Source organism: Solanum lycopersicum, chromosome 9 (assembly GCF_036512215.1).
Source record: "Solanum lycopersicum chromosome 9, SLM_r2.1".
Taxonomy (NCBI): domain Eukaryota; kingdom Viridiplantae; phylum Streptophyta; class Magnoliopsida; order Solanales; family Solanaceae; genus Solanum; species Solanum lycopersicum.
The window spans coordinates 68,188,176-68,328,600 of record NC_090808.1 but is presented as its reverse complement, the minus strand read 5'-3'; the positions used below and the strand labels follow the sequence as shown (position 1 = coordinate 68,328,600).

The window sequence follows — 140,425 nt, the reverse complement described above, 5'->3', positions numbered from 1 at the left end:
AGACATCGCTATTAATTGAGTGCTAGCACCTAACTGTGTTATCAATAATTTTTCAAAAAAAAAAAAAGTAATCGCTACTAATTAAATGTCGAACACCTACTTTTTCGATTTTCCATAAGGTGTTAATAGTGATTTTTTAAAAATGTTTATTTTAAGTTTTTCAATAAATGAAAATTGACTATAAACACTCATCAAAGAGGCATTTTATGTACTAAAAACTCATTATACAAGGAACATAATCACTCTTCAAAACCATACCAGATATTATTGTCTGCATTTTTGTGAGATAAGAATGAAGCCTCAGACAACTAATGTCAGTCATAATTAAACTTTCAACCAAAATATATATGCATATAGACACACAAAAGAGCTAATACAACTACTACACTAAATCATTAACAAGTATGATTCTAACACTCAAACATGAAAGATCAACAAGCTAATTGATCTCTACATGGTGATATTTCTTCGAAAATGGGAAGTCGTCTGGATCGAAAGGGAGCATACTGGTTTATCAACTGATCAAGACCATCAAGAAATGCATCTTCCAAGTTGAGTTTAGGTGAAGGAGAAGTGTATCCAAATGGCTCCAATTCTTTCAACAGTTCCTCTACGCGATTTTTTGATTTAGGATCATCCGAGCCAGAGATTTTACCTCGTATAACGTCTTCAAGGACTGATCTAGCTTCAGTATATCGCGATTGTTTTTGTAGACACGTGCATAGATTGCACGCCTTATTGACATCAGGATCGATTTCTTGAGCCTTACGATAAACAACTTCAGCAGCTGCATAGTTTGATTGTTGCATATATGCCCAGCCAAGATTACCCTACACAATCATCCATGTATACAACTAAGACAATGGTTTTCAACCGCGAAAAGTTCAAGGTCCTTATATACTTCGACAGTATAAAGAATAGATACAGTACTACAATGTAGCTTTCAACCAGTTATTCGTATCAATTCAAACACACGATGTAAAAAAAGCTAAAACTCTTAGTTGAAAGTACCAGTATTCTTGAGGTTTCTTGCTTGATAGTAACTTGAAACTTCCTTCCATGGGAACGAGCCGTCTTAGTAGGTTTACCATTGAACACTTCTCCTTGGTAAATCATTCGTAACTTTTGCTTCAACAGTTCAATCTGCTCCTCTAATTTTCCGCATTTCTGCAACATTCATCATATTGAATTAATTTAGTGTATCGATCAAGAGAAAAACTCTTGCATAAAGCTAACCGTTTCAATATATATACTACGAATAGGAAAAGAAATGCACTACACTATTCTACTAATAAGTACCTACTATCTCTCATCACTCATCAGCACAGATAATGGACAACTCTGTCCATCAAAACTTAAACAAATACGGAAAAGAACACATAAATGTTCATATCCTGTTTTAACACATTCAAAGCTAAAGGCAACTTCTCCATTGTGTTTTAACAACTTGAAACACAAAAAATGTGTGAGACTCAACAAGTCGAGGTCAGCTGTATGAATCCTCAATAACTCATATCAATACGACAATAGAACAACAAGTAATACAAATCGATGTGTTTAATATATGCACCTTGTATAAATCGATGAGGACATTGTCTAATGATTCTTGTGCTTGTTTAGAGCATCGATCTCTAAAGGACTTAATAGCTTCAATAGCCTCTTCAGCGCGATCTTGTTGTTTCATAACGACTGCCATGTCTTTCAACGCGCTATCTACTCTATCTCCTGCATTAATCGCCTTCCAAAACAGAACTATAGCTGCCTCTGCATCTTTCTCTACTAGCTACAATTAACACGCGGATAAATTAGTCTATCACCATATCTACTTATAGACTCGTTTTTCTACTATCGATCAGCATAATTTAACTTGTTATAGCATGTCGCTCATCATTTTCACTTAGGTGCCTTATAAGTTCAATTTTCTATATACTGACAGTATAAATAGATTCAATTTTTCTACTATTGGAAAATGTTGTAATGAACAAAATTATTTTTCTTTATTAGTAAACAAAAAAAAAGTCAAAACAACTATTGGATTCACTTTTTTAAAAAGAAAAAATTGTAAGAGAAAAATCATTTTGTTATATTATTATTATTATATCACATCAAGTATATTATTAGCTACCAAGTATATTTTCGATAACGTGCCACACACAAATCTTAAAGCAAAAAAATAAAAATCAATCATTTTAACCCATATGCATATTGTACATCACCCCACCCCCACTACCCCACCACCCAAAACAAATCTGGTTCAATTTTTGATAAATTATATAAATTTCTAATTTAAAATCACAAGATCTAAAAGTTTTTTCGACTTTTAGGAGGTCAATCGAACATTCAAACCAAGACACAAAAATGAAATACTGTTGTTCCATTTTAACGGACGTTTTAACTTAAATAATTCATCCCAATTTAACTGTTATTTCAGAAATTCAAAACTTTAAATTGACAATTAGTTTCAACTTTATACCCTTAAACATTAAATTAAACAATAATACACAATATTTAAGATTTTTAAAAAAAAATCAAAATCTACTTTGTAATTATATGTTCGAGCTAAAACGACAGTTAAAATGAAACATAGAAATTACCTGAGCATATTTGGCTCTAACATAAGGACTATCACCAGGAGGAAGCTTATGAACAATATGATTACACTCTAATTGTTCCTTCTTTGTGCATCCATTATTATTGTTCTTCATAATTATTAATATGAAAAAAAAAGGAAGAAAATTAATAAAATTAAAACATAAAAAAAATGGATCCTTTTTTTCTGAGTTTTATACAGAAAAAAGTTGAAGATTTGTTCTATAAATGGAGAAAAAGTTGAGAAAAATATAAAATATTGTAATATAATTGGATTTTGTAGAAAATGAACCTGGCTTGAAATGCGTCTATGTTCATTTGTTTGTTGGCTTGCTAGACGTGATTTTTCAACACGTATGTAATCTAGACACGTGTCAGTTTTTTTTGCCATTTTCCTATTAATTATAACTCTTTCGTTTATTTTTATTTGTCTGATATTGACTTCACATAGGGACGGAGCCACCTTTTGGTCAGGGGATGATTTGAGTTCTCTTCGACGAAAAATGATACTATCTATATATGATATTTAGTAGATTTTGAACATCTTTAATTAGTTCGTGTGTCTACTTATTCAAATTTTGAACTCCCTTAATTAAAAATTCTTACTTCGCCATTGAAATCATAGATTTTTTATTTTTTTTTGTAATTCCTTAATTTCAATTTTTTTTAATGTAATTTCATGATATATTTTAGACTATAAGATAAAAATATGTTTTGATATTTTTATAGGAAAAAAGAACAAGATATATATACCCCTGAACTATCGTAAATGGTATGTAGATACCCTTCGCCATTCTTTGGGGACGTTGATGCCCCTTCCATTTAAAAACTAAAGTATATACGCCCTTCAGTCTAATGAAAAACTAAATAGGGACACATGGCACAATCTTATCCATCGATCCGATGTCGGCTCGATGAATAAGATTATGACATGTGTATGTCTGTTAGTATAAAGGGTATATATGTTATAGTTTTTGGACGGTAGGAGCATCAATGTCCCTAAAATATGACGGAGGGTAATAGAAGACCATTTACGATACTTTAAGGATATATTTGTCTTTTTCCCTTTTTTATATATTGAAGATAATAAGATTCAAAGACATTGTTTACTTTTTAAAATTTCACGTCAATTTGAACTTAATAAACAAATTAAAATGAAAGAAACATATACTGACTAATCGTAATAGCTTAATTGATTGATTAACTGAATTTTTTTGTGATCCCCAACTTTTCAAGCTTTTACCTTTTCCAATTTATTCAAACTTTTTACCTTTTCGTCTATTTAGGTTGTTAATTAGTTTTCTAAATTGCAAATTAAGCAAAAACGGATTATGACCTCTATTTCTTATAAAATGATATTGAATTGACCTATTGGAATGCCTGCATTTCAACTCAAATTAAAGTTAAATCGTGAAATAATCATATCACTGCACTGTTACGTATATTAATATTAATATATTGATCAGTAAATCGACATTTTCACAAATATCGAACGAAGAGATATATTTTGCATAAGAAATTTAAAAAATCATATTGAAAATATCATCCACATATTTGATCGAATTCTAATACAAATACGAATACTAAAATAAGAGTGGGAAACAAAGAAACATACTACAACTATTTCTATAGATACCATTGTTTAACTTTTCTTTGGAAGACCCCACAAATACATTTTGTGACAAGCTAAATATCAACTATGAGAAATTTTTGTTGATTCAACTCAATCATAATTGAAAATTCACTATTTCATGAACCAAAACTCATATCTATCGATAGACGAGAACAGACTGCTATTGACTATTTTCACCTATCTAGAAGACAACAAATGTAGACCATCATCTCCATCTGAAAGCAATCATAGCTTCATTTATTCGTTTAACCTTGCACATTCACACAAAAGTAAAGTCGTCCTACCGAAAAATTCAACATTCTCAAGGCTCAAACTCGAAATTACTACTATGGAAGGGAGGTGAAGTAAAGAGTCTATATACACTAAAAAAAATGAAAACTTATTACATGACAGACATCAAAATAAATGAATCATATGAAAAAACAAGAACCAACCAAAGTAACAGAACCTTTAGCCAAATAACATCAAACAAAACTGCATGAAAATTCACTCAAAAAAGTTTCACACCATGCCAAAGGGTTGTGCAATATTTTTTCCTATCAAGCTTTGACAGCAAATTCTTCTTGCCTATACTGGTTTCCACCACCCCTTCCTCCTCGACCACCCATCCGGCCTCGTCCACGACTATAACCTCTGCCACCACCCCAGCCTCCGCCTCGGCCCCTTCCGTATCCCGTGCCTATTGAGAGTAAACAAACAGGTCAAAAGTAAAGAGATGTGGTGCATATACTTTCAGTCCTCAAGCATAAATACACACCAGTAAAGAAATAAGTTACTTTTTTATTTTATAATGTATGAACAGACACTCAAACTTGGGATCATCTAGCAAGTAAGCACACCACTCCAACTTTAAGAGTGCACATCTTAACACCTCGTCTTGGCAACTGACAGAGTACAGACGAGTTGAAATGTCTATGCACGTCGAAGTGTCTAGACGTGCATGCTCAAAGTTGGAGTGCTTACTTGACAGCTAAGGCCAAGTTTTGAGTGTTTGTTTATGTATTATAAGTTCTATTATTGGAGGCTATGACAAGGTAATGTGTTTTTCCTGCAACTTGGAATAGAATCACTTGCTGACAAAAGATGGAGAACAGACATACGAACTAAACAAAGAGATGTTACTTTCATGTTGGCCTTGACTATGAAGGGAATAACTAAACTAACTTCTAACATGAACTGATATAACAAATTAACAAGAGAACCTAGAGATCTGTGTTGTGTAATCTTTCTGATTTCTCCTACAGCCAATGTAGCTGACTGGCTTTGTTGTTTACAAAAAGTGCAAAATATTCAAGATAATTTTCATAAACCTCAAAAATCAAATTCCACTGCAAATTTGAACCACAATGTGATTTCTCCATAAAACAAAATGTAAACTCCATTTTAACGTTTTCCCTTGCTCTCAAGAAAATATGGGAGCATAGGATATAAACTTACCACGGTATCCCCAACCTCTGCCTCGACCACCACCTTGACCTTGTTGATAATATCCACCATTATCTGCAAACCCACCGCCTCGACCTTGATTATAATATCCATCATTATCTGCAAATCCGCCACCTCGACTTGGGTTATAAAATGTACCATCATCGGCTAATCCACCACCTCGACCTGGGTTATAGTATCCACCATCATCTGCTAATAGCATGTATTAGTTAGAGTATTAGTCATAGCACACGACTGGAAAAGAACCTAACATCAAAAATAAAATAAACATAGAATTGACTAAAACTTATATCCCGGTGGTACTGGTGGCATGGATACAAATTTCACTGTCCCCCTTCCCTTTTTCTATTCCCAGTCCCACTATGGCCAAAGAGAAAAGAAAAAAAAAGAGGATTGAAATTCTATGTTGCTCGGACTCCTCAAAAATGCCGACGGATGTGTGCTGGATTCGCCAAAAGCAGTGTATTTTTGGAGATCCGAATAAAAAATGAAGGGTTCGTGCAATTTAGTTGAAATCAGCTATGCAGAGAACTTATGCAAATCAATACCTTGATAGTAGTTTCCATAACCACCCCTGCCGCGTCCCCTTCCACGCCCTCTGCCTCTGCCCCTACCTCGGCCTCGACCACGGACATCATAAGAATCTGAATATCATGTTTTGTAAGAAAAAAATGTAACATTGAAACGGCTGCAAAGTTTTGTTTGCAGTGTAGTGATGAAACGTAAACGTAAACAAACACCAAAAACTATGCTTCAATCCACACTCATGAACATAAATGATAAACTTCACAATTGATATGAACCATGCTAGAAAATCTAATTGCTGAATGGCCAAATTATCATTGTGTAAAATCTCAAGAACTTTTCAAAAACAATCAAAAAGAAAATAGGGACAAAAGCTGCAAAATTATGGTAATATGTAGTTCAACTCAATATCAAAAGATTCACCTTGATTAAAATCAGAAGGAACATAGGCTTGTTTTCCTTGCTGCAGTTGTTGATTCTCTGCTCCTGACTGATCAAAACGAGACGGAGCTTGGTAGCTAGATACACAGCACATACTCCAGGTCAGAGAATATATATATTCAGATCTTGTCGTTCTAAATAAGAATGAAAGTTGTTCAACAAGATGTGCTCCTTTGGTCGGGTTTGAGAGAGTTAAATGTTTTACTCCAAAAAAAAAAAGAGGGAGGAACCATCCTTCAAAATTAACACCGAGCTTACCCAGGAGAGGTTTGATTCAACTCAGCAGTTGACAAAGTAATTGTTATCAGCGAGACCTGACGAGTCATCTCCAAGCTACTCAAGCATACATAAGAGGTAAATCAACTGACTGACTGAAGCACATAAAGGAGGACTGGAAGCAAGAACAACGTGAACTTACGGTTGTAGACCCTCTTCAAGGGGCTCATATGCATCAGTTATGGTAGTTGAGCTGATAGATGTATCTTGATGCAACCCAGGAATTCTCTTCTGTTTCACACATGCAAATCGTGCAAATAAAATCAGCGGCCACTCCTGTGCTTAGCAAATTAAAATGGCATAACACTGATAATACCTTAATAATCTCTGCAATGGCAACTGTTTTACTGATAGCCTGTCCCATTGCCTTCAAAACAATTTCATTTGTTCGTTGGTCCTGAACATGACGGTAATGGCATGTTAACAAATTTCATGCAATGCAGAATAACATTTATTACATACTTCATAACACTGAGATAAGGCAAACACTTTTAGGCTTTCAGCAGCATTTAAATTTGCGGAGAGAGAAGGAAAAATAAGACACTTTCAGACCGAAACGAGAATGTATAACGAGAAAACAGCACACACAGGCAGTGTAAAGTCACTGACTTTACAAAAGTTTGATAATAAATATAATGTCTAGGTAGAGAACTAGAGAATTCTCTCCCCTTGACTGTCATTGTTTTTTAAACAAGACAATAGCCACATGATTACAATTGATGCAAACATAACTAAATGAATAAATGTCATTTTAGCAGCCTATAAATAGATATAAAAAATGAGCAGTTTCTCTCATAAACTCGATAGGGAGAACCTGACAAGCCAAGATTTAATTCACTTGACCAGCATCTGTGCGACTAAAAAGGTCTACAAGCAGATTAGGTTCACAAGAAGGTTATAGAGAATAATTTATGCAACCTGTGCCCAATCCTAGCATTAGCATACATGAACATGCAATTGATAAGCCACATAGACAGATGAAAACAAACTTGTTTGATGAAAATCTGAGAATGGAATTCCACCACCTGCTTCAAGGCCTAATAATAACTTTCAATACTATTTTTCCACAACTAGTTTTCAGTTCAAAGTTTCTTTTTATCATCTTCACTTCACTTGTGAAAAGAAATACGATGAGTAATGAAACTACTACAAGCTCCCAAAAGAATTCATTACTTTTCCCCAATTTTGAGAGCAGATATAACATCCCAAGGTAACAGCCACAAAAACTGAAAGAAAACATGGTCAATTTGAAATCTTTCCAAACCCCCAGATGAAGATACACTCAAAGCGAGCAAAAAACAACAACTAGGCTCATAGACAATTAGCCACACACATAACCAAAAAAAAAAGTTAGAAGAAGACAGCAATCATACCACTACAAATTCAAATGTAAAATTTTTTCATTACTTGTCCCATTTTTTCGTGCAAAAACAACATCCCAAGAGCCAAAGGACTGAACTAAACATCATCAATTTGAAATCTTTCCAAACCCCCAGATGAAAACACACTCAAAACAAGATTAGCCACAAACATAGCAAAAAAAGAAGTTTCTTTTTATCTTCTTCACCTCAATTGTGAAAAGGAAGAAAGACAAAGCAAACATAACACTACAAACTCAAATACTAAAGAACTTCAATACTTTCCCCCAAATTTTGTAGCAAAAGAAACATCACCACAAACAAACCCCCTTAAACCAAACCAAAACATCATCAAGCTTAAATCTTTCCACACTCCACATGAAAACACACACAAAACAAGCAAAAAAACAACAAAACTAAGCTCATACTCAATTAGCCACAAACATAGCCAAACAAAACTTTCGTTTTATCTTTATTACCTCACTTCTGAAATGCAAAAAAGACAGAGCAACCCATAACACTACAAATTCATACACACAAAAATTTCACCACTTACGCGCAAATTTCAGAACAGAAACAACATCACCACAACGAAACCCCCCACCCCCCCACACACCACACCAAACCAAAACATCATCAATATGAAATCTTTCCACAACCCCACATTAACAACACACTCAAAACAAGCAAAAAAAACATCAAAACTAGGCTCCTACTCAATTAACCATTACATAGCCAAACAAAACTTTCTTAGAATTTCATTACTTTCCCCTAGATTTCACAAAAAAAAAAACATCACAACAAGCAAACCCCCCAAAACCAAATCAAAACATCATCAAGATGAAATCTTTCCAGAACCCTACATTAAAAAAACACTCAAAACAAGCAAAAAACCCATCAAAACTAGGCTCATACTCAATTAACAACAAACATAGCCAAACACAACTTTCTAACAATTTCATTACTTTCACCCAAATTTCAGAACAAAAACAACATCACAACAACCAAACCCCCCAAAACCAAACCAAAACATCATCGAGATGAAATCTTTCCACAACTCCACATTAAAAACACACTCATCCACATTAAAAACACACTCAAAACAAGCAAAAAAAAAAAAACATCAAAACTAGGCTCATACTCAATTAACCAAAACATAGCCAAACACAACTTTCTAACAATTTCATTACTTCCACCCAAATTTCAGAACAAAAACAACATCACAACAAACAACCCCCCCAAAACCAAACCAAAACATCATCAAGATGAAATCTTTTCACAACCCCACATGAAAATACACTCAAAGCAAGCAAACAAACATAAGAAATGAAACAAAATAACACAAAAAGATCATACAAAATTACCTGAAGAAGAGTGGTGGCATAGCTAATGTAATTTCGAATAAGACCTTGTGCAGTGACTCTGATCTCATTCTCCTTAATGGGTTCCTCTGGCCTAGGTTTCTCCACCTTCTGGTACCTATCCATTTTCTTCTTTTCTCAACAAAATCACTCTCACTCTCTCTACACCTTTTTTTCTTTAGGGCCAAATGTTACACTGAAAAAACCAACAGAGAACATGGTGTAGAAATATAGGAATTTCAGAATTTATATATTTAATAATAATCTAAACTCCTGAAAAATAAATTGATTTTTTTCAAAAAAATATTTTAGGCATATTAGTAAATGCACGCATAAAAAGGTTGTACTGCGTGCTTAAAAGTTTTGTACTTTGTTGTGTTTATTTAAGGAAAAAAAATGTTAACCCTAAATTTTTTTCTATTTAATGCGGCTTGACTTAGATTATAAAGAATGCGTGAGAGTAGCTTAATAATAGGCATTAATAAAACATTAAAATAAAAATGTTACTTATTTTTTTAATCGAACGAGACATAAAATATTATAATTTTTTCTGCTCAATTACATATTTAAATTATGTGAGAGTCAAGCGTCTATTCTTTTTTCGTAAAATTTGTAAAGATAGAAGCATTTATGGCTTCTTCCGAAATGGGATTACTATGTGAGCTAATCTGAAGACTTTCTTAGAAGACATTTTCGAACTAGCAAGACTCATAGTTTCTTTCTTTATATAGAATGGGGGAAGATAGGTTTAAGCTTGATTGAAAAGAAGATTTACTGGTTCGAACTCGACTACTAATTTTTCATATCATTGAAACCAAAAACAAACTTGTAAGATTTTGCTAATCGATAATTTTATTAAGACATCTATTCTGACACATATCTAAATTGTAAATAGATTTATTAATTACACATATAAAATGGGAGGATCATTCTCCTATAACTTTTTGTTTCATATCATTTATCTCGTTAGTTAATTATTTGATAAAACAATAAATTAAAACAATATATGTGCAAAAGTGTGCTTACTCAAGACTAAAAAAAGATATTTAAAGAAGAAAAATGTTTACAAAATGTGCAATAAGTACATTTTACTTGAGAAAAAGGAAGATAAATTTACTATCACATAGAGCCATGGTGCAAGGTGTATTTTAATCATGGTGTTACATTTTCATACAATTGAAATTAATTTGAAGGTTTATGATTTATTGAGGTTAATGCGTGAAATTAAAAAATATGATATATTTTAAGTGATTAATCTATTTTTATGATAAATATCTGGAAAAAAAATGAGATTATTGATATAGCAAATGTCATAATTGGCTCTTAGAGAAGGCAATAATATTGTATCAAACATCCTATATATGTACATAATTGATAGAATCACTACGATGGAGATAATCATTTAATGTAATTTATAAATACGATTAAAAAAATTAATAAATATATAAACTTTATTTCTATCTTATAAAGATATTTAAATATGTAATAAATAATAGTATAAATTTTTTATATAAAATAATAACATCTCAATTCTTTAGTTGGTTTGATTATATATGAATGGTTTCTATTAGAAATGTTTTGTTAGGATCCATAATATTTCAATACATTACATCTACAATATATTAGTCTTTATCAATATGACATATTGTGGTGAATAATTCACTCTTAATTATACATTTTGACTTTTAGTACTCACCGACTGATATTATAATGCGCGATCTAAATTTAATTGAAATTTTAATTAAATAAATTTTATAAAACATGATTTAAATTTAATCGAAGCTCCATTCAAATGAGTCTTAATATACGAAATTTAAATTTAATCAAAAAAATCATACTATGCACATCCAAATTTAATCATAGCTCTATAATACAAGTTGGGGTGAGAAACCAAAAATAAAATAAAATATGAAATACAGTAAATTATTGTCCACAATAAAGAATACCGCAAAAAAACTAAAAGAAAATTTAGATAAACCAAAATAACAACCAAAATATAAAAAAAGGACCAAAAAGCAAATTCACCAAAATAATGAACGGTACATAATTGTGTATAGATCCCGCCAAATAAAATTGCAATATAGTCCCTCAAGTCCAATAAATTTTACTTGTTCCACATTGTTCCACGTATCTTTTCAATTTCCATAATTACTCCTTACAATCTTCATCTTCTTCTTCACTCTTCACTGGAACTCAAAAGCTTCACTCAAAAACCTATACATACATACAATTTTGTATATATAGTTATTTTTTGAAGCTTTGATTTCGCTATAATGGATGCAGCAGCTGCACAGTTGGTTTACTGTGGAATTGATCCTCTGTGTCGCTCTTCATTGCCGTATCGTGGTCTGTCTTCTTCGTCTTCATCATCATCGTTGAAGAAATTGAGGATTCGGAGGAAAAACGGAATCGTTAGAGCAATTGCTACTGAACCTAAGCCGTCGGAGTCAAAGGCAACCGGCATTCCTAAACCAGTCAATGGTTCTTCTACAGTAGGTTATGCTAGTTCAATTTTTGAAAATTTTGAATTGTGTTACTAATTTGTGCTGCTGTTTGAAAAAAAGGAATGATTTTTAGAAAAGTTTCTGAATTTTTATTGGTTAAAGGGAAAATAAGCTGCAAATTGGTTTATTTTTTGGTGTGATTAGTATATTGATGTTTGGATGATGGCTGATTGAATTTTTTGTATTTGTGGGTTTGTAGAGAATACAGGATGTATCACAAGAGATCAAGAGAGTGAGGGCGCAAATGGAAGAAAATGAAGACTTAGCTATACTCATGAGGGGGCTTCGAGGTCAAAACCTGAGGGATTCATTGTTTGCTGATGATAACATTAAGCTTCGTCTAGTAGAGGTTCGTTTGGTTGACTTCCTTATCAAAGTATATCAAGAACTTGAGCTTTTGGTTTGGAAAAGTATAGATGGATAATCTGTTGTATCTAAATATCTTTAGCTTTTGGTTGTCATGGGAATAGCTGTCCTTTGGCAAAGGATACATATTTTAATGTTTTGTGTCTTTGAATTATTCAGGTTGATGAGAGCAGTGAGTTCTTGCCCTTAGTTTATGATCCTGCTAGCATTTCTGCATATTGGGGTAAACGACCGCGTGCTGTTGCAACCCGTATAGTCCAGCTAACATCTGTTGCTGGAGGTTTTCTTTCACGTCTTGCCTGGGACTTGATAAATAAAAAGGTTAAAGAGGTAAGCTGCACTGGATGCTTATCCGCTTTTGCTGAAGTTAGTGAATTGCATGTAGAGCTACGTACGATTAACTTTTGAAATCCTATGCTTGTGGGTTCTGTGTGGTTTGCAGTCCCGTAAGATGGACTTTTTTGCCTTTCTGTAGTTTTCCTGATTGAAATAAGGAGCTATTATTTCGAACTAATTACCATTTTCTTCATTTCAAATTCAAGCATTTTAAGCTTCTTTATTGATCTCTTCTCTACAGAGCTTCATTCATTTGATACCTTACAGTAAAATTTCACTATGGTACCTAACAAGAACAAGGATAAGTTGATACTGAGTCAATGGATTTGTGAGGCATGACATTCAATCAAGATGGAAGAGTAATAGGACACAAAGAAGTGACAGAGTAAATGTAATTCAAAATGAATTTTGAGGTTAAAGTTAAACTATTAAATATAGTAATTCAGAATTTTAACATGTCACAATGCCAGGATGTAAAACACTAATTGATGAATTCTTAAAACCAATAGTGCCAAAGTCTATCCCTTTGAAATAGTTACTAAGCAGTAACTATTTTTCGTTTTGTTTGGTCTGCTTGAGTAACCCAGCCACCCCCACCTCACACAAATATAAGAAAACCAGGAACCAAGATGTGTTGTAACCCTGTAACTTTTTGTAGAACTAGTTAATTTCATGAAATTCTATTTGGAAATAGGTCATCTTTATGTCATCAAAGAAAATTCTATGGGTTGGAACAGTTGTGTGGTGAACATTGAGATAGGGCTTTGATGCATGCATTTATTAAGATATACGCATATACTACACGTCTTTAATTATTTCTTCAACCCATAACTATTGATCTTTTCCATCATTAGAATGAGGTTGCTCGAGCAATTGAGTTGAGGGAGATTGTAACATCACTGGGTCCAGCATACATAAAGCTAGGGCAAGCTTTAAGCATCCGGCCAGATATACTATCACCTGCTGCGATGGTTGAGCTGCAGAAGCTTTGTGATAAGGTCAGATTAGAGTCAGCAGCATGACTTATATCTTGAAGTTTAACTTTTATTTTCAGGAAACTATTATATCTACAAACTTAAACCATACTATTTGTTTTAGTTTAATTACATTGATACCTGAATAGTGGATTCCGAAAAATTCTCTTGTTGCTTTTCCATAATCAAATAATTGTCTCGATGAGCTCCAATTCATTCTAATGCCATCTACCTTTCTATGTGATTGTCCTTTGATTGGAGACTGACAATCTTTGTAGTGTACTGTATTGGAGATTGACGAACTACTTTGTTAAAACGTCTTTCTTCGGCTAACCCTTTTCGCTATTATCTGGAATAAACCATAACAATGGCAGTTGTTATTTGGTGGGAAGTCTTTCTGATTTTCTGGATGAAATATAATGTCTATCCTTGTCACATAATGACAATGGAAAAGCCTGCTTCTGAAACCATTTTAATAATAAATTGTTTCTGTAAAATTAAGACATTGCTTTCATGTGAGAAGAATCGGTGAATCTCTTTACCTAGTAATGTTCATATCATAAAGCATCTGAGGCATTGACAGGTTCATTCTACGATCGTGAGAACTCTTAGAGCCCTTTTGAAGAGATGAGGCTCTTTTTGCTATATGGAATGGAATACATTTAGAACATCCTTGCTATGTCAGAACAGTAGAAACATTAGGAACTAGGTGCACGTCATGGGGTTAAGAGCTGCATGCGAAATTAGACATAATATGAAAGGGTGAAAGCTGGAATATTGTGTAAGCTATCTACAATCTTTACTGTTGGCAACATGTTACACTAATTAATCTAAACAGACTACAATCCTTACTATTGGAAACATGTTGCACTAATCAATATAAACAGAATGATGGATTTACCATGATTATTCTTGTGTACAGCCTGCACTAGAGACCTTGTGACTAGTTGTGCCCAAGTAATTTTCTTTTGGGGAAGGGGCTAAGATTGACAATGGTATAGTTGTGTAATCGAAAAAAAACTCCTTACTGTTGCTTTCTGAACTTTTAGAATTTCATGATTGCTTCAGGTTCCATCATTTCCAGATGATGTTGCTATGGCCCTTATAGAGGAGGAATTGGGAGAACCGTGGTCTAACATCTATTCTGAGCTTTCTCCGTCCCCAATTGCTGCTGGTAATCTTTCTTACCATCTCTAGAAATCTCTTTTTGAATGATATGCTGTGAGTTATTTCTTCACTTTCACTATGTATTTCCTTAACCATTCTCTTTTTGTTGGGTTAACTTATTAGAGTGCTTCTTTTTGCACATTTTTCTTCTGTAAAATATAATTTTTTTTAGCTAATTTCTAAAGAACCTTTTTCTTCATCATGGCATTGGCAGCATCCCTTGGGCAGGTTTATAAGGGCCGACTGAAGGAGAATGGAGACTTGGTTGCTGTTAAAGTACAGAGGCCCTTTGTCCTTGAGACAGTGACAGTTGATCTATTCATCATACGGAACTTGGGGCTAGTTCTTCGCAAGTTTCCGCAGGTATTGATTGCTCAGTTATATTTCCACATTATTTTCCAATCTCTGTTAGTCTGGAAAAAATAATGCATGTTGCTTCTGCCTTTAAGATTTCCATTGATGTGGTTGGATTGGTTGATGAATGGGCTGCCCGGTTCTTCGAAGAACTTGACTATGTGAATGAAGGAGAAAATGGAACAGTTTTTGCTGAGATGATGAAAAAAGACCTTCCTCAGGTATCAGCGATTCTGACGTCTACCTCTCACCTCTTCTAAAACCCGGAAATGATTAGAACTAAATAAAGCAAGAAAGTGCACTCCCCCCTTTTTCCCCCAACTTCCAACCTCTCCATGTTATAAGAAAAAGGAATTTTGTCTGTAACCAGCAGCGCCTTGTTTTAAAATAGGAGAAACCCTCCCTAGGGGGTGTGCTCCAATTTAGACAAGGACATAGAGATTTTGTTGCTGCAAGTTTATTTTCTTAAAAGCTGGCTGCGATAGGCTAATCTAGATATGTAATTCTCTACCTTAGTTATTAATGAAATTGTTTGATTCCAAAAAGGAAAAAGCAATGTGCAATTTATTACCTATTTAGGAAAAGAGGATAAGGAGAAGTCTGTGAACTTACTCACAGAAGAGTACATATATGCCTATATTCTTATAGATGTATTAAAAGTACAGATTTCTTAAACCAGAAAGTATGATGCTTGTCGTCTCTAACAGTATTGTGATCTGTCTTGGCAAACCTTTTTCAGGTTGTTGTCCCTAAGACATATAGCAAGTATACTTCAAGGAAGGTTCTTACAACAGGATGGATTGATGGAGAGAAGCTATCACAAAGCACCGCAAGTGATGTAGGTGATTTGGTAAATGTTGGAGTCATATGCTACCTTAAGCAGGTGCTATGCTTAAACTCTTCACAATTTTGATGTATATTAATTAAGCTTTTAGACTCTTATCTTGTTAACATTATTAAGATCTCGTTTTCTTTATTTTTTGTTTTATACTGCCTTATTCTTTAACTCCACATTAATCTATGTGGTATTTTTGCTATGGATATCCTCCTGACAATTAAAATTTGTTCTCCATCTTATATTTTGTCTTTTTGGTATACAGTTGCTTGACACTGGTTTCTTCCATGCGGATCCACATCCAGGGAACTTAATACGTACGCCAGATGGAAAGCTAGCTGTACTTGACTTTGGTAAGAAGCTTTCATTTGGTTTCCTCTTTTCCTAATAATTTGTGGAATAGTTCATGAAAGTAACTCTATGGAGAGAATTGTTTCTGATGAAGAACTATATCGACAAACTACCTTCAGTTTACTTTGAACATAATTTGATTTGGCCTTTAAGGTGCTTATTTCCTACTCCCTCCGTCCGGAATTGTTTGTCATGTTGCGTTTTTCGAAAGTCAATTTAACTAATTTTCAAAGTTAAATTAGATCATATTAATTCGATATTCTGAACAAAAAAAAATAGATATTCTAAAGCTATATGAAAAGAACTATAAATTGCAATTTTTTGCATATTAATATGATGAAAATTACATCTTGAAATGTTAGTCAAAGTTTTTATAGTTTGACTCTAAAAATAGAAACCATGACAAGCAATTCCGGACAGAGGGAGTATTTTCTTTTGTAATTGATCAGTTTGTTACTCTTTCCTTGCTGTAAGTTGACTCGTCTTATTTTGCTTTGACAGGCTTGGTTACAAAATTAACAGATGATCAGAAATATGGTATGATCGAAGCCATAGCTCACCTTATTCATCGAGATTATGGTGCCATAGTCAAGGACTTTGTGAAATTAGGTTTCATTCCCGATGGGGTCAATTTGCAACCCATTTTGCCTGTACTTGCCAAGGTTTTTGACCAGGCACTTGAAGGTGGGGGAGCAAAAAATCTTAACTTTCAGGAGCTGGCATCAGATTTGGCACAAATAACATTTGATTATCCATTTAGAATACCACCCTATTTTGCTTTAATAATTCGAGCAATAGGCGTGCTGGAGGGGATTGCACTGGTGGGGAACTCTGATTTTGCCATAGTGGATGAAGCTTACCCATATATAGCACAGGTACAGTCATACGGTACCACAGTTCATTTGTTCTCTATATCTACATTTACATGGATCCGAATTGCTATAATTGCGTGAAACAACAATTGCCGTCTCTGTGAGGGTACTTTGATGATCTATGTGATAACAATAGCAGATAGCGTTGTTTCACACTTACAATCTACTAACCTGGGAGACTATATATGGTTGTGCATTTGAGTCTTACTTGGGAGGCTGTCGAACACCATTGAGACATGTCTTTAACCAATTTATACATTTCCTACTTAATGCAAAATAGTTCAAATTTGAATTGTAGAGCTTGTTTAAGTCTCTGGTACCAACATGAATAGGACACACTTCCCAATATTTTACTCCTTTGGTTTTATATTAATTCGGCATGATCCTCTTTGGTCCATAATAAGAATTGGTTAGTTTCATTGATCAGAAAAAATTTACCCATTATTAATATATGGCATAAAGTTATACATGGGACCAAAATCAAAACTTCTCATGATAGTTTCCTTTTTTTGTTCTCATGGTGTAGTAGCATGGAACTCTGTGGTCTATCTACTGCACCACTTGTGATAAATGACATTCCTGTGACTCATCTGAAAGCTTTAACTTCAGAGGGGATTTTGTTCATTGATTTTGTTCTGCAAAACTTAGTTTGTCCATTGTTGTCCTTCAGGTGTCACTTTTAGATAATTTAAATTCTCATTGTTTACACTATGTGCGTTTTCTTTTCTCAGAGACTGCTGACAGATGAATCTCCGCGGTTACGGAGTGCTTTACGTTACACAATATATGGGAAATCTGGTGTTTTTGATGCTGAAAGATTCATAGATGTTATGCAAGCATTTGAGAATTTTATAACTGCAGCTAAGAGTGGAGGTGGGGAGAGTTTGAATGGGAGAATGGCAGAGCTTGGCATTCTGCAGAGCCAAACAAATAGCATAATTCCTTTTCCCTCAAGTGCTTACCAAACAGAGCAGCCAATTCAAACCAGAGCAGCATTAGCATTTCTGCTCTCTGATAAAGGGAATTTTTTCCGTGAATTCCTTTTGGATGAGGTATGTGTACAGATTTGGGAACAGTCACTATTATATTATCCTTGACACATGCTGTTCTTTCTAGTTTTATACTTTATTCATATTATATCATACTCCTAACCCATTTCTAGTGTCCTAGTTTGACTATGCATGGGTGCACTGCTTTTAGGGCAATGGTCAAAGTTTTGTCGTAGTATTTAATTTATAGTGAATCCACAACTAGAGATAAAATTTTCTTTTAGGATTTTGACACTGTTTTGCATAAAGTGAGTCCCGTGAACATTTTTTAGGAAAAAGTACTGAACAGTAAAAACACACTAGTATTGAACAGTATGTGGAAATTTTTTTACTTTCAGTTGAGTCAGAACATCTTCTGGTTAGATAAGTATAGATCGTGATTGTCGAAGTTTGTGCTTTGCAAATGGACTTCAAATGATCATTGCCTTCTTGTAATGTCTGGTAGATGTACTTGCTTTCTTGTCCTTTATGCCTGAGCCATTGTAAACTAAATATATTGCTAGTCTGCTTTTCATAGAACATTTGATCTCATTCTCTCTTCTCACACACACAATATGGAACCACTATTAGAAACCTCAGCTATCACAAGATTTTAAGTATGTGCTTTATCCATTTGTCATACTTACTGGACCATACATGTGGCATTTCAATAACATAATTCTCTTCTTAATGCAAGCAGATAGTGAAGGGCATTGATGCATTAACAAGGGAGCAGTTGGTTCAAATAATGGCATACCTTGGAATTGGAAATGCAATTCCAGTATTCAGTATGGTTCCTGCTGCTTTTGTACCTATTAGACCGGCTGCACTTGTACCATATGTGACCGAGGAGGACAAAATCATATTGAACAATGTTCAAAAAATCATCCAATTCTTAGCTGCTGGGACTGCATCTAACCAGGTATCCCAATTTTATATTATGGCAAGTTTATCTCAGAGGAGATTAAAGTACTTCACTTTGCACACAGCAAAAGAGAAGTGGTTGCTCCTCTGTTGCCTCTGCTCGCAAAGAAATTGAAATTGCTCTTGCGCTAGTACGCTTAGTTAAACATCAAATCGTATTACCAATGTCTCGTTTCTAGGTTGTGTTGTTACTCCTCTGAGTGTGTGCTAGAGTCAACATCTCATGGACACATTATCGGTAAAAATAACTGTAGGCTGTCACAGTATTTCACAAACAGGTTAAAGAAAAGTACATAGGAGTAATAATCTATATCTTAAAACACTTGCATGATTTTGTAAAATATACTCTTTTAAATGTCTGAATTCGAAACACAAAGGGGACTTAGATTCTGAGTAATTTGCCCGAAAATAGCTCAAGTAAACTAAAGTGCATTTTCATTTTGCTATTCAAACACATTATAACTAAGTTTCATCCGCAGGGTTTGGATGGAGCAAGTGTCCCTAGAGTGATCCAGGAGCTTCTTCCAGTGCTTCCAGGCCTCTCCGCTAAGGTTCTTCCTGAGATTCTTAGTCGACTTACTTCTCGTGTGATGGCACGCTTGATTCGAGATGCACTGTTGTAATTCCAATCCTTCTAATCTTACAGTTTCCTCTTCTTGAATTGTGCATATATCATTTTCACAAACTTGAGGAGTGTGTAGAAATAGAAAAAGTATATTTATTGTATCCTCATATGAGGTTTTACCAATTAATACTGACCAGTATAGTTTCTGTACTCTTATCAGAACAAATGTAAACTTCCATATATCAAAAAGAAATATGATACTAACAGCAATTCCCTTACATTTGTTCTACTTCTCTGGATCCACATATTGCAAGAAAATTATTTATTCATATCGATGAACAGAAGTTCTAAGACATTTCTACCAAGAGTATCATTGGGAAAATCCAACAGTTTTACATCATGTGAAAAGAGGAAGCATCTGGTTGCCAGAGGCATATGAAATGATCTTCCTTTTAAGTGGAGAAATGTATTGTGCCCCATTGAATGCAAGAGCCCTGAGTACATTTATTGGCATGAAGTCGATAGAATATGCCTTCTGAAAACCATCTAGGATTGCCATCATTGTAATGTTTGCAGCTTTCCTCTCTGATTCATATCTCTGTAAAAGAGTTATCTGCACAGAATAAGATTTACCATTATATCCTGTAACTGAGAGGTAAAACGAGCAAGCAGTGTCGTAAAGGATACCCAAAAATTGTAAGCCCAATGGCAATAATAACCATCAATGTAAGACATTGATTCTAGATTATACCAGAATAGAGAAGCTTCATGTCTTTGCCATTTTTCTGTCTATATCTACAGGGAAACAAAGGATTAGGAACATACCTCCCCAATGTCAGATCCGACTGCAACGCCTTCAGCAATAACTTTAGAAAGACACAGTGCATCTGCAAATCCCATATTAACTCCTTGGCCAGCCAGCGGATGAACTGTGTGTGCTGCATCACCAATGAGGACTAAACGTTTTGATGCATAGCTATTAGCATGCATTAAAGATAAAGGGAAGGCCATTCTATGAGAGGCTAGCTTCGTAACTTTTGGTGGAACTTCAAAGCCCTCATGTGTTGATGATGTGCTGTCAGCTTTGAGCCAAGAAAATACATTTCCACCCTCAAATGATTTCGACCGTGGTTGAGGACCATATCCATCGTCCAGTGCGTGGTTCACTGCTTGTACAAAGTCGTCCTCCGACATTGAACTCCGGTCAACAGCTTCCTTGGGGTCCATTGACCAGACAATATTGCTGAATTTTTCACCAATGGGCAGAAGTGCAATTGGTCCATTAGGAAGAAATCTTTGCCAAGCACAGAAGTTCTCTACTGCATGTTCTACTGTACAGATGATTGCGCTTTGTGAGTACTTCCATCCAGTTGTTTGTATTCTTGCCAGCTCCCTAACACTTGATTTTGACCCATCAGCTCCAACCTGTTACATGTTATCTAACTCATCATTTGTATTCAAGAATCCTTCAGAACATTCACATTTGGTGAAACATGAAACAAGTTGAGTTTACCACTAACTTCGCATACATGCTGTTTCCATTATCCAGTTCCAACTTTGCTGAACTTCCACTAGCAGATGATGATGTGCCACTGGAGCTCGTCACTGATGACATTGCAGGAAAGGTTATTGAACTTAACCTGGATGAGTGTATTGTCTTTTGAAAATCTGTATTCTGTCCAAATTATCACCTCCAGTCAAACATATCACCAGGCAATCATTGACATAAATCAAAATGAGGAATTTCAGGAGTTCCAATTGAATACTAATAAGCACAAATCAAAACTAGAAACAAAAAGATTTAGCTTTCCCTGTTACGCCAATCAATTACTCAGTAGAACTAGAAACAAAAAGTTTTATGATCTTAAGAACATTTGACTGCTCACCCTCAGTAATCGTTTTGTCCGCTCTTTTCATTGATTGTACAGCTTTCTCTAAACAAGGTTACAATAGAAAATTACATGTAAAGCAAAAGGTGTTGATCAGACACTGAAACATCATCACCACTAGCACGTCCTTCATTGATTGTACAGCTTTCTCTAAACAAGGTTACAATAGAAAATTACATCTAAAAGCAAAAGGTGTTGATCAGACACTGAAACATCATCACCACTAACACGTCCTTGAAACAGTTCGCTTCATTTTAGTTTTATGACTGATGAAGTAATTACTGTTCACCCAAATATGAAGTAATTACTGTTCACCCAAATGGGTTAAATTCTGTATACTGAGATAAAGAGCATAAGCAAGAACATGGCTCTCCACAAGAAGCAAGGAAGCATGGAATACAAAGATAGGGAGCCCGATCCTTGAAATAGATTTGTAGCAAGCTTCTTAACAACAACAACAACGCCAGCTATGCTTCAATCCCAAGCTAGTTGAGTTGGTTATATAAATCCTCACTGTCCATTTTACTCTATTTGAGGGCATGTCATTTCAATTCTTCAAAAGATTAGGTTCTCTCACACTAAAAGTTCTCTATAGTTTCGACTGACATACAAATCTCCTTTTTTAAAATAAGTAATTACCGACAGATAAGTCTCTATCAAGATTAGAAGGATGACTAGCGAACATTAGACCTAATGTAAGCTTCCTCAGTCTTAGTCCCAGCTACTTGGTATCACCTCTGGATCTTTTTCTTTCCTAGTGTTCTATTTTTGTTGCTAAGCCTATATGTACTGCAAGATATTGTAGCAAACTGCTTACAAGTAGATTGTTTTTTTTTTGAGGTTGGGTAACTTTATATTCTCCATAACTAGGGAGTCAACATGCTTTTAACTGCATAATTAAAGTCGGTCATATGCTCAAATACCTGTATGCATGATAGCAGGGATTTGTGTAGCACCTTATTCTCCACCACGCACCTAAAGACAAAAATCAAGCATCATCTGGTGAGAGAACATCATGACTATGAAAGCAAGTTGTTACCTCAATAAAAGGAATTCTTACCCGAGAACATCTGCATCAACATCTCTTGCATTGTACCTTGTATATCCCAGACCAGTATAATCCCAAACCTATAAAGAAATAAATTGCTAATGGGTCAAAAGTGAAATTTTTCCACGATTGGATCCCATAAAAATGAGGTCATTTGGATGTCATGATGCAATTTGTATCAAGGTAACTTAGCAATTACAAGAATGTATAGTCCTATCAAAGACAAGTGACAATTATCACAAGAAACAGCTTTCCTGATATTTTCTTGATAAATATATGAGAAGAAGAAATTGTTGGCAACAATGTTTTTCCAATCTTCTATTTCTGAAAACTAGGATATCTTGATGGTTGGAAGTGCATAGGCAGCTGAGAAGTCAAGCATTGCAAGTTTAACAGGTTTAGCTAAGATGTGCTTTGCCAGTTACCTTTTAAGTCTCTCTTAGTTAGAAGCTATTGGTGTTACCATCTGCTGCCATTAACATGACAAGGATGAGTAGAGACACAGATACTGAAATTCTGAAACAAACAAAGACAACCATTTCCTTGACATATATTTGGAACACAGATCCATACTCCACTTTCCCCTAATTTTTATTGGAGAGGGGCTGGAGAATAGGTATACTACTCTTGGTCACTGATAAATCCTTTTAGAGACCCTTCAGTCCCATGTTTTTCTTGAAACTGTTAACTTAAAAAAACAAGATGTCTAAAGGCTAAGTCCCATTGCACAGAACTATGTCTCCTTCATGATCAAACTCTCTTCCTCGCCAGGAAGGAGTTCCTTTCTTCTACATTGCTAAAGGATATATATCACTACTGAACAGTAAACATAAATACTAAAAATCTTGACTTGCCATAATTTGAGAAAGCAGTCACTGAAGCTTGTGCACATTGAAGAATTTGCTACTCGGTTCACATTGATTGAAATTTATTTGGCAAAAGGTAAGATGTCTAAAAGCACGTTTCAAGTATGGCAAAGACATTCTCCTTGTGCTTTCATAAATTTCTGATATACAAGCATCCTTGGACATAAATTACTGTACCCCAAAAAGAAGAATAGGAACACATAATATGGAATAACTATAGTTAGAGTTTGCAATGAATTAAACCTTTTCTAGACGCACATGATAAAGACAATGACTATAGAGAGTTAAACTGGGCATATCCCATTAAACTAATTTTTTTTTAACAAAGTCCCCAAATATTGGCATTTATAGTAATTATATTCTCAATAGAGGATGGGCTTAAATTACTCCATAAGAAAACTTACAACAATGAAAATGTTAGTAGCAAAATTACCTGCATTTTATCGAAGTAGGCATGACGGCTCTGCTGAACAAATTCCCATGCACCCATATCTGTAAACCAAATGTTTTTCTCATGATAATCTCACATGCTTTCCATTAACAGGTGATGATGTTTTCAGCAAATCAAACATGTTCAAGCAGAACGTAACAAGTACTGGTACACGTACAGAATACGTCATATAATGTCCTTTTGATTCAAAAAGTAATAAACTTTCAACAGGTCTTTCATCTTTTTCTGACTGCTTTTCAATGGCTTTACCCATACAATGATTTTATCATACATTTTCAGCATAGGAAAAAAGAAACTTCTATTTAGATGCAACCAGTTAAGAAATGGCAGGGAACACAGATCAAACCATTATCAGTAAGACAGAAAACTCTACAGAAATATCAGAAAATAGAATGATAAGTTTGAGGATACCTTTGAAGAAAGAAATGGTGGCAGGTGTGACTGTACTGACCCTTGGATCTGGGGGGTCCTCTTTCTTGATGTGAAAGTTATTTATCAAAGCAGGATTACTGTCAATGATGGCAACAGTTAGTTGCTTTGTCAATGGCATAGTTGCTGCATAATAGTCAACAAGTTAGAAGAAGAGTTGTCATGTTGTTGACGAGTTTAATTTGGTAAGTATATATTCAAATGATGCACATACAATAGTGTCCATCTTTTACCCCTTCTGGACTGCTGTATCAAGAGGGGTGATAAGCTCTTATAAACTAGTATTCAACTATTTTCCAAAAGGCAGATTATCGTTGCAGGTAAGCTTTTCAAGGAAAAATAGAGTACCAAGTGCAAATCGAGCAGATGACTGAAATTTCTAACAAAAAAATATTCTAAACCATCTTAGTTTCAACTAGTAATTTAGAGGACATCTTAAACACTGTTCAAGCATCAAAATTCAAATTTAAGAAGGTTAAACAAAACATATTTACCTAAGGAGCACGCTAGAGCCATCCCAACCATACCACCTCCAACAATAGCAATATCATATTGTGGTATGTCATCTGTTAATCCAGGCTTTTCCAAAGGCTTCTATGCAGTTAAAAGAGAGGCAGAGAAAAGTGAAGACTGGAATTGATACAAAAAATCAAAAAGAGAAGAGATCAGAATGTACAAACGTTCAAATTGATAGTACAAGAATAATACCTTTTCACTGACCAAATTGGGATTTTTAACACCTGTATCACTGCATAAAGTCCTCTGTACAGATCTAAATCCATGAATATTCGTCACAATTCTTCTGCTAACAGAAAGCCTAATACAAGAATATATTAGATACATTATTATCTGGTATCTGTTACAATTTCCACATGCACAACCACAATTTTAAATGAGACTGGAGTTAATCTACACACTAATACAAACATCACTGCTCTCTTGATGAGTATATCCTCAATCTCCTGTTTATCTAATGTCCACAGGCAGGCTATTTCCATCAAAAGGAACCAAAAGTTTGTTGGTAAAACAAACAACGTTACTAGGATATCCAAGCAATCTATCTGCCTATTCCTACATGAAGTTTTTCTTCCGATAGATCTACACAATTTTCTAGGTAGTTATGCAGCCATAATCATAAGAAAGACAAATGCATTCGGTCAATTGTATTGTCTGACTCTGACTCTCGGACACTAGAGGGCTGCTCCAGTGGTACATCCCTGGTAGGTCAGGAGTTCGAGTTACAAAGGGATAAAGTGGAAATTCTTCGCTGCTAATATCTTCAGGGTGGGGCAAGAAAATAACTAGCCAAAAAATCATCTCAGGAATTCCATTTTGTAGCTCTGCATCTAAGTACAGAACTCCAAACCAGAAAGACCAAAGATACCTTTCAGATAAATAAGCACACATCTATTAACTTAACACAGACATCATGCAGTTCACATTTTCTTCCCTCCCAATATCAAATTTACTCTACATTTAGTTATCACTATGCTCTTAAAAACCTTAGTTCCTTTTGTCCATTCGAGCACTATGAAGCTTCAATTTCTAATTCACCAAAATTACTGATAAGTGTCAACAAATCTTGCTCCAATCGACAGTAGACATTATTATCAATTTATACTAGATAAATCATCAGACTCTATAAAATTTGCTTATATTCTTAGACACTACTAAGATTCAACACATCTATTAAGAAAAATAATTTTCATCACCAGTCAAAAACCATAAAACATTTGATAAGCCAAAAAAAAGTCATTTTTACCATTTTGATTGAAACCATTTTCCAAAATTTCAAGGAAACCAAACACAACAAAATCACTTTACATGATTAACACATTTTGTTTCATACCACACACACTTAATTTTTTTTTGAAAATCCACAAAATCACAAAAATGCATACTCAATAACTTGAAATTAAACTTTCCCAATCCAAAGCACTGCCAAAAAACTGATACTTGGAAATACCTTACAATTATACACAAAAACCTTAACAAAGAAATATTTTTTTTAAAAAAAATTAACTTCATAAAACACACACAGAATTACATAAAATCAATAACACAAAATCGCATACATACTCATTTTGACATTCTGACAGTCATAAATTTCAGGAAAAAAAAAATATTAAAAAATTCACCTGGTAACTTCAAATTCATATTACTAATTTTCAACTAACTGAAAAATTAAAGTAGTAATTTCAAATTTTTTAATTTTTTTTAAAAAAATAGATCAAAGAACATTCGATACCTGTTCATGCTTGCTATGTTGCTACGTGGAGAAGAACCAAAGAAGCAATTCCCTTATAACTCTCGTTTTGGAGAGTTAAAGAGTTGGGAAGTTTTTAATTTTGGGCCTAATTTTATTGTACTTATTTGCACAAATAGCCTATTTTTTTACATAGAACTATTTAAAGTAAAGCCACATTTTAATTTTTGATTTTTTTTTGTGTGTTCATTGCTATGAAGAAGTAGGTTTTGAATATTTGTGTGAATCAAGTTCAATCATATATGCATGAGTTTCATGCAGAAATGCTTGAAACTAAGTCGTATATGTCTAAATGTTGAAAGTTCGCTTACTTCTGAATCGTGTAAAATTAGGCTTTAAGCAAGACAAACTACAAATGCGTGTGTATCTTAACTTCAGATAAAATGTTTGAGATTAAGTTTAAATGTTGAAAGTTCGCTTACTTCTGAATCGTGTAAAATTAGGCTTTAAGCAAGACAAACTACACTTCTAAATCGTCTAAAGTTAGGCTTTAACAAGATAAACTACATACGCCTATGTCTGAACTTGTTGATTTGAAGTGGCTAGAATTACAAAGATTTAAGTTTCAATTACAGAGTATTCAATGTTTTAAGAGCTTCATCATCAAATTCAGACATGCAAGACTGAAGCTGATCTCTGTCAAAAATTCAGTATGTATTGCTATGTCAAAGCCAACAGGGAACAGAATTATAAATCATGCAAACTGTGGGAACATTCACCTGAAACAATAACATTTGTTCCACACATTGATCACAAGAATTTGGAAGAATCGCGATTTTTTCAACTTTTATACCACCCACAATAATTTACTAAGATCTCGAAAAATACTAAAACAAGATCAGTCAATGATGAATGTAATAGGTTGTCGTGTGAACGAAGTGATTCCAGCTACTGTTTTCTACTCTTTCCTTTCTTTGCCTTTTCCTTTTCCTGCATTTTCTTTCTCTTTGCTTCTGCTGATATCCATGTGTAGTCTTGAGGGACTACAAAGGGATCTTGAACGTTTTCGATCCTGTTACTTGGACTGCCTGTAGAAGAAACAGGGCGTTGATATGGAGCTTTTATCCATTGAAACCATGATGAACTTGAAGGCTGTGCCCCTGAGGGACTCTCCCTGCCTGAAGCAGTAGGGCTCGAAGGAGGAGTTGCAAACTCATCTAGTGGCTGCAATTCTTCAAACTTAGTGAATGTCACCAATACTCTTATCGTTGGAACAACCGGAATTGCTACCTGAAACACAGAAATGTATTGTTAGTCGAGTAGAACTTGACGTATAGGTAATTAGTATCATAGATTGCATGTTCCTTGTGCATGTGTATATCTAAGACGACAACAACAACATACCCGGTCTAATCCCACAAGTGGGGTCTGGGATGGTAGAGCGTATGCAAAGCTTACCCCCTACCTTGGAAGGTAGGGAGGCTGTTTTGGAAGACCCTCAGACATGTTTATATCTAAGACCTTTAATAATTAGCGTAATGTATATCGAGTTGACAATTCATGTCAAACACATGGCAGGTGGAAAGGGATGTCAAGCATTAGATGGATGAGACTGAAGGTACAAAATTGAGGTATCTAGTATGCGAAGTCAAAAATTCCTATGGCAAAGCGTTGAAAATTTCAGTCAACACCCATCAAAAGTTATATATCACAAATAGGCAATAGCTGATCTAAAGAATACCATGGTGAAAACGTTTCTATAATACTGACCAATAATATAAAAAAAAAAGAGTTTCCAGAATTGCAATTTATGGGGAAATTGTTACAGAAATCTTCCTAGTATATTCATTTCCCAGGAATGATGTTCAGCTGGAAGTTCAACTATCATTCCATAGGGAATTAGGCCAACCTTACTCCCTTTTGAGCTTAACTCCTCTTTGATTCTGTACTCTTTTGATCCAAATACCATTGCAACTTACCTGTGCAAAGCTACGACTGACTCTTTTACTGCACATTAAGTATCTAGTGGCGTGATACACCAGGGCAATTAGAGAAACTACACCATACCTAGAGATGCAGGAGCTTGCCTTAGGACAGAAACTGCTTTGTTCCCTCATTATAGCTAAGAGCATCTGCAATATACAACCGTCTAGGTACAAGTCTCACCAAAAAGTAGCTTCATACAGCTTGACCACGAAAAACATCAACAGAAATTATGCCTATCTTACATTCAATTGCACTTGTGTTATTGTTCAGCTTCATTAATAATTTGTACATGTCAAGTGCTGGTCGGTGGCACCAAAAGATGCAGGATTCAAATACAGTTAATTTCAGAGGCTGAAAATGCAGAAAGCTGATGAAAACTACGGATTCTTGAGCATGACACTAATATCAAAGACGGCGCCCATGAAAAGAGAAATGAAGAGGGAAAAAACGGTTTTTTAATTACAAAAAAAAAAGAGAGCTCCTTGAAATTTCGAAGTTAGAATATTCCTAATTGCTATGAGATAACATTAAGAATATTTTACACACTATTCATAAATATTGTTTCATTTTCATAAATGACATAATCATCAAAAATATTCAACACATATGGTTAATAAGTCATTGGACTTTCAACATGCCTCCTCCAAATCAAAGTGGAAAAACACCTCGAGTTACAACACAATTGGAAAATCAAGTTGGGACAGTCATTGAATAGTGTCACCCCCTGAGAATGACTAGGACATTGCACTATGTTCAATCCATGAGACAACACTCAACTTGCGCAAGATGTATGATGTCAGTTTGATTTAGGGTGTTGACCAAAACAAATACATTGCCAGCGGTCCAAAATATTGTCAGCATATGGCGTTGACTAAGTGATTATTTAGTGATGACATGATGCTGATTGGGCATTGACATGTTTAAGATATGGCATTGATCACCACACTCTAAGATGTAAAATACTGGACCTACTGGTTGGACAGTACACTAACTAGAAATTTCAGCTAATATGGACTATTAACTAGATAGGACAGATAGACCACAAACTTTTTTGGGGGGGACAGTGGTGCCTGTGCCAGCTTGTGAACACCTCAACTATTCCACCAGGTACTTGCAACCTCCCATATAGACTGCTAACTCGAGAGGTTATCTGATGTAGACCAAAGAGAAAAACATATGGGGTGCTGATCTGACAGGTTGACTGAAGGGAGTTGATCAATCAGCTTCTGAAAAATGCGGGCTGCTGTATTTACAGATCAACTAACATGGACTGATGACTAATTGGGACTGTTGAAACTTAGCACAAGGACAAGTGGAACAGATGCGCCATTGGATCCTAAACTGCATATCAGGAATTTAAGGGCTGTCCTCATTTGCCTTCACTGCAGCCCCCATCCCTTACAACACTTTCCTCTTCTTATATTAGGTTTCACAACAGGGTATGGTTTTCGAAACATTGGTTATGTACTATCTCTGTTCCATTAAAAGTAAAGGCTAGGAATAATCCGACTACATCCCATAGTTGCACTTCACTAGACTCTGTTTAAGCATACCAGATGAGTATCAGGGGTTCAAGTTACATCATTGTGGCTATGGTCCATTTTGCAATATAAGGGGTCCCTAGGTACTAACGAACCTTGTACCTTATAACCTCATCCATGTGAATTCTTTTTCGAAAGGGTCTTTGCTTTTCTTGAGAAAGCCTCATCCTCCTTTTTTTTTTTTATGAAAAGGCCTCATCCTGTGAATTCTTATTCCAATAAAGTTACAACTTCTCTACAGATAGATATGATACTCTATGATAGACACATCATACATCCAACCATTTATATAAAAAAGAACCTAGCGGTGCACCAAAAGGACGTAAAAATAGCTGTCCCATATGTATAAAGACATGCTCTCCCCTTCAAAACTATTATATGCTCCCTCCATACTATTCACATAAGTGCTACTGGAGGAATATTCTACACCCAACATCGTCTCTTCCGTCCTTGTAAAGGCCCAACTAAATATTGCGGAAATAAGTTGAAGTTATTTATCAATTATCATCGTACAATCTCAAATCCTGAAAAATCAACTTTGTGCCTAATGTGACCCATATTTTTTATAGCACACCAGAATATCACCTCTAGTCTTTATCTCAGAGCCAAGTCAACTAAGCCAAATGAAAGAGGGAGTTTCGGAAGGGTTAAAAGTCATCATGTCTAAAGTTATTCTATGGACAACATTTAGTTAAACCAAACCTTAATCATTATAACTGTGTGAACTATTTCCTCTATGATGGAAAGATGCTTTTTCTTCGCAACTGCGAACTTTTATATACAGTTTCCTGTTACATTTATATATAATATTTCTCAAAGATTGGATGGCTAAGTTCCAACACGACCACAGTAAAACACCATTCACCCCTTCAATAACTACAACGCGCTGATTGTCGCAAATATTAGATATTAGACAAAAGAAGAAAGTATCTCTTTCCAATCAGTTTAGAGATCCTTGGAGCCACCTGGTTGTCTCCACCTTACTGTTACCTTCCTAAAAATATGCTGTCTACAACTATCCTAATACAACCTTCCTTTAACATTCCCTTCCACCAGCAGTGGAGATTAATGTGTACTATAACATTTTCTTCCCAAAATTAAGATTTTCAAATATTCCCTTAGTTCAATGACCTATATTCTCAACAACCTGTAAAATCGAATCCTACAAAAGGACATCGACAGTTTACTACTTAAAAAAATATATGATTACAATTAGCAACTTCTAGTTCAAGAGCTTGATCAAAATACAAAGTGAAACACAGAGAAAACCAAAAATTACTATTTAATGTTTTTAAAACTCTTTTGTTTCTTGCTCATGGAGGATGTATAAGTATCAGATAGGACTATAATACAAACATATCACTGTTCAAACTTAACAATAATTCAAAATCACATGAGTGTTGGACTAGGAGTTAAATTTTAACCACAAGTACATGATGCATACCTTAACTGGGAAGGTTCCTTTTGGAAGTTTTGTTGTGAGCATTTCCCTCAACCGCCGGATAGCTTTAACTTTGTTAGCTAAAATGTCAAGCAAAGGAAGGAGCTCTTCGGTTCTCAACGGGAAATCTGGAGAAAGCCAAAGAACAGGCCTCAGTCCTTTCTTATACTCATTTTCTCGGCTTCCATCTTTGCGGCGATTTCCATTTTCAGCATTGCTAGATGTAGAAGCCTTCGCATCTCTTCCTTGTCTAAGCTCGTCCCTCGTCACCCTTACATCCACAGAATGCCTCCCTGGCCTAGTTTCATTCAAAGGTGAAGAACCCTCAAGATAATTGCCAACCTTCTCCTCGACACATATGGAACTTCTTGGTGGAACAACTCGTTTCTCCCCTTCTGGCTTAATATCCCGTTTCCTCCAGCTGTTAAACCACCTCTTCTTTTCCTGCTTATTATCATCATTTCTGCAACCATTTAACTCCTCAATGGGAATATCTCTTTGTTCATAACAACTATGGCGATGTGGAATGATCCCATCTCCATTCTCGTTGCTTAAATCAGAAGAGTCTGACTTGAGAGCAACCTCAAGCTGCCTTCTTTCTTCCTCTGTCAGGATATCATCGAACTCTTCATTCTCTGCTTCATTTTCATTGCAAGAATTGAAAAATTCATCATCCGTCATAGCTCCAGGAACCCTCCTTGATTTTATGCTCACAACAACATTATGCATATCATATACTTTAGCTTTCCAAGAACCTACCATCTCTGTTTTCTCCTGACGCCTCCATGTCGTTTGTGGCAACAGAACTGCCTCGGTGACATCAATCCCAGGCCTGAATATGTTAGTTTGAGACATAGCAGAAACTTCTTGCTGAACTTCTGCGTCAGTCGCTGGAGCACCAGCACCGTCTAAAGCATTCATAATTTCCTTCTCTTTATGTGAGATCATGCAAAGTGATCCAGGAGCAACTTTACCATCCTCAGAACCATCACCGAGGAAAAGAATGCTCTGATCTGATCGCTGAATTCGGAAGCCATCAAAGCCAGCCAGTGTCATATCAGCCCTTAAATTTGCACCTCTCTTCCAAATCTTATAAGTATCTGAAGGGGCAATCCTAGAAATGAAAGGTATAACAGAACTCTCAAAGTGAAATGTTATTTCCATATAAAAATCCCTCATCCTCTTCATCGTCCCAATTAACCGAGGCAACCTTCTACACCATTTTGCCCAAGCCAAAGGCTGGTAGTGCCTAACTATGATCTTCGCAATCCTTTCTTCTCTATTACATATTGCCTCCTGCAAGGCACTCCATCCATGTTCATTCTGCAAGCTCCAATCAGCACCAGCAAGCATAAGCATCTCGGTTGCAGTCTCATCACCGAGTTTAACAGCCAAATGAAGAGGGCTATCCCGGTTAGGGACATCCCTTCGATCAATCACTGCAGAAATAGCATCAGCCTTAGCTTCCTCGGCCAGCGATACTGCTTCAGTATGAATCTCAGCAGGATCACAAAGCCGAGGCAACGCAGCAATTATCTTCCTCAAAGAAGCATAATCTTTCAAGACTATACCTTTATGCACAGGGCTATGTGCATATTTCGAAACATCAATACCAGCCATACTTCAGAAGTAGAGTATTCAAAGGCCACACCCTACTCTATAATTACACTGCCAAATCCAACTCAATCATCAAAAACCAGGAAGCAATCAACAAGCAAAATTAGTAAACCAACAACCCTCCACCCAAAATCAAACCACTAAACAGAATCCCCTAAAAGACTCAATTTTTTTCCACTTAAACAACAACATGTACCAATTTCTCCCAACACCCTTTACATAAAGTCTTTTCCCAAAACCATTCCAACCCAGTTCAAGTTACACTATTTAAAACCAAGAAACAATACAAAACTCAGAAAAGAACAGATTTTTACCACAAACAACAGGAGTATAGAATCTTTAAGAGGGACCCAAAGAGTAAAAGTCAAGAAATCACACCTTATTGTTCACAAACAAGCACAGAAAAGACCCAAAATTGGTTAACCAAAAGGCACACACACCCCTTAGCTCCTGAACCCACCAAATAACCCCCCCTTTCTTTACAAATAAATAAAAATGAGAGATCTTGGTGATCTGATCCAGATCAGACAAACCCCAAAAACATGCATGTGGGGTGGTGCAAGAATCTTGAAACAAAAAGGGAACACTTTTTTTCCCCCTTTTTATTCTTTATCAAGAATTTTATAAAGAAATTATGAGTAATTTTTGGTAGAATCTTGATAAAGCAAAACCCAAAACTGAGTCAAGAATCAAAAATGAAGAAAAATACACAAAAAATATTTAAAAGTATTGAAACCCCACTAGTCAAGCAAAGGGGGGACACAAATTGTTTCATGTAAAAAAGGAATAAAACCACACTATCTTTAGAGAACCAAAAAAAAATGAGAAAAATGGCAAAAATAAATAAATAAAAAAATAAAAAATAAAAATTCCCCCTGTTATTACCTCTAGAATGAAATAAAATTTGTGAAAAATAGGGAAATTTTGGAGTAACAAGAAATCAAAAAAAGGTTATTGAAGGTAACCATTTTTGTGTAGGGGGTGAGGAGTCTCAAAAAGGGTAAGTGTTGCATGTGAGACTGAAAAGAGGGAACTATGCTTTCCTAATTCAAAATTTTTATTATTAAATGATATTTTTATTTAAATATCGACGATAACATATTCAGTATCATTTTATGAACGTATTTATGATAATGAAAAAATGTAGGTAGATCTTATTCTAGAGATAGTGAAGTTATTTTCAATAATGCATCATCAACTTTAATGCAACTAAGTCAAAATTATTCAAACATTTCGATATAATCCTACAAATATGTTGTGAGAATGATAAAGTATACGTACGTAGACTTTATTTTAAAGATAATGATGTTATTTTTCGATAGAACATCTACTTCAAATAAATCAAAGTCCAAACTATCCAAAAAAGAGAATACAAAATTGAAGTTTTTCCTTCTTCTATGCACCTTTTTTAACTTATTAAAGTTACTTATATAGCGTTATTTAATTAGATATTAAAAAAAACATAAAAGCAAACCTTAAATATTTTTGTGACTCTTTAAATTATAACTAGATCGAAATTCTTACTAAAAAAATAGAATGTTAAGCAATATAAAGACATGAATAAAATATGTGTTATATTAAAAAGATATTATTAAGGAATTTAGATGAACTTTTGAATGCCTCTGGTTAGTAATAATCTTATTAAGAATGTGTAAATTCCTAAAAATTAAATTTATTTTAAATATAAACAAATTTTCTTAATCTGAGATAAAAAATTTTAAAAATATATCACAAAAATTATGATAAAAATATTATATGATATTATATTTTTGAATGAGGTAAGAGTTGCCACATGCTTGGATGAGGGCTCAAGAAGAGTGGAATAGGAGTAGGATAGGTCTAATAGTCTTGCAGATGATTCAGATTCTTGTTGGGAATTTAAATTAATTTAACAAAAATAAATTAAATCAATAAATAAAAAAATTGCTATTTTTGGCCATTAGAATTATAATATGATCTTTTTACTCCTTATATTTATATATAAAATAAATATTCTACTAAGATGATATTTATCGTTGTTATTTTTTTTTCATTTCTTCGTAAGTTTTATTGAAAACGATCTTTATATTAGTACACAATGAGATTAAAATTTTTCTATACAGTTAGTTCTCTTTTGGATTTTAGTTAAATTATTTATTAGGGAAAATACAAGAGTACTTTTTTAATTTATGTCTGAAATTTCAGAGACATACTTATGCTATATTATACTAAGGTCCTATTATCTCCCTAAACTTATTTTATAAGTAATATTCTACTTTTTTTCGGTCTACGTGACACTAACTTAAAAAAAGAATCAAACAGCGTTGAACACACAAGATAGTGCCACGTAAATCAAAAAGAGGTAGAAAATTATTAATAAAATAAATTCAGAAAATATTAAAACCTTAATATAATATGAATATATCTCTAATATTTCGAGCACAGATTAAAAAGTACTTGTGCATTATTTTTATTTATTATTATCGTACGATAGGTATATATATATATATTAATGTGATATGGTTGGTAGATATAACGGATGAAGAGGAGTTTATCCACGATATCAACTGCATGGGATGGCAGAAATTTCAATTATGAAGGATAGTGACTCTACAAATAGGCCAACGGCGGTAGAGTAATAAATTTCAATTAAATATTTACATAAAAAAAATTATTTTAATATACTAATAATGGATTGAAATGTATAAATATTTATATTTGTGCGCGATAAATTATAACAATATATATATGAATATAACATATTTATTATGAACTAAGTTGAATTCAATATTTTTTTTTTATGATTCATGCATTGAATATGTTAAAATTATTATTACATTGGATAAGTATTCGTCGAAAGTAATCTATTTGTTAATAAGTGTTTGAATATTGATTTAATTTTACTTTTATCGATTGAATTGTATTTGCTTTTTTTAATGTCTAATTACTATACTTTTAAACCTTCAACGTATCTTCAATCAATTTAACAATGTATTTTATCTAATTTTTGCTATATATTATATTTTTTCATATTAAAAATACTGTATATTTATACCAAGTCAATATATGTATGTCGTGTGTTTAACTTTTCAATTCATTTACTTTAACTATAATTAATTTACATATATTTTACTTTATTAAATTACGTAATATACGTAAATATCAATAAATTTTTTCCAAAGTAAAATAGTAAAATAGTAAAACATGGAGACGACAATTCAAACTTTTGACCCTAAATTTTAGGTATATAACAACTTTATTTTTATTTTTATTTTATGTGAAACAAAACACTGTCTCAAGGTTGCCTTGTGTTTTTTTATATGATAACAATGTAAACAGATAACTACTCTCTGTACTTTAATAATTAGTTAATTAATTATCTTATTAAAAAATTAAATAATGTTTTTTACAAAAAAAAAAATGTCGAAGAAGATAACAAGAGCATAACGTTTACACAGATCGATAGATTTTAATCATTTCAATCTTATATTATTAACTTAACTACATATTTTTTAATTAACTAAATGATATTTATTTCAAAAAGTATATTATTTTTAAATATAAAGTAAATATAAAATTTAATATAATATGTTAAATGATCGAATAATTTAGCACTTAAAAGCAAAAAAAACTTAAGAATTAATTTTATTTAAGTAACATCAAATCATATTCGAAAGATGGTAACATGACAAATCAGATCAAATCGAGAAGCTTATAATGTAGATAAATTTTTTATTCATAAACAGAATAAGTTAAGTCGACAATAAAAATAATTTTTTAAAAAAAGCATGAAAAAAAAAATCACTTCATAACTATAATACTTCGACAGTTATACAAATTCAAAAAAAGTATAACAATTAATCATATATAAAATACTGTAATAATAATATATTACAAAAATCAAAATTATAATTTATTGATATTTCAAGAAACTATAAGTGCTAATTTCTCTTTTACATAGAAGGATTAATTAACTAATAATTATATCACATGATGGTCATTATTTTGTTTAGTCAAACTAATTAATCACCCTTTTTTGCCGACATAATTGTCTGAAAAGTCTCCACATAAAGTTAATTAAATACTATATAGTATAAAATAATATATCACATGATTCACTGGATGTAAACAAAAAACGACAACACGGTTTATGCATCATCAACTTATTAGTACACTAACAGACAAAACAATTTAAAATAATATTAATATAAATAAGTGACATTTTAGTATAAGATTAAAATTAATGATTATGGGAAAGATACATGTGATTAGACATGTTACTATTTGGATTATTTAAGCATACAATAATAGAGAAAAGATAATATTTTTGGTAATTCTTTGAAGAGTACTACAAAATGTGGAATAGTTACTAGTTTGTTTTACGTAAAGTAAATCTTATTTATCGATGATATATTATATTCAGGTAGATTTATATGTTTCGTGATACATTGATTCTTTTGCTTGTCACTCTACGCTCGATCTCTTCCTACGTACGTATCTATATTTTAAAATGTATCTCATATCCCAAATGCATGTATCTAGTGTGATTCACATATATTCGAAATACAATTACTCTCTCGCTCGTCTCTCTCTTATCTCACTCGCCTATCTCCCTTTGTATATCTCTTTGTATAAAAGGCCCATAATATGGATCCTTGGCCCAATGGATTCATATTATTAGGCCCAACCCAACTAGGTAAAGGCCCAAGACAATATAGTATGGCAAGGAATTTTATTGGAAACCATGATTCGAAAAATTAATATAATTATCATATCTAATTGATTATTTGTGTAAAGATCTCCTTTTGATAAATAAATAATTAATTAAGCACATATCATCACGTATATAATTAAAAATTATAGATTTCAATACAAATATGAAATGTAATTATATTTTTATCCATGCGATCACACAAAAATCAAAAGTATATAGTAACTCCATTAAATAAAGAATCACATATATATGAGCTATAATTTAGTGTTGCTCATCTGTAGCTAACTAGGTAATTTGTCCGCGTAAATAATATTTTACAATTATTTATATATTAAAAATAATTAAAAAAATAGGTTCTTTAAAATATTTTTAGCAATATTATAACATGAATTTGATTATTTGTAATTATCTTATAACTTAAGAACTTCTAATGAATGAATTTTTCACGAAATAATAAATTATTGATTTTTAATCAACATTAAAAGGAAAAAAAAAGAAGAAATAAGAATATATATACAAGGGTATTTCGTAATAAAAAGAAACATTAAAGTTGTATAGATTATAAAAATTTGATACATATCTTAGGAGAAAATTCAAAAATTTGTTAACATATTAAAAAAAAAAATTACACTTGAAAATTAAAGCAATTATAACTTTTGAACTTGCATAATAAATTTCTTCAATTAATAAGTGAAAATTTTCATATTTATGTAAAAATAGATAATTTGTAAGCTTGTATATATAGTACTTTTAAGTTATAGAATTTAATGAATATCAAAACATAAATTTTTAAAACTAAGTACAATAAGTATTTTCTACACAATAAATATACGTACTATATGTGTATATGTTTCATATAACTAGAGACAATAACTTTGCAGAAACATAAACAATAGAGTTAAAAATATATGCTCAAAAACAACAATTAATATCATAAGCATAAATTAATGAGTGTAAAAAAAATGTACTAAAATATGTAAAAATATAATGAAATAGAGAGAAAAAAATCGAGTTCACTGAATGCACAATGTCCCCTTAAGAAAACTATTCCCCTCTAATACCAGAGGTTTAAAGAATAACATCATCTCTAGATAAAACGATTTTATTCACCAACTTATTGATATAAAAACAATGGTGTCAGTAAGTCACTCAACAGGACCAAAGTACACGAATACTTAATTTTGCGGAAGTAGAAGAAGAATATAAGAATTTTTGGTGTTTTAAAATGATAGGAAATCTCTCTATTTATAGAGAACAAAAGATAGTATGAACAAATATTTATTTTGCATTATCACAAGTGTTACAACTATTTGAAAAAATTGCAACCTTCAGAAAAGTTTACAATCTTTCATAAAAGTCACAATTTTTCGTAAAGTCGTTACTCTTCATTAAAGCCGTTTCTTTTCATAAATGTCACAAATTTTGATAAAAGTCGCAACTCTTCATTAAAGTTACAATTTTTCATAAAAATCACAACTTTTGATAAAAAGCTGCAACTTTTCTTTAAAATCGCAACTTTTCTTTAAAGTTAAAACTTTTCATTAAAGTCACAATTTTTCATGGAAGTCACATATTTTCATGAAAAAGGAAGGTTAATTTTAAAAATAAATAAATTTAAAAGGAATCGCTTATGATGGCACTAGGTAGGCGAACCTAAGATCATATAAATATATGATTATATAATTGAATGTTTTCTTAATTATAACAAATAATATATCATGCTATTAATTAAACATTTCATATCCATATTGCATGTTAAGTCCTACGTCAAGGGGGAATGATCCCTATTATTTTAATTAAGTCAATTTTTGAGATTAATTAGTTTTGTGATTTATTTTTTCATGGTATTAAACTATTAATAGATTCAAAGCCTATCCTAATTTGTTATTTGTCATTATTTTGTCCCTTTCTTGTATCGAAACTTACATTCGTAAATAGAGAGATATTGCGAACCTCTTTATACTAATTATTTTACGAGTTAATTTTTGAGATAAAGTTAAATTATATTAAAAAGTTTCTTTTTTTAGTTAAGATTCTCATTTAGTGTCCAGAACTTACTCTGACTAAATCAAAATCTCACGCTACAAGATCCATTCGAGAGTAACACTCCCGAAAGGTCTTCTCATTTATTATTGGCATCGCTTTTATTATATTATTATATACTCCCCCGTCTTATTTTATGTGGCATCATTTCCTTTTTGATCGGTCCTAAAAATAATGTTACGTTTCCTTAAATGATAAGTATTTAAAAGTACAATTCCTTTTTTATCCTTATTGATCCACTTAATTTTAAATATATTTTAATACATTTACGAGGAGAGAAAAAGATGAGTTCACTTTTAAAGAATAATTTAATAAATAATTTAAAATCTTTATTTATTTCTTAAACTCTGTAACAAATTAAATAATGTCACATAAAATGTGAGAAGTAATTAATAAGAAATTGTACTTTAAAAAGTTTCACTTTCAGTCATGCAACGTTTCAATCCAAACATTAGGATTGCACTGTCAAAAATATTTCTTACTTTCAAATTTAATGTTCTTTAAGAAAACACTGATTATGTTTTCTTTTTCTTTCTATTTTATCTTTATTTATGTTTTATGATATTATTTCTTTTTATTGAATATTTACTTTATTGATAATATATCATTTTTTATAATCTTTAAATATTTTTAAAATTACGATAAATAAATGGAGACAGGAGAGTTGATAATTCATTTTTTATTGTTCTTTTTTGGGTAATGGTTTGGCGCGCATTTCAAGTAGGTGGAGTCACTTCTATTCTTTCTATTGACAGAATATATATTCTTATCTCTGATAAAGTGAGAAAAAAAATTAAATATAACATAAAATTAACGTAAATAGTTTATAGATATTATTTATTTTATTTTTGGGATATTGATATTTTTATTGTTAAAAAGTTAGAGTATATATATCCTTGATACTAACGGATATATATGTGTCAGAATTTTATTTATCAATTCAATATTTGTTAAATATCAAATCGACGGAATGCGCCACATGTTCCTTTTTAGTATTTCGTTAGGTAAATGACATATATGCTTTAGTTTGTGAACATAAAAATATTAATATTTCAAAAATATGATATCATTTATAATAATTCGACATATATTTATCTTTTTATAGAAGGACTCTTAATTTATTTTTTTTAATTAACAAAGATGATATGTCATATCTCTTTTTGAACATCGCAATAATAACGTTTTTTAAAAAAAAACTATATATACAGTAATATTAATATTATTATTGTTTAACTTTGAATATGTGACGAATGATAGCATTTAAAAAGAGCAAAAAGTGAATATTACAGACCATATATAGGGGGAGGAATATTCAAACATGGGATGTCGGAATCATGGCCTTAAAAAATAAAAAATCTTTGCGATACGTAAAATCAAATTTAATTAAATTTTGATAAGAATATCAAATAACGAACATGAGATAAACTTTGACATTCAAATTAATGAAATTCAGATGAACTCCCTTCCACTCCTCAACCTCTCTAGCTTTTTTTCAGCTAATGGTAAGAGAGCAACACGAGAACAATTTGATAAAAATATATTTAAATAAAGATGAATAGAAAAATAAGCTATTTATTTATCGAATTTTGAACTTTTCATCAGAGAATATAATTGATTTTCTTTAATATTAAGGAAAAAAAAAACAAATAGTATATTAAAGTATGAAAATAAGTGGTTTCTTTCCTCACACCATTAGTGTAAAGGAGGAAACAAATTGAAAATAAGACAAAACTCATGATTTAATTAAAGCAAATCTAAGATAAAAACAATTACTCAGATCCTCATAATATAAGTATTGAACAAGTTTGAACTTTGAAGTACATTAGATGCCTAGTTCTAGTTAAATCGAACTCCGTTTTAAAATAGTTATCGCGTCTTATTTTTAAAAAATTAATTTATAAATTAAAGTTAATTTTTAAATTAATTTAATATTTTAAAATTTAAATGTCGATATTCAAAAAACTATACAGAAAGATAGTATAAGTTTTAGCTTTCTTCATGTTAATTAATATGGTTAAAAATACATTATTTTAAGATATTGATTAAAATTTAAATGAATTTTACTTTGAAAAAATGAAACATTTGAGATAAAGAAAGTAGATTTTGAGTCCTCGATTGAAATGTTCCTAACATCTTTAGATTTTGAGTCCTCGGTTGACCGTCAATTAAACATGATAAAAATTTTATCTCAAATATAAATTCAAATTTAATTTTAAACTTATCTATCAAATTTGATATTACTTTATTTTACCTTACCAATAAAATAGATTAATCCAAAATATTATAAATTTGAAATAATTTAATCTAACATATCAAATCACTTTTTATTGCTGTTCAATATGTTGGGTGACATGTTTTCCATTATTATATCACTTTTAATAACATGTATCATGCTAAAAGTGGCTCAATAAATAAGTATATGGCACAGAGAAAAAAAAATTCCTTAAAAAGAAAAAAAGAAAGAGACTTTCGTACTTTTCTAAAATAATTGTTTTACTAAAATATATATAAAAATATAAAACAACTTTTTAGGAAGTTTGGATAATCCAATTAAAAAAAAAGTTTCGAAGTATATTCGAATTCTAATCGAAATTATAATAATTTTAAATTTTGGGGAAGATCTATAATTTTTACACTATTTAATCGTATATATCAAATGTATATTTATCTTCACATAAACAAATTATTATTTACAATAATACAATATTTATAATATCCATATAAATACATATATATCTTTAAAATATATTATTAAATTATTGAGACATAAAAAATTCTACCCAAAGATTAAAATTATTACAGAATAACGATCAGGATTCAAATATATTTCAGATAGTAGCACTTTGTTTCACTTTATTCCATTCCCTCAATGATGAAACGCAACTTTACATTAAAGGGTAAATATATTTTTTCAATTTTACGATTTAAAGTATATGTAGTTTTTGTTTAGAAAAAGGTAGATGTGTATATACTATTTTCGTTTAATAAATAATGTTAGTTGTCTAATAAATGGTGTGGATTTACTTTTTTTTCAAAAAAAATTAATAGACTGAAATAAAAAGAGTCTTAAAATTGATTTTTAAATTCTAAAATGCTAATGTGGCTTTAAGAAAAAGTGAGATATTTTTTAAATTAAAAGAATAGCTATTATAAATATTTTCAATAAAGTAAATATTAGTAATAAGTTTACGAAAATAGCAAATATACGCCATTTGTTTGATGATAAAGAGATATACAAATAACATTTTAATAAGAGATTATCTAATTTAAATTGCAAAGTTAAAACGTATATTTACTCTTTTCTTTACATTAAATCATATCAACTTTTATTATATTAGTATAAATGGTTGTGTAAAATTAAAAAAATAGTCAATTATAATTAAATAAAAGAAATATATGTCTAAAAGCATATTATATTCCATATTCATTGATTTAATGTAAATATATATTGAAGATATAAGTTTTCTCATATATATATTTTTTAAGTTTCAAGTCAAATATAACTTTATATTACACGAATATAATGGACGAAATCAAAAAATTTATTAAATATAAATAAATAAATACCGACAAAGAAATCTAATGAATACAAATATATAATATATAATAATTTTAATCTTATATAATAAAAACAACACAACATCATTTTTTCCATTGATCATGAATACCAAATACACTAGGATATATTCCTTTGGAACAAAGATTTATTGGAGAGGCATAGTTAAAAGCACACTAGACAAAATTACATAAATTAGCACTTACACCACACACTGAAGGAAATAAGTTTTCATGACGAATTTAAAATTTAAATTCAGTGAATTCAGAATAAAATTCACGACTTCACACATTCACTAGACTTATTCTAAATTCGCCTTTAACATTAATCGTTCTTATTTTTTCTTGGTCAAGGAGACAGTAACATTTATAAACTCAGTATCCTCTTTAGCCATACACTTGGAGACAATCTCTTCATACTTTTGGAAGACTAAATCAATCAATTTTGGATCAAATTGGCTCAGAAGCAAAGGCTCAGCCACAGCTCTCATGCACTTTGACACATTGTAACCATCATTATTAATATTTTCAATATTATTAGAAGCATTATTCCAATGAACTCTTGTAGTTTCCAATTTATTTATAGTGAATGAACCTTCTTTATCAACTACATATTTCACTTCTCCTTGTGATGGTGTATATTGAGGAATATTAAATGAATCCACTTTCTCTTCTTCAATCAATCCCTGCATTAATTCATAAAGAATTTTTACATCATCAGAATAATTCATTCGCGGTTAAGAATAAGTACTTGTTATTATATATCAACTTAATAAGATAGATAAACGTATACGCACATAACTTACCTCTAAAACCAATTCATTAAGAGCCATGGATAAAAGCTCCCAAATATAACAACATTCTTTGCTAAAAGGATCTTCACTTTCTCTTCCTAAAAATGTTAATACCATTTTTCCACCTTTCATCAATTCTTCCGAACGATATTTCAAAAAAATTGAAAAATCTTTTTCATATTGCTTGTAATATGCTTTTATAACACTTGGTGGACTTGTACTTGCCATGTAAATATTCCCCTTGTTCTTTTCAATTAAATTAGGAACCTAATAATACACAAAATCAATTTTTTTTTTAGATAGAAGATATATATAATAATTTATATCACAATGCAACTTAATTAGTATAAAATTAACTTACTTGAGATAGCCACATAAGACTATAAGATGAGTGAACAAAATGCAAACTTTTTGATGGAAAAAGTCTAGAATAAAATGAACCAGCCACACCACTAAAAAAACATGGACCAAGTTCTTCTCCAATTTGTTTTTTCAAATTTTGTTCAAATTCCCCTAACGATCGAAAAATCGCGTTAAAATCATTTCCAGGGAGATCATTGAAGTGAAAATAAAACTCTGGTGATTGTAGATCGTGTTTTTTTCGTTCTTTTTCAATGACCTTAACAAGTTCTGATACCACTAAAAAAGTGTTCGCTCCAGAAGAACAACCCAAATCAGCAATGTATAATGTTTCTGGGAATAGGTTACAATAGAGATCACTTATGGCTTGATCTCTTATTGGCTTTGTCATGAGAATCACCTTTTTCTGTTCATAAAAGAATAAATATTATAAGGAAATATATATTATAATTCAAAATTTAATTAACTTTCACATAATATCGATAAGAGTAGTTTTTATTTTTATTTTTAATATATATCATGTTATCTAAAAGATAAGGGAAAATACACAAGTATTCTCTCAACCTATGCCCAAAATTTCAGAAACACACTTATACTATACTAAGATCCTATTACACCCCTAAACTTATTTTATAAGTAATTTTCTATCCCTTTTTGGCTTACGTGATAGTAACTTGAAAAAAAAAAGTCAACAACGTTGGACCCACAAGATAGTGTCACGTAGGCTGAAAAGGGGTAGAAAATTATTAATAAAATAAGTTCAGGGGGGTAATAGGATCTTAATATAGTATAAATGTGTCTCTGAGATTTCGGACATAGTTTGAGGGGGTACTTGTGCAATATCCCAAAAGATAATTATAAGTCATGTTGGCTAAATTTGGAAAAAAAGCCTGAAATATATTTGAACTTTGACTGAAATTGTTGTTATGATATTGAACTTTGAAAAGGATCTTTTACCCCTCTGCACTATTTCATAGTGTATTTTAAAGGTATATATATGTCCACGTGGACATCATAAATATTGCATCATTATAAATATTAATGTTTCCACGTGGGCACGTATATATACTATTAAGATACACTATTGAATTGTGGAGAAGGGGTGGGGGGGGGAGGGGGTAAAAGGTCATCCATAAAGTTTGGTATCGTAACAATAATTTCAGTCAAAGTGAAAATATTTTTCAGACCCTTACTTATAAAGAATGTTATCTTGTATTTTTTATCCTCCAAAATTATATATTTTTGAAAACCTGATATATACATGTACAAGTTTAAGCCTAAAGGTTGATCCAATATTTAAAGTTTTCGATATCTAAATCTTACGACAACCTCAATATATATATAATTATATGTTTAGTACCTGAACCAAGGAATTATTTGCATAGCTAATGTCTCCATTTCCTCCATTCATGTGAAGAACTTCAACAACCTTCATTTCTACTTTGTAATTATTATTTTTCCTCCTTGATTTTTTTTTTAATGTGTTATATTACTCTTTGCTTGATAAAATCTAAATAATGTATCACCTATTTATAAGAGGATCATAGTGTAGTGTGAACTATATTGGACAATTACAATATTGTCCTTGATAGAGATGACTCAATGCATAAATAAGTGGTCCAAAATAAAACTTTGCTTAAAATCTTTTATTGGTGTACTGCTTCGGAATTTGTGTCTTCTCCGCCCTCCAACACATCTCACGTAGGGTTCATTCGCACGGTCGCCCAACACCAAATTCCTACCCGACTCACAGTAATCTGATCTTTTTAATATAATAAAAATAATTTTTAATGGTAAATTATATTAATAAAAAATGTTAAAGCTTTTATCAACATTTGTTAACATTGAATTCACTATTGCCATAAGTTTTAAAGATATTTACAAAAAGTGTAATTGCTGCTAAAAATATATATTTTAACGTATCAAACATTAAAAAAAACTTTTTATTTTTGTAAGAAATGTTTTTAATGAAAAACACACGCTAAAACTCATACACTGTCTGTAGTTGTTAATTAGTAATATGATTCATTAAAATTAAAAACTTGTTTTTCTTTTTCTTTTAATATACGTAACAAAACGTTGACTTATCAAAACATAGAGAACGCGGTTAGTGATGAATATGATGAATATTGTATAAGTTTCTTCGATTTGAATCAGGTTTAAAGCGTGAAATATATTTATATTATTCTAACTTTTAAATAAGTTTTTTTTATGATAGCACGATGATCCATGAACGACGTAGGATTTTTAAAATTAACAAAATATCATTATAAATATCGAATATAAAATAAATTAAAATCAATTGAAACAAACAAATTCATTTTTTCTATGATTATAATAAAATCTTATAATTAAAAAAAAATATCTTCCCCCATATATTTTAATTTATTTATCTTACTCTAACTTGACTAGTTGCATTATTAATTGTCAACATTAAAAACTCCGACTCTTGATTTTAGCACTTATAAAAAAACATTGACCTCGTGAGACATGGTGATTATGACAAGTATGTAAGACAAAGAAATACCAAACTTACTTTTGTTTCTTTGTTCATTTTATATAAATAAATAAATATTATAATAAGAGAAAATGATTCATAATATATTTGAATTGATCGAAATTGCACGAAACAATTTTTAATTTTGACCATGACCTATTACTTTACGTACAATTTAATAATATATTTTGAAAGATATATATATTTACGTAGATAAGTTACTATGTATAATAATGTAATATTTATCATGTCCACGTGGATATATATATGCTTTTAAAACATATTATTAAATAATAGAGGGGTAAAAGATCCTTTCAAAATTTGGAATTGTTTCAATAAATTTGGTTAAAATTTAAATATATTTTAAACTTTTTTCGTGTATAGTAACTACCAACATAGTAAACATATATATATATATATATATATATATATATATATATATAGTGTACAATATAATTAATTATGTCATCAAAAAATGAAATTGTCAAAAATCAAAGATATGTTATTTCATTGGAAAATCAATCTTTCAGTATGAAAAATTCGTAAATGATCATCTAAAATAAGATTTTTATTACGAAGTCTTCATTAAAAGCTCGATATTGATATCAAATAATATCATATTTTGTATCATCAAATATGTGTTTTTTGTGGAGGTAAAATACTCCATTAAATTGTTGAAAATATATGGATGAATAATGTGATTTTCAATGCATCACAATATTGATATGGATATAATTTATATATAATATTATATTTATATGGCTATAAAAAATTGATCAGATATAATAATAATATGGATTTTATGATTAATTATTATGACCTACCCTGCATATAAAAGATAAAAGGTATAACAATCATTTATTACAATCCAAAAATCACGAGTCATGATAACACCCATGTCCTTTGATTTATGCATTATTTTCCTTGGTCTTTTTTTAAACTTTTTATATTATATATAAATAAAAGTAGTACCTTAATTAATTAGATTGTTTGAATCATTCAATTTGCATCATCTTTACATAATTTATCATACGTTAAAGAGTGATGTCAATATAGTTGCAATTATTTTTACATGTCAGCATTAATATATATATATATATATATATAAAGTCAATATTACAGACATTGTTATTATTATTATTATGGTAATTCTTTTTAGAAATCCTGGGATTATCAACAACGGCAATAACCTTGGTCGAGTGAAAATTCGGTGATGAGCACTTTAAATGCAATAATGATTAGGATAACTATATACATCATATTTGACTCAGAAGACGTTGAGAGGAGATTGATCCGAAACCATCTGTGTAATCTAAAAATGTGACCACACATCACCATATGAGGTCACATTCACCATTGTGCAATATTATTCACGACTGAAATTCTTTTATTTTTTTATTTTCTCAATTATTGTGATTCATAATCTAATATATATCAAACAAAAGTACATTGTGTAGGCTGTAGAGATTGTGATTTGTGAAAGAGAGTATTGATAAATTTTTAAGTGATAGAAAAAATAAATTGTAATTACATAAAATATGATTTTATTAATAACAAATATTGTGGGGATAAATTTGTTTATTCCTTGATTTTGCTTTTCTCTTAAGAGTTTTTCATGATTCGAGAGTTATTAGTGTCGTATTTCTAAGATGATTTAAATTTTCAGTGATTCGAGGACCTCTAGTGACATATTTCTAGAACTAGGAACATTTGGACTTGATCTCATGAAAAAAATTGTGAATCTCTTCTTGAAGTATTTGATTCTCAAGAAGAACATGAAATATTTTGATATATTTTGATTTCTTTGAGATTATTCTATGAATTTATTGTAACGACCCGCTAGGTCGTTTTGAAAACTAGGACTAGTTTGACTCCTTTTGAAAATTTAAAGGGGTATTTTAAACTATTTAATAACTATGAGTATTAGAATTGAATAGTTAATGAGTCACATTCCTAATTAATAGTTACCACTTAACCCATGTATGAAAGTAAATAAGTAAAAGAATAATAATAATGATAATATAAAATAAAACCAAGACGTGATATTAGGTCGAGGAGTACAAACTGCTGCTGGGTTACGGTGATTTCCTGGTAAGCACTCCAATTTCATCACTTGTATATGTAATTTGTGCAATGCATCTGAAGGGGGTATAGTAATATTTTATTTTAGTTTATTAGAAGGTGATTCAAGTTTTTGTTTTATTATGAAACTGTTATCACGAAGGGTCGGTTATGATAGGTTTGAAGAAATTTGTTGAATTAAATAGTGATACTAGATGAGTGACTGATTTCTTTTGAGGTTTATTTAATGTGACAAATTTTTGGTGAGTCACAGTAAAACGTGGTGATTCTTGGGATTGAAAAAGAAAAAGAGGATGAAATACAACAAGTTATAATATTGTTGGGTTAAAGTAGAAAAAAAAAACGTTTATGTTAACTAAGGAAAATCATTAAATAATGATAAAGTGTAGTATAGGGAATTGAGTGATCATTGGCACCAATTGTCTGCATGAGTGGAATCTGCATAGTTCCATTTAAGTATTATTTTGTTATTTTTGTGGGTAAAGTTGCTTATAATAATTAAGTATTAGCTTAAAACTTGAGAGTTTTCTTATAGTATTACTCATAAGGTTAAGATATGGGTATAGTTAGCAAAGTGTTTTATGGGTATCGTATTATAGAACACGAATGTTATTGGATTCATGATATGAGGGGAATTAAGGCTTAAATTTAAGTTTGAAATTTTATAATTTTCGCTTAACATTAGAGTTAGGAGTTTGGTTATAGATTGACGTGAGTTTGAATTTAGGCTAGACCTATAGTAATACGTGTATCTATGAACTCACTTGTTTGCGGATATTACACATTTGATAGATTGAGAACGTTCCAAACCTTTGCAAAAAGGAGGAAAATTTTTGAAGATTCGTGGAAGGAGGTTCGACATTTAAGGTATGTTAAGGCTTTTAGACTTGTTGAAGGACGTTTTCCTAATTAAAGATTAAAAAATGAAAATAGACAAAGGAGTAAGGGCAAAAGATGGGGTCTCGTATCAATGGTGTGACGGACATTGGTACGAGTACCGGTGTTATAAAAAGGAAAATTTCTACTATAGAATGTGGATTTTTCTTTTTTTTTTTTGAGAATGCCAAAGCATATGGGCATTAGCTGATATATTATTGACTTGAAATCTTTGTGTGATTGTGTTTTCTTTATTACATCCGTATAGTTCTGATAATTGAGGTGGTTATGAATTATGTTGATATTGATTGAGTGAGATGCATCATTATCCCCTTATATTAAAATGATATTGTATACATGCATTGACATGAGATTGAGTATAAGTTGGGCACGTGGAGATCGTCCGTGCTGGGGATGGTGAGATGTTAAGATTGTAATTTGGGCACGTGGAAACCGTCCGTGCGGAAAATTGTTTGATATTATGATAGTGCGTTGAGATCGTCCGCACAGACACGTGGAGATCGTCCGTGTCGGTATATGGACCTCGCGAGTCCCCCATGGGTCATGAACTCTCGATGTATTTCCGAGGAGTATCATGTATATACGGTTGAGTGAGTACTGGGTATTCTGGGCCATATCATTACATGGCATCATATTGCATTGCATTTCATCCCATCATTCATTCTTGATGACTATATGTTTCGTTTGGTGTTTGGAAAATATTAAATGTTGATTTCCTTTATTGATGAAACTTAAATAGTAAGTGTAATATATATATATATACTTGTACAATCTAAGAATTTATTTTCTTATATAACTCCCGTCACTACTTCTTCATTGTCGGTCAATGAGACATACTGGGTACACGTGGTTTCGTACTCATACTACGCTTGTTGCACTCTTTGTGGTGCAGATTCGATTCCAAGTAGGAGCACATCTCGAGGAGCAGTTTGAGTCCGAGTTTGGAGTGTCTTGGAGTTGTGGTGAGCTGCTTGGTTGTTCCGTGGCCCACACCTCCCTCTATCTTTTACTTATTCTGTTATTCAGTATTCAGACAGGATATCCCTAATGTTAGATTTGCCTTTTTAGTTTCAGACTTGCATCGTATTTTAGAAGCTCTTGTACTCATGACACCATTTCTTGGGTAGTATTTTTTTTTCCAGTTTTCCGCATTCGTACTTATAAGAACTCAGTGTTGGAGATTTGGAAATTGTTGTCTTTTCACTTCTTGTTAGTTAAGTTTGTTAAAATATGTTGGTTGGCTTACCTATTGGTTGGGAATATAGGTGCCATCACGACTCGTGATTTTGGGTCGTGACATTTATGGAATTTTCTAAAAATTTTATCTTTATAAATATCCAAGAGTTTATTTGATCTATATAATTTTAAGGTCGTTAGTGGCATATTTTTCGAGCTAGGGCCATTAGAACTTGATTCCATAATTCAAAGGTCATTAATTAGGATTTAGGATGATATGGACTTCCCTAAGATTTATTTGATCTCCTTTGTGAATATTTCATGAAATGGGCAAATTACAAAAATCACATATTTTAAAGGCAAAATTACAATCCATCCCCTAAAAGTTTATGATTACAAAAATCCTCAAAACGGATATAATATAAGTGTTGATACATTAATCTAATGCACGAGAGACATTAATTTGATATGCGAGATACACTTATCTGATTTGCGAGATACACTAACTTGATGCGCGAGGTACATTTTATACGAGATCCATTAATTTGATGCGCGAAATACATTAATGTGATGCGCGAAACTGAGAAATTTTAGAAATTTATAAAAACTTATAGGGAATAAAGGTAATAAGTAAACTAAAAGGGTAACATTTCCGTAATTATAACTACTTTTTGAATTAAGGATATATATATATATATATATATATATATCAAGCTATTCAAAAGATAATTACAAGTTATGTTTCAAAATCTTAAAGAATACAGTCGTGTGTCGAGTTATTCAAAAGCTATATATTTTTTGAGGATCCGACGTATATAACCCTAAAGACGAATTCAAAATTTGAAGTTTTCTACGACGTATTATAACGACTCTAAGTGGATGTACAAAAAAATTGGATTGACAATCAAATATTTGCAATTATTTATTGAATAGTTTTACGCAAACACACTATATGAATAAAAACTATTAAATTCTTGTGAACCCACACTTTACTCTCCGAAACAAATCCAAAAACACCACTAGTACACAATACACCATAAATTAATTAGCACTTCGACAACATATTGAAGTACAACCTAAGTAAAAACAAAATAACATCGATGGACAGGAGCGAATCGAAAATAACTTGAATTGATAAATCAACTGAACTGATAAACTTCATGAATTGAATCGAAAATAAGTGCAAACCCTTAGTTTTTTCTTGTCATGGAGACAGTAACATTTATAAACTCAGTTTTCTCTTTAGACATCCAATCAGAAATAATCTCTTCATATTTTTGGAAGACTAAATCCATTAATTTTGGATCAAATTGGCTCACAAGCAAAGGCTCAGCCACAGCTCTTATGGCCCTTGACAAATTGTAACCACCATTATAAATAATATTATTCTCATTATTATTATTATTAGAAGCATAATTCCAATGGACTCTTGTAGTTTCCAATTTATTAATAATGAATGAGCCTTCTTTATCAACTAAGTACTTCACTTCTGCTGGTGATGCTGTATAATTAGGAATGTTAAATAAATCCACTTTCTCTTCTTCTATTAATCCCTGCATTAATAAATATATAAAGTTACAAAATCGATATTATATATCTTTAGTTCATATTATCTGTCTTTTGAAATATTCGTATTACATTTAAGAATGATATTCAATAATTTTAATGTAAAGAATATTTTTCCAATTTTTTCTATCCTTATATTACTTAGTTTATTACATGATAATATCATTTTTAACTCTTTTGTGAAAATAATTTCATTATTATTAGCTCGTTTGTTTATGCTATAGCAAATAATATATCTTATTTTTAATTGCTTTCTTAATTTATGTATACCTATTTAATCATCAAATATTATCACATAAAATAAAAATTAATCATCAAAGAATGTACCTCAATAACCAATTCATTAAGGGCCATTCCTAGAAGCTCCCAAATATAACAACATTCTTTGCTAAAAGGATCTTCACTTTCTCTTCCTAAAAATGTTAATACCATTTTCCCACCTTTTATCAATTCTTCTGAACGATATTTCAGAAAATTTGAAAAATCTTTTTCGTATTGCTTGTAATATGCTTTTATAACACTTGGTGGACTTGTACTTGCCATGTAAATATTGCCCTTGTTCTTCTCAATTAAATTAGGAACCTGATACATAGATAAAAATAATAAATAAATAAATTATAAGAATATACAACAACAATAATAACATATTCAGTGAAACGTTGAAATCCCACTAAGTGGGATCTGAGAGGGTAAAATGTACACAAACTTTATCACGATCTTGTGGTGGTAGATATGTCTCAAAATAGAAGAATATAATAATTTGAAAACTAAGTAATTAATGTTACGAATAAAATATGGAAAAAAAAAACAGTTTTTGCTCTTGATACTTATAAGTAAAAGTGAATATATATTTTTAATATAGTTGACAAGTAAAAGTAAACGAAAGGGATAGAAAACTACCTGAGATAGCCAATGAAGACTATAAGAGGAGTGAACAAAATGCAAACTCTTTGAAGGAAAAAGTCTAGAATAAAATGAGCCAGCCACACCACTAAAATAGCATGGACCAAATCCTTCTCCAAATTGCTTTCTCAAATCATGTTCAAATTCTCCCAATGATTGAAAAATAGTGTTAAAATCATTACTAGGAAGATCATTGAAGAGATAATGAAACTCTGGTGATTGAAATCCGTGCTTTTTTCGTTCTTTCTCGATGATTTTAACAAGCTCTGATACCACCAATAAAGTATTCGATCCAGAGGAACAACCCAAATCAGCAATGCATAATTTTTTTGGGAATAGGCTACAGTAGAGATCACTCATGGCTTGTTCTATTATTGGTTTTGTCATGAGAATGGCCTTTCTCTGTTCATTAAAAAAAAATATTATTTCAATTAACATTTCATGAAATTTTTATCAAGCGATATAATATAGTTATCGAATATATATTTAATCCTTAAAAAAACTATAGAGTTTTTTAAATTTTGACACATGTACAACTAGAAATGAATCTAGAATTTAAAGTTTGTATGAATTTTTATAGTACTCTCAAGTTAATACATATTTAGGGGATCGAGACAAAAAGTATTGATTCGAATCACTTAAAATGTAATTAATCATGATTAAATTATATATATCTATATATATATAGAGAGAGAGAGAGTAGGTAATTATTCTATTCATTGAATAATTAATATTTATATTTACCTGAAGCAAAGAATTGTTTGCATAGCTAATGTCTCCAATTCCTCCATTCATGTGAAGAACTTCAACAAGCTTCATATTTATTTATTTTTCTCTTGATTGATCTTTTTTTTTTCTTTTTAAATGTGAGAAATCACTTTTTGTTTGATTTAGTCTATATAAATTTGTCACCTATTTATAGAGAAAAAAAATAGGAATATGTGGTTCAATATTAAAGTTTGATATCGAAGTTGATAAACTTTTAGTTTTATGCTTCTGGTGTTTTTTTAAAAAAACCAATAATATACTAAATTATATACTTTTTCCTATGATAATATTGATTTTTATGTAAATTTTAATAAACTAACATATGAGCATTTATGTGCTAACAGAAACACTAAACACACACACACATATATTGAGAATTTGAACCCATCTATTTTATCATTTTAACCCATTAAAAATTGGATTAATATAAGCTTAAAATTAACCCATAAATGTTTTTATTAAAAAATTAATCTTTTATTGACACGTTATGTATGATCATAATAAGAAAAAAGTTATTAGATATATAATTAAAAATTCCTACATTAATTATGAGAAATTAAAACATCATACAATATTAATATGTGAATATTCTATTTTCTGGAAATTAAATTCTCTTTACCCCATAGTATGACTTTATGAGAAATTAAATTTAAGGTCTTATATTTGGTGAGCATTAACTTTTATCATTTATTATGTCTGCAATGTTTATTCTTTTTTAAACGTGCTCATAATAATTTTCTCACATATTTGCAATCTGCACCCTTAATTTATACACTGTTATAATCTCGGGATAAAGGTCTGAAAAATATCTCAGTTTTGATTGAATTTATTGTTGCAATACCAAATTTTCATGAGTACGTATTACTTCCTCTGAACTATTTAATAGTGATCTTTTATTGTCTGAACTATTTAATAGAGTGTTTTAAAGATATATATGTATCTACACGGACGCGTCACTATTTACAATTTTGCATTATTTTTTTATGTCTATGTGGGTAAATATATATATATGTTTTTTTTAGAATATGGTATTCAGTAGTCTAGGGACGGTAATAGGTCCTCATAAAAGTTTAGTATCACAACAAAAGAAAATTCGATCAAAATTAGAGCATTTTTCAAATCTTTATCCCTATAATATATATATATATATCTTATTCTATATATTTTTCACTATTAGTCTATTTATTGTGGTTCGCCTACATATTTTTCGTGGTCTATATCATGCCTTGGTTTTCTTTTTTCAAGCAACCCTAGAACCAAAAGTAATAGGATTTGATTCTCATAATAATAAAATAAAATCTGTCAAAATATTTTTTATTAATTCTCATAAAATCATAAAATCTCCATTCTATAACCGATAAAAGGTGAAATTACAAGCAAAATTTCTCAAATGATTTAAAATAAATTAATTCTTGATATGAATATTTAAATTCTAGTTAACTACCCTTTTATTTGGTCATAAAATTAAAGCTTGAAAATTTAAATTTTTAAAATTATAATTTTTGAAACTTAAAAGTTACGTTAAGTTCTATCTTGTATGATGTATCAAAGCATTAATTCATGACCCATGGTTTATTGGCTCTCAATATCTCACAAGTCATAATAGACAATTAATACCTAAATTCTATCATGTCGATACATCTATAATTATATACACTCGCAAAATTTATTTACCATTTCATAAGTTAATTTCTCATATAGTCATTAAATAAATAATTTTTATTATAAAAAAGATATTATTTGATGATACAAATATTACCTTAATTAATAATAATTATCTCAGAAAATTACTGAAATTTATTTTATAACAAAAAAAATCATTCAATTATAACGATTTCGGTTACAAAATCATTCAACCATTTATGGTTGACAAAAGTTTCCACACAAAAGGTAAACAATTAACACATCAAGTAATGTAAGTTATATAATTTTATTTTATAATACAAATATCGCTATCGTCTAAATTCCTTGTCTCGATACTCAAGATTTAAAATCGAAATTTTTGATGAAGGGTGAAACACTTTCACCACTACGCCACAATCTATCTTAGATTCTTCCAATATACATCACAATATACATGTGCGTGGTCTAAATGAGCCAAGCAAACAACCACCTTGAAATTGTACTATACCAAACAACAACCTTAGTGCATTAATTGTTGAACATCGTAATGAGACATATATATGATTATTTATAATATCAATGTATTTATCGATCTTTGTCCTACTACTTTATCAAAGTCAAACGATTGTTGACCACCAGATCCTATAAAAAATAGCATAACTCAAATATTTGATAAGTTCAATTACTTTAAAGGAAGGTATCTCATAAAAATTGAAAAGACATTAAAACGTAAACAACATTCTTGTCCATAACATAACAAGTAACATACTTAAGAACAAAAATATATAGTAAATAATCATTTTTTTTATACTAAACTATATAAAAAAATGTTTTAAAAAATGACGTAGACGCCAAATTACTAGGATCCTACAATAGCTTTTTAACAACAACAAAAAAAAAGAGTAAGCATTAATAAAACAAATACTAGAAGGAAAAAAGAAAAAAATAAAGGAGTAATAATTAGTTATATGATAAATTTAGTAAAGGATTAAACTGCAATTACATGTTAAAATATGCCCTACAATGTTAGGGTATAGTATTACAATATTATAAAAAAAACCCTAACTCTCATATATTTAGATGGTAAATTGAACACAAAATTTTGAAAATAATGGAGTGAGAATAGTACCTTAATTATGTAACAAGAATAATAAAAAAGAACTAGACTACGACAATAACATATTCAGTGAAATCACACGAGTGTAATTCAGATTGAGTCATATGTGTACACGAACTAATACCTATTTTATAAGAGTAAAAAAATTATTTCCAATCGACCCTCATCTCTTAAATAGAACATATTAAAATAAATAGAAAAAATAGAAAATACCAGTAACAACAATAAATAATGCAATATTACATTTCTATCGATATCAAGTAGGTAAAGAAAAAACAAATTTTGATTAGCGATCTTTTATATATTAAAAAAAAAAGGTGAAATTATGAAAACTCTTTTTAAGTTAAAAAATATAATAAGGTTACTTGTGAGATAACTCTTAATAACTTCAATTTTTTTTATGGTATAGTAACAAATTACCATGCTAATATTCTTGTAACCATTAATGAATGGCGCAGCTTTAATTGTTTGGGTAAAAATTAGCAAAAAAATAAATATGATCAAACGTTTACTAATTAATTCAAGATATATTAGTAAAAACATCTTCACGTATAATATGTATTAAAAATTTGCTTATAATAATTTCCGAATAAATTTGTAAAGAAAGATTCATTAGGGTTAGAGGCATTGTTTTACTAATACATCACAAAATATTGGACATATTAAAATTTAATTAGAAAACGCTGAAAATGAAATCATACATTTTTTTAATTTATAGAAAACGATTTATATATTCTAAAAGTAGCACCTATGAGCATAATTTGAATTGATAGGATACTTCAATAACAAATATCAAACATCAAATAAGAAAAAAAAATAAAAATAAATTATAAAGCGCACACATCCTATATGTAAATTTTTCGAATACGAATTCAAATTACATCAAACTCTAACATAGATATCGAACGTCAAATTTTTATTTTTTTAAAAATAAAAACAGCACAACAACCATTTTTTCTATTAAATTAATAACAAAGATAAGTGGTACACAATTTTTTATTTTATTTTAGAGATAAAAATCTAAAAACACCACTAGTCCACAACCAACATAAATTAGCACTTCCCTATGAAGTGCACAAAAAAAGAGGGGGAAAGGAACAAATTCCAAATTTAAAGTTAAAAATAACTTTATTATACATATATTATTTAAATTCATTAATTAAACTCTAGATCCGACTTCGATAATAAAAAGCTAATATCCTTAGTTGTTTTCTTTGGTCAAAGATACAGTAACATTTACAAACTCAGCTTTCTCTTTAGCCATGCAATCGGAAATAATCTTTTCATATTTTTGAAACACTAAATCCATCAATTTTGGACCAAATTGATTTATAAGTAAAGGCTCAGCCACAGCTCTCATACATCTTGTCATTTTGTAGCCACCATTGTTACTTTCATAAGAAGAATTATTCCAATTAACTCTTGTAGTTTCCAATCTATTAATAGTAAATGAACCTTCTTTCTCAACTATGTACTTCACTTCTCTTGGTGATGGTGTATAATTAGGAACATCAAATGAATCCACTTTATCTTCTTCTATTAATCCCTACAATGTATAATATAATTATAAAGATTATGAAAAATGGTACTATACACGTCTGGTTCATATTATCTGTCTTTTAAGACTTTGTATATGATATTTTAAAAAAAAAATATGCAATATAATTTTACATAAAAATATTGTCCAAATACTAACATGTATATATTTATATGTATTCGTAGTGTAATTATATCGTTTTTTTATGTTATATAAGATAATATGTATTATTATTAAGATTTTAAATCTTATATTTTAAGGAGATTTATCTCATGATAAAGGAGCAATAACTTTCTATGTTTAGGCACTCTTTGAAGTTATTCATTAGTGTCATTTTTCAATAGTGATAAAAATATATTGGTCTGACATATTTAAAGCTCACAAGTTTTTAAATATTTTTGGCGTTTAAATTACATTATTTTATATTAATTTTAAGAGCTTCCATTCTTTTTATATCTTTAATAACTTTTGAGATATAATTTTAGAATTGTACGTAAATGATACACCATTTGAACAACCTTCTCTCTTGTCAACAAATTACTTTTGACTATATGTATATTAAAATTATTTTTTTATTCTTATTTAATTATCAAACACCGTCATATAAAATAAAAAATAGAAAAAAACATTCATCAAAGAGCTTACCTCAAAAACCAATTCATTAAGGACCATTGCTAGAAGCTCCCAAATATAACAACAATATTCTTTGATAGAAAGATCTTCACTTTCTCTTCCTAAAAATGTTAACACCATTTTTCCACCTTTCATCAATTCCTCTGAACGATATTTCAAAAAATTTGAAAAATCATTTTCAAATTGCTTGTAATATGCTTTTATATAACTTTGTGGACTTGTACTTGTAATGTAAATATTTCCCTTGTTCTTTTCAATAAAATTAGGAACCTGATATATAGATAAATACAAACAAATAATATTAGAAAAAGACTTAATATAATATAATTAGTCAAATGTTTAATTAATCTTGGTAAAAAAAATGAAACTTCTTTCTAATCTAATTTTATATTCTTGAAGAAACATTGATATTGGTGCAAAGATGATTAGTCGAACACCCTTTAAAAAGAGACAACTCCAATCAATAACAAAATGTAAAATCATGGATATATAAAAAAATATTTTGATTTATTTCATGATTGAACTATTTAAATTTGTGTCACAACTTAATTAGCTCTAACTTATTTCCAATAGGGCAATTTTTTTTAGGAAGAACTTAATCCCCATTGAAAGGATTATATATATATAGTATGGATATGAATTAATCTGGTCAATAAATTTCAAATACGAATAATTTTAAAAAGGATTAAAAGAAAAGGAGTGATAATTTATATAGTAAACATACCTGAGATAGCCAATGAACACTATAAGAGGAGTGAACAAAATGCAAACTCTTTGAAGGAAAAAGTCTAGAATAAAATGAACCAGCCACACCACTAAAATAGCATGGACCAAATCCTTCTCCAAATTGCTTTCTCAAATCATGTTCAAATTCTCCCAATGATTGAAAAATAGTGTTAAAATCATTGCTAGGAAGATCATTGAAGAGATAATGAAACTCTGGTGATTGAAATCCGTGCTTTTTTCGTTCTTTCTCGATAATTTTAATAAGCTCTGATACCACTAGGAAAGAGTTCGCTCCAGAGGAACAGCCCAAATCAGCAATACATAAGTTTTTTGGGAAGAGGTTGCAATAGAGATCACTCATGGCTTGTTCTATTATTGGTTTTGTCATGACAATAACCTTTCTCTGTTCATTAAAAAAAAATAAAAATTACAAGCTATGTTGCATGTATTTTTTATTAATGAATATAATTATCCGCATGTTGGATCCTTCAAAAGCTATGCGATATTTTAAATTCTGGCACATATACAATTAGAGGTGGATTCAAAATTTGAAGTTTATGAATTCCTATTGTAATCTCGAACAAACTACAAGTAACTAAATAAGAATATAAGCTTTACTTAGTGATAATACGATGTAAACAAAATTTACACCTTCGAATTATTATTATTATTATTATTATTATTATTATTACCTGAACCAAAGAATTGTTTGCATAGCTAGTGTCTCCAATTCCTCCATTCATACGAAGAACTTCTACAACCTTCATATCTTTTTTTTTTCTTGATTGATATTTCTGTTTTTTTTTTGTTTTTTTTTAATGTGGAAAATGTATATAACCTATTTATAGAAAAAAAAAAAGTGGGAATGCAAGTTTCTCCATTGAACTTAATTATTTCCAATATTATCCCTCACATTTATGGATGGATCTATTTAGGGAAATTCTTTCAAAATAGCAAGACATTGGACACTCCCTCTTAAAAAAAAAATTAAAGAATGAAGTAGAGTTTTAGGTGTGTTCGGTATGAAGAAAACTGTTTTTTCATGGAAAAGATTTTCTTGAAAAACAAGTGAATTTCAAATTTATTTTCTCAAGTTTAGTTTGTAAGTAGAAAATATTTTTTAATGTTTGATTGGTGAACGAAAAATATTTTTTAAAGTATCTTTTATTTCTGATTTTATTAGACTAAAAATGCTCTTTGGGAAAATATTTTTGAACTATAAAGCAACCTCGATAATTAATTTAGGACTCCACCCCAACACCAAAATTAGGACAATAGCCCGAAGATCGTTCCAACATTTAAGGTCAACCAAACATGGAAAAATTAGAAAATATTTTCCATAAAAAATGTTTTGCTTAATTTTGGAAGGGAAATTAGTCATTTTCTTTAAATTTGAGGAAAATGAGTTGATTTGGAAAACATTATTCAAACATTTTAAGGCAACCAAACATGAAAAAATTAAAAAACAAAATGTTTTCCTGCATACCAAACATGTCATCTATAGGATAGTTCGCTTAATTATGAATAATAGCAAAATGTTAGGGGAAGAGGGAGGAGAAGTGGCGGTGAGATTTGGTAGAGAGAGGAGGGTGTATCATTTTGGATGATAAAAAGTACAAATACAAATTGATTTGTGTGAAAATGAATACATAATAAGAGGAGAGAGGCGAGCGAGATTGGGAGAGGCGAGTGAGATCGAGAGAGGGAGGGAGGAGAGAGGACTATACTTTGTATTTATTTTGCATTTATTCTTTATTTATTTTGTATCGATTGTATCGAAATACAATGATTGTATTTTATATTTATTGTACATTGTATTCTTTATTTATTTTGTATTAATTGTATCGAAATACAATGAATCCTCTCTTTGATTGGATAAAATACAATTGATAGAGAGGATAAATGCAATGACTATAAATACAACTGATACAAAATATAATTTTTCGAATACAATTAAAATAAAATACAAAACTCTCACATATATTTGATTAAATACAATTAGTGAATTTCTTCTTATCGACATGTATGTGCGTGAGAGAGAAGGGCGAGAAAGGAAGTGTTTACTATAAAACAGATCCTTTTTTATAATATTTTTAAAATATAGCTATTTTTCGTAAATAAATTGTTAATTTTAATTAGCTACATAATTTCTCATATATATATATGGAATAAGTGGTCCAAAATCAACTAGTCACACCCTAAATATACCAATTATATCAAATGGTATATTAAATTTTCAATTAACGTTATATAATTAAGAATTAGAAATATATTATTGATTGAAAAAAAAAAGGCAATAATAGTATATTATTGAATTAAAAAAAAAAGCAATAATAGTACAAATTAGTATATTATTGTTTGCAACAAAGACAATTTCATTTTTTCCTCTTTTCATATATATTATTTTCGAAACATGTCAATCAATATCCTTATCAAAATCATAGGTCTTGAAAAAGAGGTCTCCCTTTCATTATTTTGTTATCATGCACTTGGGCTCCACATATTTTTGCACAATTATAAAATAATCAATTTCACAAAAAAAATGAAATTGATTGATATATGATGATTCACTAAAATTTCATCCTATAAGATCATTAATATTGTATATTGAATCTGATTAGATGACAAATAATAATTTTGGGAGCTTTCGGATTAGTTGCCCTTGGTCTGGTCCGTGTAGGAGTTTGTTTCGATAATAAACACTCCTCATTTCTAATTTGAAAATTGTGACTTCGAGTCAGGAGAAAAGAGGTGGAAGTTCTTAGAGGAGGATAAAAAAAATCCTTATACAATTTTAGTTATAAAATTAGACCTTAAATAAATATTCATGGACATTATATTTTTCTGAAAATTAATTTATCTTTATTTCATCGAACTATATATATTTGGTGGACCTTTATTTATTTTACACATTTGTTATGATTGCAACGTTTATATATGTTCTTGAAAACGTGTTCATTGTAATTTTCACAAACTACTCTTAAAGAATTAATATCTTATATTTTTGTGTAGCTTTTTTAATAATTTACATTTTAATATTGAATAGAATCGTTATTCTACAATTATACAAAATGAAACAAAAAAAAAATAATTTAAACAACAATATAATAAATATTGAAATATAGATTATTAGATCGACTCGGTATATAAAATTTATAATTAATTGATTACACCTTAATTTGTTCATAAATTTTGAAGTTGAATTTTGAAAGTTTGAGTTTTTGACATCATACTTTTTGGAACTTAGAAGTGACATTTGAGTAATGGATTTTATTTATTAAAAAAAATAAAAAATAGAGAGTGAAATAAAAGTCTTTCCTCATATTATCTTTTGAAACTTTAATGTTTTTTTGAAGATAAATATTTTAAAATTAATCCAAAATCTTATCTTGTATCAAAGCATACACACCTCCAAAGGTAAAAATTCGCAATTTAATTTAGGGAAAAAGGATGAATGTAATCTCAAATTATTATAAATAATATACAGATATATTTTGCTATACTTTTCAGATGTTGGTGTTTTCATCGTAAGAAAATTAGAATATATATATCATTTATATTAACGGATGTACACGTGTCATAATATTATCGATATTGATGTTTCTGCCGTCAAAAAATTAGAGCATATATATGTCATACTAACGGACATACACGTGTCATAACATTATCCATCGACCCGATATTTATTAGATATCGAATCGACGGATAAGATTGTGTCACGAGTCCCATTTAGTCTTCTGTTAGAGTAAAGACATATATATGCTCTAGTCACTATATCAAAAAATAAATTTTTAGCGACAATTAATTAGCAATTGCTGCTAAATATGTACTTTTAGCGGCAATTAGCATTCTTTGTATATATCCATAAAAGGTTTGAGCGATATTGGATCCAATGATACTTAACTAAACTTTGTCACTCTATATTAATATGTCTTTTTATTGTGACTAAAAGTTATTTTTATTATAGTGAGTCTTTGGACGACAAAAATATTAATGTTCCAAAAGTAGTTTGAGAGTATATTTATCTTTTTTATTTTAATTTAACTAGAAATTTTTACCTCAAAAAGTTACATAACTTTGTTTTGTGACACAAAATTACTTACTGATAATATTTATTATCTCATAAAATCAAAACAATTAACACACAAATAATGCAAAAAAAAAAAAACAATTAGCACACAAAAATAATGCAAGTTTCGTTCAATTCACCTTGAAAACAGCACTTTAAAAATGTACTATATATCTACTACCCTAGTACCCCACCATGTGAGGAGGTATTTAATTTTTTTGGATTTGGTCGAACAAATAGTAATCTTTTTTTATATAAAAAAATGTTTAATTTAATTTAGTAATTATAAAATTCAAAAGAATTAATTATTTCACAACTCAAAGTATTTGATAACTAGTTAAGATGTAACACAAACATAAATAACATTGTGGTCCATAACATAACAAGTTAATATAATTAAAGAACAAAAATATGTAAAAAATGATTGTTTTTGCGATACTAAATTATGAAAAAAAATTAATTAATCTAATCATCGAAAAGACCAAACATAGCATCATCCTCTTCAGATTCCGCTTCTTCTTCCTTCTTATCTTCAGTCTCAACGATACCTTGAGAAGTTGTAGCAGACTCAGAAACCACAGCAATTGCAACGGCAAACTTACTAGGATCCTACAATAATTTTAAGAGAAAAAAAAGTCAAAATTAATAGAACAAATAATAAAAGGAAAAAAAATAATTAAGTATTAATTATGGAGATATTGTTTCTGATAAATCAGCATCCAGTCGACATACGCATATAAAGTAGGAAGCGAATAAACGTAAGAAAGTCACTTGGTAATTCTTTGTAACGGCATTAAATATTTACATTAATAAAGAATGTTAAAGCCTTTAGCACCATCAGTTAAGTGTCATTAGAACCAATGTCGCTAAAGGCTTTAAGGACATAATTGCCGCTAATAATTATTTTTATTGTAGCGTATCAATGTACATAACAAGGTCACTAATCCTTCGTAATAACATCAATGGCTAACACATGCTATAATACTATCAACATAGTGTTAGGAAAAATACTACAATATTGATATTAGATTAGAATTATAAATTAGTAAATTATCACAAATACTGTATCATGGCCGGCTCAAATCCGATGCAAATCAGAGCAGCCGGTCACTCCCCAAGGTACCACAGTTACTCTCAAACACGTGCACTCGTGGCTAAGAGTTTGTTTATGTTGGTAGTGTGTTTTTATGCTCACTCAAACTACATCTTTATATAAATGTTGCAAATAGGAGTTTCAAAAGAAAGAAGTGAATTTTTAAGAAACGTAGGTAAAATCTTAAGTCATTACATCACACTTTAATAAAAATATAATTTGAAACGAATAAGTCAATTCTTTTGTAACGTAACATTTTGTATACTTTGCATTACTCTTAACACATAACATAACAAGATCACTAATTATAACATCAATTGCTAACACAAAAAAAGAGTTGAGATCAATGAATTACCTTGAGATATTCTTTGACTTGTTGAGCTTGTGGATATGTATACTCAGTCTCAACAGCAACACCCAAAACATTCTTATAACCATTAACAATCATGTGTGGTGCAGCAGCAAGTGTTGGGTAAGAAATAGCCAAAGATAAAGTGGTGATCATTGTAACACCAGCAGCAAATTTTTCAACAAGGTCTTCATCAGTTAAGTCCAATACTTGTGGGCTAAAAACTGATCCATTATCATAAACAGAAATAACAACAAGCCCATAAGAAAAAGGCCTTATTCCAAGTTTTGATAAAAGGGCTGCTTCTGATGAGCCCACTTTGTCACCCTTCTTTATTAGTTCAACTGGGGTAATGATTTCAACTGTTCCCTTATTGATCTTTGTGGCAATGTTGAGTACCTAAATACAAGCGGCGGATTCAGAATTGTCATAATATACGACCTTAAGAAATTATAACAATACGATAGAATAAACATTTAACTTATGTAAAGACGTGTCAATACTTGCATATATAATGTAATTTTCCGGCCGACAAGATTTCAAGGAGTGTCAGTGAATATAGTAAAAAATATAATTCTCAACTCATGACCTTAAGAAATTGTAAAAACACGATAAACATTAGAATAAACATTTAACTTATGTAAAGAGGTGTCAATACTTACATATATAATGTAATTTTCCGGCCGATAAAACTTTAAGGAGTGTCAGTGATTATAGTAAAAAAAATAATTCTAAACACATGACCTTAAGAAAATGTAAAAACACAATAAACATCAAAATAAACATTTAACTTATACAAAGAGGTGTCAATACTTGGATATATAATGCAATTTTTCAGCAGACAAAATTTTTAAGAGTGCCAATGATCATAGTAAAAAAATATAATTCTGAAAACCTTAAGGAATCGTAACAACACGATAAACACTAAAATAAACATTTAACTTGCGTAAAGAGGTGTCAATACTAGATATACCCATAGCTAAGTATTGTCAAAGAAAATAAACAAATTGTTTTAATAAGTATTTTTTGAAGAATTAATTTTGAAATACAATTTGCGTTTTGACTAATCAATTCGAAAAGAAAAAAAGGAATTTATCAGTACTAGAACAACAAACAATTTTTTAAAAAATAAACTGATTTTGACTTTCAAGAAAATGTTTGACAAAACTTATAAATAAAAAATTAAATTAATAATCTAAAAAATAAACCCTATTATAAGGGTTAAAACACATTAGTATTCTTGTTATGTATGAGTAAAATCTTTGTTAAAATTAGGTAACGTAAATATATGAGATCATAAAAAGACCTGAAAGAAGGAAGTTTGAGAAGGATCAAGGCCAGTATTGCCGGGAGGAACAATCACATCAACTGGCGCAATTAATCCAACACGTGCAGGAGCTCCCACCTATTTGCAATCACCATATTCACGTAACAATAAAGTTAAGTTCACGATATATAATAACCATACATTTTTATTATATATTAAAAAGTATAACCTAATTACACATATTAGCTTCTAATTAAATAATAAGAAAATATATATTACCTTGTATTTTGCAACTTCTTCCTTTATCTCCTTCAAATCACCCTTAGTGAAGATCAAACCAACATTGCCCTATAAAAATAAGTATTTTATAAATAAATTATATTTTACTAATAAGTTAAGAAAATTACAACTGAATATTATAAATATCTCGATATCAGATATTTGAACATGTTACAAAAGTTAAATGAATATTATAAATATTTCGATATCAGATACTTACGACAAGAAGGGGAATAAGATTAAGAAATGCATCGTTTCCGGTATTTCCAGCATGGATCCTAACGGACCTTTTCATCATAGTATTCTTTCCCATCAGTACGACGGAATCACCTCGGAGACCCTTACGAATCCCTTGCATTTGAGTAGAACCAACATTATCAGCATTTACAATCAATATTTGATTGTAAGAGTCTAAATATTTGCATAACTTTTGGTCATACATAACCTTTTTTTCACTTTTTGTTGGTTTGATAGCCATTGATGATAACAATTCTTAGAGAGAAAAAAATAATCTTAAGAGATAAGTGGTGTAAGAATTTAAACCCTAGAATTAATTATGAGGTATGTATATATATAAAAAAAAAATTAATTTTTGGTTGAGGGGTACGTAACCGTTGTTAATATTTTTATTTTTATTTTTTGGGGGAATGTGAAGAAGTTGGTGGAGTTACAAATTAGGACTCTATAAGAATCCAAATTAAAATAAAATTCTTTTTAAGTAGGATAGTGTTTTATTTTGAACCTGTTTAACGTGGGATATTTTGTATATTTTCTTTAATTAAAGAAATAAATAGAAATCGAATTTCTGGAGGGTTTATTTTGATTTTTGAACTTGATTAACTCGGGATATTTTGTGTATTTTTTATTAAAAAAATAAATAAAATATTGTATATTGGATGAACAATCCGAATAAAATATAATTCTTTTTATTTGGTTTGGTTTATTTCGAACCTGGTTAACGTGGAATATTTCGTGATTTTTGTAATTCTTTTTGGATTGGTTTATTTAAAAAATGATTAATACAAAAAACTTTGTGCATTTCTTTTTATAAAAATATATTATAGAATAAAAAATATATTATAGAATCGTAATTTTGGATATTTCGATTTTGGGTTAATATAAGTAGTAGTATTTTTGGTAAATTTTGATTGTGGTCTATTATTGCTAATTTGTATTTTTGGTTAATAGTAGTATATTTTTGGTAAATTTTGATTTTGGTCTACTATTTTAATTTTACTTTTTGGTTAATAGTAGTATTTTTTTGGTAATTTTTTATTTTGTTCAATTATATTGCTAGCTAAGTAGTACTTTCGTTGAATTTTAATTTTGGTCAATTATTGAAATATGTAATTTTGATTCTTTTATTTATAAATAACGTTGACTAATTTTACATCATAACATTGATGATTAAAGATGCTAAAAAAATAAAATAATTTAATGAGATTATTATTTTTATCAGATAATTTGTACGTTTCAAACTTTTAATAATTTGATCAGTTCGAAGTTAATAGAGACAAAAAAAAAATTAAAATTGTGGCAAAAAACATGTAGATATTTCGTGGCTATAAAATATAACCCCAAAAATAAGATTTAAAATATTAAATATAAAAGTATCACATTTATAATACGTGCATATAGTGTTTCCACAAATTACGGATTTAAATTGTACTCTTTTACTTTTACTTTTTACGTTTACATTTACAATATAAATAAATGGTCTTAATTGTATTTAAAAATTGATAGTTCTTTTAATCTAAGATTACGAATTAAAGATATTATTTTCGCAATATTATTCGATTTTTAATTATTATGGTAATCATCTAATTCCTTTCCCAAATAGAACTTCAACAAATCTAGGAAGCCTAAATTTGGGCACCTTTATTCTCGTCACATACATAAATATATTTCTTATTAAATTTTTCATTGTTAAAAAACATTAAATATATTTTTTCTAAGAAATTAAGTTTCTTAAAAAAAAAAATTGACTTCAAAAAAGAAAAGTTTCACAAGTAGTATTTTTATGGACAACTTTCACATATAGCAAATAAAAAATTTATATTTGTATGCTGTACCAAGGTTTGTATAAATGCGCTCCATAGCAAACATAGAAACTGTATAATTCACTATACATATACAGTTGAAGCAAATTGTATAAAACAAAGTGTATAAAATAAGAAAGAGAAAGACATATGGGCAGAGCTCTGTATAAAAAGGAAGTGTATAAAACGATTTGTATTATTATAAGTGTATAAAACGATTATATACAATTTAAATTTGTATAAAATGAGAAAGAGAAAGACAAAAGAGACTTGACAAGGAATATACAATTGAATCGAATTGTATAAAACGAGAAAAAGAGAAATTAGATACAATTTAAAAATTGAATAAAACGAGAAAGTGAGAAAGGCAAAAGAAACTGGGTAGGGATGTATTTTTATTATATAATTATAAGTATTTATGACGAAAATATATGTACTTGCATGTGTATATACAATTTTCTCACGCTTTATACAAACAGAAACGCAATTTATACATTTCGCTTCTGTTTGTATAAGTGAGAAAGGCGAGGGTGGCGAGCCAGATTTTGGGATAGTGGCAAGTGAGATCTGGAAGAGGGGAGAGAGAGGAACAAAAATATATGTATTTATACAATTTTCTCAGTTTTATACAATTAGAAACAATTTTTATACACTTGTGTTTTTATAAAAAGCGAGGAAGCGAGCGAAAGATTGGAGGAGAGTGGCGGGCGAGATATTTGGGAGAGAGGCGCCTGATAGTTTTTTTGCAAACGTTTGCTATGGAGCACAATTATCAATGTGTAGCACACAGGTCCGGAAATATGAATATAAAAAAAACTTTCTGTTTTTGTAATATCATATTCTCAATAATTTCCAATCATTTGAAAAAAAATATAAAAAATTTTACACTCTCTTATTCTCGAATACATTACTTTACGCGATATATTGATTGGATACATCACTTTACGCGATGGTACATCATTTTGCGTGATGTATCAGGACGTTGAGCAATCTATCCGAAATTGAGACGTATTGTATCGGAATGGTTTAGGATGTATTCTGATTCCACGAATTTCAAGAGATTTTTGTAATTTAAAAAAAAAGTAGGGATTTGTGTAAATTTACCATAATTTTAACTATTTTTTATTGATAACAACCTAAATGTCAAATCAATCAAATTAAAATCTTAGATTCACCTTCTCACCTATTATCATAAAATTTTAGATACGCCTCTAGCTGTATTCAACTAATTAAGGAAAAAATAACCTAGGATATAGCCAATATAGAGCACCTAACTTTTTTTTAGAAAATTATATAAAAAGTATTATATTTTAACTGGTTGATAATTTTAAAAATATTAAAAACTTCAAGAGAGTCATATTCAATGAAAAGTTATTCAACCCTAACAAATATTAAAATCTTAACATAAAATGTAACATAACACATAAAAACAATAAGGTTAGGATTTTTTTTTTTTTTTAAATGAAGATTAGGAGTTATCTTACACATGCGTTTAAATTTCTCTTTGAGTTCAGTTTTTTTTTGCATGTAGTATAAAATTTATCATTTATTTATATGTGAATTCCAAAAGAAAAAATGGTGTTGACAACCTGGGCTTTAGACAAGAGTAATTTGAGACGTAACTATATCAAGAGTTCATATTAAAATAAGATACGAAATCGGAATCAAAAGTTATATATATATACATAAAAAATAATTTTATTTTTATATATTATAAAATTTAAATGAATCGAGGTTTTTTTAAAAAATAATCTAATTCATGAGTTAAGAGTAAGATAACATACACTTATCTTTCCTAGACTTTACTGGTGAAATTACACTTTATCGCTCATGCCACCTATAACTCAACGTTAAACCCTATTAGTACTCTTTTGGAAAATCAAATATACTTCTGTATAATCACTACAAGAAAATATAAAATTAAATACAATAATCCCTAACTAATTCATTTGAAAAGCTTCTAGGTAAGTGAATATTTTTTATAAGCCATCATTAATTCGTAGCCAGATGAAATTATTTTACGATTATAAGCTGAAACTAAAGCAATAATTATGCAAATTATATTAAAAAATTAAACTTAGACAGAGATTTAGGTATAGTTCTCATTATAAATATCTTTATTTGAAAAAAGACAACATAAACATTAAACAACAAAATATAGCAAACACATTAATAACCAAGAAATTTTAGAGGCCCACAATGTAAGCCCAGCCCACTAAGCAGCAACACTGTGAAGGACAACAGTCTCAACTGTAAGCCCAGGCCCAAATCCAAAAAGGACACCCCATTCAAGCCCTTCACCAGTAGTTCCTAGGCCTTCTTTTGTAGAGGCCTTTCTCATTTCATCCAAAATAAACAACACACAAGCACTTGACATATTGCCATAGTTACTTAGTACTTCTCTTGTAGCCCTAAGTTTCTCAGGCTTTAGGCCCAACTTCAATTCAACTTGGTCCAAAATCGCAGGCCCGCCAGGGTGAGCGATCCAAAATAGAGAGTTCCAGTCAGATATACCTAGAGGTTGAAATGCTTCTAGAAGGCTCTTTTCGATGTTTTTCGAGATAAGCCCAGGAACATCCTTGAGTAAGTGGAATGTAAGCCCAACCTCACGTAGGTGTCCGTCAATAGCGCCTTCGCTATCGGGGACAAGAGTTTGGGCTGCTGAGACGAGTTCAAATAAAGGTCTTTCGACCCCTATAATTGGGTCCGAACCTATAATAATTGCGGCCGCCCCATCACCAAAAAGGGCTTGGCCTACCAAGCTATCTAAGTGAGATTCACTGGGTCCACGGAACGTAACTGCAGTGATCTCAGAGCAAACAACAAGGACTCTAGCACCCTTGTTGTTCTCAGCCAAGTCCTTGGCTAGCCGAAGTACTGTTCCCCCGGCAAAGCAACCTTGTTGGTACATCATGAGTCGCTTGACTGATGGGCGAAGCCCTAGGAGCTTAGCGAGTTGGTAGTCACACCCGGGCATGTCCACACCACTAGTGGTACAAAAGACCAAATGGGTAATCTTGGATTTGGGCTGGCCCCATTCTTTGATGGCCTTTTGGGCTGCCTCTTTTCCAAGTTTAGGCACTTCAACAACAACTATGTCTTGCCTTGCATCAAGGGAAGGTGCCATGTATGCACACATGTTAGGGTTCTCTTTCAAGATTTCTTCGGTTAAGTGCATATATCTCTTCTTAATCATTGATTTATCACCTATAAAAAAAAATGATAAAAAAATGAAGTTCCCAACTATTTGGACAATTAAAAAAATTATAATTGTTAAGCAAAATTAACATGTAGGGATAATGCCCAAGTATCCCCTGCACGAAATCTCAGAGACACACTTATACTATACTAAGGTCCTAATACCTCCTGAACTTATTTTATTAATAATTTTTTACCCCTTTTTAGCCTACGTGGCACTATCTTGTGGGCCCAACGATGATTGACTTTTTTTCAAACTAGTGCCACGTAGGCTAAAAAGGGGTAGAAAATTACTTATAAAATAAGTTCAGGGGGTAATAGGACCTTAGTATCGTATAAGTGTGTCTCTGGGATTTCGGACATAGGTTGAGGGGGTACTTGTGCATTTTTCCTTTCTCTGTGTTTTATTCAATTTATTAAGGAAAAGCAACATAGGATATATAGTCAGTATCACCAAAAGCATATCACATGTGATGCTATTTAAGGAATTAACCCAACTGATTAATACTACATCATTATTTATTATAAGATGAAAAAAGAGACAATTAATTATTAGATGAATATTATGTAAAATCACCTCTAACTATCAAAATTCAATTAAATTAATAGCGTTTCAACCATTATTCTACAACTCCAACATACATTATATTATTCATAGGAAATTCATAAAATATAACCAAAAAAAAAAAAAGGTAGGGAGGAGTATATATTATCTTACACATGCGCTTAAATTTCTCTTTGAGCTCAGTCTTGTGCTCACTGTTAGTGATACGAAAATAATAATCAGGATAAGTACTCTGATCAACACAGTTAGAAGGCGTAGATGTTCCAATGGCTAAGATCGTAGCTGGACCCTCTGCACGTTGCGCCTTACGATACTCCTCCACGGTGACCATTTTCGCCGGAAAAAATGGTGGATATGCTAGGTTTTTTTGTGTTTAGGACTACGTGAATGAAAGAGTGATAATTGTCTTGGTGTATTTTTGTTGCATGGGGGTTGTATGAACTATATATTTATATATGAAGTCCAAAAGAAAAAGAATGGTAGCTAGAGATCACGTGCTTCAACAACTAATGTCACGTGACTTTGTGTTTTTTTTTTTTGGTTTTCCTTTCTAAATTTAAGATAAATAATAATAAATATTGGACAGCTACCTACTTTATCAAGATCAACGATCATAAAATATTGTTAATTATATTGAAATAAAAATTGACGGTGTTGATGAAATCTTACATAAGATTTCTGTTATTTTATTGCATCACCTTTGATATACATTTGGCTTTTGGACAAGAAGTTGACACGTAACACTATATGAAGAATTTTAACTTTTTTAGGGTAAATTCGATACGGATTAAACTTCTCAATCTTTATAAGTTCGGAGTTTCGAAATGGTTCATAAGGTAGGAGCAAGATCTATATTTATTTGTGGGATTATATATATTACATGTGTCGTTATTGTATATATAGCATAATTTTATGATAAAAGAGACTTTAAAACTGATATACCTCAACTTCGAACCGTAATATTCTTTGAAAAATCAAATATATTTCTTATTTAATTATGACATTATAACCTATGTGTTATGAATTTAATTTTGTGGAATTTAATATTTTACAAGAAATTTTGGACATGTAAGTTAATTATGAGATTTTGACTTATGAGGTGAGAATTTAATTCTGTAGAATTTAACAATTTACAGCACATTTTACAGAAATTTTGAACATAAGTTTGTCATTACCAAATTAAATAAATAGTCAATATGTATATTTACACATAAATTAAGTAGATTTTTTTCTTTCTTAAAAATATAATAGGCAAACCTTTTTGGCCAGAAAATTTGATCAAAATAATATTTTATCTATATTATTTTACTTTTTGAAAAAAAATATTAATTTATTCTTTTTTAAAAAATAGTATTATTTTCTTAATTTTCTAGCCAAAATTTGATTAAATTTTCTAAATCATTTAGCACTTTCCAAAATAATAATTCTAACTCATCTTTTTTAGGAAAACAATGAATGCAGAAAAAAACATATCATATGTTTTCACATTTTGAGTCTTATGAGGTGGCCACAAAAAAAATTATTAGCAAAAGTGATAGATGCATGAATGAAATGAATTATGTGTAGAATTAGATATATCGAATTTAAATTTTAAAAATTTCAAGAGCATTTGAAAGAGTTTCAAATAACAGATAGTTATTTGTTTTTTAAGGAGATAATAGAACTTTTGATTTATTTATAATTTGACAAAATAATTTTAATTTTAATTTCCATGATTCAATATATTTAAACTTCAATTTGTAAAAAATATATGTTGAATATTCTTTGATGTCGAAAAATGTTGTATTCAAACTAATTTTTAGACTACATTAATTACTTTTAAATATGACGTAATTAACAACCTATAGCTACTATACATTTTTATAATACACAAGTAATTACAAAATTTGTAGAATATGTTCATAACCTAAAGGTTAAATGTTAAATATGCTTGGTCATATATTATTTAAGTTAGAGTTTTACCTAATATATGGGGGAAGTACATGAATGAAGTAAAATTTGATGGACATATAGAGATCAAACGGTAAAAAAAATAAATTATTTTTAGTTAGATATCATACATTTAATTCGTGAAATAGTTATTTTATCATTAACTATCAACACACTAAAATATTTCATCGTAAATTTTCTATTGTTTAATTAAATTCAAATTAATCGGGTCAATAAATTTCGGACGGATGTTTGGTAAAATGAAAGGTAAGTAGAATGTACACAACATATATAGGAAAACATCTAATGTGACAAAAATTTAAACATTTCTTTGGTTTGGTTCCATTAGGAGAATGTACTGTATTTGTATTGATTGTTAAGTAGGTATGTTGTGTGGTGTTTGAAGATTGACTTTAACGTGTGGAAAACAAGGGTATAACGTTACATCATGACTCAATATAAAATATCGAAAATTGAATTTTTTATTAATATGATATTTGAGTGATATTTAAGTTTGAGTTTAATACGAGATAATAGTATTATTTGAATTTTTGAAATTCGCGTGGTATTTTCCAAATACCAATTATTTAATTAATGACGTCATATATTAACAGATCTATTGCTTATTAGTACAAGTTTAGAGAAAAAAATTCAAGACTAATGTGATATGGTATCATGATTGGTGTCGAAATATGGAATTATGAGATGAAATTGAAGTTTTGTTTGGACATGCGATATGAAATTTTGGTGTTGTATATTTTTCATAAACATAAAATTCAGATAAGTTTTAAAACTATTAAAATAGCTCCAATAGTTTATTTAATATTATCAAATAAACAAAAGATCATAAAATCGAATAATAAATTATTACAAAGTTATTTGTTTTCCACTTAAGTAATTGTTTCATCAATATATTTGAATAAAAATGCAACACTTTTTACGGGCTCTTCAAGATTTTGTTACTCTACAATCGTAAAGTGTGAATTAAACTGACTATATGTTAGTGAGAATAATAAATTAAATGTCGGTGAGAATAATAAATTTTAAAAAGTAATGATGTAATTACAAATTTTATTTACATGTAAATAAATGGTTAGTAGATATAAATGTGAGGTTGTTTTAACAAAATATAAATTTGTGGATCAATTTTTATATTAAAATAACTCAAATCATGATATAGTATTCTCATATGATTTCATATCATGATTTTTTAAGAATATGGTATCACATCTCATGATATGAAATCATGAGATGAAATCAACGTAAAATTACATGTCCAAACGCTGATTCCATCTCACGATACCATATCGTGATATGGTATCACGTGGCCAAACATCTAATGTAAACAATTCAAATACATATGTTTATTTAATTGTATCAATAGGTTTTTCTTGATTTCTCTTTACTGGTTGATAGTCTATTCTAATAATTGGAACAATAGTATATAGTATTATCGAATACCATATCGAACCAAAGTTGGGCTCTTTAAATTTTACAAGTTTTCCTTTTGTTCAAAAATAAATAACGCACACAATATTTGCCTAAATTCATTAATTTGTTTTTATCTATTATTAGTATTTTAGGTTCCTTTATTAAGTACACGTATGTGCGACCTAAAAAAAATTAAAATTATGATAAAGTTTTTTGAACATTTCTTATAGTATTAATGTTACAAAAAAAAGTATTTTTTGTTCACAGTAGAGTAACTACTCTTACCCTTGCAACAAAATTCTCATTTCACAAGTAATATTATTTAAAATCAAACAATATTCGCTTAATAGAATTTTAGACATTAAAATTTTATGAGATTATACAATAAAAATTTTGATGTCTACAATCACATTTAATAAAAATTGGCAATTTGCTGCCAAACTAATACACATTTCATGTATAGATTCTTCATTTGCTCTTTCGTGTGATCTTCATTAATCATTATTTTTTGAGTCAACTTTTGAAGTCGAGTTAAATCCTAATTTTTATTTGTTCATTATCGTATCAAAGCTAGATTTATTTTAATTTGTAGCTTATTCGATGTTGATCTCTCATTTTTATCTTATTTATTCACGCTCTAATTGTTCAGTTTTAGTTATATAATGAATTCTTTGATCTCTTTATATGATTTTAGACAATTTTTATATTCTGCACTAACTTTAGAAGTTTGAACAAGACCTAAAGTTCAAATGAAAATTTTCTTAATCTCATAATTGTGTAATTTTCTTGTCATTTACAAAAATATCTGAATTTGTTAAATTTTAACTTTTAGTTGTGTTATTTAATGGGCTTAATTTTGCCAAAGTCACTATTAATGAATTTAGACATTTCCCCTTTGGCACAAATATTTATAGTAAAGTATAGATGTCTTTTTTTGGCCTTTCAAAAATTGCACTTTTTCTACAAATTATCCCCAAAAGTTTGGAAGGATGGGGTTGATGATATTTAACAAAAATAATAATTAAAAAAAGTATATTCCTAGTAGCCGGATATATTAATATCCAATCTAGTTCATATTAAGTGAATTATTGAATATAATATAACTTTCGAGAGAAAAATATTTAAGGATTAAACTTAGATGTTACTTTCATTATTATTCTTTTAATCATTCCTAGATTATTCTCCTAGAAAAATTTGAAGATGTTGCGAACTTTGTTAGTTAAAAGAAAGATTAATATGAAGAGAAAAAAAAGTCTCAACAATTTTTTTGAATTTTGAAAAAATCAAAACTATATATAAAAAAATCTCAACAATTTACTTAATATAGACTAAAGAACTATAGCTTAATTGACTGATTACCTTTAATTTCTACCTTATTAATAAAATTTCGACTCTCCATCTTATAATCTCTTTCCATACTTTACCATCAAAACAAAAAAAGTGAGGAGAATTTTCCCATTAATTTGGGTCTTAAAGGCAAGCAATTAATTATTCTCTTGAAAAAATTAAGTATATAGAAAGTACTAGATCTTATTTTTACGTTTGAAAAGTAAAATAAACTAAATAAAAACATTAATTTGTGTTTTTCTTATATTTTAGATATTTATATTAAAATCTAATTAAATTTAGATTTGGTATTTGGATGATAGACAACAAATACAATATTTTACTTCTATTTCTTTTTCAAAATTAATATGTATGAAATATGGTGAAGCCAGAAATTTTAATGAGGGGTTTAAAACTGAAAGTAAACATATGAACTAATGGGAGATTTTTTAACATCTATTATACATAATTAAAAAATTATTTTATAAATAATAATATTTTTTCATCGAGCTGAACTCCCTCATTATATGATGCCTCCGCACCTGCTACGAAGTACTTCAAGAGAAAAAGAAAAAGGAAAACAAATAAATGAACCAAGGAAGTGATTTCATATTAAAATAATTTATTCTGGTATAAGTGTTTTTTTAAAAAGATACTTTTGAGTTTTGAAGAATAATATTTTTGATTGGTCAGAAAAATATATATTTTTGCTAGTATTATTGGAGCAAATTGCGTTTATACAAGTTTTTTTAAAAAGTATTTTTAGATTTTCTGAAAACATTTTATTATTATTATCAAAAATATTTATTTTTTCATTAAAGCTTGATCAAACACACCAATTTTATAGGAAAAAAAATATTATTTTTCTAAAAAAATAAAATAAATACTTTTAATTTCTTAAAAGCACGACAAACTATAATTAGTGAGCTACCAAATTTTGAATATTAAATAAATATATAAATAAAAATAGGAAACAAGAAATGGACCATTTCATTAATTTGAGTTTCAAAATTAAGAGGAATTTAACAAAACTTTAATCACATGACAAAATATCCTCTAAAAAGGTCCCTCTCGTGGCCAAAATCACACCTTATAGCCTACCTAACTTTTCACTAAAGCACAACAACAATAAGTGAAATATCATTCGATAGAGTTTGAAAAGAATAAAATATACGTAAATTTTAATTCGAGTAATAAAAAAAATAATACAACACTTAATAAAATAACAACAAAAAGTCTAAAAAAATAAAATAGTGTATAAGTATTATTACAAGGCCGAGCTAAAGCTTTCACTTAGGGGTATAAAATATGAATAGATAAACATTCGAACTGGTGGAAGCCTTCATATGTTTTCACTTAGGGGTACAAAACTCGAAAGGGGTTCAACATTTATTATTTATACAAAAAAATAATTTTAATCATATATAAACACTCCATCTGTCTCATTTTATGCGATAATTTTCGAATTTCAAGCTTCAAACAAGTCTATCTTTGAACGTAATTTTTTCATAGATCTTTTAAACATTTTAAATTATCAATTATTGTGACTTATAGTATTTTTTTACTTAGTTTATAAATACATCAATTTCATTTCAACAAAATTGAAAATTTCATGCGCAAATTCCCGATCAAACTTAAATTGTTTGACTCTTGAAAAACGAGAAGTACTACATAAATTAGGACATAAAGAATAATATAATTTTCAATCGAAGGGGTTCGGATGACCAACCTGGGCATAAGCTAGCTCCGCCCCTATCAACAGGCACTAACAAGACTAAGCGAGATACTTTCTAACCCATTCAACTATCTACCCGAATATGTAGCATCAACTCCACCTTATCTAAAGTCATGCCCTTAATAATATTTGATTAATTTAGAGTTTTAACTCAATAAATCGTTTCTCAAATTTAAAAATTCATTAATTTTTTTGTGAAAGTTTTAGTTCCGTGATTTATTTTAGGAGTTTAGATTCTATAAGTCGTTTACCCAATTTGAAATTCTAATGAATTTTCGTTATGACTGTCAAAAGATTTTACTCCGTGAATCCTTTTCAGAAGAATTCAATATTCCAACATAATTTCACACCATAATTGTGAAATTTTAAATTAATAAAAAATTTAAACTTCATAATTTTTTTCCGTATAATTTAGAACTCTTAATCAGAACTTCATTATTTCTCGATTACATTCTAAATGATAGTGATACGAAACTTGCTCAATTGACCACAAACTATATCTAACGTAAGTTCTTCCTTGCGATTTATTTTCAAGTTGAGATCGTTTTATCAATCAAGAACAAAAGTTTAAAATCGAACACTTTCAAAGACATCATGCGTAATTTCCTAGTATCCGTTTCCCCAAATTCTCAAATTTAAATGGGCCAAGCCCATATACCTTAAGAAAAGGAAAGGAGAATCTAAGCCCATTATTAAGAGTCTGATATTGGGCCATTGGCAAAATCCAGGCCCAAAAGGCTCAAAGTTTATAAAATGTCAATTTCAACCCTTCAAGAAATCACCCTAAACACAAAAGCCCCTAAAGTTGAACAGTTTTAAGCTATTTCAGTTCACCGCCATTACTCCATTAGAATTTTGTGAGCAAAAGAGAAAAACTTTGTGAAATCTCAATCTCAGCTATGTCTTCGAACAACCCTTCTCAGCTTCTTCCTTCTGGTACTTTCTTTAACTAGATTTTATCAATTGGAACTTTAAGCCTTGTGTCTTTTTGATTTTGTTCTTATTATTATTTTTTTTTAATTAGGGATTTGCTGTAATTTTTGTGTTATTTGGTTATTTTTATGAGATGGGTTTTTGAGTTTATGGGTTTTAATATGCAGAGTTGATTGATCGTTGCATTGGTTCAAAGATATGGGTGATAATGAAGGGTGATAAGGAGCTTGTTGGTACACTTAGAGGATTTGATGTTTATGTTAACATGGTTCTTGAAGATGTTACTGAATAGTAAGTCTTTTGTATCTTTCTTTTCATACTTCTAATGGTGTGGTGGTGCAGTTCTTTTTGTTGATGCTTTTGCTGTTGTTTTGTTAAAGATTGGAACTTTAGGGTTTTGAAATGCTATAATTTTGCCATTGTTTTGTCAATGATTGTGACTTTAGGGTTTTGGAGTGCTAAATGAATTTAGTAGATTTTCAATTGTGTGCATTGGATTTGGAGCAGAGATTGATTAAGTAGACCAGTTTTGTGTACTGTTAGGTGCTCGGTCAAATTTGTCTAGTTCAGAATTGCAATCTGTGCACTTATAAGAGAATTGGGGTTTAGTGTTGTGTGTAGTTGAAAATCATTCAAGAATAAAGTTGTGTGCATTGGATTGCAGAGATTGATTAAGTAGACCAGTTTTGTGTAGTGTTAGGTGCCCGGTCAAATTTGTCTAGTTCAGAATTGCAATCTGTGTACTTATAAGAGAACTGGGGTTGGTGTCGTGTGTAGTTGAAAATGATTCAAGAATATAGTTGTGAACTTTTGGTGAAGTTTGAATACACCAGTTCTTGAAGATGTTACTGAATAGTAAGTCTTTTGTATCTTTCTTTTTATACTTCTAATGGTGTGGTGCAGTTTTTTTTGTTGATGATTTTGATGTTGTTTTGTTGAAGATTGGAAATTTAGGGTTTTAGAATGCTATCATCTTGCCATTGTTTTGTCAAAGATTGTAACTATAGGGTTTTGGAGTGCTAAAGGATTTTAGCATGTTTTCAATTGTGTGCATTGGATTTGGAGCAGAGATTGAATAAGTAGACCAATTTTGTATTGTCTTAGGCGCCTGGTCAAATTTGCCTGAGTTTAGAATTGCAACCTGTGTACTAATAACTGAATTGGGGTTTAGCATCCTAAAGAAAAGGGCAGCCTGGTGCACTAAAGCTACCCTTGTGCATAGGGTTCGGGGTTTAGTGTTCAATGTAGTTAAAAATGATTCAAGAATGAAGTTGTGAACTTTTGGTGAAGTTTGAACAAAAACACCAGTTTTTATGTTAGCTCTGCATAAACGTTAATGCCTGAATATTGATGTTACATAGTTTGTGACATTTGAAAAGTTATCCGTCCTGCTTCTGCCTCATAACTCTGCTATGAGCTATAGTTGAATGGAATATTTGTCACTCCACTGTGCAACTATTTTTCAGTATTTATTTCACTGCCATTTCTATCAAATTTTGTATTACTCCTTTGTTTTGCTTTACTTGAGTTGAAGTTCGTTTGGAAACAGCCTGTCTACCTCCACGAATTAGGGGTAAGGTCTGCGTATACTCTACCATCCTCAGCCCCTGGGTATGTCATTGATGCGGAGGCCTGATCTGTTGCGCTGGGGGACTAAAATTAGCTTTGGTATCTCTATTAGAGTGAGGATTTGGTTTTATTTTAGTACAAATTTAAGATAAATGTTATTTGCATATTCCGTCTTACAGATCTTAAAGGGATCATTGTAAATAGGAATAGTTTCATGAGTTGACACCTAAAGGCTAAAACATACTCCTTGAGTGTAGTAACTTCACGTTCAAAGCAACTTCGTTGTATATCTTGCAACTTTTGATGCTGACTGATTCTTTCTAAAAAAAAACTATCTTTACATATTGAAAATGGAGGTTTTAGGATGCATTCATCTGCTGTATTGACAATTCAGTATAAGATGTGGTCTCTCTTTAAGTCTAGTTTATTATTCGCATAAAAGTTATTATATCCTAAATTTTCAATGAAAAACAGTATGTCCGTCATTTGTAAAGTTCATGTTATTCCCCATCCCAGAATGTAGACAGGTTTATTTTTCCCGGTCATGGGTTATAGTTGAAAAGAGCATTTTATCATTCCTCTGCTTAACAAATTTTCAATCATGTTACAGCGAGATCACTTCTGAAGGGCGGAGGATAACAAAACTTGATCAGATATTGCTCAATGGAAACAACATTGCTATCGTGAGTATAATCTAGCCCTCTCTGACTATAATAGTATTTTCTTTCTTCATTTTTTTCCTTTTTTCATTCGCATAACAATATTGTATCGTGAATATAATCTTTTCCCCCCCTCAATGCAGCTGGTTCCTGGAGGGTCGCCACCTGATGAATGATAACTGCAACGCAACTTGTGCTGTTTAGTGAGACTAGTTGATGAAGATTTCCGCGAGATACATGTATTTTTAGTAATTCTCATGTGTTCAGCTAGGATCTACTATCAATTGTAGTTGCATTATATTGAAAACATTTATGGTGATGATTCTTGCAATGGTACTTTGGCTCTGGTGTTGCCAAGCTATTAGCTTTAAACTCTGTATGGAGTTTCTACAGGAATGGTAAAACTCAAATGGATCGTTGGTTACTGTTGACGATCCATTTTAATTTCTTTGTGCCCCGAGGGTGTAGTCTAATGGTTAATGAAGTGCGTAAAACATCAGGTGATTTCGTCTTGTCTTTGATTAATCTAAATAATAATAAACCAAGCAGGGTAGAGTAAGACTCTTTGCCTTTGCAAATTGTAAATTCAAATTAATCAATTTTTTTTAAGTCCATTTAAAAATATTATACTTTTTTAAAGTAAATATTTAGTTTTAACTTTCTAATTAACACATGTAAGACAACAAATTTTTTTTTTTTTAAAAACACTTTGGTGTATTCTATCTATCTTTTAATTTAACATTACGAAATTGAAAAGTCTTTTTTATTCTTCTTAAACTTAGTCCGTTTACTTTTATTTATTACACTTTGATTTGACACATTTATTAAGTAAATAATTATCGATATAGATATTTCATCAAACTATCCCTTATTAAATGATGTCTCGAAAAAAAAGTATTTAAACCTGAATAAAATTAATTATATTTCTTGATATATCAAAAGTGATAAATAAAAATGAAAATATATTTTTAAAATACGCAACAATTAAAATGAAAGATGAAAATATATACAAGATTCAATTTTGTTTTAAAAGTTGATACTATACAATAACACGCGATTCAAAGTGAATAAGTAAAAGTGAACTGAAAATATATACAAGATTCAATTTTGTTTTAAAAGTTGATACTATACAATAACACGCGATTCAAAGTGAATAAGTAAAAGTGAACCGAACAGATACCCAAGTAAGGCATGCTAAGTTATTAGAAAAGGAAAATCCCGCGCAAACCAAAAAGACTTTTCACTTTGTATTGGGATTTGAGAGTAGAATCTTAGCTGATAATTTTCTTTGCAGGTAAAAAGAAAAAAAAAATGCAAAACAAGAGAAGAAAATTAGATGTCCCAATTGTGATCATAGATATTAGTAGTAGTAGTAGTGAAGAAGAAGAAAATGATGATGATGTTGATTATATTGATAATTACGCTTCCAGTAATGATGATGATGATAGTTGTGATAATACGAATTCGAAGAGGAAGAAAATGAGTTTTTCTAATAGTAGGAAGAAAAGGGAGTCCAAAATGTGTCATCAATGTCAGAGGTCTGATAAAGAAAGAGTTGTGTGTTGTTCTAAATGCAAAGTGAAAAGATATTGTCTTGCTTGTATCAGTAGATGGTAAGTATGTCAGTGGCCGATTCAGGATTTGAACTTCCGGTTTTTCTTTGTTTGAGGTTTATTTGGAAGATAAAGATTGAAACTTATGATGATGTAGGCATATTAATCCTAGTTTTATGTGACGTAGTTTGACTTGATCTGGAGTTTTAGACTTTTGAAATATGTGGTTTAAAATTATGTTTGTGTGACTAATGAGCTTCTTAAAGTTAAATTGTTCGTGAATATAGAAATATGTTGTTCTTTTATGGACAGAGTAAAAGAAAAAAGTGAGTTGTATAGATTTGGATAAACTGCATATTTGATTTATCATTTTGTGAGAGTTTTCGGAGAATTTTTGGGATGATCTTTTGTTAATGGCAATGGCCTCGTCCCGCTTCACCCTGCCCTAGTTACAGCTTATATACCTATGTTTTCCTAAGTAGTTGTGCATTTTTTGTTTTGGTTATTGAGGTTGATGCTTGAAGACTTGGATCTTTGACAATCATATGATGTAATAGTGTTTACGCGAACTCTTTGATGATATTTATAGCATTGATGAATTAGCATATTTGTATGATCAAATATCAATCAAATGTACTACATTATATGTGTAACCATTGCCCCGATCACTCGGGGCTACATCTGTTTGTCTGCAATCAGTTTCTGATATCCTCTTTTGTAGGTATCCCGGGATGCTAGAAGAGGACTTTTTAAAAGCTTGCCCTGTATGTCGTGACTTTTGCAACTGCATATCATGTTTGCGGTTAGATGGGACAGCAAAAGTAGGATTCTTTCTCTTTGTCTAATGCTCTAAAATAATTATTTACTGCAAATTGACTTCTTCTCTTGTTTGCAATACAGCATTTGATGAATGTAGAAGTGAAGTTCAGTGATGAAGAAAAACTCGAGTACTCTAAGCACATTGTACGAGCACTTTTGCCTGCGTTGGAACAACTTAATACCGAGCAAATGATGGAAAAGCAGATTGAGTATCAGATTCAAGGTATTATAAATCTCTCAATGTTTTGGCGCTGTAATTCTTCAAGTAAAAGATTGTTTCATTGAGTACCATTTTTTCTTTCTTTGGCAGCATTACCAAATTCGGAGGTTAAAATAGCCAAAGCAGAATACCAGAAGGACGAGTGTATTTATTGGTGAGCATTCATATTTACTTTAGATTGTAATTACTCCCCCGTCCATAAATAAGTGTCACTTTAACTCATTTCACGCCTATTAAGAAAGGTGTTCTTTACTAAGTTACCTCTATTCATTAGATGTTTTTGAGAATCGTTAATTAGGAAGTACTAGTTCTTTAATGTAAAGGTATAGTTGGAAACAATACTATTTTTGTCTTGAATTTCTAAAGCGAAGTATATTTGGGACAATTTAGGGGTAGTTGATAAGTTCACTAAATATTGAATGTCATCCGTTATTTGCAGCAACTATTGCAGTGCAGTTATTGTTGATTTTCACCGGAGGTGTTCTAGTTGTTCCTTTGAACTTTGCGTTACTTGTTGCAAAGAATTAAGGAATGGCAACTTGCAAGCAGATGTATCTGAAGTGATGATGCAATATATTGACAATGGACCGGATTATTTGCATGGTAAAGGCTGTAGCGTAACTTCAGTCAAGAATGGAACTTGTGCTGGAACGACTAAGGTGGCGATGACATCTAAATGGAAACCCGTGGAAAATGGTGCCATTCCTTGCCCACCAAAAGATATGGGAGGCTGTTGTAACGGAACATTAAATTTGAGATGTATATTTTCTGAGAATTGGATATCGCAGCTGTTACTCAAAGCTAAAGAAATATCTCAAAAATGTAAAGTGAAGGAGATGTATAATGATTCAGAATTGCACTACTCCTGTTCAAAATCTAAGGGTGAAAATGGTACTTCTGGTAGCAAGCTACGTAAGGCAGCTGCTCGGGAAAGTTCAGATGATAACTATGTATTCTGTCCAGCAGCTGTGGATACTCGGCGTGCAAATTTGAGGCATTTTCGTGTATATTTAGCTAAGGGTGAACCAGTTGTTGTAACTAATGTCCATGATAATGCGTTGGGATTGAGTTGGGAACCTATGGTAATATGCCGTGTTTGTCGACAAACCAAGAAGGCTACTGATGTTTTAAATTGCTTAAATTGGTGTAAGGTTTGTGTAAACATGCTTTGTAAAATCAGAAACAATTGATGTTATATTTTCCATGTTCTTACCTTACGTTTACTTTATCCCGGATATCGTGCAGTTGGAGAAGAACATACACCAGTTTTTTTTAGGATACACAGAGGGTCGTTTTGACAGTTACGGGTGGCCTCAACTCTTAAAGTTGAATGACTGGCCGCCATCAGGTCTATTTGATGAGCAGCTGCCGCGTCATGGTGCTGAATTTTCAAGTTGTTTACCTTTTATGGAATATACACATCCTCAATATGGCTATCTCAATCTTGCTCTAAGACTTCCTGATAACTGCGGGAAGCCAGATTTAGGGCCTAAGGCATACATTGCTTATGGTTTTCCTGAGGAGCTTGGACGCGGAGACTCAGTCACCAAACTACACTATGTTATGACTGATACGGTATGTTGGGATTCTTCAAAATGTAGTGTAACAAGTTGCTGGTACTGTAGAGATCTAAATACTCGGAAATATTAGTATGCACTCTAACATTCTGTATATTTTAGGTCAACATGTTGATGAACACTCAAGCAGTAGTCCCAACAGATGAACAACTCTCCGTTATAAAGAAGTTGAAACAGGTTCACAAAGAGCAGGATCAGAGGGAATTTGCAGCTGATAATGCTAACAGGACACATGAGAGCATTAAGGATTACGTCCCTAATGTAAATGAAAAACCTGTGCTGAAAGGGATGAACTTTTCTCAGGAGAAACAGAAATGTGATGGTTTGAAAGTTGAGAATAAGAAGTATTGCCTGCGAAGTGTAAAAGCTGCTTGTGAAACAAAGAAAGACGGAGAGGATAGTAGTTCTCTTTTCGGGCAGGATAAGCCTGAAGGATTTGAAGACGCAGATGGTGGCGGTGCTCTATGGGATGTCTTTAGGAGGCAAGATGTTCCTAAATTGGAGGAATATCTCAGGAAACACTTCAGGGAATTTAGGCACATATATGGCTCACCGTTGCCGCAGGTAAAAATAAGCTGCAACTTTAATTTACTTCTCCATTTTTGAAATTTCTGAAGTAATTTTATCTTTATCCATGTTTTGCCTCCTTCATGACTATTAGTGCTCGTCACAACGGAAATTTGATTCTTCATTAAACTCCAATGTACTATTTTACTTGATATCCTCATTGAATAATCCAAAAATATATTGATTAAACTCCAATATACTGTTTCCATTACAGGTTGTTCATCCCATTCTTGACGAAACTTTCTACTTGAGCACCGAGCATAAAAGGAGGCTAAAGGAAGAATATGGTCATCTTACTCTCTGATTCATTGCCATTTCCTTGCATGCCTCGTGTAAAAAGCAGTTTCGGAGTCTGCATCTTGTGTTCACCATGCTTTCATTTCCTTTTGCAGGAATTGAACCATGGACATTTGTTCAAAAATTAGGCGAGGCTGTTATCGTTCCTGCTGGATGCCCTCATCAAGTTAGAAATTTAAAGGTATGGAGTTAGTTCATCTCTGTATCCCACGTCATCCTATCGCCTTTTTTTTATAGCAAGTTTTTGTAGTATTAAGGAAGTTCAGCAGCGCATAGAATTCTTTACCAGCAGTTTCTGCTTTTAGATCCCTGTAATAGTCCTTAATATTGCTTTAGAAAGTATCATCTATCCTATACAGCTTCTTGAAATGGCATCTTTTGTACCGCTTTATGAAGAGAGACAAAAAAAAAAGACAAAAAACTGAGCAATTTCAACTCGAGTGTCTTACAAAAAATTAGATGCTACTAAGGTGTGGAAGCAACTAGCAAGCTATGAATGTGTAAACGTCGATATGTTATCATGCTTGTCTTTGTTATCAGAAGTCCTTTTCATCAGTTCTGAGGACAAAGGTAAAACTCAAGATTCTGGATGAAATGAAGTCGGAAATTTTTTCATCAAACGTTGAAATAGATAACTATGTCTTCATTTTCTCAAAGCACACATCATTCCGTAGATGATTTACAATAGTAGAGGACTTATATAAGCTCAGCTCGGTGACTTCTGGCGTTTCATCTTTTACAGTCCTGTATCAATGTTGCTGTTGATTTTATTTCTCCTGAAAATGTGAATGAGAGCATTCGTTTGACAGAGGAGCTTCGCAAGCTTCCTAGAAATCACGAAGCTAGGGAAGACAAGTTGGGGGTATATGACTTCTTTTTTCACTTCATTGATGTTACAATTGTAATATTAGTTTCTCGCTGAAATGTGTAAAGATCACTAAATTCCGCGTGTGCCACTTCAGGTAAAGAAAATCATTGTTCATGCAATGAGCCAAGCGGTGAATCAATTGGAGAAAACACTATTGTAAGATTGCTGCTCCTTGTTTTCACAAAGTTATGCTCTTATTTGCTTTTTGTTTAACACGAAACTTGTATGTTTCGTTGAGAAAATGAACTCATGTAACCTCTTTTCTCCTGTCTCGTAAAGTTTACCTTTCTTATTTTTCTTTTCTTTTCCGTGGATGCAAGTAGAAACTCTGAAGCAGGCATCGATACAGGATTACTCTTATCAAGTTCGATCAGTAGAAGTATAAATGTGAGCCACAGTCCCAACAACTTTCATTTCCAAGTCGAACTTCATTATTTTCCTGTTTTTTTCTTCATTTCCTCCTTTCTAGTCTATGCCAGGACCAAGTACACCAAAACCTTCCTCCTCCGTTTCGGAAGATCTATCTAGTAGCAAGACTGACAAAAGAGAAGAATATGTTGTTCCAACTGAGAATGAGAAACCAAAAACTGCTGAAGTAAATCTACGTTCTCCGCTCCCAGTTCTTGATCATCTGTCTTCATCAAACAAGGTTTGCTCAATTGATTACTGATATCTCAACAGTCCCAATATCTTTCATTTTTAAGTCAAAACTTCATTATTTGGCTTCATTTCCTTCTTTTCTAGTCTATGCCAGGACCAAGTATGCCAAAATCTTCCTCCTTTTCGGGCAAGACTGACAAAAGAGAACAATATGTTGCTCCAAGTGAGGACGAGAAACCAAGAACTACAGAAGTTAATGTACATTGTCTGCTTCCAGTTCTTTCAGCAAACAAGGTTCACTCACTTAACAACAGATATCTTTTTCTTCTGGATTAGTTTTTCCTTGTTATTGATTTATATAAACGTATGCACTATATTTGTCAGGCTCAAGAGAGGACATCGGTTCCTAGTCAAGAGTTGAAGCAGTTCATCGATATAGTGGATGTTGAATCAACTTTCCACACAGTTCAGTCATTCTTGAAGTCTTTACCAGATCAGTATCCCAGCCAACAGTCCGGCAGCCTGCAGAGCAATAGTACTTCTTCAGCCCAAACACTTGCAAAGTTGATATTTGAATGTTCAATCAGACTACCTTTAGAGGCATTGGCTCATGACCCGATAAATGAAAAAGAAATGTGTGGTGCAATTGCTGCTTTAAATGAAAATCCCTCATCGTTATTATTTAGCGATGAACAAGCCAAGCAATTGGTAAAACTCAAGTATGAATTCCCCGTCATGGTTAAGAAATGGAGGGAGTTGGCACGAGCTGAGTTAAGTTACCAGGAATTCTTGAACAACTTCGAAGAGGACAGGAAAAAGCTGGATAACTGGATTAGATCAGAAGCAAAGCTGAAGTCGGAGTATGATAAAAAGGAGGAACAAGCTAGAGAGCTGGAAGCATTACTTCAAGATATAAGAACCAGGCAGAAAGAAATCATGGATGAACGACAAGAAGGGTCTCAAGAAGCTCAAAAACTCGTGTCGTTAGCTCAAGAAAAAGCTGGAAAGATAGAAAGCACCAGCAATGAATTGGTAACAACAAAAATGCAGATGGACGGGTTGAGGAAAAATTGGTCCAACTTTCAGTCTACATTCCCATAGGTGTTACATTCCAGTCTCTCCTTTTTTTGGTTCCTCGGACTAGATACATTTTGGAACGCGGAGTTATAGTTCATCTGTACGTATAGATCGTTGGAGGTTTTAGGCTGCTTTTGCCTGGTATGTTGATGTTTTTTTGTAGAAGAGAGTGATAAGACATAGTTGTGTGTTGTTCAAACTGTAATGATAAATCATTTTGCCTTCCTTACATCAAACAACGGTAAGAATTTAGACGTCGATCCGGGATTTAAACTTTAGATGGTAATCTTACTCGTCATACGAGGGAGATTTGATTGAGATTTTTACTTTGTAAAAGATAAAACATTTTTGCCTAAACATTTTGTTTTCCTTCCATGGATGCAAATAGGAACTGTGAAGCAGGCATCAAATTCAAATCATTCTCATTACAGCATTTTTCGTCAAAAAATAATCTTAAAGATTTCCCATCTCAATCTCATCAATATGGGGCCTTTTAATTGCGATCGGTATTATGATATGCTTTTTAATTATGATGTTTATATTAGTCAAGATTCGAAGAAGCATCGCAATTAAAAGACCTCATACTGATGAGATTGAGATGGGAAATCTTTAAGATTATTTTATGAAAAATGCTGTAATGGAATGAAATGAATTTGATACATGAATAAGTTCATCTTGTTGCACAAAGCTGAGTTAACAGTGAGACAAGACAATATATACATAGCAATGTAAAATGAAAAACATAAAAGCAAATGACACTAAAAAGAAGAATATAGATAAAGAAATGGAGAATTTCTTTATTATAATCAAAAGAAGAAATATTTTTTGTTATATTAAATAACTACTCAAAGAATTATTATTTATACACGCAGGCTCGACCAAAATGTCTAGACAAACAACTATACTACTTTTTGTCTTTAATATCTTCTTTTTATATATTTTTGAACATTTTATTGAAATTAATTTTAATTTTTGTAAATAATTTACCACATCATTTTCTTGATATCTATTTTTTGGCTTGCTGTTTATTTATGAAAAATAAAGTAAATCTCTCTTATTTAAGTGACCTTTCCTAATAATGGCAAATAATCCTTGTATAATTCAATATGGACGCATTTGTAAGTTAGACATCCTTTTCAACATATTATTTTATCCCATCGAATCTTTATATAACAACACTTGAACTAACAAAACATCACTTTTAATTAACTAACTAAGAATTATTCATGGTTTCACATTTATTAATAATCTTGTTTTCTAACATGTAACAAGAGTTTTACAAGTCATTAATTCTTATAACTTGCCTTGGACTCAATACAGAAATTTGTTATAGGGGTGTGAATAAATTTTTCATATTAAAAGCCCTAAAAAAAAGAAGTTACGTGTATGCAAGATTAGTCGTGATATATATTTGATAATTGGCTAAAAGTATATACTTATAGCACATTGTCATAGTGTTTATTTAAATCATAATTATGTTGATACATCGTTATTTTGGATGTCTTTACACTTATTACAAGGAAGAGTTTGGTGAATAAATTATAACAAATCATTCATCAATTCTCACTCATAGTTTCCTACTATGATTTGCACCATATCAGCACGCTTCTTTTGTCACATCAACATCTGCGAGTGTATTTATTTATAACATTCTTCAGACAAAACCTAAGATTGCGGCTAGTAAGACAGAAAAGATTAGTAGGAATTATCTCTAGAAAAAGCTGGTAAGAGAGAAAATACCAACAATGAATTCGTCAACCAAAAGGCTCGTAGTGGAATGGTAAATATTTTTCCATCCATAATCAAATGTCTTTAAGTTTGAGCCCCGTTGAATCTTTGTTTGGGAGCATGAACTCTTCATATGGAACTTCTCGATGCACAAATAGATTTAGTGGGGGCTAATGTGAGTATTGAACAAAGAGACTTTTAATTAATTGTACTCTTCCAACGTATGTCAACATTTTTATTGTCCAAGAAGTAGTAGCATAACATGATTTTTCGTTAGCAATTTCACCTTTTAAAATGAGAAAGGAGAAACAATGTGTTTTTTCGTTTCTCAATATCTTTTTAAAAAAATGTGTGGGGAAATATAGAATAAGGAATGAAGCTATTCAAAACAAGCTAGCGAGAGTGGCCTTTGCGATGGAAAGAATAAGAAAGACGAAATTGAAATAGTTCATACACGTGAAGAGAAGATGCAATTATGCCCTAGCTAGTAGTACATACGAGAGTTTAGCTATAGTGGATATGTACAAATAGGTTTACGAAAGTGATTCAACATGACATAACGCACCCTACAACTTATCAAGGATATGATTCTTTAAAAAGAAGATTTAGACTTCAAATATAAAAGGCAAAAGGTTAGTAAGTCGATCTTGTCTAGTTTTCTATTTAGCATTGTTATTGTTACTCTCCAAGTATCTTATTCTTAGATTTAAGTATTACTTATTGTTTCCTTTTCTTCGGTTAAAAGTATTATTTTGCCATCTTTTTTATTGTTTTCATCTTGATCTTTTTGTTATTATATTTATTTTAACATACTTGTGTTTTGTTAATATGCTTTACTTATCGAGATTTTATCGAAAATTATTTTAGATATGAGATTACATTAAATATGTTATTATTGTTTTTATTGTCTAATTTTAATATATGGACAATTTCCTTTCTAGCAATGAAAACGATATCTGATTGTTGATTAGAGTTATGCATATATTAATAATACAAAAACTATATATCATGTAAAATTTATTCATGTATTAGTTTTATCGTCTTTTAGTATATATATTACAAAAAAAACATCATAGTAACATTGGAAAAAGGTCAAAACTACCCTTAAACTATTCGAAATAATTTAAATATACCTTTACACTATATTTTGTATAAAAATGACTGTCCGTCTATCTATTGGACCAACAGTGCCGTTCCAGTATAACTGTTAAACAGAAGGGCGCTCTTGGTCCAATAATTAGACGGAAAGGACATTTTTCATACAAAATATAGTTTAAAGATATATTTAAGTTATTTCGAATAGTTTGAGGGTAATTTTAACCTTTTCGTAGCAACAATTTTATATTTTATAGAAAGATGAAAAAGAATAACCATACATTATAAAATTTATTTTATGCTAGATTCTACATGACAATCATTTTTACTTAATTTTAATACATGAATAACTCGGCTCTATCCAACAACCAAACACTCTTTTTTACGAACTTTGTACTTTTGTGTGTTACGGTGCACGGTAATAATGAACCTTAGCCAATCAAATCATCACACTCGCTCCTCCATCAAGAGCGTGGAAAACACGTAAAGTCTGATTTAAACTATCTTTGAATTATCAACACTCCACGTCAGCGAGTGTTGTACACTTACCAAAGATGCGAGTGGTGCTATCTCCCGTCAAATTCAAAAACATCTAAGGGTAGTTTGGACATGGCACTGTAACATCACCACCTCCATTTCTCCCAAATCAAACCCTAGCTTTGCTTTTTTTCATATCAAGATTGAGTTTTTCTGTAAAAAAATTGTGGGGTTTGTGAATTATCCATTAAAGGTTTGATGTTTACTTGAATTCTTGATTCTTGAGTTTGTTATCATTGATTTGCATTTTGGGGTTTTTTTTTTTTTTGCTTGAAACACAATTATTTGAAATGGGTAAGAAAGAAAGAATTTTTTTTTCCTTTTTTCATATCTAAGGCTAGGCAGAATCTTTCTAATTTCCAGATTTTAATTTATTTTTTTTTTTGTATCTTTTGCTGAATTGTAACAAGGGTCATTAATGGACTTGGGAGATAGTGATTTTGTTATCTGTAGTAGTATCTTGTGTATGAAAGATTTAATCTTTGTGGTTATATGTGGTCGGTTTGTGGATACTCTACCCTCCCTGGACTTCACTATGTACCATTGTTCTTGTGTTTGTTATTTTGTGTTGTTAATTATGATATGTTGATTTGATTCTGCACCTTATATGATGTTATGATTTGTGGGGTAGTTTTTGATTTGTTACATTTGTACACCAATGTGATGTATCCGCTCGCGGCTGTGCTGTGCAGATTATGGATCATTTGAGTTGTGATAATCAATTGGATATTCCTGATACCCCTAATAGATTAGCTGCTAAGGATATGAACGGGAGGAGGTATGCCGATGTAGAGAGTGATTTGTCTGCATCAGGGAATTCAGTAAATGGGAATGGTGTTGCTGAGAATGGAAATCAACTTAATGATAATGGTTTTGGAAGAAAAAGGTTGTTTATGCGTCCTCCAAGAAGAATTTTCATGAAATCTGAATGCGATGCAAATTCATCAGCTTTTGGTATGGGAGATTCTTTGCCTTCTAGAAATGGTGTTCCGTTCAAGGTTCCCTCAATTCCTAATTCCAAGGAGAAACATAACTTGCATCTTGCTAAAAATGGAATCACAGAATCAAAAGGTCAGCAAGACCGTCCTGTCATAGACCTGGCAAAGCAAAGTGGGTCGTCGACTCGTGTGTTTGTCAAGTCTCCTGCAGTTGGAGTACATAATATTGGTCAAGATGAAAAATTTAGATCGCGATCAGCCGTGATGAATGAACACTCTAATTTGGACAGTACGACTTCCACACCATCCAGCAGTACCAGCAAAGGAAAGGAAATTGCTGATCTAGCTAAACTTGGTTTATATAAATCTCATGGAGAAAAGGATTCTACCATTGATGCACAGCTTGGAGCTCGGAAGGATGGTTCTACATCTCTTGCTAACTCACCAAGAGTAACTGGGCAGAAAAGATTGGTCCGAAATGGATGTATATCCCCTATGAACATAGCTAAGGCTAAAAAGCCAGCGGAGATGGAGGATAACAGTATTTTAATCCATGGGCTAACTGATACCAGTCTTACAGCATCATCCCCTGGTACAAGCTCAGTTAGTGCTAAAGAAATAATATCTAACGATGGTACCTCTGTGAAGGGTAAGGGGGTGGTTATCCATTCTTCCTCTTCAAAAGAATGTGACACAGGACATACGTCTAGCAGGTATGTAATTGGTGAACATTGTCTATATATTCACATAAAAGATAGCTTTCATTCTTTTCTGTCAACAGTTTATATCAAATTTACTAGGCTGTTCAAATAGGGAGAAAGGAATTTTGATTTACATCATGTATGACATTAGTGTAGCGTGCATGTCAAGATGTCCTATAGTGTAAGCTAATTACTTTCCTACCAAGGATCTACACTTTGATATTCAACATGGAACCCAGTTAAGTTTGTTATCATGTATGGATTGATGCATGGATTTAAACATCTGCTCCCGTGATGCATCTGAATTCAAATCTGCATTTGGACTTATTTGCTGTGCCAAAATTTATTCAGAAAAACTTATATGTGCTGTGAGTAACTCTATTTTGGCTAAAATGAGTTCTTTTGTTAGCGCTTGCTGTATCTTGTTGTATGAGATATTACTACTCCTATGTAAACTTAGAAATGGTATGTGACATTATTCTAGTCATTTTACATTATTACTCATAATCATACCTCTCTATCCGAGGGTCTATATGAAACAACCTTTCTACCCACATATGTAGGGTGAGTTTTGCTTGCATTCTACCCTCCCTAGACCCAACTTGTGGGATTACACTGGGTACTCATAATCATACCTACTTTTGACTGTTGATTTATCTCCAACAATTAACTATTGTCCTGGTAAAGGTCTCATACAAAAGTGTTTTCATTGGAAACCAGTGATTCCAGTAGAGATGTGTTCAGAAGCTTTGACGAATCAGGAGGATGGAGAAGTACGCGTAACCGCAGTTCACACTTGTCATTGCCCAATCTGCACAGGACTGTAGAAAGAGATAGTGCACACTTTGTCACTCATCCCAGTGGGAGTAGGGTGATGAGAAGAGATGATGCAACTAGTTGTCATGATTCAGCTTCTATTAGACATCTTTCTGGTATATCTGAAGGGCCAAAGGGACCCCCTGCTGAACCTCAATGTCGCCAAATTAATGGTCATCGTACTGCACCAAGCACAGTTAAGAAAAGACTAAAGCAAGGACCTGCCTCAAGCAGCCATGGTGAATGTTCTACATCAGTCTCTAAGGATGTAGACATCATTTGCCTTAGCTCACCTGAAAGTAGGGTTAATACAAGGTCCACAAGAAACCCGAGTCATGTAGGTACGGACGTAGAACCAGTGATTGTAGTGGACAGTCCTTCCTCTACCATAAGACATGAAGGCTCTCGTGTTGTCTGTAGCAGTAGTAGGAATGAAGATGCTAGAGCCAGTCAAGTAGATGCTGATGAAAGGCTTGCACGGGAACTCCAGGAACAGTTGTACAATGAGGTCCCTTCCTTCGGTGTTGGCGAGGTAGTACACTTTATGTAGAATAGTTTTAGTTATTTTCCATCAATATTTAGCTGTTCTTGTCTTCACACCATGCTTAGATGTTTGATAAGTTTTCTCTTCTTCCCAACAGATTGACGAAGATGTAGCCTTGGCTTTAATGCAGGAGGATTTCCGACGTGCGTCCTCTGGATTAGAGAACCAATTATCTGGTCCTGTATGTTGGCTTCCTTACATTTTATTCTCCTCTTGTACTTTCCATCACTTGGTAGTAATATATGTGCCACTTAGGTCTAATATCGATATTGTCATCTGACATTTAGATATCTATACATGATGTTTCATGTTTGAAAGCTTTATCATGCGTCCAAGTTAAAAACTGATTTTTAATTTCCTGCTAAAATAGATCTTAGGACACTAAGTTTTTCTTTGACATTAATTGGTATTGAACCATCTGTTTCTTTCTAGTATAAGTACTTATGATGGTGCATATGGAACCAAATTTATCTTCTCAAATGTGAGGGGTAGCATTGTTAGAGTCTTTCTGGGCAACCTTGAAGCTAGTAATAGTGTAGGCTGGGTACATTGCGACGCTTAAGCAACAAATACATATACCTGAAGATGATGATATATGAAAATTAGAAATTTAGTAATAGAAAGTACTTACTATGGAACTTAAACTTCATCTTTGCTTATATGAAAAATCTTAAACCATATTGTATCTTAATATGTATATTTTTTCAGATTACACCAAAAAGTTTAAGCCTAAAGGTTTTACAAATCTAAATTTTATGAAACTTAGTGTTTCTGCCTTAGTTAAAACATATATTGTTCCTAGCTGCTCTCTGAACTGTCCAGAATGAGGATATGGGGATAGTGTTTCGAAGTGTTCTGACCTCCTTGATTTTCAGCCCTCCGGCTAGCAAAAGTATATCCAGCAGTCCAAAGAGATTAAGGAACTTTTCCCCATCCGGGCATGCATGCGTCAGGAATGCTTCACACACAGCAATCAAACCAGATTAGACTACTTTAGTGGTGCTCTCTTTCTACAGTATTTCTAGGGTCATGGTTCCAGACTTGATGAGTAGTTTGTGACAAGACTTCACAGAAAAATAACCATCATTCTCTTTTCCAGATTGTTGAACCTGGTTAAGAAGAAAGTTCCTTCATTCTCTCCATTTCTGTTAGTAGCCCGAGCTTACCAATCAAATTCTTAATCCTATAAATTTCTTCTACTTATCCCAAAAAAAAAGTCTGAATTTAATGTCCCGTTTATTAATTTGACATTCATCTGCTGTGGCAAAAACTAAATATCAGGAAGGATTTTCCTTGGTGGGAAAAGATATGTTACAGGTTTTCTGCCAATGTGTTCTGATAATGCTACAATATGAGAGGACGTTATGGGTTTTGACCAACCGAACAAGATCTGTTACAGGTATTGTGCACTGGGACCTTCCATACTCCCGTAACATACCTAAAGACCTTACTCATTCTCTATAGAACTTCCATAGCCATAAGATATTCAAGTATTACTCCACAATTGCAATCTCAGATTATTAACACCTTGATCATCTTCCTTATTAGATCCTGTCACTGCTTACCACTTTGGCAAGTAGAATTCCTACCACCTCCCAATATAAAATCAGTTGTAAACTGATTTAGCTTCCTTTCTGCTCTTTCATAAGTAGGGAAGAACATGACACTATAGCATTAACCAGGGATATGAAAATCTAAGGTTTTCATTTTGCTCTTTTAATTTGTTGCTGGTTTAGTATTTCCATCTTATGTATCTTTCAAATTTTAAATATCACTGATTAATGAAGAAGTTTTCTCATTAATCTCATGATTTTAGAGTGATCTTATATCAATGTTCTTCAAAATGTGCATAGAAAAAAGGCCTTTAATTCCTATTCTGCTTTCTTTCTGTAATGATTGGGCCTTGACCTCTGACTGAAATTCTCTCTTTTCCTCGTCTAATTTTTGGGATGTGGGGATTTTTGTTTAGAATGGATCATTGGTCACAAACTTACGCAGAAGGCAACCAAGAAATGCATCCAACATATCTCGTAGAGCTTCTCAAGCTCGGGCGTCTACCTCGAGTAGGATGACAAGGTTGAGGAACAGTTTCCCTGGACAACCTCGTACTATCTCATCATCTAGAGGAAGAAATTCGCTGTTTCCTCCTAACATGGATGTGGACATGGTATTATAACTTGCACTTTTCCTCATGATTTTGGTCAGTAATATAATATTTAGTCAGCTGAAGTTGTGTTTCTTATCATTTTACATGCTGCTTGTGTTCATTTGGCTACAAGTGACGGGTTTTTAGAGATAAATGTGTGCAATTAAATCAATCAGTAGTAGTTCCACCAATTATTAAATTATATAGTCCTTACAGAAAAATCTCAGTATGCATTTTATGCTAAGAGGACATCTATAGTTGGACCTAAAGCACACTTTGGAAGCTCTTTATACTCTCTTGTGCATCTCCTTGGCCTGATTGGTTCTTCTGGTCTGCACTTTCTGTTGTATACTTCTCCTTATAGACACGATCAGCTTCTTCAAAACAGAACTTCAGCATCAAGGAGATGCTCTTTCCACCTAACTTAATAATTGTATCATTTGACGAACTGATGGAAATGGGAAATGTCTAATTGTTGACGATGTATTTGCTTAATGTGTGTCCATTTTAGCTAACCTAGAATGTATGATTTGCCTTTTCTGAATACTGCAGAGGATGCATATATTGGAAACCTTAGAGGCTTTCAGTAATATGGATGTGGACAGGAACCTCCTTCAGACTCAGCGCGACTTCAATGAGTAAGTTTTCTCATGTTTATCAGTGTTCATGTGTTCTTTCTGATAATGAAATTAATTTTTGTTGCATTAAAATGTAAATAGAGCCATTGGCGACTGAGTGCTTAGAACTCTCTAATGTATGTTATTAGTAGACTTCCCCTCCTATATCCATGTAACATAATTTGATCCTTTCTGAAGTTAAGGTCCAAGGGTATGGGTTACTACAGGGAGATATGTTTTTTCGTGAATGTAGTGTCTGCGTGTTGTAAGCTTCTTTGTTGTTTTATGTGATCCACCCTTATAATGGCGGTATTACTATTACCTCTTCTTAGCATTATTATTTTGGTTTGGACAATCTTTTCTGTGCTGTCTAACATGTTCTTTCCTTTATTTGGTTTAGGAATGACTACGAAATGTTATTGGCCCTTGATGAGAACAACCACCAACATGGTGGTTCATCTTCACGACAAATCAACAACTTGCCACAGTCGACAGTTCAGGTAACCATGATCTCTTTGTTGTGTCGAATCTTAACCTAAGATTAAGCTTTTGTATCGCCTTGATGTTTTCCCATAATATTCAAACAACTGTACACATAACAGTTGTTTGCTATACGGGCATCCATCTATTTATCCACTCTAGGAACATCATTGGAATTGTAGTATTACAAGTACAGATTTTTGTTTGCGTACTGCTTAAAGCTGTGAGCTTGAAGTACATGTTGCTCACCCTCTCTAGCTCCTTGCAGAATGAGAGTCTTCAAGAACCATGTGCTGTTTGTCTCGAAACTCCAACCATAGGGGACGTTATCCGCCATCTCCCTTGCTTACACAAGTTTCACAAAGACGTAAACTTCTAAATTTTCTTCTTCAGAGTGTTGTTATAAGTTTGTTAAGCAACCAACGTTCTAACGCTCATTGAACTTACTGCAGTGCATTGATCCATGGCTGAGTAGAAAAACATCATGCCCAGTTTGCAAGTGTTCGATATCATAACCTGCTGTGGAGATGATATGTGGAATCCATGCCAGTTGCAGCTTAGATTTTGATACAAATCTTTTACTTTTTGTTCAAGGTTGTTCAGAACAAAGTGCTCTCTTTTGCTATATGGTTTTCTTCAATTATTTCTCTATACTTGATGTTAAATGTCCCAATAGTTGGATGAATTCGCCAATTATGGATAGTACATTAACCATTCAACCATGGATGCTGCGCGATAGAGGGCTGAACTTGAAGAGTGAAGTGAACTATGCTGGCTTAGCGGTGTTTTTCAGTAGCAAGCTATGATTTAACGACCCCCAAACGTTGGTTGCCGTGAGAAATAAATATTACTTACTTCTCAAATCTACTTAATGTGTTTAGTATATTCAAACTTGGGCATTATGATTTAGGAGTCTTCACGAACTGTTTATGTTAAATATATGGTGCAAAATCAAACTCACAATTCATACAGAGTAAATCGAAAACACCCTCCTAACCAAAAAAGGTAGTAATAATCCTAAACGTAGTAATAACATCAACGTACACTTTACTACATTAAATATATTGTAACAATGATCAAAAACTCGCTTTTCGATAAATAAAAATAAACCATATAAACACTAAGTCATTCATCAAGCTCAAACTCAAATATAAACCGATACCGATCGCCTTAACATGTACTAATCTGCATAAGGAAGCTGTTTTTTTATTATCTTAAAACCAAATGAAAGGAACACAACTGTTCTTATAGTAAAAATTCAACAGAGAGAGACCAAGTTAGTGCAATTCTAGAAAATGATCTCTTCCAAGAAATTTCTTAAAGAACTACACTTATTTTTTTCTTTGTAAATATTATTCAATGAAACTATTGTGTATGCCTTCCTCTCTTTAAAGAGCATCTTTAGATAGAAGGTGGTTGTGGCTGTCAATTTTACGGGCGTTGCGTAGCTCATCGCAGGAGTCTCCTCTTTCAAAGACTGCAGCAGCACCCATTCCAGTGCCTGTTGTGAAATGCAAAACAAGAGCATAAGATAACCATTCCAAAGGTTCAATGAAGGATTTCAGTCTGGGCTTTTGGTGTGCGAAAGAGCAAAGAAAGGAGAGAGAAAAGATTACCTATGCACATGGACACTACACCAAAGCGGCAGTCTTTCCCACGGCGCTTCATCTCATGCAACAGCGTTGCAACACACCGTGCACCTGTTTTGACAATAGAGAAAGCATTCCTCATCAGGATAATCAATGATGTAAATAACTAGCAAGAACATAGAGAACTGTCCCAATCAAGTATTAAGAGTGGTTTGAATGTGGAAGAGGCCCTACAAGTAAACCTTCATTGATCTGAATGGATAGTTGTTTAGAGCCAACTGATGACAATTTATCATTATGTCTAAACTCGCAACAAAATTGTCGTGGTACAGAGCAAACTCATAGATGACACTTCCATTTGAAACATCGCAATTACTATCGTATGGAACGGTCAAAAATTTACCTGTAGCACCCAAAGGATGACCAATGGCCATTGCACCTCCATTGACATTGATCTTTTCTGGGTCAAGTTCAAGCTTCTTCCGGCAATAAACAAATTGTGATGCAAATGCCTAAACAAAAATCATAGTAAAAAAACTGTACAATGGGTTGAAGAGAAAGAGCTTATGAATTTATGCAAATTACCTCATTTATCTCAAAGAGATCAATATCTTCAAGTTCAAGGCCTGCAGATTTGACAGCAGCTGGAATTGCAACAGCTGGACCAATTCCCATAATGGCAGGGTCTACACCCACCGCAGCAAAGGTTCTGCATGAACAGCGGGAGTTAGTTCTCTTTTAAGACGAATACCAAAAATAGAAAAAAGATGCAAAAACTGTACGAGCTTTACCAGACTAAGGTCAGGCACGAGAAGGAATTGTAAAGAAACCCAATAAGCGTAAAGGCAATGATTTAAGAGTTTCTGACGGTAAGTAATGTCACTGCAACTATAAATAGCATGTGAAAAATTAGAAAGGGGAATACCTGAATACACCAAGGATAGGAAGTCCCTTTTGCATTGCAATGCTTCTTTTCATTAGCAGTACAGCTCCAGCACCATCAGTTACTTGGCTGGAATTCCCTGCAGCAAAAGAAGAGAACTTCATTAACCATACTCCAACTTAAAATTACATTTCGGACTTGAAGACTACTAAAATACCAGCAGTAGTAGTTCCACTCTTCTTGAAAACTGGCTTCAATTTTGCCAAGTCTGACACACTGGCATTTGGTCGTATTCCATCATCGACAGAGATGGTTACCGGTTTCTCATCTCCCGTTTTTGGGTCAACAATCTTTTAGAGAAGAAGATAAAACATTAGAGGGCGTAGTTGATATACCTACTACTAAATTCCAAGTGATCAAAATTTAGACGGATGCAACCTTCGTGGCTACAGGAATTATTTCATCCTTGAATTTTCCAGAAGCAGTGGCCGCAGCAGCCTTACGATGTGAATCAACCTAGCATCACAAATAAAAATGAGAGGTTATAGAACACCAAATACACCAAATAGACATGGTCATAAATTGATGGTCTATTTAACTTACCGCAGCCTGATCTTGTTCCTGCCTTGTCACACCAAAGCGATGTGCAACATTTTCAGAAGTAATACCCATAGGAAGAAGACAGTCCTGAGCTTGTACCATTGACTTAACCTGAGATCAAATGTTACAGGTTATGGCAATCTTCCAGTAGCACTCATCTCTACTGAAAATAAGCCTGACAATTATGTAAAAAAAAGTGTAATAATATGCTTCAGTAAAACGAAGATATACTTTTGGGTTGACTGATCCTTCCCAAGCCATTGGGTTTGTGGTCATAGATTCCAATCCCGCACCAATACCTGATTTGTGAGTGATAAGTCAACCAAAAAATTAGAAATGGGAAAAACACAATATACATGGTATACAGCTACAGTGCACTTGTAAAAAAAAGAAACGGTAACACACCAATGTCATAAAATCCAGCTTTAATAGCTGCAGCTACATCAGCAACTGCTTGAAGGCCTGATGAACATTGCCGGTTTACAGTTCTAATTGGCACGGTTTCTGCTCCAGAGGAAGAGAACTTAGCATCTTGAAACAAGACCTCATACATAAATGACGATAATTAAAAACCACCTACCAGGAAAACCAGCATAAAATGCAGCCATCCTGCATTCACTTGCCCTCTGGGAACCTGGGGCCAACACCGAGCCAACAACAATATCCCCAACTTCACTAGGGTTCACATTAGTCTTTTCAATCACCGCCTGTAGTGAAGATGTAAAGAAAAATACAGGTAAATATCTTTGATAATCTTGGCCGGCAATCCACAACTCAGCTTAGTTTAACCCACCTTTAGAACTGCAGCAAGTATATCATCAGGATAAGTATCCTTGAAGCCTCCTCTCTTTGCTTTGCAAAGAGGAGTCCTATACGCACTGCAATAAACAAATAGGTTCTCACAGTAAAGATACCATTGAGAAATGAGATGCAACAAAAACATGAAAAATGGAAGGCCAAGAAAGCAGTGCGAAGTTGTAGCTCGAGTATCAACTCAGAAACTAAATCTAGAGATGTCATTAGCTATAACAACTTACGCAACTATGACAACATCATCTCCAAAAACGGAAGTTCTCTGGTAAGCAGCACTGTCTCCAGCAGAGCAGACAGATGCCTGGTTGAAAATTGAAAGAACATAAGGAACAAAGATATAATGTATTACTTTTTAAGACACCTGATGTTTGAAATTAAGACAACCCTGTTTACTACTCAAGAAAGTAATAGACTTCTCATGAAACCTCGGATGCACAGTGAAATGAGTATTCAAGAACAAGCCAATTAACCAAAAAAAAGGACTCAAGTATTACAATAATACACTATAAGATCAACTGGATATTCTTGTAGTTGCTAAACATATAATTGTCAAATTTTATAACATGATCAAACATGATAAAGGCACATCCACCATTGGACGTCTAGTCTAGGATTCACCGTCTTTTATATCAATCATAAAAAGTATTCCCTTATATCTATGAAAAAAAACAGCAACTCGAGGTGCCTGTTATGTAGTTATTAAATTTTAAGTTGTGGGGCGTTCCTTCACAGTTCACACAACACAAATCAATTTGTCAGCAGATTGCAACTTCTAATTATACTTCTGTTTTTCCCAAGACACCAATTAATATACTTCTGCCGTTCTGCGCTAACTCAGAGAAACAGTTAAACTACCATTGAAATTAACGAAGTCAAAATATATATCCATTTTCTACATCGGTAATCGTCCTGATAATTTGCAGATTTCTAAACATCAAGGGAAAAAAAAAAGAACAAGAGTAGTAACTTTAAAAGTAGAAAGGGTACACCCTAATTAGGAAAAGAAGAACTTGAAAAGGTATACATGTCATAGGCTTTCTGTTTTCCAATTATAGTATTCATTACAACTGTACCAAGTTGCATTCCCAAAAAAAGATAGAAAAAGTTAATAGGCCGTCAGATCTGCTGATCCGATGAAATAAAAATTCCATAACTGTATTAGAAGCACTATACAATAATTGATGTTGCCCCCTAACCAAAACATGAAGCAATTAATAGCTTCTTATCTCTAGGCCATCCACCTATGAACCTAAACAAGAACTACTACTTCACCATAGCCACAAAGACAAAAACTACTACTACACCATTAACCACAAAGAGAAAAACTACTACTAAACCATAGCCACAAAGACAAAAACTACTATTACACCATTCCCATAAAAGACTTACAACATTCGAACAACAACATAGCTAGTGAAGTCTCACAAGAGGGGTCTCGATCTCGTAGAAATAGACAAGCTTAAAGACTTAAAACTTTCGAACAACAACTAAATAGCTCATGTAATCCCATAAGCTGGGTCTCGACCTCGTAGACATAGACAAGGTTAAAGATTCAAACTTTGATCAAAACAAACCATATACAAATCTGGAAACATAAAACTTCCTCTTAAAAAACATCAAATCGATCAAACTGAACCATACCCACATAAAAAAAAGGGATCATCAACACTCCAACTAACACAATTAAACAAATCAAATCCAAAATTCTACTGAAGACACGAATCAAAAACACACCCAAAACCACAAAAACAGAGTGAAACACAAATCAAAAACAAAAACCAACACACACCCACATCATTAAATTGAAATCAAACCACAAAACCAAATCAAAAACTGAAAAAAAAAAAAAACACTCACAGAAATAGATGATTCAATGTTTTCCAAAGAAGAAGACGTCTGTGAAGGACGTAGATGTTGAAGAAGAACTCTTTGTCTCTCGATTGCTTTATCCATAATTGTTAATCTCAGATTTCAACGAGTTGATGATCCAATACAATGAACTGAATTTTCTAGACTTCTCTGTATATATATAGCAAAGAGAAAGGCGGTCCACTTTGTATTGAACTTCGCAAAATCAAGAAAAAACGTAAAAGTTTATCTTAAAAGTATGGGTTGAATAATCAAAAGATAAGAGTTGGTGACGCTATTCGTATATTCTTTTGGGGCTTAGGGAGCTACATGACAAATCTTTCGAAAAATATTTTATTTATAAACTCAAATAATTCGCAAATATTTTTCGCTAAATAGATTATACGTAGAATTGGATAAGTAAAAATAGACATAATTTAAAAAGTATGATTCGACAAATAAAAATGAACATAAATGGTAAAATTGAATTACTTTTTACTTAAAATCCGTTTAATCATAGATTTTTCAAATAAATTTTGATCAATAATTTGACAAATAGTATTTGCTGATATAATTTGACAAATAAATCAAATTTCTAAATATCAGGAAAAAATTAATATTGGGTCAAATCTCATTATTTGGATCTTTTAAAGATTCAAATTTTATATCAAGTTTTTTATCTTTACAAAAATATCCTTTATAGAATTGTTTATCCTATAATACATTTTTTTTAATGTGAACACAAATAGTAATAAAATGTTTAGAGAATATAAAAGAGAAACGAAAATGATTACACAATTGATTTTGAATATTATATATTTTGTATATTGTATAAAATGATGTTTGTTACACTCACGAGACTTCGCTAGTTGAATTCCACACGTCATCGTCATGAGTGATCAAGAACGTCTTGAGATGCGTGCCTAGTTGATTAGCAATTGACAGCTCTTTCTATTAAATAAAACAATAGTTTGATTAGCTGTTGAAAATTTATTGATTCAATTAATTTATAGTATATAGTGTTTAAAAAATTTACACATTTAAAATACATTTTTATCAAAGATTAATGTAATTGTATGTAAATTAAGAATAATAGCATGAATTACTCGTGATTTAATGAATCAAAAAGTCTTTGTTAAGAATAATGAATTACTTGTAATTTTATTAACAACATTTAGAGTACATTGAACCCGAAATTTTATATTATCAGCATGAGGCAATATATTCATTGAGTAAATATTTGAATTATTCAGAGAATGTAGTGTTTGATATATATCAAAAGGATGAATGATGATCGAATATATTTCTCGATTCACTCGAGGAAGTGAATAAGATCTTAATAGAAATAATGTAAAAAACAGATCCAATAACAAAGAGGGGCAAGTGAAGTAATTTGGAAAGGTAATCTTGTATATCAATTCTTTTGGAAACAGACTTTCTACCTCCACGAGGTAATAGTACGGCCTACGTACACGACTCCACTTGTGGGATTTCACCAGGTACGTTGATGTTGTATATCAATTATGTATCCAATGTTCAAAATGATGTGCTATTTCATCATTTACACACAGGAAGCTGGAAGTTTTAACAGAAAGGACAGACACTACTTTTCTTTCTTTCCTATAAAACTTTTCTTTACACAAACATTGACTGTACAATTTCATGTCCTTACTCGAGTCTTTGGCTGGAGCGCTTGTGACATAGCGCGAAGTCTGTTTGTTATCTCTGTAAATGACGGTCTTGCTTCTGAATCAGGCGACCAGCACTCTTCCATCAGTTTTCCCCATTCAGGATCACAACGTTGTGGGACGGGAGGTCTGAGTGTGTTATTTACAATTCCACCTTCATCCACAATTCATAAAATTAGTTCAAATCTTCAAGCTTGCACAAAAACTCTCAAATGTACTATTTGTTCATCTTCATGTGTGTGGAATGCTATCTTACAACAGAAAAGAAGAAGTGAAACAACTACTCCCTCCGTCCCAAAAATAATGGCGAGCAAGGGCAATGTGTCTAAGTTCTTGTGAGAATTGAGATATTGAAATGTTTTATGGTATGAGAATGCAACTTTGTACTATTGACAGTGTAAAGAAGTGTTTTATCATCGAAACACAGTTGCAATTGCAAGCCTACTCTTAGAATTCCATGATTAGGCATTAAATTAGTTAGAGTACCATCTCGAAGAAGCTTACCAATAATAGCACCACAGTGCAGGTTTGCATAAGGCTCCTCCCCTGTCAAGATCTCCCACATTGTGATGCCAAACGAAAACACATCAACCTGTCAAACGGATTAATGACATTACTTCATATCTGGGATATAAACATTCTTTGTGGTCCAGTTTTGAAGTTAAGCATATTAAAATAGAGATCTTACCTTTTCTGAAACCCGACTGCTGTTTCCATTCAATAGCTCCGGCGCCATCCATGGAAGTGTTCCTCTAACGCCACCCGAAACAAGGGTATTTCTCTTAATCCGTGATAACCCAAAATCACCAACCTAAAAAATTACGTGTCAATCTTGAACTAATACGTTGCAACAGACTTCGTTGCATCTTCCAGAACTTAAAATTTGCTGGCTACTGGCTATATACCAGATAAAGTAACACTTAAGAGAAGCTTGGTATTTTATAATTAAAACAGACACATTTGAACCTTTACCTTGCACACAGGACGATGTGGATCTCCCAAGTTGACCAGCAAGTTTTCACATTTCAAATCGAAATGAACAATATTTTTCAAATGTAGGTACTCCATGCCAAAAGCAGCATCTAATGCAAGCATAAGTTTTTTTCGCCGATCAAGCGCTCTGCAAGAACTGAGTAATTCCATAGGTCATATTCCGGAAAAAGGCAACTATTTTCTTCGATCAAATATTTTGAATGTGACTAGTGTCATGGGCGAAAAATATTGGAACTACAAATAAGTGGAAATGAGAAGCAGCAAACTTACCGGTCCTTCCTAGCCAGAACATTCCTCAGAGACCCATTGACCATATATTCAGTAACTGTAGCCACTGTTCCACCAGGTCCATTTGGAACCACCCCATAGAGTGCCACTATATTTGGATGGTGTAGTTTAGATAGAATCTTAGCCTCTCTCCAGAATTCTTTGATCTGCAAAAATAATTAGACACTTACCAATAGAGGATTACGAGAAACGTTTTTTCTTCACTTAAGAATTATTAACTCGACAAAGAATTAGTCGGTATGGTTCATTTCTTTATGAGTAACTTCTCTTAGCATGCTTTAGGAATGTTATATTTCCTTCCACATCTAAATGTAACTTGACTCTATGAATCTGAGTCACGCCTACCAGACGTTCTTGTTCAGATGAACTCCCAGCAAAACAACTTTGTTTTATTCTCTTGATAGCAACATCTGTTCCCCTCCACTTCCCATAATATACTGTACCATATGTTCCAGATCCCAATTCTTGTAGCTCTTCAAGATCACTGTTTTTTATGATCTGCGAGTAGTAACTCACTGATTTAGTTCAGATTGAGAAAAAACTATCTGTCAGTTATGTAAAATCTTAATAAGGAAAAAAAAAGGCAAATAAAAATTTCAACTGTTCCATAATTGAGTCATACACACAACTACCTATGGCAGCTTATGACCACAAAAAGCTTAAACATTAAAATGAAACAGAAGTTTCTGAAAAATTAAGTGCATGCTTAACAGTGTATAAAAGGAAAAACACATTCAGCAGTCTTGAAAAGAACAGTCTCATCAGCATTTAATTGCCTCAGTCATGCCTTCTTGTTTATAAAATATGAATGGGAAGTGAAAAATATGAATTTTATTCTGCGAACTTCATCATGTGCTATTCCTATGTGGTATCTGGTGTAGTCTACTCACAGGGGTAGAGCTGTAGAGCAAAGGGTTTCAACGGAGTCTCTTTCATCTGAAAATTATACTATGTAAATAAGTAAAACTACTTCTTTTTTGGTCATATACAAACATTTGAATCCCTTTGACATAAGGGAAGCTTCCAATGTAGTGGCAAAGGGGTTCGAAAAATGCTTTAGGCTATAGGTTCAAATTCTAGATGTGATATTATAGTACTTCTTTTAGTCCACTTGCATAAATTTCTGACTCTGCCACATCTACTCCTTCATTCACTATGATACAGTTGGTAAAGTACTGAGCTTGAAAGATCCAATGCATAAAGAACACAACATATCAGGCTTTGTGCCTCAGAAAGCATTTTTATTTAGCAATAAGGGATAAAAAAGTAGCATTCACTAGATGTCAAAAACCAATATTAGACTTCATATTTAATGGAATTAACTCTGGACCTGTAAGCCATAGATCCCAGCCTCCTTTTCAATGATCGCAGAATCAGTGACAGATTCTTCCTTTCCATTAGAACCATTTCTGCCATCCTACAGATTCATAAACTGATCAAGTTTATTTCATAAAACAGATGAGAACTGATGCCAATGAATCAATAATTATTACCTCATGATCAGATTCTTCAAGAACATTCTCAACATTGGTTCCTTCCTCAGCAGATGGAAGCCCATCACTAGGTTCATCTTGCACATGTGGAACTATTGTTGAAGATAAGGGTATATCAGGAGGCACACTATCGGTTACATCTTCCACAATAACAGCAATTTCTCGTAATTTTCTGTCATATGAATCATCTGACTGCTGCAAATGGAGAAATGAAACATTCCCAGATGCTGCCTTTTCATAAGCAACTCTATCAGCATTTTCCTTTTCTGTAGATTTATGAGGACCATCCACAAGTTTCTGGTGGAAAGAGACCTCATGAGTGTAAGCCACATCTGCAGCTGAATTTGGAATTGATAGATCACCACTCAAAGGATTTCTCCAATCCAAATAAAAAAGAGACTCTTCGGAAGGAAATGGCACAGATTGTATGTTTTGGAGGTCATTATTATCCTTTATTATAGAAGGCTGCAGCTCATAATATATGCAGGATTCAGTTGTATTGTTCATTGTTGTAGCTACAACATGATGGTCATGTTTGGATTCCTTCTGGTCCTTGACGAGACAACAAGGTGTTGAAGGACTTAAGTTGTAATTAACATATCTACCTCCAGCAATATTTGTTAAACATTCATGAGAAATAGACGGTACAGAAGTTGTTGTGCCTCCACAAGCTTGAGTATAAGGTGCTGTTATGTGAATTATATCGTCATCTATGTGGTGCTGTTTGGAAGTGACTATTGAATTCTTTTGAGGCATAGGGGGTGAAGAAGTGTGTGTTTCCACTTGGATTTTGGGATCTGATGATGATGTGTAGACACTAAGTTCTGGCTCCGAGTAGCATAGAATTTTTGGCAATTTCAACTCATGTTCCAGGCCATTAACAGTTGGTATATCGCTTGCATTAACCTCAGAGCTTCTACTGCACTTGTTGAAAGTAGGACATGTCTTCTTTATCCAGTTATTTGTACTTTGACTCCATTCAGTATACTCTTGGTTGCGTTCTCTGGCTTCTATATTTGGCTGATGCTCCTTCTTGGCAATTAGGTAATTTTCATCTCTCACCTCATGCTCTTTCGTTGACCATTCTTGAGATGAATAAGACATTGCAAGTGATGGAGATTTTTCTCGTAGAAAATCTGAAGGGGGTAAGCTTATTGAATCTTCTCTAGATAAATTGGGCCTCTCTACCAATTGTGATTGATCAGTGGCATCTTGGTGCATGCTGTAACCAGATGAAGCTTGAATATCAGATCCAGGAGACATTCTTGTATCTTGAGAATGGTTTAGCTTTTCTATGTGCATTTCCCTTTTGTTTGACATTAGCCTCCTAGAATCCAACTCTGTTCGACCAAACTGTGCAGAAGACACAGATCGTTTACTAGGGTAATTTGTCCTTGGAGTAGTCTCAAGGGGACAATTATAATAGTAGCCTGTGGTATCAACATGATAGGAATTTTCATATAGTGGTTCGTCTACTACATATGGACTACCGGCATCAGGAAAGTCAATGCTTGCAACATTATCATTTAAAAGGACATGGGAACGGTTAGGATCAGTGATCTGAAATGTCGCTGGAGATAAAGGAGATGATTGAACATATGAATTAGAGGGGACCTGAGATATGTTAACATAAGAAGTACTGGGATTTCGGAGCAGAAACTTCACATTCATTGAATTACCTCCATTATGGTTCTCAAATGGGAGATAAGTTGGGGAATCTCTTTGGCACATAGGACTAAAGTCCAAAGTGTTTCCAAATTGACTTGCTTGGTTTGCAAAGGCCTCCCTGCTAGAGCTTCTACGATGACCTGGCTCAAGCATTCCGTTTACTGCAACAACATACTGATAGTCAGCTTCACTTTGCTGTAATGTCATTCCTTCAAAGGAACAAGTGACCTCAGAATCAGCACAAGGCACAAGAAACAACCGTAGCCTTTGAGAACTTTTTCCCAAGTCATGATATTCCTCAATCATGTGCAGAAAATCCTCATCGGATGAAACGGATACAAGTGCATCAAGATCTTCTTCAGGAAGCTGATACTTAATTGTATGAGGTTGATTACAAATTGCTATTGTCTTTTTTACAAGCTCGTTGAAAGCTAGGTTCTTCCTAATTGATATAATTCTCGTCTCCCCACCTACATATCTAAGCTTCCCATCATTCGGCCTTGGTAAGATTCTACCCCCATAGCTGCAGAGTAATCTTATCTTTCCATTCCCACAGCTCTCAGAAACTCCTCCCTCAGGGTTTCGGATTTGATGTGAATGAGGGGACTCTGATGCATATATGTCTCGACCAGTTGCGCAAGGAGCTACTACATCTCTGTTCTTCTCATCGAAGAATCTTGATGGTTGTTGTCCACTGACACTACATTCCCTGTTACATCTGCTTACTGTATCAAAATAAGTCTTCTTGTCACCTTCCGGTGCATATGCTATCCTAGGAGAATAGTCCGAAAACTCAGCACCACAGTCTGAATCACTTCTTTTTATCCCAAGGAGGTCATGAAGTTCCCTAGAGACAACGTGGCAATTTTGAGCGGGATTTGAAATACCTATAATTGGCTGATTTTGTTCTGTATCTCTTGTTATGTTTGCTTTTCTTGGTGTCAAAGTTTTCATAAAAAACTCTTCTGAAAACTCTTCGCCTGTCTGCATGGATACATTATGTCTATACCTGTCATTGTGATTTTCAGTAAGCGGAACATCATTGCCAACGTTTTGACCTGAAACTCCACAAGACTCACTAGTCATGGTCTATACTTAGCTGTACAATATCCTCTCCTTGTACTTTCACCTTTACTTCTCAAACATTTAACCAAATTCATAACCAAATGTGCAAGAGCTTCTCGAAACTACAGCAACGAGCTCGCTCGTGACCCCAAAATAAATTACTCTATGTACAAACTCAATCCAAAAGGGTATTTGTGGAGTTAGCCTCTATGCTTCCAACACTCTTCAAACACCACATAAGAACCAACTGAACAACCAGAAACAAAAAGGTTATTCACTAAATAATTTGGTCAGCCGAAGTCTAAATTCATTACAAATATTTTTCATATTCACAACACAACATAAGTCCTTTTTTTTTCTTTTTACTTGAGTCGAGTATCTTTTATAAACAGATTCTCTACCTCCACGAGGTAGAGGTAAGGTCTACGTACACCCTCCGCTCCCCTCCCCTCCCAGACTCCACCTGCTGAGGTTGCACCGGGATGTTGTTGTTGTTAATGTAAATCCTCTTTTTTTGTCAGCAACTACTATACATAACCTAAAATGCAATTACCCACAATACATTTTTCATATTTTCACAGCACAATGTGAGTCCTCAGCAGCTATACAACAAAAATAAACCCAGTAAAATCCCAAAAGGTGGGGTCTGGGGAGGGTAAAGTCTACGCAGACCTTACCACTATCTCTCCGAGGTAGAGAGGCTATTTTCGAGAGACCCTCGACTCAAGCAAATCAAAAGAAAAACATGACAGCTAAAATACAATTTACCCACAAAAACTGATCAATCATCACATAAGAAAGGACAAGTTCACCAATCACAAGAAATAATCAAAGTTTCCAGATACATTAACACAAAAAGTCAGCTAACAATTGATAAAAACACAATCTTTTTCAAACCCCACAAACATAAATTGCAATATGAACATTCCCAATTCAAAAATAAGGATTTTTTCTTCTTTTTTCATAGGGGTAAATGATAAAAATTAGTTCTTTAGCCAAAAAGTACCTTCTTTTTTGGTTCTTGAAAATGAGGCTTTGAAGATTGGCCTATTTTTCTCAAAAGGGGTTCCAAAAAATCAAAAAATGGAAGATGAAAATGGGTTTTCTTGATATATGAGGTAAAGGTTGATGATGAAGAAGGGGATGTTGTAAAAATGCAGAGCTTTCGGAATATCAAAAGAGGAAGAAGTGGGAGAGCACCATTGCTTAGAATTACGCGGCATCAACTTAGGACCCAACTATATTATGAATATCCCACCCCACCCCCCACCCCCAACCCATCACATAGCCGTCTCGTTTCATTTTATTCTATGTGTCTTAATTTTACGCGATATATATTTTAGTATATTTTAATTTTATATAAAATTCGAACCTAAATAGACATCTACAAGATTTATTTTTATAAAAAAATTAATAAAAATATTATATTATAATGATCGGTGGAGATAATAGCTAGGGTTGATAGTTTTGGGTATTGAGGATGGTGTAATGGCTAATGGTGGTGTTGTGTGTAGTAGTTATAGTTAAATGATGGTTATAATAGTGATTGATGGTTGTGTTGGACGATAGTGACGGTTAATAGTGTAAGTAAGCGGCATTGATTGACGTTTTATAGTGATGATCAATAGTGGTGATTGTGTGTAGTAATTTGTAGATAATTATGACTGTAAATGATGGTTAATGTCGGTAATGCTTGATTATACTTATGAGCAGCAATAGAGGTTGTGTGATGATAATTGAGATAGATGAATTCAACAAATTGTCATCGTTATAAATATTAATCGTTCATACCTAAAACCAGTGGTTTGGGCTTGAAACCTATATTGGTGGTCTCAATTTCGAAATATTTTGTCACCGAAAGCACGGAGTTAGCCTTTTAGGTCGAGCTTGTCACACCGGACTTGTCTAGTGTGAATTACCTCTTCTATGTGATTTGCGAGCTATTGCAAAGAATCAAGGGTTTTACCTTATGGGCACCGAAAGGATAGCAGCTGCGGGTTTCACTTGTCATTAAAGAAAACGCTTAATGATTAAGATTTGAATGTTAAAACATCCTGATCAGTTTTCATGATTATGAAAAATATGAAAGATTTCAGCAGTAAATTAATCACACAAGAAACAGAAAACTTCAGGGCAAATAACATTAAAATTAGAGTCAAGTAGAGCATATCTCTAAAGATACTTAATAGTACAGCCAGCTGCTGTACATCTTGTTGTACATATGATACCTTTCCCAAAAACCCCAAAAGAAGAAAATGAAAACGGAGAGGCCATGGAACTAGATGTAAACCAAAAGATGGGAATAGTGCAGAAGGGGGCTAAACGCGACCATCCCACAGGCACTCATTGCGAACTTTGTTAGACCTTAAAAGGCGCTCCACGTCTGCTGGAGGGTTCATTCCAAGTTTCTTGGCACGCTCCCACCTGTCCAGTCTGTTCATTCCAAGGCATGGCCCATAAACCATATTCATGTCGAATTGCCTCAACACTTCCTCATTCTGATCATAATTATCTGCAGATTTGGCAATAGCAAGGCACACAAAAGCTACCTCTTTCAGATCACGAAATATTGGGGGGAAAGAGAGAGAAAGAACCATAACTTTCAGAATTTGAAAAAAACCCACTATCTTTTATAAGCACAATACCAAAAGAACAGAGATTATATTTCGTGCCTGGTGGACAGATGTTTCCATACTTACAGGTCGATTATATAATTCGGCAACTCTTCTAGCACAATATTTTCTATTTGAAGTAGTGACAACTTCCTTTTTGCTAAACGATAGAGACAAGTGGACAAGCAAATTTCAGTAGCTATAGTACTAATTCATGGCTAAAATGAGAAAATAACAACTTTGACCTCTCCCACCCCGAAAAAGAATATAGGCAATGTTCAATATGATATTATTATGCCCAAAAAATCTTGACAAAATGGTTCTCTTGAATAAAAAAATTCATAACTATGTCTCTAATTAATATAAGTATGAACTTCTAGTGTTAGTATGGCAAGGCATAGGCATAACGACTAAGGCAAACATTCAACAAGAGAGATGCCAGTTTTTAAGCAAGTTCAACATCATTGACTCGACAAAAATAGACGTGTTCTTCTTCTGAAAAAATCTGTTTACCCCCACTCTTCAAGCATTTTTCAATTATTCATCACAAATTGGCTTCTAATATTTAAGGAATAAAGTATCTTAAAGACGATGTCCAAACAAAACGGAAGAAGAACATATGAAATGAGATAATTGGCTATAAGTGGAAGACATAGGATAGAAATTATTCTACCTTGCAACAATCAGATCTTGGGAAAAGCTATCTTAATACCTTGGAGTAAATCTCTTTTACACTACCTTTTTTTTTACTAAGTGACTACCATACAAAAAGCTTCTTTTTTTTCAAAATAACGGTGGTATTGAGTAGAGCTTTAGCATACCTCGACTATACCACTTTACTTACTGAATAACTATTATACAAAAAGCTATTGCGCACTCCTAGTCCCTAAAAAGCTTCTTCTTTTTCAAAATAACGGTGGTATTGAGTAGAGCTTTAGCATACCTCGACTATACCACCTTACTAATTGAATAACTATTATACAAAAAGCTATTGCGCACTCCTAGTCCCTAGTCAGTCAATACTAATGCAAGAACAGCTGCACCGCCAACCAACATGAGAGTTGGTTATAGACTATCCACCATCTCGCTTGAACTTTAGCTTAAAGAGACTCGCCAACTCTAACGAATGGAAATATAATATAGTAAAACAGCAAAAACACAAGTACCATAATCAACCTCCCTAAATGTTTACAGAATTCAAAATATTTTCTTCGTTTCCATTTTTTCTTCCAAAACTATATCAAAGTCAACAATTTGCTAAGCAAGTCGAAAGTCCCTACTCAACCATACCTCGAAAAAAAAAAAGCTGTAAAGGTGTCCCTTTTCTCACAAAGCAACACAACAAGTACACACATATCAAATTGCTTGAGTCTGAAACGAAGTTGTTTTCGTCTTCAACGTTTTAGACTCATAGAAATCATTAATTTTGTGGGTTTAGTTCGCATTTAGGATTTGCAGGAATCCCTAATTTATAACAAACCAGAAGCAAGATTCCACTAAAGGATCACCATAACTCAAACCACAAGCATGTGAACGAAAACAGAGAACTCCTAATTCCCCTCAAAAACAAAGACAGATAAACAAGATTAAACAAACCCTAATACCGAAATTAAAAAGTACCCAATACGCAATAGAGTTAAAATCGAAAAGGGGTGAAAGAAATTGGTGTTTTAAATTGAAAAAATCTGACCTTTCAAATCAAGAGAGCCATGGGAGATGAGTGCTGAAGGCTGAGTAACATTAGAACCAATAGCTGCAGCATTTTTTGGTTTGGTGGATTTTGATTTCGATGGTTTTGTGATGCCTCCACTCTTCTTCTGCTGCTTGTAGAAACCTTTCATGCTCGATTTCGACGCCATTTTTTCTCTCCTTGAGATTTTCAAATTTCAAATTTGTTCTTGTTGAGGAAGATGAAGATTTTATTGAGTATTTTTGAGTTAGAAATATACATGTTGGCTTTTGGGCCAAAATAATTGGGCCTCTTCTCTTTTGAGTCCATAAAAGATTGATGGATATGTATGGTTTTGGGGTTCGGTTTTATACGTTTCTAATTATTATAAGATAATTTTGAATTTTATATCTCGCTTAACTAATATGTAACGAAATGACTTTTGATGTCATGGAGTATAAGTTAATAGTTCGGGTTATTTCAATATAATGAACCCTGTAATAATTTGTTATAGATTTTGTGCTTCATAATCAAAAGTTGTTCTGATCATTCAAGTATTCATAAGTCAATAAAATTGAAATGTCTGCTTAATGGATAAAACGTTACATTATATTCACTTGTTGTAATTTCTTAAAACGTCTCGAATTATGCGTTAGAAATAAAATTAACTTATATAAACATTGAACTTATGTATGAAGGATGGACAATAAAAATTTTGTTTTTTTAAGCGAAGTTAAAAATTTAAAATAATTTCTATATTTTTCATTTTTCAATAATTTTCTGAATGTCTATAGACTTTGATTTTACCTTCAATTATGTTATAGTTGGGCAAGTGTTATCATAAGAAATGATTTTGCATAACATATAATCTATGAATCAAAGGTGATTTTCTTGTTTTTTTTAATTTGATTTCGAGATAAGAAGGAAAATTTTATTTTAATATGTTGTATTTAATTTTAAAAACAATTTAAAACTAAAATGATTCAATTATGATAAGCATGTAGAAGTATAACACAAATTTTACACGCATATATAAATGATAGAGGGACCAATCAAATTTGTTGTTTATAAGACTATTAATTAATTTAATTTTTTATTTATATATAAATTTTCAAGTGATTTCTATTTTTTCTGTTTTTTTTTTCCACATAATTTATAGAGTGTTATATTTATCATCACATTTATGATTTTAACCAAACATAAAAATTATTTAACACGTTTGAGGAAACAAAAACAAAATTTATTAGCTCTGATTAATTAATATTAATATGTAATGTAAAATATACTTATAACTAATTTTTAAGCTGACGAACTTGATGGAACTTGAGTTATTGTGTTATATACTCACCTAAATTGTCATTATGTATAAACAAAGTTTAAATTGTTTTATATGTTAAGATTAAACATATATATTTGATCATTATATTTTGATTTTTTTTTTGAAAATTACGGGGTTAAGTAAATTTATACTACTTAATTACTCATTATAATTATAGTTTGCTATAATTATTACAAGCAACTAACATTATACATTAATTATGTGGGTTGACTTCGAGTTTGTATGATTAGTCACGTTTGTATATGTATAATTCGGCAGAATATACAAATACATATGTATGATATACACTTATCTAACCAATATAATATACAATTCACCTCTCTCCCACTCTTTGCGCTCTCTCTCGCCTCTCTCAATTTCGCTCGCCTCTCTCTTCCCTCTCCCAAACTCACTCACCTCTCTTCTCTCTCTCCCAATCTCGTTTTTCCATATATACAATTACATATATATAATATACAAATATCTAACCGATATATATATATATATAGAGAGAGAGAGATATGTATATATGTATATATATAGATATGTATATATATATATGTATGTATATATATATATACAATTCGCCTTCTACCAATCTTTGTCCTCCCTCGCTTGCCTCTCTCCTCTCTCTCAATCTTGCTCCTCTCTCTCCTCCCTATAGCTATGAAAGTAATTAGGTTATTTTTAAGTGCTTTATGTGAAAATTCCTTTATTTTTTAATAAGAAAGAGGAAGAAAGGATTATTATACATTTGTAGAAATTAATTTATAATTATAACAAGTTCTAAAAGTATCATGAAAAAAGTAAATATTAGAATAACTTGACACAAAGAAAAGACATGAATAATTTGCCAAAATTCATATAACTAAATCCAATATGTATTAGAATTAGGACAATATTAATTAATTGATATTCGAAAGATAAATGAATAAATAAATAAAGTGTTAAAATTGGGACAATATTAATTAATTGATATTTGAAAAATAAATAAATAAATGTGTATATATTTTCCATTAGTTTGAAGACATAAATATATTTTACATCTGGTTTTTTCTTCTCTACTCAACCTTTAGCGATCTCTACTGTAGTGGCCGCTTCTTCTGGTTTTCACTTTCAGGTTAGCTCTTCTTGTCAATCCCCCCCTACCCCCAAACAACCCCTTCATTTATTGGACTCTAAATTGTTGTATTAACATATGAGGGGGAAAAAGAATGGGAAAGTTGTTGTCTTTACTGTTTTTCTTGTACAGATTGTTGGGTATATGGTTTAACTGAGTACCCTTTTGGCTATATGGGTGTTTGAGCAAAAAAAATGGGTCTTGGCCATGATTGGTTGGTTGGTTCTTGCAATTTGCTTATTTGGGTTGTTAGTTGAGGAGATTTAAGTAAAAATAAGTGGGAATATGGGTGTTTTTGTTAAAATTTTGGTTGAAAAATTTGATGTAGTTAAAGTACTATTGATTTGTTTGATGGGGTTTGTTGAATCTTGCTGATTGTGTGGTTCTATCAAAAGTTTTGAACTTTAAGTACTCTTAAATGCAACAAAATTGAGTCTTTATGCTTTTTATTTTGGTGGATTTTGAGGTGGGGGTGGGGGTGGGGGTTTCATGTTTGCATATTGTATTAGGAGCTGCTAAATTATACTAAGGTTTTGGATTCTGGATTCATTTGCTCACATGTACTGTTGAGAGGCTTATTTCTGTATTTTATATGTTCAGTTGTGTGTTTTTTTCTGTCTATGAAGAAGTATTGTTTTTATTATTAGTATAAAAGAAAAATACTTTGTTTTGTTTCAGTGTGGTTGATGTACTTTGTGTTATAGTGATTAAATTCAAGCTTTAGTGTCTTTAGGCAGGATGAAGCAATTTTTGGTGATGAAGAAAAGATAACATGTTCTGTGTGGTTACATGAATAAATCATCTTCTTGCTGAAACTGACTAGATATTATCATAGTTTTACCAATTGTTGTTTTTGCTGTCTTACGTTGACTCTTAGACTGTACTCAAAATTTTCTCCATTTTGAAGCTTATTTTTTGGACTAATTCTCTGACTAGTTTGGGATTGAGGCGAAGTAGTTTTCTTATTGTTATTGTATTTTGGGGCTAATTCTTCCAAACTAAACCCAATTTGGCAAGTCATAATGACTCTACACCCTTCTTAGTATTAGTGTATGGTGGTGTCTTCTGTTTCTGTTTGGGTGTCCATATTTAATCATGCCTTACTCTTTGTTTTTTTTTTTAATGATTTATATTCTTTATTCTAAGAGAAAAGATCTAAATATATGTATTTACGTCAACATCCTTTGTTGGTTGTGAATATGTGTTTAGATTTACTTTGTATTGCTGAATTGTCCTTATGCCTTTGCTTTCCATCTGTTAAAGGTTTATCCTTACTGGTTTATAGCTTGGGAAATGGATGTTGGAGGAAACTCCTTAGCATCTGGTGCAGATGGAAAGAAGAGAAAAGTAAGTTATTTCTATGATCCTGAAGTTGGTAATTACTATTATGGACAAGGCCATCCAATGAAGCCACATAGAATGCGGATGACACATGCTCTTCTTGCCCACTATGGTCTATTACAACACATGCATGTTCTGAAGCCAAATCCTGCTAGAGATAAGGATCTCTGTAGGTTTCATGCTGATGATTATATTGCTTTCTTGAGAAGCGTAACACCAGAAACACAGCAAGATCAGCTGAGGCAGCTGAAGAGGTTCAATGTCGGGGAGGACTGTCCAGTTTTTGATGGTCTTTATTCCTTCTGCCAAACCTACGCTGGAGGTTCTGTTGGTGGGGCAGTTAAGTTGAACCATGGACACTGTGATATCGCTGTAAATTGGGCTGGTGGATTGCATCATGCCAAGAAATGTGAAGCATCTGGTTTCTGCTATGTGAACGATATCGTGTTGGCTATTCTGGAGCTACTCAAAGTCCATGAGGTATTTCATTATTGCTGTTCTTACTCACTTTTTTCCAAATGGAGGTTGATTGACTGATTGACAAAATTGGTCAGGACACATTTTTCACATTTTCTCACTATTCCTTTACTATTCACACATTGACATCGTGTCACCAAGCTATGTTGTGATATTGTGATAATCAGCCATCCCATGGACAGGCTATGTTATCATGTACTCTTCAGGAAAACACATTAAATAAAATAACTAGCCTCATTGGATTAGGTTAGAGAGTAAGTTGCTCGGACTCTTTACTTTCGGTATCGCATCTGTGTTGACACGACATGGGTGTGGGTGTGGGAGCCGTACCGGCTTAAGTCAACCGGTTTTGGATACTTTGACCAAAAATCAACGTTGAAATATGGGACAGCTACAATGAAATCTGTAATCAAAACAAAAGCTAAGTTGAAATTGGATTTTTTTTTGGGAGTATCTTGTATATATAAAATTCTACTCGAGTCGTTTTCTGTAATCAAAACAAGAAATGGCGTTAACCTCTCATCCCTCACTACTCTTCCTTCCATTTCATTTTAACCCACTATGACATGTTCTTATTAGCTTTAGAATTATCAACAAAACAACACAATGTTAACTTTACAATTCTTTTTTAATTTTGTTTTGAAACTGGTTAAGTTGGTGTTAGCTTTACAATCATTAACTAAATGTCAATCGTACGCTTACATCCAACACATAATAATCACATTTACATTCCTAAGCTGTATAAGTTCTTCATTGCTAATTTACCTTGTTTATATCACTGTTGCAGAGAGTATTGTATGTGGATATTGATATCCATCATGGTGATGGCGTGGAAGAGGCCTTCTATACTACAGATAGGGTCATGACAGTTTCCTTTCATAAATTTGGAGATTACTTTCCTGGTACAGGGGATGTACGTGATATTGGTTATGGAAGTGGAAAATACTACTCTCTAAATGTTCCACTAGATGATGGAATTGATGATGAGAGCTATCAGTCCCTCTTTAAGCCTATTATGGGCAAAGTGATGGAAGTTTTTAAGCCTGGTGCTGTGGTTTTGCAATGTGGTGCAGATTCCTTGTCTGGCGATCGGCTAGGCTGCTTTAATCTCTCTATTAAAGGTCATGCTGAATGTGTCAAGTACATGAGGTCTTTCAATGTGCCATTGTTGTTGCTTGGTGGAGGCGGCTACACAATACGTAATGTTGCTCGTTGCTGGTGTTACGAAGTAAGCAAGTCATTTATCCTATCAATTTGTGCATACATCTAATAAGTAATGATTGAATTAGACTGACTTCTCTTCTTTTCAGTACATTTTGATTGTGAATATGTTTTGAATGAAGTAACCTACCAAGAAAAGGAAAAGAGTATGATTTTTTACTGTAGTAGTTTAACAACATATTACCCATGAATAGGGATGTTCATGGTTTGGTTTGGTCTGTTTGTTAAAAATAAAACCAAACCGAAGGCTCACATTGTCAGATTTCTCATTTATACCACGAACATGCCAGGATATGCGAGTTCAGTAAATGTATGTCTATGAACTTGAGTCTGACATCTTTGCTTCTTGCAGTTTAATCTATAGTTGTGTGAGTATAAGTGGACACAGTGTTTCTTTACAAAGTGTTTCAGTCTAAAGAATGCAAAGTTCTGAAAATGAATGTATTCTCCTTCCATTTTGAATCAAATGTCTATTAGAAGGTCTGCGTACATCTCACCTTCCCTAGACCCCACTTGTGGGAGAATTACTGGGTTTGTGGTCGTTGTCGAGTTGAAAATGCATGCTCGTTGGTAGTAGAAGTGGATAGCATGTGGGGCACAAACTGTTAATTTTAGTTTTTACTGTCTAACGTTGAAAAGGAGACTACTGTGGAAATGGTAGATGTTTACTTCTCCGCATACCCACCATAGCCAACCTCTCACACCTCCTGTCTGGGGAGGGAAGGACTTAAGGTACCGTAAAAAGGATAGCCTAACCATGCTTTGGAGGAGAATGTTGTATATTCCCCAAGTACTCTATTGGACCTTTTCTTCTAAAAAAATTTGAACCGTTGACTGTACTTTGTAATGTCTGTTGTGATTTTCTTATACTTATGAATTGTTCTTCTGTGTTTGAGCAGACAGGAGTTGCATTAGGAATAGAGCTTGAAGATAAGATGCCGCAACATGAATATTATGAATACTTTGGTCCAGATTATACCTTGCATGTCGCTCCAAGTAACATGGAGAACAAAAATTCTCGTCAGATTTTAGAAGATATAAGATCAAAGCTGCTTGATAATCTTTCAAAGCTTCAGCATGCCCCAAGTGTGCAGTTCCAGGAGCGACCACCGGATACTGAATTGCCTGAGGTTTGCTTTCATTTACCTTACATTGCTCTCGGAAACATTACCATTCACTACTAAGTGTTTGAGTTTCAGTTTCCAAGATTGGATTATAATTTGAAACAAAATCGTTGGGTCGTGCTGCTATTTGTTTCCATATTTGCCACTTTCTACATTTAGCTTTTTATGTTCCATTTCGAGAGATGCAAAAATAACTCTTCCCTGTGTATGATAAGCTTTCATATTTCTGTTGTTGATAACAATATTGTTGGATTTTGAACCCAGGGCTTTGGTTCAACGGTAAGGACACAACACCTGATGTGTGGGCTAAGCACACATCATGGGTTCAAATCCTACTGTGGACAAGACCTTGTAATTAAGTTGGAGGAGGGTATAAGGTTCCTAGTAAGCCATAGGAGATTTATCTGATATTGAAAAGAATTGTTGGATTTTATGTTGGAAGACGTTGATGTATTTTTGTAACTTTCAGGCTGATGAAGATCTAGAGGATGCAGATTCAAGATGGGATGCTGATTCTGACACAAATGGCGAAGAACGGTACTTCACTTTTTCTATTTTATTCATATTGACAGAGATATATTTGTTCTTCAACCTGTACCCTGTTATCTTGCTTATTATGAAAAGGGTGATTTCATACAGTAAGCCCAATCCTAGCAGAGTGAGGAGGGAACATGTTGAACCTGAAGGAAAAGGCACGGTATGTATCAGCCTTTACTTTGTATCTGAAACAATGTTTAGATGCAATCATCTGTTTTTTTGACGTATGTCAATGATTCAATTCGGTGTCCGTTGTTTCTGTGCAGGCATTAGTTTAACAAAAATAATTCCTCCTCCATTTCTAATGAGCTACAAATTATTTCCTTGATGTTGATGGATTCTTGCTTCATATGAAGCTTGTGGTTGCTATTCTGTTCATTTTGAGTTTGCTTTCTTATGCTTTGGCCTTGTATGGTCGGTGGGGCCTTGTGTCAAGTTCACTAAATAAATAAAACGATGCTCGACTTCCACCCTTCTCTCATTATAATGTAGTATCACCATATGCTTCTATTGCATCTGGCAAATTTTTTGTTATTCCATGAACACTAAACAAGATCCCTCCTCTCGTTCTTGCTTAACCCTTATCGATCATTTTCTACTGATTGCCATAGGAAACTGTTACAATAGTTTCTTCCCGTTCAAATTTTCAGGACGATATGAAAACAGAAGAGCACCTAAGAGAAGTAGAATCGACATTCGCAGAGTCAACAAGTTTGAAGGTTCTTAGAGCATTATATTCACTTTTATAAACCGTAAAACGAAAGGATTGCATAGATCTAACAGCTCTTTCATTTCCTCATTTGAATGTTGTTTTAATTCAGGGTGGCAATTCAAGTTCTACACTGATAGATGGAGGACAGATTAAAGTGGAACAAGGAAACTCTAACAAGCTTTTTGATCAACCAACTGATATTATCTCCTAAATAGACTTTTTCAATCTTTTAAACTTTACTGTAATGTATGATTCTTTAAATTATACATTTGAGTCTACTTGTTATGCACACTAATTTACAGATATGATATGATCCATGAACAATCTCCCTCACCTCACCTCCCCGAATCGAAATCGCGCTTCTTTCATTCATATTAGTTGGAGAAAAAGAACATGCCAATATGTCAATTGACAAGAGTTTGGTGGAAATGAGGCCCAAATAGATTGTGGTTTAATCATATATGTTGAATCAAATCAATTTTATTTGAATGTCTGATAAAGTCGTCGTGATGTGATTATGGGGTTACATGTCGAGTTGTGTTACATGTCGAGTTGTGATAGTCTTTCGAATTGATTCAAATGTTTGATAAAATTATTGTGACCTCATAATGAGGTTACATGTTCGAGTTGTGATAGTTTTTCAAATTGATCAAATGTCTGATAAAGTTGTTGGGTGATGTGATTATGAGGTTGTCCGAGTTGTGACAGTCTTTTGAATTGAGAAAGAATTGATTCAAATGTCTGATAAAATTGTTGTAATGTGATAATGAGGTTACATGTTCGAGTTGTGATAGTTTTTCGAATTGATTCAAATGTCTGATAAAGTTGTTGTGATGTGATTATGAGGTTACATGTTCAAGTTGTCATAGTCTTTCGAATCGATCCAAATGTCTGAGAAAGTTGTTGTGATGTGATTATGAGGTTACCATGTTCGAGTTGTGATAGTCTTTCGCAAAAATGTTTAACAAGATTGTGGACCTGATCCTTTTCGGAGTCAGTGCATAGCGGGAACTTAGAACATTGAGCTCTGATTTGATTGCTTGATTTTTATTTTATCGTATTAAAATCACTAAATAACTGGCACAGAAAGAACTATTGTCGGTCAATTATAAGCATATGTTGTCGACGTTCGTAAAATAGCGTATGCCTAGATTATACATAGATGTTTTCAAACAACGTACATTTTCTTCTTATTTACCAAACACCAGAAAATAAGTTGAAATCAACAATAAAGTTGGCAAAGTTCAATCAAATGGGTAAACTTAAAAAAGGTGAAAGAAAAGTACAGGATTAGGACCAATAAAAAAAGTTAAGCAAATGATAGTTTGATTTGACTAAAACAAAATTATGGAAAAATTAGAAAAGTGAGTTGAAAAAAGTATATAGTAATTTTAGCATATAGTTTTACAGCTGCAAAATTAGTAATGAAGACTTTTTAATTGTCAATGGAACGCGTCGATGTAATCATAATTAAATTTGTATCGCATGTCACGGCTTTAATTTGTTCTTTTGTTTGGTAAACAATATTTTTTATTTATCAACTAATGTACTTCGTTATTACGTCAAATCGTATTAACTTATCGTTTAAATATAAACATATAAATTATAATTGACATGCATTTATTGATTTGATGTAAATATCGAGTGTGCATGAGTGTATATTTTTGGTTTAATCATTGGAGATTTGAAATTCGTGTAGTGTAACTAAGTGAAGTTACATTTCACAAAGAAATACTCTATTTCTAGGATTCGGATTCAAGACCTCTGATTAAGGGGTGGAGGGATATATATCCTTCATCCAATCACATGACGAGATACTATTGGATTGTATATATTATACGAGGACGGATCTAAATGGTTGATTATCATGATCGAGACATAGTGTAATTTAAAAAAATTTATATTACTTTGTGATTATTAAATAATATCTATTTTAATTTGCCTCAACTTACATTTGATCATGTCAAATTATAATGTATACATAATATAAATATTGGGTGCAAGCAATAATAATATTGGCTATGCTTTTGTTTGTAGCATTTGACACACAATTATTGAAAATTTCACGATTTTTTTTAGTTCAGATTGAATATCGATATGTGAGTCGTATTGAATTTTCAGATCAAATAAAAATCGTTATCAACATAGGTTATGATGCAATGATTGAGATTCCTATATTCTAAATCAAGAGTTTTCATGTTCGAATTTCTAAGAATGTCACCCTATAAATGAACCTACAATATACAAATTCAAATTTAATCGAACCTCGTAGTTGACTTCACGTTAAAACACTATCAAAACATATATATTTGTAAATGATCGATCCGAAATTATATCTAAATATTCATAAATAAAGTAAAATATGAAATTATAATATATTGGTGACATAACAAAACCTAAAAGCAGAATCAATTATGGTCCAAATTTGTACCTCTTTTATTGATTATTATTATCTTGATAAAAAAGAGTGAAGAGCTTTATAAGACTTCTTTTTTCAAATATTCAAAATGGAAAACATTGTGAAAAAATAAAATTAAAAAAGTACTCTTTTCCTTTTTAAAATTAAAAAAGTGCAAAAAAGAGCTCCCTTTTTAACTATAAAACAAATTAATGATTACGCATTGATGCTAATGTATTATTCATCATACATGCACTAATAATTCTTTATATCATTTTCATTTTTTTTCTCGGCGTCTAATATTTATTTTCGATCAAATTAATTTAGATTTATGTATAAAAATTTAACATTGAAAGTATAACGTTCTTTATCAAAGATAATTTTATTTTTATAAAGATTGAATTTTAAATATTTTAATAAACCGTCAATGTTTATATTTTTTTAGTACTAGTATCATTTACTTGTATACTTACGAAATTGCAATAGACATACTTAAATTGACTTAACGTACAAACAACTTTTAAATAATTTGGTTGACTTTTATGTAAGAAAAAAAGTAGAAAAATGATGATAAGTAAAAGTAAAATTGTTGACCGCTAGAAAAATATTTGTTAAATAATTTGTACCTAACTCGAAGTTTTTTTTAAATAATTATCACTAAATAGATTTAGCGATGAATTTTTGTTATTTAAAAAAAGAAGTTATCCATCGCTATTTCCTAATTTTTTTATTAGAGATTACAACATAGAGTATAATATTCACGAATTACTTAAATAATATTTTCATAAAATAAATTGTGTGACAACTTAAAACCACAAAGTTATGTGACCAAACAACCAAGTCACTTTTTTTTTAAACTCAACGTTCGATATTCTATATTCGAAAATCAATATAATATAAATTCTATTTTTGATAAAACATTACATCAATTTTTTTTTCATAAATTTAACGCTGAAACTTCTGATTATGAATACGAATTATCTCATTACGATCCATAAGTATAAGTCACATCACTTATTCAAGAAGGTAGATGTGCTCTCCATATTTTACAACATTTAATTTTATACGTACAAAGAAATAAAAGTCAATATATTTAATTAATAATTATGGATATAAAATTAGATTTTAATCGCGTACAATTTCTTTTTAAAAATAAAGTTTTAATATAACCAATGATGTATTTTATTTTTTTTTCAAAATTTATAGTTAAAAAGACAACTGAATTAATTGCAATAAATGTAGGGTCAAATGGATTTAGTTGTGAGTCACACAAAAGTTGGATCAAATTTGCCACCAAATTTATGATACACAATTTATTTATTCAATTATTTTAATTAGTTTTGCATTATTATTATTTTTATTGTTATAATAATATAAGGCAGGCCCTTTTAATAAATCTGACAAAATAAAGTGATTCGTAGATAAATTGGTGTTCTCTCTTTTGATGATTTTAATTTTATTAATTTTTTTTTCTGTTGGGATTGTCTTTTGTACCAACAAAACCGTACCATCACGTGGGATGTTAATATAAAAGTTTAATTAAACTAAAAAAAATATAAAAGATTATATTTCTACGAAGCTTTTTACGAATTTAAATTAATTGAGTCAGTATTTAAAAAGAATAACAAAATTATGAAATACAGAAGAATTTGAGCGAAAGTAATTTCTTGTGAGTAAATAAATATTTTTCTTCTATTTTAATTTATATAATTATTTACTTTTTAGATAATTTTAAATAAAATAACAATATTTAATTTTTTAAAATTTTATATCAAATTCAATACGAACAAATAACTCGAAACACATAGTAATAAACAGAAGGCCACCAATCACTGCGTGAAGGCAAAGCTGAAAAAGAAAAAGTTCATTTTTTTATTCTAAAAAAAAACTGACTTTTTTTTTACAAAAAAATATTTATTGAATTGGAAAGGAAAAAAGAATTAAAAAAATGTGAGTTTATTAAATGCGTTTATATATTCTATCATAATCGTAGCCATGTGACTTCCGACCCGTGATTGAAGGAAATATGAAAAAACGGGTCAAACTAAAAATTGTTTTTATACGATTTTGATAATTTGAATTACAAAAAAATAAATAAAAATTGTTTTTATACGACTTTGATAACTTGGATTACAAAAAAGTTAAAAAATTATATTGACGGTATATATAAAACATAAACTCTTTCGTGTTATTTGATAACAATCGAAGGTTATTAAATCGTTTGTAAGTAATAAGGAAATTTATGAATTATTTTATACTGAATAAAATATGAATTTATAATTTATAAATGAATAGCTCAATTTGCATTACATAAAATAATAAAATAATATGTTAATTCTCTTATAACTAATTAATGTATTATTAATATTTGTATAACCAAACCATCACTTAATTAATATTCTTTCATTTTTTTTTATAACTTAATTATGGTGAGCTAATATAAATTCTGAAAACACCAAAAATTCACCACTTTCTATTTTAGTTAATATTTATATGGTGCATTTAGGAAGTCAAACAATTCTCCTTTGACTTCCATTTTTTTGGTCATATTATCTTTTAACTTTTCTTAATTTATAAAAAGTTGTAATTAATACTAACTTTATATGTTTAGAAGGACTATAATTTATAGTTATTTTAAGAAAGTTTGACCAATATAATAAATTGTGAAGTCCTTTATCGTCTTAAAATTGAGAGTGTTTTGTAAATTATAGTGAGACAGTTGATATTTTTTTATTTTTTGGATAAGATATTTTAAGTTGGATTTTAGAAATAAAAAACTTTTTGATGGAAAGCGCTTCGCTATGCTTTTTATATTATCAATGCGAAGTCAAGTTATTTTGACCAGTAAAAATTAAAAAATAATAATATCGAAAGTGTTTCATGAATTGTGGTGAGATGATTGATATTCCTTATTTTTTATTAGATGTTTTTCAAGTTTGATTTTGAAAATGAAAATTTTTGTAATGGTAAGCACATTGCTCCGATTATAATACTATTGACACAAAGTGAAATTACTTCGATTAGTAAAATTTGAATACCAAATAATTAAAAAAATAAATAATTTTCTTACGAACTTGAAAAGATGGGTTTAATCTTTTTTAAAAGTTGTATGAGAAAACTATAGAAAGAGTAAATAATACACTATTGTCTATTTAATTTTGTCTTCACAAGGCGCCAATAATTATTATATATTTTCCCACTAATTTTTCAAAATTGTCTTTTTATTATTCTTTATTAGTCTTCATTCTTCACATTGAAGTTATTAAAAGACTTTTATTATTTTATTGCTTTACATAAAATAAACTTTTTTAGATTTTTAAAGTATTTGTAGTTTGGAATTGTTTTGTTCATGTAGGTGTTTTAAATACCTTTTAAATTTATCCAAAGTACTTCAAAGAGTTAAACTAACCATATTTCGAATTTATATGTTTTATTATATTATTATTTTTAAAATCACAGAATAAGATATTTTTTATACACGAGTGGACTATGTAAATCCTCATTTGTAATATTCATACATAATATTTATAAATACATAAAATTTTTGTGTTTTATTGCATATTTGCATTTATCACAAGTGGATATAAGTATTAGATGTTGATTGCTAGCTAGATATTTGTTACATTAATTAATTGATGTTATAATCGTAGGGGCCAAAATGTCTTCGTATTGCCATTTACCTAATAAATAATTTTAATGATTATCAGCTTTTAATAAACATTATTTAATCTTGTGATCTTAACTTTTGAACATGTCATGTCAGATATTAGAATTAAAAATCTGACAAATTTATCAAATAAGTGATTAATTAGATGCATTTTTCTTAAAAGTTATAAGAATGTCGACGACGATTTCTCATTCAAGTGAGTACGAGAGAGAAGAGATGTCTAGCAAGCTTTAGAAGAGATATTTTAGTATAACTTGAAGGATGAACCAATAGATTCAATTAGATACGGGAGCGATTTATCTTCAATATGAGACTTTTCAGTATAAAATTAAATTTAGTTAAATTACATTATGGAACGCAGATAAAAAAAAGTGCAATTAGATATTAATTACTAGCATATGATCAATAAAAAGTGATGTGATGGATAGAATTGTTTTCACATTTTAGCACATGGAGTACACATGCAAAGGTTCATTTTTACAAAATTAAAAAGAAATATATAAAGGGACCCTAATTAACTAGTGAGGTGTATTGATAGAGAAAATTTTAGACAAAAAGTTATAGGGTGTCCAACTATTTGCTAGAGTATTTGAAGAACAAAATAAATATTCCTATAATATATGGTTGGATTTAGATGATGATGCATCATTTTTTGATAGTTCAAAATAAATCAAATCCATGTGCTACATTTGTATTGTTGACAATTTAATGGGGTCATTTGCTTGTAGCCTTGGCCATTATTAAAACTAGATAACAAACAATAATTAATTTCATGCTTAATTATTTTCTCATGATACCATATAACCCTTTGGCCTTTAGAGTCTTACAAAACTCGATTTGTAATAACAGATTCATGATAATTTAACGATTATAAAAAATAGTAGCATCAGAAGATGATAAATATGAAAGTATAATTACACATATAAGATTTAGAAACGATTATTGATTTGATTTATTTATTGTAGCTACTAGTTTAATCTAGAGTTTTCTTTGTCTCTTTTAAGGTCTTATTGGATTAATAAAGTTTGGGTGATATATACATCAAATAAAATTGTTATTGTTTTGCACTACATATTTAATAATTGCATAAAGAAAAGTCACATCTTGTTTTTATGAATATAAAGAGGATTAATATTATTGGTTGTTAGGTATCTGAATAATAATTATTCATGAACATATAAATAAATATTTTTTTGGTTTTATTTTCATCAAAATTGGCTGGTTGAAATTGAATTCCATGTGATATATTTGGATGGTAGGGAACAAATGGGTCAATTAGAAAACTATAGTCTTAATTGATCACAAATGCAAAGAGTACAAAGCTAAAGTTTTCAATAATTTTGCTCAATTGGCAAAACTTTTGTTCGTATAATACCTTTTTTTCTAATAATACGATGTATGATCATTTAATTTTTACTTTATTATGTCAGACTTAAGTAATCGATGGTTTTTTTTATTTATAATAAAAACATCAACTCAACTTTAATTAATTAACCTAAGTTTATATTTACTTTTGTCTCATAATTTTTCACTTTGAGAGACTTCCTAGAAATTTCTTACTTGTTTCTTAATGATGTTAAGGTTATTGAAGCTTCATAGCCTCTTGCAAAAGTTGTAATTGTACAAACTAATCCATCTATTTTTACTCCATTTTAAGTCATAATTGAAGCGCGATTATCAATTCTGATCCTCGATTTTAGTGTGAATTTATATGTTATTATTACGGATGTAATTTTACTAATGAATATTATATCTTATTTCATACGGATAGAATATATATGAAGTGAGTCAACGTATAAACATCTCGAATATGATTATAATTCCTTTAATATTTAATATTAAATCGAGTTAGTAATTTTGCGAAGTTTCCATATCTTTTTCTAAGTAAAAGTAAAAGAACTTCTTTACTATAAAGTACATATAAGAAACTTCTTATGTCTTGTCCTCCTTTAAGCACCATGATAAAGATAAGTCACACAAGTAAATAAAAAAGATTGTATTATATAAGTACAATTTATGCTTCTTCTCTTACAGTATCTTACAAAATATTTAACTTTTCGACACGAATAGAAATGTAATCGAACATACATAAACCTAAATACCAAATCTTCTAGTTAGCATACTTATTGAGGGCATAATAGAATTGCAGACTTACTATCAAAAGAAATAAGCTGAGAAGTTGAAAAGCTCACTATAATAACAGTTCGATCAGAAAATTCTAACACGTAATATTAATAGTCAAATGATTTGATATACTCTTTTAAATTACTTACATTTCCTAAACCTCACTCGTGAAATTATTGGTAGTTGTTTTGTTTGGGTGGAAATTAGTTGTAGAAAAGATGTAGAAATTGATAAATTGGTTTAGTTGGACTAAACATGCAAAATTATAAAACTAGTGAACCACTAAAATGAAAGAATTAATAAATGGGGCCCTACATTAGCAATTTATTAAAAAGCTGTTAATAACGTAATTCCACGTGAGGTGCATTTGTCGTTTTATTAACGGCTCTGCCAAAAACATTATTTCTAACGGAATTTTACCCTCAAAATGTCATTTTCCTTTTAACGGCTAAACGTTTTTAATATTAGCTGTAAAAATTTTATTTGCCGATAATTGTTATCGTAAATCGATAGATACATAATATGTGTTTGTATGAATAATAATATTATTATTGTATCGAATTATATAAGTTAATATACATGCATATTGATATATAAAAAGATCGTACAATAATCACGTTTTGCGTCTTTGTATATGTTGTCATCTTTTTATTTTCATTATAGAAAGTGAATTGAGTACGGTAAAATCATAATGAAGTTCAGATCTCAATAAAAGCAAACATATATACTGGATGATTTTTTTTTTCACGTGTCTTAATTTAGATTCTGACGGATTGAATTGCTCGATATCTATATTACTGAAAAATTTATATATTTTACAGTTTCATGATCTTGTTTGTTAGTTATGGCCCTTATTCATATTTTTGTTTAATATATTATTTCTTTTTTGTATCAAAATTATTTATAATGTAAAGTATTTATAAGCTAAAATCATAAGTTGTCCAATTTATAACTTTTTAACTTATAATCACTTTTAATTTAGTATAATATTAATATATTTTGTACTAATTTCAAGATTACACCTTCCTAAACAAACCCTTAATTCCCTCTCCATTATGTCTCCACCATGTCATTTTTCATTTTTAAGAACCTTTAAGTTAATATTTTAATTTTAAAAAACTTTAATTTAATATTTGAAGTGCATAATTTAAAAATATTTTAAAAAATAAATCATGTTAGCATTTTTAATTTTCCGCTAAAATATAATTCCAACCAGCTATTATCTGTTTAATAATTCTATTCAAACACGTAACTCGTAATTAATAAAATTATTTTAAAAAATTTAATACTTATCAATTATTTTTATTTGATTAGCCTAAATTAGGAACTTGATTGATGGCCCGTTATTCGAGGTAAAAAAAGTGGTAATTTACGTACAAGTAGACTATATAGTACTGTCTCGAATCTTGACCAATTTAACTAATCTTATAGTTTAAAAAAAAAAAAGTAAAGGTGAAGAAAACTTTTAAATGCAAATAAAAAATAAAATTATTCTTTAAATGCAAATATAATGGTAACCAAAAAAAACTACACATTGGCCTACAAAATAAAAACTTTTACTTTTTCAACAAGTAAAAAGAAGATAGTAATTGAGTAACAAAACCCCACAAACTCTTGTCAATGTTAGAAAAATAAATAAAAATTCTTGCTTGTAGGTCAAGATAATGTAAAAATGAAGGCATGCAGTAAGAATCGATTTCTACTATGGTAAAAATAATAATTCGTGTGGTCCTCGATGAAATTGTTTTTTGATAAAATAATAATATAGTGAGTACAATTTCAAAAATAAAATTTGTGGAGGTTAGGATATATGTGAACTTACTTGTTATCGCGTGAAATACTTCGATGGGCTCAAGAAAAGTTATTTTCAGAATAGATTTGAGAAATAAATGATGAAAATAACTAAGAAAAAAAATACTGATGTCAAAAGAGGTAGTCGTATATAGAATATTAGATATGATTTTAGTTGCGTAAATTTAATAATCTTGGCTCAAATCTTGGATATGTGATAAAAACTAGTGTCATTTGATCACTTTTCGGTCATGTCTAGTAAAAATAGTCAATATCTCCAGACTTTCGGTGAAATTTCATGATAATATCTTAAAATGTATATGTGGAATTTAAAACTTCGTGATAATAGTTGAAAACTTTCCCATTAAGAAATTATCTATGTATAGAAAAATTAACAGAATTGAATTACTAACACTTGAGATCATTATCATGATAAATTTCATAACTTATAAAGGTTAAATCTTGAAATCGCTTTATATCCAAATTGCTGAAGAATGGAACTATTGGAAACTTCAATATATATAGTAAATAGTGGATTTAACTTTATAAAAGGTTTCAAATTATAACCATACTCATAATATTCCATTGATATTGATTACTATATTAGGACAATAGTAAGTTTAAAGTTTTACAAGTAAAGATAATTTAGTGTGATACAAGTCAAATATAGATTATGGTAGTTACATCTAATAACTAAAACAAGTGGAAAATTATCATTAATAATATATTTGATTAGTTTCTATGTTACCATACACTCAACTTTTAATCTGATCACTGACATAAATTGTGATAGAATAGTTAAGATTCCTATAGTATTAATCAGAGATTTTTAAGCTCGAGCTCATGAAATGAAACAATTTTATTGAAAGCATCGTCTCGAATTATGAACCTTACAAATAAACGAGTTCAAATTTTATCGATCTGAATGTGAATACTGAGATTAAAAAAAAAAACTTCTAACCTAACCAAAAGAGCAACAAGAAATTAGTTCTAAAGCAATTTTCTCAATTATGTTTTTTTTTTTCGAACTTTTGAAATTCCACATTAGTTAGTTAGTTATTGTAGGTGTTGACTTGTGAAAAAAGTATTTCAATTTGCTAAAATTGTGAAAGATTGAGATTTACTAATTAAACAATGAATATAAAATGTAGCTTCCATTTTTGTAGCTCAAATACATCTTTTACTTTTTTTTACCTCACAAGAAATAAAATAATTATGTTTCAAATTCAAATTAAACCAAATAAATATACATTCATTTTCGATCTTTGATAAAATTATCCAATAATATTATTGGTGAAAGCTAACAAAAAACAAGTGACTTAATCGATACAAATAGTATATGTATATAAGTTATCGTGTTAATATAAACTCGTTATAACAAGTTACATTACATTAACGTCAAGTATAGAAGATTATTACACTATAAATGAATATAACTTAAATTCTAATAAAATCTAAAATTTCCAAAAAAATAATAATAATTGTTATTGAAGCTAAATGAAATAAAACAAGAAAAAGAAAAAAAAAAGGTTTATAACTACATGACAGAAGTAGTTGTATGAGCCGTTAGCAGTTAGATCATTAGATGCTGTTTGTAAGGTAAAAATTATGATAAATTGGACCGTATAATGACCAAATTTTTTACTTAGTTTGATATTCATATTAAAATCTGATTAATTAATTTAAAATCATAACGGTGGAACATTCTTTTAAAAAACGGACTCCATATTCAATGCTCAAATACGAGAGTCATGACCTTTCACTATACTTACTACTCAACCATAATCAATACTGATGACTTTTATTAATTTATAGAATAATGTGTTTATTTCATTATGTTGTTTTTATATGTATAATGTATGTAACTTTTTGTGCATGGAGCCACCCACCCACCCACCCTACCCTAGTGGGGTGGGGGTAAAAAAAAAAACTTGGGATTGGGAAAATGTAGTGTATAGAGGCGTGAAAATAATGTTATGATGGAGGTCACTTGGTGGTTGCATGGAGAGAATAATATTGTCCCATTTTCCCCTTCTAAAAGTACAATATTTTAGCCAAATTAAAGCTAAAAAAATTGTAATTATTCCCAATTTTGACTTTTGCCATAAGTTTAAGGGATTTTTAACTATTTTTTTTTAAGTGTTGATATATAACTGGGAAAATGCACGAGTATCCTCTTAATTTATGTCCAAAATTTTAGAGACACACTTATGCTATACTAAGGTCCTATTACCCCCTGAACTTATTTTATAAGTAATTTTCTATCCCCTTTTAGCTTACGTGACACTAGTTTGAAAAAAAAAAGTCAACCATCGTTGGGCCCACAAGATAGTGCCACATAGGCTAAAAAGGGGTAAAAAATTATTAATAAAACAAATTTAGGAGGGTAATAGGGCCTTAGTACAGTATAAGTGTGTCTTTGAGATTTCGAGCATAGTTTGAGGGGTACTTGGACATTATCCCTATATAATATATAGAAAGTTAGAGTTTTTTTTTATAAAAATATATTATTAATAGAAAATTTGGGGATTTAGTTTTGAAATATTGACCTTTTATCATAATATATAGATCGAAAAGTATTGGAGTGAGGTGATTAGATAAGATATCGCACGACTTCATATTATCGAGGACATGATTCTAGATAAGGAGTGGAGGTCGCATATTATGATAGAAGGTTAGTAGGGTTGGAGTGTCGTCTTGTATATTTGTGTGATTCGACTACTAGTCATACCCGTGTAGTTCTTGTTTCTTTCACACAGAATTTACACTACTTTCTTATTAACGACTCTTCTTCTTCTTCTTTTTAAAATAAATTTGATGCACTTGAACAGGGATCTTTCGAAAATAGTCTCTCTATCTACACAAGATAGTGATAAAATCTGCATACATTCTATCTTCTCCCAGACTCCACTTATGCGGTTGTAAATCTTTACAAATTTTCTTTTTGCCTGTTAAAACTAAGAACAATCTAATTAAATTTTTTCTTTTGTATGTTTATTGTCTCTCTTTTTGTATGTAATCCTAATGATTTAAAGTGCCAATTTAAGAATTTTGAAAATCATGTTATATTCGAAAAGCAAAAAAATAATTAAATTTAAAAGGGTGAAGGGTGTGGGGAGCAAAGTGTTAAACGTAAATGTTAATTATGTTAAATTAGGTGATGATTATGCTTTTGATAACTAGTAAGTAATTAATAACAACCAAATATAGCATCATATCTGGAAAAAATATTAATTCTTTTTTTTTGAATGAAAATGATGTAATTGTTAAACCTTTTTGCGTGAAAAAATAAGATGTGATTTGATATGAGATCGATGATCTCGAGAAGATTGATATTTCAATTTAATTGGTTTGACAAAGTTATAACATTTTTCAAATTAACATCCTAGCTTGAGAATAACATAAGCAAAAAACCATATAATTGATAAATCAGGTAAGATAAAGCTTCGATTATTAATATATTACAGAAAATTTCAGATATAAATTCAATTTTTATTTTTAAATCATTGCTTTAGAAGTAAACAATAATTATAGAGTTGGAGTAAGGAATCTAATACACTTAATAAAATTACTCTTAAATTTTAAAAGGTGAAAAAATTTAATATTATATCTTAACTAGTCGTTTGTCTATATTTTGTAGAGTTAGAAAATCATCGAGAGTTATGGTAGAGTGATATATTTTTTTATTTTTAGTTAGAATTTCAAATTCGAGTTTTTTTTAGGTATAAAATCATTTTTATCATAGAAAATTTTATTCTTTAATGTGAAATTTTTCATCACAAATTTAAATTTAATCTAGCTCCAATATAAATACGAACGCCTAAAAATTAAAGTCAACATACATAGATAAATTTAATATTTAGCTGGTTTCAATTACTCTAAACAATCATTTTAATCATTCCAAACAATCAATCATAGGCAGCAATTCATGCATACACCTCATATTCCTTTTCACAATGTTAGAATTTCTCGTTAATTTATATACATCTCGATCTATCGAATATTTAAATATCATTATTATCGAATTTCGAACATTATTTATAAGATTATCGGTTTATTTTTTTTAAACAGTCCAATCTTCTTCTTATTATTATTGTGCTTATATAAACAATAACTAGAATCACGCTTCAATTTCAAACAAATTACGCTTAATTACATGAATCCTTACTTAATCATACCATATCATTTCACTCAAACTCATTTTAATTTTACGTTCACTATCAGTCTATTATAACTCTACAATCTCGTATACGATTTCCGCACCCTAATGCTACAATACTAAAAAAAAAATTGAAAATTTACTGAAAACATGGTAGCAAAAATTCATGAAGATGAATTATAAGTTTATCTTAATTTATACGTCAAATTTATTTATTTATTTATTTTATATTTGTTTGACAAAAAAACATAAATCATCACCCAACAATAATTTTCATCAATGAACTCCGCCGAGACTTCCGCGGATAGCCCATAATTTTTTATTATTATCTTTTTTTGCACTCAAACTTTCATTTATTCTCTTTCTAGTCCTTTTTTAAAAATTTATTTATATATATATAAGTGAGACATATAAATTCCTTTTGTTTATACTTTGGAATATATATAAAAATAAATAAATAAATGTGTAACACCGTAGAATAAGGTAATCCCCGTGAATATTATTTTCCCTTTTGTTGGAATGTTGGTCAAAACACCAAAATGGAACCTAACCAATTACATTGTCCACTTGGGAATAAGAGTTTCATCGAAATCCCGAGGTCTGGGTAGGGTAGAGTATATGTATACGTTATTGCTAACTTGAGGATAGAGAAGTTATCGTCGAAACATCATCGACTCAAGTGAAAAAATTTATGAAGAAAATATAACAGTAATAAAAAAAGTAGTGTAAAGTCTAAAAGAAAGAAACAATGATGACAACAATTACATGTGATATTTCAAGCAGACGTAACATAAGACGAGAAGTGCAAGAGTACAACTAGAACTACGGAAGACACTAATAAGTTTAAACCTACACACGACAAGAAGAGTACAACTAGAACTACGGAAGACACTAATAAGTTTAAACCTACACACGACAAGACAATATTTCACCCTTACTAACATTCTATCTTGATACGCGACCTCCACTTATTTCCTATCTAGAATCATGTCCTCGATAACATAAAGCTACATCATTTCTTGTCTAATCACTTCTCCAAAATACTTCTCGGACTACAATTAACCTCTCGCACCTCCTCACTAGGGTGTCAACGCACCTCCTTTGCACACGAGAAAATCATCTCAATCTCACTTCCCTCATCTTGTCCGCCACAAAGACCACTCCTACCTTCTCTCGAATAACCTCATCCCTAATTTTCTCGCTCCTAATATATCAATACATCCACATCTCCACAACAATATCTTCTGAACATATAAG

The 140,425-nt window shown here is 31.4% G+C and overlaps 19 protein-coding genes and 1 long non-coding RNA gene across 30 annotated transcripts; 8 read left to right on the top strand and 12 right to left on the bottom strand.

Annotated features, from left to right (window-relative positions):
- Nucleotides 1-243: 243 nt before the first annotated feature.
- On the bottom strand, nt 244-2,888 carry LOC101258787 (protein SULFUR DEFICIENCY-INDUCED 2). Its single transcript, XM_004247790.5, has 4 exons — nt 2,595-2,888; nt 1,571-1,783; nt 1,012-1,167; nt 244-830 (listed from the first exon to the last, which is right to left on the bottom strand). Exons 1-4 carry the CDS (start codon nt 2,703-2,705, stop codon nt 432-434), a joined length of 879 nt encoding a protein of 292 aa, XP_004247838.1. The 5' UTR covers nt 2,706-2,888; the 3' UTR covers nt 244-431.
- A 1,674-nt stretch (nt 2,889-4,562) lies between these two features.
- Nucleotides 4,563-10,015, bottom strand: LOC101258492 (uncharacterized). Of its 2 annotated transcripts, none has more exons than XM_004247789.5 (8): nt 9,633-10,015; nt 7,227-7,307; nt 7,053-7,141; nt 6,893-6,967; nt 6,617-6,711; nt 6,217-6,312; nt 5,660-5,857; nt 4,563-4,901 (listed from the first exon to the last, which is right to left on the bottom strand). In XM_004247789.5, exons 1-8 carry the CDS (start codon nt 9,753-9,755, stop codon nt 4,762-4,764), a joined length of 897 nt encoding a protein of 298 aa, XP_004247837.1. In that variant the 5' UTR covers nt 9,756-10,015; the 3' UTR covers nt 4,563-4,761. The 2 variants fall into 2 exon arrangements, with proteins under 2 accessions (XP_004247837.1, XP_010326816.1); XM_010328514.4 differs by having other exon boundaries at nt 5,660-5,860; nt 9,633-9,848.
- Nucleotides 10,016-11,691: 1,676 nt separating this feature from the next.
- On the top strand, nt 11,692-20,183 carry LOC101257407 (uncharacterized). 2 transcript variants are annotated; one of them, XM_004247785.5, is made up of 13 exons: nt 11,692-12,121; nt 12,333-12,482; nt 12,659-12,829; nt 13,690-13,833; nt 14,878-14,983; nt 15,191-15,339; nt 15,426-15,551; nt 16,070-16,213; nt 16,431-16,518; nt 17,018-17,391; nt 18,120-18,440; nt 19,117-19,338; nt 19,820-20,183. In XM_004247785.5, the coding sequence occupies exons 1-13, from the start codon at nt 11,903-11,905 to the stop codon at nt 19,961-19,963; spliced, it is 2,358 nt and encodes a 785-aa protein (XP_004247833.1). In that variant the 5' UTR covers nt 11,692-11,902; the 3' UTR covers nt 19,964-20,183. The 2 variants fall into 2 exon arrangements, with proteins under 2 accessions (XP_004247833.1, XP_025888785.1); XM_026033000.2 differs by having other exon boundaries at nt 11,811-12,125.
- On the bottom strand, nt 20,119-26,960 carry LOC101257707 (uncharacterized). Of its 2 annotated transcripts, none has more exons than XM_004247786.5 (10): nt 26,837-26,960; nt 25,297-25,405; nt 25,083-25,182; nt 24,571-24,714; nt 24,142-24,200; nt 22,855-22,922; nt 22,718-22,769; nt 21,419-21,580; nt 20,731-21,330; nt 20,119-20,518 (listed from the first exon to the last, which is right to left on the bottom strand). In XM_004247786.5, exons 1-10 carry the CDS (start codon nt 26,842-26,844, stop codon nt 20,303-20,305), a joined length of 1,518 nt encoding a protein of 505 aa, XP_004247834.1. In that variant the 5' UTR covers nt 26,845-26,960; the 3' UTR covers nt 20,119-20,302. The 2 variants fall into 2 exon arrangements, with proteins under 2 accessions (XP_004247834.1, XP_010326815.1); XM_010328513.4 differs by having other exon boundaries at nt 25,083-25,179.
- A 581-nt stretch (nt 26,961-27,541) lies between these two features.
- On the bottom strand, nt 27,542-34,429 carry LOC101258005 (uncharacterized). Of its 2 annotated transcripts, XM_026033001.2 has the most exons (3): nt 31,766-34,423; nt 28,862-28,926; nt 27,542-28,084 (listed from the first exon to the last, which is right to left on the bottom strand). In XM_026033001.2, exons 1-3 carry the CDS (start codon nt 33,380-33,382, stop codon nt 28,081-28,083), a joined length of 1,686 nt encoding a protein of 561 aa, XP_025888786.1. In that variant the 5' UTR covers nt 33,383-34,423; the 3' UTR covers nt 27,542-28,080. The 2 variants fall into 2 exon arrangements, with proteins under 2 accessions (XP_025888786.1, XP_004247835.1); XM_004247787.5 differs by lacking the exon at nt 28,862-28,926 and having other exon boundaries at nt 31,766-34,429.
- Nucleotides 34,430-44,005: 9,576 nt separating this feature from the next.
- Nucleotides 44,006-46,259, bottom strand: SAMT (salicylic acid methyltransferase). Its single transcript, NM_001247880.1, has 4 exons — nt 46,185-46,259; nt 44,826-45,230; nt 44,477-44,731; nt 44,006-44,356 (listed from the first exon to the last, which is right to left on the bottom strand). The coding sequence occupies exons 1-4, from the start codon at nt 46,257-46,259 to the stop codon at nt 44,006-44,008; spliced, it is 1,086 nt and encodes a 361-aa protein (NP_001234809.1).
- A 2,577-nt stretch (nt 46,260-48,836) lies between these two features.
- Nucleotides 48,837-52,000, top strand: LOC112940710 (uncharacterized). The gene is made up of 3 exons (XR_011211428.1): nt 48,837-49,412; nt 50,196-50,270; nt 51,193-52,000. It is a non-coding gene; the product is annotated as an uncharacterized lncRNA (long non-coding RNA).
- Nucleotides 52,001-52,373: 373 nt separating this feature from the next.
- LOC101256808 (S-adenosyl-L-methionine:benzoic acid/salicylic acid carboxyl methyltransferase 3-like) lies at nt 52,374-54,836 on the bottom strand. The gene is made up of 4 exons (XM_004247783.5): nt 54,690-54,836; nt 53,943-54,347; nt 53,370-53,624; nt 52,374-53,029 (listed from the first exon to the last, which is right to left on the bottom strand). Exons 1-4 carry the CDS (start codon nt 54,762-54,764, stop codon nt 52,667-52,669), a joined length of 1,098 nt encoding a protein of 365 aa, XP_004247831.1. The 5' UTR covers nt 54,765-54,836; the 3' UTR covers nt 52,374-52,666.
- A 3,599-nt stretch (nt 54,837-58,435) lies between these two features.
- Nucleotides 58,436-61,195, bottom strand: LOC101257111 (S-adenosyl-L-methionine:benzoic acid/salicylic acid carboxyl methyltransferase 2-like). The gene is made up of 4 exons (XM_004247784.5): nt 61,042-61,195; nt 60,348-60,752; nt 59,636-59,893; nt 58,436-58,999 (listed from the first exon to the last, which is right to left on the bottom strand). Exons 1-4 carry the CDS (start codon nt 61,114-61,116, stop codon nt 58,655-58,657), a joined length of 1,083 nt encoding a protein of 360 aa, XP_004247832.1. The 5' UTR covers nt 61,117-61,195; the 3' UTR covers nt 58,436-58,654.
- Nucleotides 61,196-64,755: 3,560 nt separating this feature from the next.
- On the bottom strand, nt 64,756-67,982 carry LOC101268804 (large ribosomal subunit protein uL10-like). The gene is made up of 5 exons (XM_004247901.5): nt 67,627-67,982; nt 67,407-67,475; nt 67,167-67,265; nt 65,867-66,259; nt 64,756-65,027 (listed from the first exon to the last, which is right to left on the bottom strand). Exons 1-5 carry the CDS (start codon nt 67,882-67,884, stop codon nt 64,884-64,886), a joined length of 963 nt encoding a protein of 320 aa, XP_004247949.1. The 5' UTR covers nt 67,885-67,982; the 3' UTR covers nt 64,756-64,883.
- A 3,551-nt stretch (nt 67,983-71,533) lies between these two features.
- On the bottom strand, nt 71,534-73,635 carry CHS1 (chalcone synthase). Its single transcript, NM_001247104.2, has 2 exons — nt 73,362-73,635; nt 71,534-72,652 (listed from the first exon to the last, which is right to left on the bottom strand). Exons 1-2 carry the CDS (start codon nt 73,537-73,539, stop codon nt 71,661-71,663), a joined length of 1,170 nt encoding a protein of 389 aa, NP_001234033.2. The 5' UTR covers nt 73,540-73,635; the 3' UTR covers nt 71,534-71,660.
- A 6,746-nt stretch (nt 73,636-80,381) lies between these two features.
- LOC101256523 (sm-like protein LSM5) lies at nt 80,382-83,237 on the top strand. Its single transcript, XM_004247782.5, has 4 exons — nt 80,382-80,565; nt 80,730-80,853; nt 82,742-82,814; nt 82,934-83,237. Exons 1-4 carry the CDS (start codon nt 80,529-80,531, stop codon nt 82,964-82,966), a joined length of 267 nt encoding a protein of 88 aa, XP_004247830.1. The 5' UTR covers nt 80,382-80,528; the 3' UTR covers nt 82,967-83,237.
- Nucleotides 83,238-84,101: 864 nt separating this feature from the next.
- Nucleotides 84,102-87,032, top strand: LOC112942186 (lysine-specific demethylase JMJ29-like). The gene is made up of 6 exons (XM_069289636.1): nt 84,102-84,403; nt 85,065-85,164; nt 85,244-85,385; nt 85,473-85,536; nt 85,822-86,533; nt 86,628-87,032. The coding sequence occupies exons 1-6, from the start codon at nt 84,102-84,104 to the stop codon at nt 87,030-87,032; spliced, it is 1,725 nt and encodes a 574-aa protein (XP_069145737.1).
- Nucleotides 87,033-87,067: 35 nt separating this feature from the next.
- On the top strand, nt 87,068-87,565 carry LOC138338106 (lysine-specific demethylase JMJ26-like). Its single transcript, XM_069288727.1, has one exon. It carries the CDS (start codon nt 87,068-87,070, stop codon nt 87,563-87,565), a length of 498 nt encoding a protein of 165 aa, XP_069144828.1.
- A 168-nt stretch (nt 87,566-87,733) lies between these two features.
- On the top strand, nt 87,734-90,530 carry LOC138338105 (uncharacterized). The gene is made up of 3 exons (XM_069288726.1): nt 87,734-89,340; nt 89,436-89,585; nt 89,676-90,530. The coding sequence occupies exons 1-3, from the start codon at nt 89,164-89,166 to the stop codon at nt 90,390-90,392; spliced, it is 1,044 nt and encodes a 347-aa protein (XP_069144827.1). The 5' UTR covers nt 87,734-89,163; the 3' UTR covers nt 90,393-90,530.
- A 3,168-nt stretch (nt 90,531-93,698) lies between these two features.
- On the top strand, nt 93,699-100,833 carry LOC101256220 (uncharacterized). The gene is made up of 9 exons (XM_004247781.5): nt 93,699-93,921; nt 94,421-95,379; nt 96,088-96,715; nt 96,825-96,908; nt 98,697-98,894; nt 99,426-99,511; nt 99,891-99,990; nt 100,239-100,337; nt 100,423-100,833. The coding sequence occupies exons 2-9, from the start codon at nt 94,424-94,426 to the stop codon at nt 100,483-100,485; spliced, it is 2,214 nt and encodes a 737-aa protein (XP_004247829.1). The 5' UTR covers nt 93,699-93,921; nt 94,421-94,423; the 3' UTR covers nt 100,486-100,833.
- A 323-nt stretch (nt 100,834-101,156) lies between these two features.
- ACAT5 (acetyl-CoA C-acetyltranferase 5) lies at nt 101,157-106,080 on the bottom strand. Its single transcript, NM_001366033.1, has 14 exons — nt 105,713-106,080; nt 104,080-104,156; nt 103,836-103,920; nt 103,623-103,749; nt 103,448-103,546; nt 103,274-103,341; nt 103,046-103,153; nt 102,881-102,958; nt 102,660-102,792; nt 102,485-102,581; nt 102,145-102,268; nt 101,963-102,071; nt 101,587-101,670; nt 101,157-101,471 (listed from the first exon to the last, which is right to left on the bottom strand). The coding sequence occupies exons 1-14, from the start codon at nt 105,806-105,808 to the stop codon at nt 101,359-101,361; spliced, it is 1,398 nt and encodes a 465-aa protein (NP_001352962.1). The 5' UTR covers nt 105,809-106,080; the 3' UTR covers nt 101,157-101,358.
- A 1,012-nt stretch (nt 106,081-107,092) lies between these two features.
- LOC101268228 (HCR1-like kinase) lies at nt 107,093-114,113 on the bottom strand. The gene is made up of 9 exons (XM_010328511.4): nt 113,905-114,113; nt 110,166-113,145; nt 110,003-110,089; nt 109,018-109,170; nt 108,655-108,818; nt 108,364-108,520; nt 108,080-108,202; nt 107,896-107,983; nt 107,093-107,545 (listed from the first exon to the last, which is right to left on the bottom strand). Exons 2-9 carry the CDS (start codon nt 112,917-112,919, stop codon nt 107,364-107,366), a joined length of 3,708 nt encoding a protein of 1,235 aa, XP_010326813.1. The 5' UTR covers nt 112,920-113,145; nt 113,905-114,113; the 3' UTR covers nt 107,093-107,363.
- A 902-nt stretch (nt 114,114-115,015) lies between these two features.
- LOC101255630 (uncharacterized) lies at nt 115,016-117,507 on the bottom strand. The gene is made up of 2 exons (XM_004247779.5): nt 117,201-117,507; nt 115,016-115,410 (listed from the first exon to the last, which is right to left on the bottom strand). The coding sequence occupies exons 1-2, from the start codon at nt 117,367-117,369 to the stop codon at nt 115,217-115,219; spliced, it is 363 nt and encodes a 120-aa protein (XP_004247827.1). The 5' UTR covers nt 117,370-117,507; the 3' UTR covers nt 115,016-115,216.
- Nucleotides 117,508-119,489: 1,982 nt separating this feature from the next.
- Nucleotides 119,490-125,362, top strand: HDA1 (histone deacetylase 1). Of its 7 annotated transcripts, none has more exons than XM_026032729.2 (9): nt 119,492-119,617; nt 120,881-121,438; nt 122,223-122,663; nt 123,556-123,786; nt 124,045-124,164; nt 124,250-124,317; nt 124,420-124,477; nt 124,968-125,036; nt 125,139-125,362. In XM_026032729.2, exons 2-9 carry the CDS (start codon nt 120,911-120,913, stop codon nt 125,238-125,240), a joined length of 1,617 nt encoding a protein of 538 aa, XP_025888514.1. In that variant the 5' UTR covers nt 119,492-119,617; nt 120,881-120,910; the 3' UTR covers nt 125,241-125,362. The 7 variants fall into 7 exon arrangements, 6 of the variants coding, with proteins under 6 accessions (XP_004247825.1, XP_025888514.1, XP_025888516.1 ...); XM_026032730.2 differs by having other exon boundaries at nt 119,508-119,617; nt 120,903-121,438; XM_004247777.5 differs by lacking the exon at nt 124,045-124,164 and having other exon boundaries at nt 119,490-119,617.
- Nucleotides 125,363-140,425: the final 15,063 nt, after the last annotated feature.

Bases quoted from the DNA above. Each gene is read 5' to 3' on its own strand.
- LOC101258787 (XM_004247790.5), bottom strand. From the start codon at position 2,705: ATGAAGAACAATAATAATGGATGCACAAAGAAGGAACAATTAGAGTGT. The intron at 1,784-2,594 runs GTAATTTCTATG...TGTTAATTGTAG, and splicing joins TTAGAGCCAAATATGCTCAG to CTAGTAGAGAAAGATGCAGA. The intron at 831-1,011 runs GTACTTTCAACT...ATGATTGTGTAG, and splicing joins AAGAAACCTCAAGAATACTG to GGTAATCTTGGCTGGGCATA.
- LOC101258492 (XM_010328514.4), bottom strand. From the start codon at position 9,755: ATGGATAGGTACCAGAAGGTGGAGAAACCTAGGCCAGAGGAACCCATT. The intron at 6,712-6,892 runs GTAAGCTCGGTG...CTGTGTATCTAG, and splicing joins TTGAATCAAACCTCTCCTGG to CTACCAAGCTCCGTCTCGTT. The intron at 4,902-5,659 runs GTAAGTTTATAT...TACTCTCAATAG, and splicing joins CAGAGGTTGGGGATACCGTG to GCACGGGATACGGAAGGGGC.
- LOC101257407 (XM_004247785.5), top strand. From the start codon at position 11,903: ATGGATGCAGCAGCTGCACAGTTGGTTTACTGTGGAATTGATCCTCTG. The intron at 15,552-16,069 runs GTATCAGCGATT...AACCTTTTTCAG, and splicing joins TGAAAAAAGACCTTCCTCAG to GTTGTTGTCCCTAAGACATA. The intron at 16,214-16,430 runs GTGCTATGCTTA...TTTGGTATACAG, and splicing joins TCATATGCTACCTTAAGCAG to TTGCTTGACACTGGTTTCTT.
- LOC101257707 (XM_004247786.5), bottom strand. The intron at 24,715-25,082 runs GTAAATATGTTT...ACTATTATGCAG, and splicing joins GGCTCTAGCGTGCTCCTTAG to CAACTATGCCATTGACAAAG. The intron at 21,331-21,418 runs GTAAACTCAACT...AACATGTAACAG, and splicing joins GCATGTATGCGAAGTTAGTG to GTTGGAGCTGATGGGTCAAA.
- LOC101258005 (XM_004247787.5), bottom strand. From the start codon at position 33,382: ATGGCTGGTATTGATGTTTCGAAATATGCACATAGCCCTGTGCATAAA. The intron at 28,085-31,765 runs GTATGCATCATG...TCTGTGTTTCAG, and splicing joins AAGGAACCTTCCCAGTTAAG to GTAGCAATTCCGGTTGTTCC.
- SAMT (NM_001247880.1), bottom strand. From the start codon at position 46,259: ATGAAGGTTGTTGAAGTTCTTCACATGAATGGAGGAAATGGAGACATT. The intron at 45,231-46,184 runs GTACTAAACATA...TTTTATGAACAG, and splicing joins CAAATAATTCCTTGGTTCAG to AAAAAGGTGATTCTCATGAC. The intron at 44,357-44,476 runs GTAAGTTATGTG...GAATTAATGCAG, and splicing joins TTAATGAATTGGTTTTAGAG to GGATTGATTGAAGAAGAGAA.
- LOC101256808 (XM_004247783.5), bottom strand. From the start codon at position 54,764: ATGAAGCTTGTTGAAGTTCTTCACATGAATGGAGGAATTGGAGACATT. The intron at 53,625-53,942 runs GTAGTTTTCTAT...TCTATGTATCAG, and splicing joins GTCTTCATTGGCTATCTCAG to GTTCCTAATTTAATTGAGAA. The intron at 53,030-53,369 runs GTACATTCTTTG...TTATTAATGCAG, and splicing joins TTAATGAATTGGTTATTGAG to GGATTAATAGAAGAAGAGAA.
- LOC101257111 (XM_004247784.5), bottom strand. From the start codon at position 61,116: ATGAAGGTTGTAGAAGTTCTTCGTATGAATGGAGGAATTGGAGACACT. The intron at 59,894-60,347 runs GTATGTTTACTA...TCTATATATCAG, and splicing joins GTGTTCATTGGCTATCTCAG to GTTCCTAATTTTATTGAAAA. The intron at 59,000-59,635 runs GTAAGCTCTTTG...TATACATTGTAG, and splicing joins TTAATGAATTGGTTTTTGAG to GGATTAATAGAAGAAGATAA.
- LOC101268804 (XM_004247901.5), bottom strand. From the start codon at position 67,884: ATGGCTATCAAACCAACAAAAAGTGAAAAAAAGGTTATGTATGACCAA. The intron at 67,476-67,626 runs GTAAGTATCTGA...TTATTTTTATAG, and splicing joins ATCTTATTCCCCTTCTTGTC to GGCAATGTTGGTTTGATCTT. The intron at 65,028-65,866 runs GTAATTCATTGA...AAATTATTGTAG, and splicing joins AAGTCAAAGAATATCTCAAG to GATCCTAGTAAGTTTGCCGT.
- CHS1 (NM_001247104.2), bottom strand. From the start codon at position 73,539: ATGGTCACCGTGGAGGAGTATCGTAAGGCGCAACGTGCAGAGGGTCCA. The intron at 72,653-73,361 runs GTAAGATAATAT...TTTTTTTTATAG, and splicing joins AGAGAAATTTAAGCGCATGT to GTGATAAATCAATGATTAAG.
- LOC101256523 (XM_004247782.5), top strand. From the start codon at position 80,529: ATGTCTTCGAACAACCCTTCTCAGCTTCTTCCTTCTG. The intron at 80,566-80,729 runs GTACTTTCTTTA...TTTAATATGCAG, and splicing joins TTCTCAGCTTCTTCCTTCTG to AGTTGATTGATCGTTGCATT. The intron at 80,854-82,741 runs GTAAGTCTTTTG...ATCATGTTACAG, and splicing joins CTTGAAGATGTTACTGAATA to CGAGATCACTTCTGAAGGGC.
- LOC112942186 (XM_069289636.1), top strand. From the start codon at position 84,102: ATGCAAAACAAGAGAAGAAAATTAGATGTCCCAATTGTGATCATAGAT. The intron at 84,404-85,064 runs GTAAGTATGTCA...CCTCTTTTGTAG, and splicing joins CTTGCTTGTATCAGTAGATG to GTATCCCGGGATGCTAGAAG. The intron at 85,386-85,472 runs GTATTATAAATC...TTTCTTTGGCAG, and splicing joins GATTGAGTATCAGATTCAAG to CATTACCAAATTCGGAGGTT.
- LOC138338106 (XM_069288727.1), top strand. From the start codon at position 87,068: ATGTTGATGAACACTCAAGCAGTAGTCCCAACAGATGAACAACTCTCC.
- LOC138338105 (XM_069288726.1), top strand. From the start codon at position 89,164: ATGCCAGGACCAAGTACACCAAAACCTTCCTCCTCCGTTTCGGAAGAT. The intron at 89,341-89,435 runs GTTTGCTCAATT...CTTCTTTTCTAG, and splicing joins ATCTGTCTTCATCAAACAAG to TCTATGCCAGGACCAAGTAT. The intron at 89,586-89,675 runs GTTCACTCACTT...TATATTTGTCAG, and splicing joins CAGTTCTTTCAGCAAACAAG to GCTCAAGAGAGGACATCGGT.
- LOC101256220 (XM_004247781.5), top strand. From the start codon at position 94,424: ATGGATCATTTGAGTTGTGATAATCAATTGGATATTCCTGATACCCCT. The intron at 95,380-96,087 runs GTATGTAATTGG...ATTGGAAACCAG, and splicing joins ACAGGACATACGTCTAGCAG to TGATTCCAGTAGAGATGTGT. The intron at 99,991-100,238 runs GTAACCATGATC...AGCTCCTTGCAG, and splicing joins TGCCACAGTCGACAGTTCAG to AATGAGAGTCTTCAAGAACC.
- ACAT5 (NM_001366033.1), bottom strand. From the start codon at position 105,808: ATGGATAAAGCAATCGAGAGACAAAGAGTTCTTCTTCAACATCTACGT. The intron at 103,342-103,447 runs GTGTGTTACCGT...CTCACAAATCAG, and splicing joins AGCTGGATTTTATGACATTG to GTATTGGTGCGGGATTGGAA. The intron at 102,072-102,144 runs GTAATTTGCATA...ATTTTTGTTTAG, and splicing joins ATCTCTTTGAGATAAATGAG to GCATTTGCATCACAATTTGT.
- LOC101268228 (XM_010328511.4), bottom strand. From the start codon at position 112,919: ATGACTAGTGAGTCTTGTGGAGTTTCAGGTCAAAACGTTGGCAATGAT. The intron at 109,171-110,002 runs GTCCAGAGTTAA...TACTACTCGCAG, and splicing joins CTGGGATCTATGGCTTACAG to ATCATAAAAAACAGTGATCT. The intron at 108,819-109,017 runs GTAGGCGTGACT...TTATTTTTGCAG, and splicing joins CATCTGAACAAGAACGTCTG to ATCAAAGAATTCTGGAGAGA.
- LOC101255630 (XM_004247779.5), bottom strand. From the start codon at position 117,369: ATGGCGTCGAAATCGAGCATGAAAGGTTTCTACAAGCAGCAGAAGAAG. The intron at 115,411-117,200 runs GTCAGATTTTTT...CCAAATCTGCAG, and splicing joins TGGCTCTCTTGATTTGAAAG to ATAATTATGATCAGAATGAG.
- HDA1 (XM_026032729.2), top strand. From the start codon at position 120,911: ATGGATGTTGGAGGAAACTCCTTAGCATCTGGTGCAGATGGAAAGAAG. The intron at 123,787-124,044 runs GTTTGCTTTCAT...TTTTGAACCCAG, and splicing joins CGGATACTGAATTGCCTGAG to GGCTTTGGTTCAACGGTAAG. The intron at 125,037-125,138 runs GTTCTTAGAGCA...GTTTTAATTCAG, and splicing joins CAGAGTCAACAAGTTTGAAG to GGTGGCAATTCAAGTTCTAC.